This window comes from Neopelma chrysocephalum, unplaced genomic scaffold, assembly GCF_003984885.1.
Source record: "Neopelma chrysocephalum unplaced genomic scaffold, ASM398488v2 Primary Assembly neopelma1_24, whole genome shotgun sequence".
NCBI lineage: Eukaryota > Metazoa > Chordata > Aves > Passeriformes > Pipridae > Neopelma > Neopelma chrysocephalum.
In genome coordinates this window covers 20,073,370-20,209,232 of record NW_020897693.1, presented here as the reverse complement: position 1 = coordinate 20,209,232, position 135,863 = coordinate 20,073,370, and the positions used below count along the sequence as shown (strand labels likewise).

The following is a 135,863-nucleotide window of genomic DNA, read 5'->3' as shown; positions in this document are numbered from 1 at the left end:
GAGACACATGGAGGTAAAGAGCAAAATAGTAGCCACAGGTACTACTGGTAAAGTTTTTTTCTTTCTTAACCATGGGTATCATTTGATGCAACACTGTCTCAATAGACACTGCCTCAACCTTCAAGGAAAACTCTTCATATTACCATTAATTCATTTGCTCTTCCAAACTTCTGAATAGAGAGGAGCAATAGGTCTATAACTATATAAATCAGTACAAAAAGAATATTCACAGGTGTTCACAAATTACCTAATATGTAAAGCAAATATAAATAATTGAACATTTAATGACTAGCTGTAGTCAAAGGCATACAACCCATTCTCTTAATTTGCCCTAGTAAAGATTGAAAAGACAGATTCCATAAGCTGGAGTTATTTCCTCTCTGTTACAAATGTTAGGCAATCAGTGCCTCCCATGAAGCACATCAGATACTGATAAGATTATAATTGCTTATCTCACTTTTCACTGGAGGGAAAAAAACCCAACAAAACCACCACCAACAAACACAAACACCACCAGTCTTCTGTGATTGTAAATCATATTGTTACAGCAAAGTGTACCTCTTCTTTGCAGACAGAACAAATGCATGTTGTACTTCACCTCTTTGGAGGTTGGAGCAAAATGATGACCAGCGTCTTGTGTTTCACAATACATAATCGTGTAAAAGCAGCAGACAATGACAGAAACGTCATCATCCGGCTACAGAAGCTAACACTGCGCAGGCCAGAGAGTGTGCTTTCTGCCCTGCTCTGGGAGACATTCTAACATTGTTGGTTTTGATAATTGCCTCCTAAATAACGTATAAGGTAGATAGGAATCCTGCTGAGCCAAAGAAAGCAGAGTAACCACAAGGACAAAGCTGAAACACACTATAAGGTGCAAAATCTGTAGGAAAGGATGGTTGTATTTCCTAAACATACCAAACAGGATAAGAACAAAAACAAGTGAACTGGTAGGTACACCAACTAGTTTATAGACCTAAAATAGAAGCAGCACACTTAGACACCATGGTGTTTATAGAACTGTATGTTACTGTTTATCTTACTGAGCAATAAAAGTTTTATGAAGTGTTTTGTAAAAATATTGCCATTATACACTCACTCTTAGGTATATAGTCTAGTTCCTAGACTGTTCCTTCCTCACGTTACACAGTCCTTACATCTTCTCTGGAACCAGCCATCATAATTTCTTCTTTTCAGTAGCAGCTTTTGCTATGCTTTTTAAGTTTTCTTTTTCTTTCTCCTTTTCTCAGCATTTGCTGAGGCTACATGACAGCTGCACTTCCATCAGTTTTATGGTAACAAAACTTAATACACATGCATTCCCTGTTAGGTCATTATTTTATTGCTACATTGAGGAAGGAAGATTTCCTAGCTATCAGCATATAAAATCTCAGGTTTCTTTGGCTTGTACAGACACATCTTGTAGTGTAACAGCATCAACTCACATCATTAATAAACTTGATTGCACTGAGTCAGAATTTGGATTAAAGACTATGCTTTACATACTTAAGTTTGCAAAACTGGGCCACAGGCTCAGTAGGTGGCACTCTTTTCACCACGTCAGAGTAGAGCCAAGGTCCCATCCTTTTTCTAGTCCTCAGAAGCTGAACTATTGCTCCAGCATGATAGGAGACAATAAGGAGCTAGTAGTTCTCCCTGAAATTCAGTGTAAAATGAAGTAATAAAGTATTTACACCCTTTGTAATAGGAGTTTCAGATTCCAATAAGCCAAAAATTTCCACCTCATAATCACACTGAAATTTCCTCTAAAATTTCTATTGGATGTGATATTTATTTTAAAAAACTAATGTCAGCATAAGCCAGCAATAGCTGCAATGTTTATCCCATAAATATATTCAATGCTCAAGGGCAGGGCTGTCTCTAGACAAGGTAGAAAATGGACTGACAGGAACCACACGAAGTTCAACACAGACTAATATACAGCCCTGCACTTTGACCAGACTAACCTTTTGCCATTGCATAGACTGGGACTGACAGGCCACCCAGCACCACTGAATAAGAGCTGGGGATCCTGGTGGACAGTGGGTAAACACCAGCCAGCAGTGAAGGCTCACAGCATCCTGGCCTGGATAAAGAAAAGCATAGCTAGGTCAAGGGAAATGACTATTCCCCTTTACTCATCATTTGGTAGTCTGCATCTGGAATACTGTGTCCAGTTTTGGGCACCCTAATACAAAAAAGATGTTGATAAACTAGAGCTAGAAGGAAGCCAAGATGGCGAGGTGCTGGCAGATGTTCTCTGAAAGGAGAGGCTGATGGAAGCTGGAGTTGTCTGCTGTGGCAGGAACAGAAAAAAGAGACTTAACACCAGTCTTCTATTAGCTGCAAGATTAGATCTTTTCCTACAAGAGAAGACAAAACAAGGCCCTTTGTTGAGGTACGCAGTGGGAGAAAGACAATTATCATAAATTGAAACTGTGGCAATTTCAACAGCTAGTGAGGATAGTGAAGCAATGAGCAATGCAGTCTGATTTCAGTGTTGACCCTGCTTTGAGCAGGAGGTTGAACTGGTGACCTCCCAAAATCCCCTCCAACCTGAGTGATAGTGTGATTCAAGAAGCAAATCCTCTTATCTCATGTAAGAGGAGATTTAATTAAACAATAGTAAAATAGTTTGAAAAACTATAATAGGATATACAAGTGATTGTATGTGTTTCAGGTTTGTTGGGCCTTAGTTTTGAGTTTGTGAGTTTAGAAGACCATCAGCCTAAATACAAAGAAGCCCATTCCCTCATAGCCACCATTTTCCAGCATTATTACAGGAGAAAATGTTTATAAAAATGTTTTTTATACAAGATCAATTACTCTTTACTACAGAGAAATTTGAATTTCCCCAATATCAATGTCTACCTCCCATCTCTGTCAGAATTAAAATTAATTACTCAAGATTTACATTTGAAATATTATTCTAGGGTACAACTTCTCTTGGGAAACCTGATGCAGACAGAGATAGAATGTTTGGAAAGAAGAAGTTTGCCTTTTTAAAAAGAGTTTTCAAAAAGAAAAAAAACTTGGACATTTATTTGACTCTTCATATCTGCATTTAAAACACTGAGTTTACTTCACTAACTTGAGCAAGATTCAGCTTCTTTGATCAACTTAGGAAGAAAATACATGTGTTTATTTATAGAGCATGTGTGTGTAAATACAAATGTATCCACATCCACACACACTGTCATGAACTGGCTCCCTGATTGTTACATGAGGGAAAGGGAGAGACACTGTGGTTTAGAGAAGAAACCACATGTAAAACAAAATTATTCACATTGCTTAAATGCTTCTGAAAGAAGCTCAGACACTGGGGTGAGAAAGACAGTGCAAGATTCTATGAAGCATCAAATTATATGGCATGCTGAAAACCAGAACTATTGACCTTTCTTCCTAATTTTGCTAGCTTGTGAAGCCTTAAAAACTTTACAGTCCTTTCTGCATTTGCTATCACTTTTCCCAGAATCCCACATTATTTGTTTGTATACAAACAATAGTCTGTGGTAACATTGTTCACTGTTCATTACAACTGAGAAAAATACAATATTTGAAGAAGTTAAGTGGTGAGCTGAAGGCCACAGAGAGGTTCAATAGCTGAGTTTTGGTTAGCTTCAAATGCTCAAGTCCACATGTAAACTCATCTGTCACACTATACTTTTCCTGTATTTTAGGAGCTCGGAATGCAGATTGTACTAAACTACAACATGTCCTCTCATCTAAGTGTCAGTAGTCTACACATACAATTATAGGATACCAAATGTTTCTTGCTGTTCAACTGACTGAACAATGACACAAGTTCTTCTGAAAATTAGGTTCAAATAACTTTAAGCAGGATGACATTAAAAAAACAACCAGCCAAACAAACAAAAAACCACTTAAAATAAGACAATTTTTTAAAAAGCTGGCTGCAAACTTCATCTAATTATTTAAGTATTTAGAGATTTTATTTTCTTGTCCACTGTGTGAGAGGAACTGTTAGAAAATGAACTAATTAATATACATAGTATTCTATATTAGAATTCTGAAAATGTTAAGCACTGTAATTAGCTCGATTTAGCTATTTAGCATTAAAATTTAGATAATATAAATACTACTACTACTACTTCAGGAAAAGTGCATAGACTAATAGATCTCAACAAGATCAAGAATACTTCACATCAGTGGAAATACTCCTGAAAAATATGGTGGGCAAGAATTATCAAGAACTGGTGGGCATATGCATATTTTAAATTCTAATACATATTTTTAATGCTAGAATCATTAAATGGTTTGATGACTACTATTATAGCAGATTTCTTTCTGAAATTTACCTCTCATTATGCATTACAAGAGTGCAACATATCTTAAAGGAACACGCTTTGCTACTACAGGCCACATCCAAGAGCCTTAGCTTGAAGCAGCTCCCAAGAAAATATGGCTGAAGCCCCCACTGAGGCTTGTTTTGGCAAGTGACTTCCAATAAAGCTTCTTCTGTCTCTTCTTCCCCAAGATAACCAGCTGTGCTTTCTTTAGATTGGCTTTGATCCCAGGCAGAGAAACCCCCTAGAAGCACTCAGGGTCCCAACAACAACAAACAAAAGAAATAGGAATATTGACAGCATGTACTGTGGAGTAAAGTCCCAGCTTGGTTGAATTTAGTGTAATAACAGAAATAAAGACTGGAATTTGAAACAATGAGCCGGAATATTTTTCTTTTTGTAACATTAATGCTATTTACTAGGTATTAGTTTTACAAATGACAATCTAGTCTGTTCCTTTAATAGTCTGAGTAGACCAATTTTTTATTGAAGCACACAGAAGTTAATTAATTTGATCATTAGTCTATTTAATAATATGAAAATATTATTTGCCCCATTGACATCAAGAAACTACTCATAACTAATGGTGCATTGTATATAAAGATTTGCAGGATTCTGGAATATTTCTATTATGTCTTATTTTTATGTGCAATTTTTATATATACATTTATGTATGTGCATATGTAGAAGAGCATCCTTAAAATCATCTCTTATGGAGAATCAAGCAGGAACTCCTGAGGTTCAGTAGCTGATATATTACAAGTAGCAATCTCAAAACCCATTTCAAATCATTTGACACTTACAATCATCCAAGGAGCTTTCAGCACAAACAGATTTTAGTAGCAATGACTCAGTACCATGGCAATTAAATTGAAACATATGCAGTATAAATCTAGGACCAGCAGGGGAATCAAAAAGCAAGCATTTGCTAATGTCAGGTTCCACAGGTAGCACATGGTACTCTGTCTCATGAGGACTCATTCCTGTTCCATCCCATAAATAAATGATAGAAGGGCAGGGAGACATAAATCAATCATAGTGGGAGACACGAACATGTAAGATATATATGACAGGCATGTACCAAATAATTTGCAACCACTTAGTTATGCACCTTGATGACCTTATCTGTCCCTCTACTCTTTAATCCTTCTTTACTGACACTCCATGCCTGCCTGTGCTGGCAGTTTGCATTGGTGCAAGCCAGGCTGCAGAGCTTTTCCTGTCATCACTGTTATGCTGCGGTGTATTTGGCTAATTGCTGTGCAGTTTTTATTCTTCTTGAATTTGTGTGCAAGTTGCATCATACTGATTTCCAGGCCTGGACTCCAGAAGTATTTTGGCAGTCCTCCAGTTGCCTTTCAATACCAAGTTGTGACCTATCCCAACCAGCTGGTCTGCTTATCTCTGTGATCTCTGATTATTCCTTAGTTCTCTTATAAAGTACATAGCATGTTCCATTATAAGGAAAATTAATTCACTTACTCTCTGTATGTTTATCACCACAAATGTCATTATGGATATTCCCCTTTTTTGTCTCACCTTCTCTTTTTTTAATAGAAACCTGCCAATTTTTTTTTCTTGTCAACAGGAACCTTAAAAGCCTTGTACTCATAGTACAGTCTACAACTAGACCTATTTATCAATATCTACATAGGACATAAAATGCAATTTCAAAGCAACAGCCCTAGCTAGGATGTGGTATTTCAAGGCAGAAATATGGGTGTGGTTATACTAGTATATTGTTCACTGAGCATTTGTGCATTATTAGTGTATTTCTGTTAATGCACAGAAACACATACCTTCATGCTGCCACAGGATTGCTAGCCTGAAGAAAATGGGGAGCAGCAGTTCAAACAGGCAGCAATGATGTCTTTCATCAATGCATCTCAGACATTTTGCAAGTACCCTCAAAACCCTCCCCTGCTATAAACTAAGCATGACCTTTCCTCTCTTGCGAATGCATGCTCCTCTCTCATCTCCCCCTGCCCCTGCTCCTGCAGAGACTTGTCTGGTTCCTTGAAGCCACAGTGGACTGAGAAAGAAAAGGATATGAGCTGGAGGAGGATAGTGTAACTGAGATCAACAGTAGAACAGACAGGAATACATATGACCTACAAAGGCAGCAATTGAAAAAATATTCAAATACCAAGCAAATCCCTTGCTCGAGTGTTCTGTCTCTGCTGGATTCACCATAGCCTCTGTTTATTAGATACTTGTAAGTTAGTTTATTTGCTCTTTCCTCATATGTATGAGAGAGGCATCCTCCAATATCACCACTGCCTCAAGCAATAAAAAAAGCAATCAGTATCTTGCTTTCAGCAGAATCTCCTCCCCACAAGAAGTGCTCTGAATATGCTTATGTTGTCTTCATGGTGCCACTCTAACAAGAAACAGCAGAAATCCACCATGTTCAAGGCAGAGAGTAGCAAATCCATTGTCCACCAGCAATCACTGTGGAAGCATGATATTGGGCTTTACATATCAAAGTGCATCACAGAAAAGATGGAGAAAACCTATGTCTTCTAGAGTTTCTCAAGAATGGGAAGTAGTTCAGGAAAATCACATCCAAAATCTGCAAGGGAAAAAAACAGCCCAATTAAGAAAAAAACCCAAAACAACAAAAAAAACCAACCCCCCCAAAACAAACAAACAAAAAGCCCACTACGGACAACCTTCAAACCTCCTCTTATCTTGAAACTATGTATATTAAGAAAAGTTATAGGATCATCATTCATAATATCTGCACCACTAAGAAAACAGTGTTACTGCTATTCAATTCAGGTAACTATAACAGTTGGGTGTTTGGGGATTTTTTCCTTTTTGTGAAAGATTAGTGGAGGCTCTTGAAAGATGCAGATTGGCTAAGGAGCAGAAGACATTATCAGAGGTTCAAAGCAACAGAAAGGACAAGAAAGAGGACTTCGTAACAACAAAACACTGTCACAATTCATTATGACAGATGACTTTCTAATTGCAGGGTGGAGCTTTGCTGCATAGGAGGCACACACAGAAATGAACAGGGACATAAAAGAATCAGGTAATGGAGTTGAACAGGAACATATTTTTGGAGAGCATTGGTTTTAAAAATTGAACTCTCTCCTATTGCATGCATTTCAGTCTTAGAGTCATCAGCTGTGATTCAAGTATCACCAGCAGACCCTCAGCCACAATTCTTCTAGTCTGTTCCAGAAAACAGCATTCTGATTACATTTCTCTGACATCCAAGCAAAATTCTGTAATGCCATTTCAGCTTCCAAAAAGTAGTGCTGGGAACTGTGAGAAAAGACTAATTGTAGAAATAGTGTCACAAGTTTACAGCTCCTTGATTTATAGACCCGATATCTCCAATTAGTCATGTATTGCTATAATTAAATATCCAACATTTTTGCCAGAACTAAGATACAGCCTATTTATTGCTGTCAATTTTCATTCACCATTCTACTTTAAATTAATGCAATTTGCAGTGTTTGCAAAGCCAGTACCCGCTAAGTGGCCTAGAGGAGTATCCTGTTACTACTATCTTGCATGGCATATCACAGAAAGCTGCACAAAGTACTCATTTCCTAAGTAGATGCACAAATGTTTTCCCCAAAATGCCCTGAGAGTCAGTCACTTAGAAATGGCATGAAGCCACTTTACTGCCTACCAGCTACGCTGGTGAAACACAGTGGGTAGTTTTGATCTGAAGCCTGTTTTGCTAAGCTGCCTCAGCCCTTCCAGCACCAATTGTTAAACACCCTCTAAAAGACAACCCTCACACTTATCCTACAGCTGCTAAGCAGAGACTCAAAACAGTTGTCATCTAAGTTTCACATGTCAAATAAAATACTTTATCACCCATCATAATAAGGGCAAGCACAGTCTTCAAGAATATAGTAACTGGCATCGTTAATTCCTTCCAGGCCATTTGTGCTTACTGATCACTCTTCTTTTCCTTAGAGAAAACAGGTGAAGGTCTCTGCAAATTCTTGTTTCCAGGCCAGTGAAATACAACAGATGATTTACTGATATTATAGTCATTAATAAGTGGCTGATAACAACCAAGTGCTGTAAATTTTCAGAAGGGAACATCCATATGCTGAATGGATGAGAAGCTTTTTACTTATATCCAGCAGCTCTGGAATAAGCCCTACACAGAGCTCCAAAAATATCCCTTTGGTTATCTTGAGACTTTGCAAATCTGCATAGTCCTCTTCCAAAAACCAGTACTTGCTTTTGAGAAACAAGATACTAGTGCAGATACTGCAGAAGCAAGATACTAGTGCAAGGAAAGTTCCTTCTGAAGCAGCTTCCTCCTAATTAATTTTTCTCCTTGTCAACACCTGTCTTTATTCACCTTTTATCAGCTGCCATCTTTCATCTACATCCCAAATGTGTTTTTTCATAAACAGATAGGTTGAAACATGGATTTTTCAATTCTATTTGATCAAGGATTAGCATACCAAGAAATCTTATCAGGAAGCTATACCACATATACTACATGTAACTTCCCACAGCCCCATATATATTCCTCATATGAACAATTTTTTTCTGATTCTAGAAGACCCTATTCTCTTTGTGCTTCTATAAGCCATTAGCATTAGCTCTCCTAGCATTAGGATGCATAAATAAAAAAGAACAGAGCAGTTTTACAATGAATTTTAATTTCAATTATGACAAATAACAGAAATACTATGAAATATTCTATTAATATTAGGATTTCACCATGCAGCACAGTCTGCTGCTTCTTGCTCTGATGCAGCAATTGATAGCATTCTCAACAAATGGTGTTCATATGTTTTCTGTCCTCAGAAACATATGATAGTATGATATGTATGATGGTGTTCAAATAGAAACACTTGTCTTGACCATTTGCTGCCAGTAATTTTAAACTAAAGAAACATATCTTAGCACAGTGTAAGTTTGATTGTACAAAAATCATTTGGTGTTCTAAATAAGTAATTTGAGCTTTTGTGACCACATTTCTTCCTTCCCCACATTTTTCAGGATGGTCTACTATCTTGGAATCTCATATAATGCAGCTTAATTTACAATAATCTCAGTTCTTTCTAAATGACAAAGTTTTCTTTTCATTAAATGTTTCAAATTTCCATTCACATTAGTGGGAAACAAGACAAAATAAGAGATCACTTAAATTTAACAACTTTGTTTCAAATCTAGCAGCATATTTTAGACAAAGTGGAAAAAACAGCAGTAAGGAGAAATACTTTCAAGATTATCAGTATTCTTCATTCAAAAACCCTTCAATCTTTCCTGTTTTGAATTACAATTTTGCATGACAAAGCATGTACAACAACTACAGGCCATGACAACAACATTCACATTTTAACTTTACAGTGGTGTCTTTTCATCAACAGATGACTGATGAAAATTAAATTGGGAAAATTCAAGGTGTTTTTGTTCTGACACAGAGACATGTCTGAATCTTAGAGTGTAAAAGCTTAACCATACTTATATTAGTACTTCACTGGTTGCAGATTTCTGAAAGAGTACTACTAGAACCTTTTTTTTAATGTGTAACTGGGACATATCATTAAATGGAAATGGCACACAGAGCAATAAAGAAAGAAAGCTCCTGCACAGATATAGGATGCTTATCTAGCAGTCTAAAATAGAAGTTCCTAATTTCCTCAACTGTTCTGCAATAAAAAATGAAAGATGTGATCCTGATATGATGCTGCACAGCAACAGGATAGTTTTCATCTACAATATGCTCAGGTCATTTATAAACATTAAATAAGTAGTTATACCAAAATGTAACTTGGATTTAAGAAACTGTCACTAACAAAATAAACATGAAAGGAAAATCAGTCTCTGCAACAAGCACTTCAGTATTTTATTTCTTCTCTTAGGGATGAAAAAAAGGCACAGACATATAAGGAAGCAAAATTATGAATAAAGTTTATGATGGTCAAACAGTAGTAATCAGTATCGATTAAACTGATAACATATTGTGCTCACTTTTTATGGTTTTAAAAGGTATTATTAAATGCCAAATAGTTAAAGATCATGGTTGGGGCATTCCCAATCATTAAACATCAGAAAAACAAATTATCATTAAAAGTAGCAATTGCTTCTTATCTGTGTTCTTACCTGTGCAGCTGAAGCTCACTTTGTGATTAACCCAGCAATTAGCACCAGAAGACATTAGTCTCATATGACAGCTAAGCTTCCACCTGCAAAACTTTCCCACAAATATCTCTGCCTCAAGCTAATGCTCAGTCCACCAGGAATACATTGTTGGATACATTGCAGGATATGCATAAATATGAACTGCAAAAGCAGAAACAATTCAGAAGTGGATAGCATAACTTGAGTCAGCTGATAACTTGCCTTCCCCAGCAGTCTACCCTTTCTAACATTTTCAGCCAACAGGTAGCTGAGCTGCTCATAAATCACCTTTAAACTGCACTCCATAACATGGGATGTCACTCTGAAGTGATGGCAGCTGAATAGCTGAATTCAACCTCAGCAGCTGTCTCAAGCTAAAATTTTTCCATTCATATATTGCATCACTTACACTGATTCAAATAGTCACTGTAAATGGCTGTAATGACCTATGGTGTTACTGTCCTCTGCTGAAGTTATTGCATCCACAGCTCAGCTGCCAGAATGAATCAGCTGCAAACTCTTAAGCCATTTCATGCAAACATACATGGATTAGTTCAAACTACGCTCAGCAGCACTTCAGGCTGTTGGCTGACATTGTATTGAGCGAACAAGGGAGTTTTCTCATTGTCTGGTCTTCTGGCTCAGCAAAGAGGGCATGAAACTTAACTGAAGACTGGTAAACTAATAGTTTAGAAAACCAGAAATATCAAGTCTAACACAGACAATTTTGCAATAGTCTTTCCTACCGCAACCTGAAACAGTGTTTTAGAATTTGTAGGACAAGTGAACTGATTTTGTTACCCAAGAGCACAGGGTTCACAGAGGTCTTCCACAAGGCGGCTTTGTAAATGGAGAAACACACCTTCTCTCAGGATACCTCCATCAACATTTCATCACTTCTCCAAAGGACAGTTTAAAAAATATTTCTCTAACTTTCTGCACCCTTGGAAAAAATGCTTCCCCACAGCAGAAGACGACATCTTATTTTCCTGTCATGAAACAGACTTGTTACATCAAAAAGAAAGATTTAAATTGTGCTGGATTTGAGTAATCTAATTGGTTGTTCCTATCCACAGAATCCATGAAGGATGTTTCCTGAGAGACCTCATAAACCATTTTGCTCCCTAACACACAGGTTAAAGCGTCTGGTGTCATTTAGAGCTCATGCAAACCCCAGAGGATTTTGATTGCCAAAACCCACCTGCACTTCAATTACGTAAGCAACATCTGTATTATTCATCTAGACAGATTCAAAGACTATTTATTATAGTGACATTTATTAAAAATAACAAAGAAAGGGCACACATCTGCCAAGAGCGAGTTACCCATGAACATGGCAATGTGTAAAAGGTGAATTATTATGATGTAGACTCATCAAAATGACCCATGAGCCCAGCAAATCTTGGAAAATGTACAGGATTACTTTGTACTTTAAAAACATCTAAGCCTCACAGTATAGGCAGAATACGTAACTTTGTTTCTATATTAAGGGCAGGTAAACAGGAACAAAAAGGTAATTTGGAGTCAGACAGTCAGTTAAAGAAGGAAAAAAAAAGCCTTGAGACTTTGATTTTTGACTTCTATTTTAACTATTGCTTTTGGCTTCACTAAAATTGATGGCAATATGATTTTTACCACTGAACAAGGCAGCTGTTTCACTTTTACAGTTTGTCCAAGTTTACACATGATTTTGCAAGGTAATGACTTTGTAACCATGAGCGTTTTCTTGGTTTTTGTTTCCTCTTTGTTCTAAAAGGATCAAATGAGACTGATTTTTTATCCCACTAGGTGACCAAGAAATGTCTTTACTTTCTCAAATTTGCCTGAAGTTGGTCAGAGAATACCTTGAGGATCTGTTCAGCGAAGTAAGGCTCAACTGAATGACATTCCCTATTTGGGTAGGCAGCAATAGTTTGTTGACAATCACCTCAACCATCTCCCAGCTCAAACACATCCTCCATTTCATCTCTGCCCCATCTCTGATTGACTTTAAAATTATGACATCCAGGTTGATGTAGCCTTGTTTATAAGTGGTAACAACCCTTAATATCTGTTATGTAACAACTATTCTAAAATGGCCTGCTTGCGTAGACAGTTTTATTTCACACAAGGGATGAATTTGTGTAGTTGAGTCTGAGGTGAATCAAGCTGAACCACAAAAAGGGATTTTTAGAGTAGAAAATGTATCCACAAGTCAAGTCAGTGCAGAATAGCTACTGCAGTGTAAGTACACACCTAAGCTTATTTTACAATACCTTCACTTAACAATTACTTAACAATAAAGACAAGGGGGGAGGGTGAACGTGACCATAAGGGTTAAACAGTAAAATGCAGATAATTGCTGCAACTACCTTCCAGGATAACCTTGTTTGTGGAGGAAACACAGCCACTCTGATAGGCAAGAGAATGTAGGGTTGTACAGAACTTTTGAAATACTATTTAATGTGTTTGGGTTTAGGTTTGGGTTTTTTTTCCGTATAAAGTTGTATTGTGGTCATATAATACAGAGGAAAAAAATAGGTACATGTGCCCATATAGAGCATACGTTTTCCCTTTCCCCATTTTTCTTTCAATTATTACTAGTTATTGAGATACACAACTTCTAAATTAACAGGGTGCTCTCCAGTAATACGTTCATCATTTTCCTGTTTGCTCATGTAGTGACATGTAACATTGTTTTCTGAAATAATTATTTCTGTAATAATTGTGCTACTTTTTTCTTGCACAAGTATGAGGCAAGTCAGTGCTCATTCATTTGAATGCAGGCCTCCTACACACAAGATATGCCCATCTGAAACTATGAAGACATATTCAACCCTGAAGACCTGCTTTCAGTGCATTGCAATCACAATAAGTTGACCTGTCGTTAGATCAATTGATTCAAGTTGGGAAAAAAAAAAGAAGTATGGAGGTATAAATGCCCTTATTAAGATACTCAATTTTTCGCCCCCTAGACCATCTCAGTTCCAATTATGTCATTTTAACTAATGTGAAATGCAAAGTTTTATATATTATGATGGCACAAATAAAAATCATTCACTTACACCTATATTACAGTGCTATGGGTAAAGCTACAACAGAAAGGCTTTGACTGCCTTTATGTGAGAGGCAGAGTACAAAGTCATCGGGATCGTTAGTCAGAGCTTTTCCAGTCCTAAGTGGTCACTCCAAGCTTTGCAGTAATTGCCACCGACTCAGTGGCCACTTCACAGACCTGTTTGCCCTTCCTGCATGGTGAGTCACTACAACATAGGGCATACACATAGGAATCCTGTTAGGCAGCACCAGGACCTGAGCCCCATCCCAGGAAAGTTATGGCTCTTCCTGCAGCCTCTTTTTTAAGGAAAGAAACACCTTCATCTGTACTCAAGCATAGAAAAAGCGTATATATAGTAAATACATTATATTGCACACAACAGCAATTTTACTGGAATGTAAGGAATGGCTATAAACAGCCCTATACCACAGCAATGAACAGAATCTCATCCACTGGAATATGCAAGGAGCAAACATCTCCTAGTGCTAACTGTGCTCTCAAAGAAAAAACCCCTCACAAACTCTAAGTGCCTTTTCTCAGTGACTCAGTTTAATAAATTGAAGTGCTGGGTCCTGGACTTAGGTCACAACAACCCCATGCAGCACTACGGGCTTAGGGAAGAGTGGCTGGAAAATGCCCAGTGGAAAAGTACCTGGAGTGCTGGTCAACAGCAGCTGAACACAAGCCAGCAGTGTGCCCAGGTGGCCAAGAAGGCCAATGGCATCCTGGCCTGTATCAGAAATAGTGTGGCCAGCAGGACCGGGGCAATGATTGTTCCCCTGTACTCAGCACTGGTGAAGCCACACCTGGAGTGCTGTGTTTGTACTGGGCCCCTCACTGCAAGGACATTGAGGTGCTGAAGTGAGTCTAGAGAAGGACAACAGAGCTGGTGAAGGGCCTTATGAGAAGCAGCTGAGAGAGCTGGGCTTGTTTAGCCTGGAGAAAAGGAGGCTCAAGGTGTAGTGAGGTGGGGGTTGGCCTCTTTTCCCAGGCAACAAGTGACTGGATGAGAGGACATAGTCTCAAGTTGCACCAAGGTAGGCTCAGGTTGACATCAGGAAGAATTTCTTCACGGAAAGGGTTGTCAGGTATTGGAACAGACTTCCCAAGAGGTAGTGGAGTCACCATCCCTAGAGGTGTTCAAGAAACGACTGGATGTGGCACTTAATGCCATGGTCTAGTTGACAAGGTGTAGATCTGTCAAAGGTTGGACTCGATAATCTTGGAGGCCTTTTCCAGCCATAATGATTCAATATGATTGTGTGTGATTCTGCGACTCAGACGACGACCCGCCATCCCCACCACAGCTCGGCGCGCCCACCGGGCCGGGCTCGGGGCATCGCCGCTTTAAGGGGGTGTCCCAGCGTTTCCCTGTTTAAGGCCCGCGCGCGCGCGCGCGGCGGGCCCGGGGCGGGGCCGGTGGTTGTCGGGCGGTCGGGGCGGCTCAAGGTGAGCGGGAATCTCGGGGGTCCTGGGGAATGGAGCCGTGCCGGGGGTCCGCCTGGGGGGAGATCGGCAGAGTCCACTCGGTCCTCCTTCCCGGGAGTCGTTTCGTCAGGGATTAGCGCCTCCTCGCTGCGGGGCAGGCGGGGACACAGGTGTGGCGCTTGGAAGAGGCTGCTGGGATTGCCCGATCCCTGGAACGAGAGCGGGAATGGAGCTTTGCTGAGCTCCCGGATGCCGGGGCGGTGGAGCGATCACGGAGGAGAGGAGAGGAGCCCACGGCACCTCCAGATGAGCCCGTAGGACCGAGCCCCCTGCGCTCCTCTCGCCCCTCTCGGTTTCCCTCTCCGGGGTTGTTCTGTCCGCAGCTTCTGACACTGATCACGACCTGCCTGCAAGACAGCCTGCAGGGGCTCCTCCACCTTTGACAGCAGTGGTTTCTAACGTGGTCTTTAGGCATACCTGGAAAAGTGGATAATCAGTGCGCTCTCTGGAATTGCGTTCACGTGCGAGCCTGCATACTGCATCATAGGCTTCCCAAAAAAAAAAGAATCTCATCAGGTGATGCACCTGCCTTTCTGGGAACAGTCTGCATTCCTTATGTGAAATTCTGCTAACAAAAAAATAGGCCTTGTGTATATATACTATATACATATATGGTATTTTAAAATAATTTTCAGCAACTCCAATACAACTGTTTATTAAAAAAAAAAAGCCCAGGATGCAGTACCTGAGAACTTTTAGGGGTTTTTTTTGGCACCTAAATCTGAAAAAATAAAGTTTATGTAGTCGTATGTAGATATGAATGTGTATACTTGCTGGAACTTTTGCTCTGTATGTCAGTGAAATCTGATAAAAAGCTCAAAAAGATTAGGCTTCTTGGAATATATATAAAAAAAGATGGCTGGATCAAGATCCTACTCCTATTGTCATTCTTTCTTTTTCATCTGCCTCATTCTTGGAGGAAAGACCACATCTTTCCTCAGCCCTTAACAGTGTATCAGAAAGCCCACATGAAGAAAACACTGTGGGAGGAACTTCACACCAGCGAATTCAGTGATAAGACATGGAACATTAGGAAATCTGGATTTATTAGCTCAGTTCATGAAAGTACTTAACCTTTTTATGGCATGTGTTTTTCTCCATTCATGACAGTCAGTATTGATTCTGGCTTGTGATTAATTAATATTCATCAAATGTAGAGCTCCTTAGGGATGTGGTGGAGACTTTGGTGCTTAATCCACTACATTTTCTTTTCCATTTCCATTTACCTCACCTTACTAGTTACACTTTTGGGGTTTTTTTTCTTTTTGACCAGTCATTCCTGTCTCCATTTCCTTGGTTCTGTCCCATTCATCATTCCCAGTTTCTTCAGTTCTCTCTCCCCATGCTGTTTCTCTTTTGTGTGCTTTACTGACTTTTAAGTTGCTATTCTTGCCATGTTTCTCTGTTCTGATTCCTAGTCCCAGTTCTTCTCATCTTTCTTTCCTGCGCATTCCTCATTCAGAGTCATTCTTTCCTGAAATTTCTTTCCTTGAGTTTCCTCTGAGGATCCTTGCTCCAGCCATTTTGACACTGCAGTTTCAGAAGACTTCCAAGTATTCTTGTCCTCTGTTTAAATTGACTGCTTTCTTCCTTCATGCTGCCTGGGCCTAATACAGGACAATCTTCTCTTCCTTTTTTTTTTTTTAACTAGGCTGCACATGGCATGGGCTTTAACAACTTGAAAGCAGGTGAATCATTCTGGCAAAAGTATACGTAACTGAAAAGTGTGTCTTACAGGCAGTCTCAGAAACAAGAAGTTCTAGGAACCAAGCCTAGGACAAACAAACAAACTGGAGCATTTTAGCATTGAGGAATTTATTTAATGCTTTTAAAAGGAGTTGTAGTGTGTGTCTGCAAAAATGGGGAAAGGCAAGGGAGCAAAAGGATAAGAATAAAACTAGGCTAAAACATACTTATACTCCCATGGAGATACTGCTGTTTGCTGCTTAATAGTCCTGTTGTACTTATAGTATGGGTCAGATAGTGTGAACTTGGCATGGAATGATGATGTTAAAACTTGCTATTGATTTTTACTCTGTTTGATGTTAAAGTGTAAAATCAACTCAGATTGCTTTTGTTTGGAAAAGCTAAAAAATGCTAATGTGTGTTGCTTTGTGTTGTCTTTTAAAAAAATAGAGTCAAAAGCATCCTTCATGTTGGCATTATGCATGTATTGGAAAAGATTTTGTATATGATACAAATCCCCTTTATTTCGCTTTTAAAAAATCTGTTCTCTCTCTCCAAAAGCTTTCTTCAGTTTACAGTGCTAAAGGATGGTGCCTCTACTTATTTTCTTAAGTCAGTTTCATATGGTTTATAAGGTGAGGAAAACTTGATTCGCAGTATGCTGTGGTGTTAGTGTGACCATTTGCTTGCGTAATGGTGTTGCTGACTTCCACTGTAAGTGCACTCATATTAGAAATAAATGGTCCATCTGCAGTGTTGTATTTACTGTGGCAGTTATCATAAAATGAGTGACAATTCACTTGCCAGCTTAGCTTTCTGTCCACCCACTCACAATATCTGGAAGATCTTCAAATTGAATTAGTACACACGCTCCTCAAACAAAAGCTGTGAGAATGACCAGGGAAGTAAACAGCCTTTTTGTTCCCTCAAAATGTCAGGCATTCAAAGAAGTAGTCGAAACTTATATTGGATACTTTTTCCACTCTCATCTTTCTAGACTGTTCTAAATTGTTTTGTCCAAAGAACTCTGCAGGTCACTTATTTTTCACTGATGTGATGCTGTAAAGACACATTTGAGGTTCATTCCTTATAGCTTGTAGCATCCTTAGGTCTTGAAATACTGAAAAGAAATTAACTCTAGAATAAATTTTGCCAAATAAGTAGCTTTTCAAGTACAAACACAATCAAGCGTTAAACCTTTATCTTTTTTTTTTTTTTTTTTTTTTAAGATACTTGTGTTTTGAGTCAGTTTTGGGTTTTAGAGGAGAGGGAAAGGCCAGGGACACCTTTTCTCCTGATAACTTTTTAATTATGTTTTCAGCACTCCAGGCTGTAGTTTTTGATGGTTTGTGAGTGCTGTAATGTAAGCACTGTAACAATACAGAGAAGGTCCTGTATTTTGCATGTTCAAAAAATAAAGGTGTTGGATAAGTGGTGATGATGTACTCTTTCAGGGCTCATCTTTTAGCTTCACTCCAATTTGCTGTTCTTGTCAGCAAAATAAACATTATGACAAAGACATCAGCTATCATGTTTCATTCCATAATGTCCTTGGTTCATGTGGATGTTGGTTATTTATGGCACTCTGCTGAGAACAGTAGTAACGCTTTTATTTTATATTAGCTCTGAAAGCATGCAAGATCATGATTTTTCTCCTGTTAAATCAGGTTAATTCCCTCTTAATCACTTTGCGTCTCACAAGTGCAAGACCACAGATTTACAGTCCTCTTAAACTGTTGAAAGTCAAGGAAAAATTATTCTGTAGATCAGATCAAGCGGAAATCTAATTCTTTCTTATTTCTGGGCCAGACCATTTCTTAGGAGAAAATGCACTGCTAGTAGAAAGAATTGCTGTTTCACACAAAACATCTTACACAACAATCTCTTTTTATCAAGTACCTACAAACTGATATTCTGACGTGCCTGTGTGCCTTTTATTGAGTGGCACTTGACTTTGCCTGCAAAGCTGTCTCTGTGTCTTTTGGGTGGGAATAGAGTGTTCTCAGTCAGCACAGGAAAGCGAACCAAACACATTTCCTACAACCTGGTAGGAGGTGATGATGGTCTTACAAGGAGCATGGGACATTATAATTTTCAGTCTTTCCAGCATGTGCTACTGTGACGTAAAAAATCTGGGCTTTAACAAGATAAACAGGGAAACTCCTTACTCACACTTTTATTTATTTTATGTGTGAGGTTGGTTTAAATGATTCTTGGGCATGGATGCTGAAGCTGGTGGGGCCTGTCTTTCATCCCCAGTTTCCAAATTACTAAGTACTTTGCCTCATATTCTTTTTTTGAAGAAAACTTATGTTTCAGTTCTTCAACATTTTCTTTTGTAGAAATCCAGTGCGAAATTGCTGCAAAGCAGGGATGATTATACAGAGAGTAGTGCTGAATTCACGGCCTGGTACGTATTTCTCTCTGATAAAGAAGCCATTGTGTGTGTTATGGTTGCCTTATGCTCCAAAATGGTGAGGGTAGAAACAGGCACTAACTTGAGATATTGGCATTTGTATACCTTAATATTGCATGCAGCAATAAATAAAGTTTATTGTGAAGTGCTTTTATTTAGTCTGTATATACAGATTTCTAAACTCTTGGGTGAGAAAAAAAGGATTAATGCATAATATATGAGAAAACTCTAAGTGTAGGGGTTCAAAGGGAAGAAAGATTAGCAAACGGCTTTTTAGTTCTGACATTTGTTCTTTTTGCATTTTAAGAGATGACTAAAATATTTTGTTGCTATTAATTTTTGCTTCTTTTTAGTAAATATTGAATCTTTTATTCCTTGTTTCAAAGTGTTTATTTTTAAAATTTATACTCTTGAGAGTTTGTTTACTTTCTTGCTTACACATTTGCATTGTTATGGATGTCAGCACAATAGTTTGAATAGTGAGTTCATAAATTTTCTGTTGTAGAAGACATTATTTTTTGCAGGTAGTATTGTATGCTGCTTAATGCCAAAATAGTCCTAAGCAGTAAGAGCTATTTGACCTGCAAATAAGTCTTTCAAAATGTTACAGCAGTAGCCTGCTGGAGTTGTGCAGTCACTCTGACTTAAAATATACAAGGGTATCTGGCTGTCTCCTTTTAGTGCCAGTGGTTCCAATTGTCAGTCTGATTGATCTGCTGCATGTGGTACCAACCTGAGGATGAAGGCTCCAGTTCTGGGGCTCTTGGCACAGTTTTACAGGTATTTCTGGAAAGCTTTAATTTAAAGAGGTCTCTCTGTATATGCGAAGGGATGCTCTTGAAGCATATGCATGTGCAGTGGTTGTGATCTGTATTCCCTCAATCCTACTTGAGTCAAAAAGAGGCAGAAAGGTGAGAGTTTAAAACTGGTTAAAATTTATGGTCATTTGCTATTGGCAGAATAGTGCATGATGATTTTGTTATGCGAGAGAAGTCTCAGTGCATATCTTAGTTTTGACCACTAGGGGCTTTTCCGCATATAAGAGTGTACAGAACCGTTTTTAAGAATGGGAACAGTCCCTGATTTTATTTTTTTAAATTTGCCCTAATTGTTCATAACAATCATGTGTAGCAAACAGCATGGAAACTGAAAGTCGGTAGGTAGTTTTATACCTGAGTAAATATATAACCTGACTTACTCTAAAAAGGACTACCTTGAAAAAAGGCCTTCCTGTATTGATTAAGGGAAGCTCTATATTGATTCATTTATTTGTTTGATTTTAAAATAATTCTAGGGAAGAATGGAGTGCCAGTGGCTGAAAACTTCCGATTGGAACAAAGTACAATAGCGGATACGGTCCAAGCAGGACAAGTGCGTGTTAAAACCCTCTATCTCTCTGTGGACCCTTACATGGTAGGTGATGGACTTGGGGCTAAACTAGAATTTGTTTTATAACATACCTTCAACTCTGTACCTGTCATGATGTTTAACACTGAAGTTACCAATTATAGGACTCCAGTATATCTCTAGTATAACTTAGTAATTGTATTCATTCTGATGGAGTTATATTGGGAAGGAGTTCGGCTTTAATGTGCCTTGGATGTGTATAGGAATATGACTTTATAGAACCGGGGACTGTGAGCGCTGGTATACCATTACAGATTTGTTTGTATCAACTTTTCCTTTAACCTTTGAAATTCCATAAGAATTTTGCCTTTCTCATAAATGTATTTTCTAATTCTGTACAATTGTAGAAGTCATGTGGTTGGGAGAGTTGGGGTTGAAATGAAAGTGAAGGTAGAAGAAGAACCAGAGAGACACAGTCTGTAAAAGTTTGCTATAAAGAGAATTCTGAGCATTTATTCCCTGCATAGATTGAGATAGTAGAAAAGTCTACATTTCTGGAAAGCAGGTTTAGCTTAGGAATTAAGAAAAAGTTTAATAATCCTGAGGTACTAACTTAGGCAACAGGGGGAGATGTAAAGAAAATACTTCTGATTTCAAGGTGTTTCATTAAACAGATCTCTGTCAAGGATGGTCTACATATGTTTGACTGCCCTTCAGTGCATAGGCACGGACTAAGTGATTTGTGGGTGCTTTTTTCAATCCTGCATTTCTAAGATTCATTCAGTTAAGGAATGGAATTTGTAGTGTTCTCGTCAGATCTGAGCCAGTCATCTTTGGTTGCATGGGTGCCTTTGAGGCATCTATAGAATGTGTTGGCTTTGGTAACACTGCTGGAGGAGATCAGAATGGTCCACCCTCCTTTTGTACTGAGCAAACAAGGGGAAAGAGGGGTCTAAGACAAGATTACGAATATTTGGGGCTTATTGAGAGATTTTTGAGGAGCCCTTTGTGTTTGAAGTTTTAAACACATCTCCTCCAGTTAAAGCCTTGTCTTTCAGCGCTGCCGAATGAATGAGGACACTGGCTCCGATTACCTCCAGCCCTGGCAGCTCTCTGAAGTTGCTGATGGTGGCGGTGTTGGGGTTGTGGAGGAGAGCAAGCATGATAACCTCGCTGAAGGAGACTTTGTAACTTCCTTCACCTGGCCCTGGCAGACAGTGGCAATTCTCGATGGAAGCTTGCTACAAAAGGTAATATAAATGCAAAGCCCCGCTTGTCTTTTACTATTTCTTTTACTAAACCTTTTTTTTTTCCCTAAATAACTGCTGATACTACTAGTGTTAACTGCTGTTAATGATACTATTTTTTAGTCAAAAACAAGCCAACGTTATTCGAACAACTAGTTTTCCAAAGGCAGATCCAGTCATAGGTACCACAATCTGTACCAATTTTTCTTTTTTCATAACAAAGACAAATTTAAATGCTTTTGTTGGTTAGCAGACATGCCAGTATTATTTCAACTGTTGTTTTTTAATAAATTTACCTGAAACTCCTTCTGTTAATTAATTCTGATAATTATTCTAATTCTAGTAGAACTCTGGATCCATGAGAGTGTAGTAGTAAGACATGAAAAGCTTTCGATATGTTTAATTTAATTTATTTCACTAATATATGTTAATAAAAGCTTTTACTTGAGATTTTACATCCACAGAAGAAAGGGTATTCAATATTAAGTTGAAAGTGGAGACGGAACAGTGCACTACATATATTGTGTTGTTTGTTCTCTTGTAACAGAGAAAATTACTGTAGTTAGAGAATTTATACTTTCCAATAAATTCCTTCCTAAAGGTCCCTTTGCCTCTGATCTGCAATCACAATATTTGATAAAATGGTGAATTTTCATTCCTTATAGGGATTGTTCACTTGCTGGAAACTTCTTGTCTCCCAACTGCTTTTTGATACTTCCATAATTTAAGTTTTTGTGAGTGGCTTTGTTTAAAAACTTTTTCTAAAACTATGGAAATATAAAGTTTTTATATGAACTTGTTGTTAGGATAGAGCTAGTTTAGAGATAGCTCCTCCCTACCAGTTGCGCCTTGCCTGGAGAATATCCTGAGTTAGTCTTCTATCCTCAGGCAATCAGACAGCAAAACCTCACCATAAAAACAAATGAAGACCACACGCGTTTCTGTTTTGTAGCTTGTTCCACAGCTTGTAAATGGACGCCTTTCCTACTTTCTCGGTGCAGCTGGCATCACGGGACTGACGGCCCTCCTGGGTGTCAGGGAGAAGGGACACGTGGCTGTGGGTGCAAATCAGACAATGGTGGTGAGCGGAGCAGCCGGTGCTTGCGGCTCTTTGGCTGGCCAGGTAGGATGGGCTTAAGACATATGAACATACTCTGTGACCAAGTTTTGTCTTTGGAACATGCTGAAACATGCTGGTTACTAAACACGTGGATAAAATCATTGTAAACATGAGTAGGTATAACCCCATGGGAAGAGCCAGTTTCACAGATTTGGCACACACTCTCCCTGGGAAAGATTTTAGATGTGAAACTAAGTGTCATGAAACTGGGATAGGAGAGAGCAGCCCATGGTGATTACTTGTTGCTAGTATAAGTAAAGTAGATAGTGTAAATACCTGTATTTATATATATTTATATAGTAGCCTGCCACCTCAACACTGTCTTTGTATTGACTAGAGACTTTAATTTTTTTTCTGTAGTCAGTAAAAAAAATGTGGTAAACCCTTCTTTGTGCTGTGTTCTATGATATTCTTTGTGTTTTGAGGTTTACAGCTGTTTTGTCCTCCTCAGTCTGCTTTGCACACTGTTGCAGTGTGTATATGCATATCTACAAATACATATATATAATACATACTCATATATACGCAAACACAATAGCTATTAAGCAAACTTTAGACTTACTAATAGAGAGAAGCTTTGAAGAAACATTGCATAACCAAATGGATGAAGAATATATTTACATCCATTATTGTCTAATTTTTTTTCCCTTTTATTAGCTAAGTTATGTTACTTAGCAGATGTAATTGTATATCATATTTGGTTCTCAAGTACTGCCAGTCATTGGTGACTCCACAAATTAAATCTTCTGCAGCCAGTGAGTTATGGAAAGATGGCAAATTGTACCTGCTCCTTATCTAGGTGTGAGGAGGGAGTGACAAGAGGCAATTGTGTCACGTGAGATGGGAGCGTCCACTGGACTTTGCTGCCTGCGGTTTAGTGGACTGGGGATAACTGTAACACCCTCTAAGGTCCCCTTTCACCCACTGGTACCTGTATGCAGATGAATGATTTAACTTGTCTTTATGGTTTGGGGTTTTTAGTTGGTTTGTTGTTTTTTTTTAACTGTGTGCCTGCAGATTGGCCGTCTGGAGGGCTGCTCTAGAGTGGTGGGAATTGCTGGCACAGATGAAAAGTGCTCCATTTTGGTCCAAGAAATGGGGTTTGATGCTGCTATCAATTACAAGAAGGGAAATGTGGCAGAACAGCTACGTGAACTCTGCCCAGGCGGTGTGGATGTTTACTTTGACAATGTTGGTGGAGACATCAGTGATACGGTTATAAGTCAGGTGATTATTCCAGCTGTCAGGCTTATTCTAGTTATTCTGCAGTGTCTGCATGCCCAGCTTTGAATTAATTCATGGTAGAGTCCATCCTGTAATACAGCAGAGCAAGTTTTCCACTTCAGTGATCTAATCCAGGTGCTGATCCTGGTCTTGAGGAGAAATCAGATATTTGAAATAAGTGTCTGTCGTTTGGACTAACCTGGCAGTATAGTAATTGAAACACGATTTCTGCTTCTTGTCTCTCACATCTTAGGCCAGGAGAACTTGGTAATATTCTATAAAAACTTTGTCTATCAGCACAGTAATCTTGTCTTTTGCCAGCTTTCGTTTTCTGGCTTGATGCAAGACTAGTTCTGCAGGACCTCCATAAAGACTTCATTGTTAGCATACAACCACTCTGTGTCATGGCAGGGAGGCTTCGGTGGCAATGCCATCTTTGGGAGTTCTAAATCACAGCTGTATCCAACAGCTGTATTAAACTTCTCTGTTCTATTACCCTTCTTCTGAAAAAAGGGCACACAGTAAGATAACAATTTCTTATATTCCTTTTATTTAGTGCCTTTTAAAATTACAGTAGGCTGTATAGCATTTATTTTTCCACTATTGCCTTGCATTTACCTATTTGAATGCTGTCATAGGTTGAATGGGACTGCATGCGATATTCCCGCTCTTTTACAGGAAATGTGGCTCATGTGAAAGTTTTGCAATATAATCTATTGCATCTCTGAAAAATTTAGTTTTTGAGAGGAATATAATTTTTCTCACTTTGTGCTGTCCCAAACAGATGAATCAGAACAGCCATATCATCCTGTGTGGACAGATTTCTCAGTATAACAAAGATGTGCCTTATCCTCCTCCGCTGCCTCCTGACATAGAAAAAATACAGAAAGAAAGGAACATCACAAGGTACATTTCTCTTCCAGAACTAATGACCAGGTTCCAGGTCAATTGCACACGAGTTGTTGTGACTCTAATGTTTGGAAGGTAGTCTGTAGGCCCTCAATAGACATGTGTAATCTGAGCAGAGTGTTGCCATGCCTAAAAAGGAAACTGTGATCACAATGTCAGTAAATCCCTTCTCTTACATTTGTCTTTATCAGCATAAAAAATGGAAAGTGATGTTGTTACACATACTCATACATATCTGTTGTTACACTTTTTTTGTGACGGGTAGATGTAGTCCTGGAATTTCTAACAAATTCTTTAGTACAAGAGAAGGTGTTGCTGTGGTTCTGTTCTGAAATGTGCCTTCTCAGAGTGCCTTCTCTCAAAGTGAAGTAATTCAGGCAGAGAGAAAATCAAATATTTTTGAAGTAAGGATGCAGCTGATGCAGTTAATTTTATTGAAATTACATTTTTAGTATTTGGGGGTTTTTTTATATAATGGGACTGTAGGCATGACTTATACAGGTAAAACAGTTTTGCTATGACTCTGGGAATTGCTGAGTCTCCTCTCAGGATTCAGATGCAGCTAAAGTAGAGATTGGGAGCAGAGTCTTAGGAGAGTGTTCAGTCATTGCATTGCAGAAAGTTGGGTAGACTTTTGATTTCTGTGCAAATGGATTGACCTCTTCTAATTAGAATTCTTTTCTTGTCCCTGTTACTGTTGTCTGCATTTCAAAAAATGGATAAAATTAGTAGAATACAGTGCAGAATTTAGTCAGTATGTTGCTACAAGTAATTATGATTTTTGATGATCATTTCAGTTTCTTGATTGCTATAGAAAGCTGTGACAGCAGGATATGCAAAATTTTGAGTAGCCTGAAGTTAATTTATAGTCACCATCTAATTGCAGCCCCATTAATTATTCTCTCTACTACCAAAAAAAAAAGGTAAAAAATAATAGGAATTTGCTTACATTTTATGGACATCTGCTTATTCTGGTGATATCAGTTTTATTACTCTTATCTCTGATACTTGAACAGAATTACTTGTCTAAGACAGATGTTTCTGTCAAGGCCCCAGTGCAGGGAGCTGTCACAACAAGCTGGCAAAGGTCTGAGCTACATCTCATTGTAATTTGTACTCATAACCCTTCAGTTTCAACAATGCTGTTTCCTGAAAATTCTTTGTAAATATTTTAAAATGTTTACCAATGTTTCTTAAATGAAAACTCATTCTTTTCTTTCACAGGGAAAGATTCTTAGTGTTGAACTATATGGACAAACATGAAGCTAGTATATTACAACTGTGCCAGTGGATCCAAGAGGGTAAACTGAAGGTGAGAACTTTTAGATTTGATCTATGGCCTCTGATACTATGTCCTCAGATCATGGTCTGACTACAAGAAGACCAATTTCTTTGTCCCTGGCTCTCTTACTGTGCTCAGAATTGGACAGACTTTCTTAAGAATGTGTAAGTATGATTGAAAGCTTATAAGATAGCACTGTTTTAGAAGGTACCTGTGAGGATGGTCTGACTAATATGACAGACTTCTCTAATTACATGCTACTCATGTCTTTATTTCAGTTTTCTTTATTTCAGTATAGGGTGCACTTTTTACTTAAAGGATCAGGCCTTCAAAAATATGATTTTCAAATATCTGATCAGTTAAGTGTCCAGAATGCTTCTGAGGATCTTGTCTGAAATTTTTTTTCAAGCTTTATAATCATCATTTATTATTTTGTGATAGGTATATGCTTAATCTATGCCTTCAGACAGAGGTCTGTCTGAATTAGTTTTTGTTTCTTGTAGTGATCAGTAAATTTTCCTGGGAAAATCCTGAGATGTGAAATTTTGGCAGAGGCAGGGGCCTAATTGAAGAATTAAACAGTTTCTGGTCTGAATGAAGAATTAAATCACCTGCACACTTCTGAGAAAATATTCATATGTCTCCTGATGAAAGAGTCTGGTCCGAACAGAGCACTGACCATTGTAGCAAGAGAAATCTTTAGATTTTTGGTAGTTTCTGTGGCAGTTTCTTGGGATGTTTCTAAAAAATGTGAAATGCTAATCTTGTTTGAAAAAAACTAAAAGGACTTGTTTGCACTGACAGGTCAGAGAGACCATGGTAGAAGGCTTAGCAAACATTGGCGGTAAGATTTTTACATCATTTTATAAGAATAATAATAAGCTTATTAAATACAATGACATTAGAGATTAACTACTTCCTTTGATTTATTTGCCAATTCAGATTTTTGTATTTTTCATAACCATGATTTTTGTTATAATAAAATATTTTTGAATGAGGTATTAGTGTTCTGTAAGAAAATTAATTTACATTTATAAAATCACTGAATAAAAATTTAGATTTTTTTTTAGACTGCTACCTTAGCAGCTGATGATAGTCATCCTGATCTTACTGGTTTAAAGTGCTGCCTGTTTCTTAGAACTTGCGTGTAAGAAAATGCTATTTTGACAACTTTGAAATTATACTTTAAAAAAGCCCAATATCTAACAGAGGTTGTTATTGGATTTGCTAACAAAAAAAAAAAAGTACACGCAAGAAAGGGCAAAGAATATTAGAGATTGCTAAAGAAAGTAAATTTTTTTTTAACAGAACAAAATATCATGTAGCCTGTTCAAAATATTGTAACAAAGAAAATATAAAAATAAAGGGGGTCTTGTGACATAAGCCATGTCATCAAAGATCCCTGTCAAGTAAGGGGAAAGAGTATGACTTCGTCCATTTGGTCTTTAGTCCCACAAGATTGGAACTCGTAGAATTAAGCAATAACCAAATCTTAGAGATTCCAATTTATTCTAGTCATTGCTAATTGCTGCTTACTGGTATACATATGTATTTTGAAGGAATTTGGTCAAATATAGCAGTCATATTTCATACTTTTGTATTTTGTTTACTCAAGGTATATTCTTTTGTACCAGCTTCTCACATTATTATAGAATATTTATAAGCCTTTTCTCTCACAAAGGCTTGTAAAACCCACAGCATTTGGGGGCTCTCCAGTCATGCCTTGTCTCTCTTTGGTGTTTGCATGACATATTACAACAGCAGCAAATGTAATTGTTAATTTGTATAGGGTCAAACAGTTGCTTACAAGTCAGATTTTTTTAATTATGACACAAAGCTGCCCCAAAATGGGATCTCTCCTTTTTAGGGAGCTGTTTAATACATTTGCTTCTACCATTTTTGATTTCTTTTTTAAAGGTTACTTGGCACTAACTTATTTCATTACTTCTCTTGAAGCTGCTTTCCAGTCCATGATGAGTGGAGGCAATATCGGAAAACAGATCGTCTCAGTTTCTAAGTAAAAGTCATCGTTTTGAGAAAAATAATTGCACTCTGTCTCTAATAGTGAGGAAGCTTTTACTTATACTAATTTCCATTTTTTAAATAAACCATCAAGTTGTTCTGTGTGAATTGAAAGCAGAGATTTTGGGATGCTAATAAACTAAATAGAACTGCAAACAGGAATGCAATCGTTTATACTTGAAATGAGTAATACATTCTTTGAGGTGGTTTTGACAGTTGCCAGCTGTAACCCTTGCACATATTTCATGGGTATGGTTTAAAAGTTAGAAAATCCCAGTGTTGTCCCAAACACAGGCTCATCATCTGGTCTGTGTATGATGGCACTTCACACACCAAGGTGGTAACCCTCAAAGGGCTGGCTCACCATCATCAAAACTTCACACTATTTACACGTTTTTAGCAATCAGCATTCATGGGTTACAATTTACATGGCTTTTTCATTAGTTAGTGCTCAAACCCTTATTTGCTGGTTGTATCTCTTGCTTCTCATGCTGATTATTCCACGTGTGCAGTTCTTCCCTCCATTCCAGTCAGGGTCTGTTTTGAGTAGATGGTTAATGGGTTGGTGGTCACCATCTCCCCTGCTGGAATTACCTTTCCTCCAGTTACTGCTCAATCTTGCTGACTTCACTCCTGGTGGCTCTTGTCCAGGCAGCCCTTTCATTTTGGGATTGTGTTCCGTTTCCCTTAAAACAAAGGATTAGCCAAGATGCAAGTTTTACAATTCAATTGCTTAGTCGTATCTGCCTAGCTATAGATAGTGATTAACAACAAAAAAATTGCAAAGTTTGGTTCAAATCTTGAGGGACCAGATATCACTAGGAACAATTTCCAGTAAGTAATTTGTATACAGCCACCTAGTTTTGGTTTTAGAAGAATTTACTAGTGTAGATGTGCACCATTCCCATGCTAGATTGTCTCAGTGCCCAGGAACTTCTCTAGGAATTTTTAATTTACTAATGTAAGTTTTCCCCTGACAGTTCAATCAATCTAGCTAATAATTTTAGAACATAACTATTCTTATTTTTTCCAGATAATTGCAATAAAAATTTCATTTCTATAATGCAAACTCTAATAACAAAGGTATTTCCGTTTTGCCATCTGAAGCAAATTTCCACCAATCTGTCTTGTCCATTTCTCTGTATTGTGTCATTATATCGTCTCTTTCTGAGCCCTTGAAACCTAATTGAATTACAATTCCCTCTGCATGCAACCTGAGACCTTAATCAGAGATAGTTCAGGTGTAGGGTGATCCTTATTTACTCTTCTCAATCTTTGCATTCCAGATTTAAATGAAGTTTTCTTTTTAAAATTCCTTTTCTAAATTCCACTGCATCTTATTTTTATTATAATCTCCTGATTTTCACTAGTTTTACTGTTGTTTTCACCTCTCCAAGGTAACAGACAGAGAATCTCAAAACAGGCTGCCCAATGACAGAGGTAATGTTGCAGACGTTTGATTTTCTGTTCCCTCAGTAACTTCTCTTGGCTCTGAATTTTTAGTCTAACAATGCTCTTTTACCATCTCCGTGGGGAAACTTGAAAAATGAGCAGTCGGCTGAACTGTCCACAGAATGGGTTATGCATTAAGTCACTACCGAGGTCAAACTAAATGGAATCCAAGGACTGGGAAAGAAACACTGCGAGAAAATAATTTTGTGTGCTGTGGAAAGGTAGGGTATCAGAATTGCCTAATATTGTTGTGAGCAATATGAAAAACAGTCCTTTCATTTCCTAATGCCTAAGCTGGCCCTGAAAGAAGGAAGCATGCAGTGATGGATGCCATAAACTTTGAGGAGAAGAGACCTGCAGTATAGCATTAGATTATCTAAAATAATAATAAATACCTGTATATTTCAGAAGAAATTTCAACTATGAACTGTGGTGAATTTCTATTGTATGAATGTAAGAAAGCAATCATAACAATAAGCATTGTTATGCATTTTTCAACTACAAAACTAGGGTACTGGTTCACTTTCAGCTGGATTTTGAATCCAGTTTGTGTCCCTAAAAGTGAGATCATCGCCCATTATGCAGTAAGCCAATCTCACACACAGAGCCGAGATCTTTGCTTTTTCATGTCTGTGCAGAGATGGATGCTGAGTGGCAAATCCACCAAGCCAGCACACCCTCACTATGACAGGTGCTAATTTTTATACACTTGGAACAATAAAAAAATTGTCATTTCCTGTAGAGGCAACCACCTAAAACTATAGTCACTGACTTTGCATTTTCTTGTCTCCATTTAAAGATACAGTGCACTGTTATTTTACCTTGCATGCTCTATCAGGAAAGGGCTTACGTGAATAAGGGCTGATCTTAGCCTGTGAGCAGGTATTTTACTATATTAATGAGCACAAAGTTCAGATGAAGTTGTTCCTTGGCTTTGTAGTTTGACTTATACTGTTCTTACTTCTCCAGTCACGATTCTTGGTTTCTGTAGGTTTGGTTATTCCCTCGTTTTTCATAAGTTCTTTTTCCTGTCCTGTAGTACAATGAATTTTTAACCTTCTCATGGTACTTTATTTCAAGAACACTGGAATAGAAGCCAAAATTTTTATACAGTAACTTTGGTATGTTGTCACAGTTGGCAAATGAAAGACAGAAAGCAAGAGGTGAGCAAAAGTCTATGAATTCCTGCATATTGACTGTTTATAGATGAATAACTCAGTTGTGAAAGTTAAGCAGTGCAGGCTTGTATGACTTGGTAATTGATGTGTATATTAGAATGAGAGGCAGCAAGAAATGCAGTGATCCTGAGCACTGTGTCTAGACTTGGATTCCTGTCAACTGGATTTAATGAGAAGGGTGCTGCTGGGAATACAGCCTTTCCAAACAGCATCCCCAATGAGTGTGCTGCTGTGCCCATTGCCCCCTTTCCTTTCTTTATTCGCTCCTACATGTATGTGCCTGATAGGAACATTCAAATTGAAACAGCATCACCATCACTCTATGCACCCTGTGTTCTGCATTCAGTTTCTGCTGGGCAGATTAGCCTTAATGCACTCTAACACATATAATCTTTCTAATTAAGCCTCCTCGTCCTTACAGTTCATTCTTAGAGCAAATATGTAAATACAAAACAAAACAGCCCACTCCAAATATATGACCAGTCATTAACACTCCACATGACCAACCATAACACACACACACACACACACACACACACACACACACACACACACTGCAGAAAATCTGGCTTTAACCTGAGGCTCCACTGCTGCTGCTTCTGAAAATTGTTATTGATGCAAAAATATTTTTACAAATGAGAATATTGGGTGCTTTTTGGGGCATGGCGTTGCCATGGTGTTTTCCTATTCTACCCTTGAAGGCTAACCCACATAAAAGTTGCAATGTCCTATAACATGCATTTCCCTATATATGGCATCCTCCAATCTATCAATTTTATTTCCATTTCAACAGCCTGTTTTGAGAGAAATGTCTTTTATTCTTAAAACTAAGGACTGTTTTCTTTTATTCCAGCCTGCTTGGAAGGAAGTATACATAGAGTAGTATTCAAAGCAAGCTAATTAAATACTTGTATATTTCAAAAGAGACTTCAACTATGAACTGTGGTGAGTTTGTGTTGTATGAATGTAAGAAAGCAATCATAGTAATAACCACTACTAAACAGGTGTTAAAATGTTAATTTTCTTTCATATGTTATGGGTGAAAGGCTCAGTTTAACATATTTATGTTTCCAGAGTTGCATTTGTTTGTCCAAAGTACAAATTTTATTCTTTTTAACCATATTTGCTGAAGAGCTAGTCCAGAGTGAGCTCGTCTCTGGCACTGTGAGTCGACACACCTTCCAGAAGTAATCATCCTCTAGGAAGTTATTTTTCACAACTGAAACAAACTGTGATAAAATTATAACATTCCCAGCAGTGTTATTTTTACAGCAATTGCTTAGTAATCCACACAAGTCATAAATCTATTAAGAGCTGTGATGTGAGGGGTGATCCAGAGTGAGATCATGCTGAGGTATTGATTCTTTACTGTAATAAAGGCAGCCTGATTGCAGCAGCATTCCTGGAGTTAGGTAAGCTATGGAGGGCAATACAAGTTCTAGCAGCATTAGTCAAGTGCCTTTGGGAAAAAAAAAAAAAAAGATGGGGACAGTCAAAGTAAACTTCATCCTGATACCCCCAATGTTTAGGATTCTCATGGAAGTATTTCTTTACCTGTGAATCCTGGTTCATGTTACCTCCTAAGAACAAACAAAAACCAAAGAGAGAAGATTCTTTAAACCAAGTGCCAACAGTTATAAAAAATATTTTTTTCACCTTAATTTCTCAATTATTGTAATAGTGTGGCTCTTCAGCTGTCATATTTTGTACTGTGAGAGGTGTCATTTAACAAAGAGTAACAAATAACTGGTAACAAAAATCCAGTATGCTTTGGATGTAGTAGATAGGTAATCACTGGCTGTAGAAGCACCGGTATTTGTCTCAGGAAGCTTTACCTTACAAAGGCAATGAGTGATAGTTCCTAAGATCTTAAGGAAGGGCAAGCATGAATTCAGAGTAGGAGTTGTGTGACAGTTGTCCCTAAAGTAGGGTTATTTCACCTGGAGTGCAAGAGCCAATCAATACACTGAGTTGAGATATTTGATTTTATTGCCATACTGTAGAATAGGATGCTAGGTATCTAACAATGTTGTCCCTGAAAAGTGGAATCTTTCACCTGGTGTGCAAAGCCAGTAGATATACAAGGTTGAAAGGGGTGCTAGGTGGTAACCCCCAAAGCCAGTACATTGAAGGCCAAAAAATACAAGCATATGTATACAGTTCTGTTGAGGCAATATGAACATGATGAAGCGACACTATTATTTGGCTAAGCTGCATTTGGCTTAAATTTCTCTCACCTTGATTTAAAGGTGCATTCTAAATTCATTGTGCAAGTTCACTGGGTAGGGGTCTTCACAGGCGGAGAGCCTCAGCTTCAGAGGTGTGGTTTTCACATTATAACGTGCTAAGTTCACTCAGAGGATGCAATTTCTTAAGTTAGTTGTAACATTTTTAACCCCCAACCTTCAGAGGCTTGTTTGGGCTGGTGTAAGTGTTGCCGGTTTTAGGAGCTCTCTAAACACAGACAAATAGTCCAGTTTAGAAAGGAGACATTGTTATAATTTTTACTATTTATACATTTTAGCAAACAAAGGAATTAGTGTCCATTTGCTACAACCTGCATAGTCTCTTATTAATTACTGCTCTATCTTCTATTAACTATTCTCTTGCTTCTCATGGCAATTAGTCTGTATGCTCAGTCTTTCTCTTCAGTCGGTGGGTTTCTTGGGTCAGTGGTCCGTGAGTTGGTGGTCGCCATCTCCACCTGCCAGAATTACCTTTTACCCAGTGAGAGCCCATTTCAGCACAGTTGCTGAGTTGGCTTAATTAGTTTCTTCCTTATCTTGGGGGTTCTGCACGTCCTCGTGGCCCATTCTCCATTCTTCATGTCCGCCATCAATGGTACGTCCTTCTTCCCGAGCTTTGTTAACCTCCCACTGTGTCTGAGATCTTTCAAGCATGCCAAGCCCTAAACTGTCAAGGCCAACAAGTAATTTGTCTTTCTAGCACCTGGACATTGCTTAGAGCTGGCTTGTTCGCTGCTGTTTCATGGTTTAAATCTTCTTTCTTGTTGATTTAGTGTGAAAGTATAAAAAAGATTAAACATCAAAGAACATCCTTTCTTTACAAAATTTTCACATATCTCACATTTTGCAACAATAAGGCAGGACTTTGTGTCATAACCCCCTTCTCATTCCCTGCAACTCTCTGGGCAAATTGTTAACTATTTCTTATTTATGTTATGCATTTCACAGCATCGTGGATGTAATTCACCAATGAACAGAATAATTCCTTCATAAGCAAACAGCAACTTGAAAAATTACACATACTTTTTCTAAGGGACTTGAAAACAAAAAAGACAACCAAATGCATTTGGAAGACACTGTCAGATTTTTTTCTTTCCAAATAATAATTTCAAGTATACTTTTAGTAGTAGTTTAAAATGGGAATTAACTACTTTAAATGGGCTCCTCCATGCAGATTAAAAAACCCAATCAAAACAACCCTAGAGTATTGTAATAGAAGCTTTTATACTGTGAAAGATTGATTTGTCACAGATCATACTAATGTTCCCCAGCAGTATGTACAGTACTTACTCCAGCAGTCTGGTTGCACGATCTGTCACATGCTTTGCTCACATCACGTAGCTCTGATTTGTCCAATAAAGAGCTTGTAAAGGACTCTTGACTTCAACAGACCTCTGTATTCTCATGCTTACTCTGAAACAGCAGTACTGTTTTAAACAAAAGAAAACTATATGCCAGAAATAATGAATGCCAAAGGCAGTTGCTTCTGTTCAAATAAAAAAAATCAATAAATATTTTTATCCACTACTCATCCATAAATTGGAAAAAAAGGTGCCATAAATCATGTAACACAATGAGATCTTACACTGATGCCGACTGATATAAATGCTAAGGATGCATTACAGCACAATATTGTGTTATCTTCTCAGTAAAAATGCAGCCTTTTAGAGAGCAGAAGAGCTTTATTTTGAAAGAAGACCAAACCCAGGCAATTCATCAGGACAACCCAGGATCTGTTATCACTGGAATGTCTTGCTTCAGTCTGCTATGTTGATTTGTACCTTCTGGGCACAGCAGGCCACAAAGGAGTAAATCCAGTTTTCTTTAAAGGGTGGATCCCAGATTTATCATAATTTATCTATTTATCTGCATAGTTGTCAGAGGTTTGTCCAGTTACTAGTAGTTCTTTAAGTGAGTGGTGATTCTAGGAGATGGCTTGCATTTTATGAAACCCATTTATTTTGGTTGAATTTGAAGGGAAAACATCCTGTGTTGTGCATTTTGTTACTTATAGTTAACCTGGGCAACCACTTGCCTACGTGATAGGGACTGCTGAATTAGAAGCACAGACTAGGGGTTAGCCTCTAATAACTGAGATATAAAGAATTAAGAAACTTCAAAGACCCTATTGGTAAATAAAATCTTCCTGTGTTAAATGTACAGCTCAAGTAGGAAAGTTAGGATTTTCCTACTAAAGTTTTAGAATATTGGAAAACTGTTTAAGAAGGAGAAAATCTGAATTAACGTGAGACAAAGTAAGTTTTACTTGTCTTTTAGGCAACAAAAAGCTGCAATAGCTGTGTCTGTAGAGCATGAGGTCAGAGATGCTTCCTGTGTAGGGTAGAGCTCTAAGCTTCTACAGTGTGCTCTTCACTGTGACAGCAGGAGAGTAGGATAGCCCCTTTCTCTCAAAATTTATTACATTATTCTCACATACATATATAATTCACACATCAACTACATTAGGAGCATGTGATTCTTATTTGGGTTGCTGGAGCCAGGGATAATGCATCTACAAACAAAATATCTTTGCTCGCCCCACTAAGAATAGCATTGAGAGCTCTTTAACAGAATTCCATCCATCTACTAAACACAGCCCACAGAGCCAAAAGTAAGTATTTGATAGACTGTAAGATTTTAAAGTCTATAGACATATGATTGCATTGAGATTTGTTTATGTTGCAATTGACTGCTACCACCACCAAAAGAAAAGTCTCACTTCAGAACACAGTCTTGTCACAGGGTAGAAATATGAAGTATTTTATTGCCAATTCTTATGCTCCCTTATCACATAAAAGTAATTGTGAAATGTCATTATTAATTTTTCAATAGCATTTCTCACAAATACATTTTGTGCCCTACCTCTGATTTTCTAACAGCTTTGCAAAACAAACTAATGTAGCAACAAATGACATTGTGTATTGTCTTAACAGTGTATTTAACTTATGCAAATGAGAGCTCTATTATAATCATCAATCATTGAAGAACACAAAGAGTAGGAAAACTGTCACCTTTTAGAAATAACAAAAAAATCTTTGTTGTAGTTAACATTTTCTTCCAATTCAGTTTATTTTCCTATGTTCTACTACAGTCACAAGCGCCCTAAGTAAGTTACCTCTCCTTTTGCTTTCGAGGAGCCATAAATAAATTACTGTAAAATTACCTGAAGTATTTTAAATGTTCTACTCACAGCAGTCTTCTGTAAAGCAACCCAGTGTTTTCGTTTACAAATCAAGGCACCTTGGCTCTCTTGGCTCTGGATCCTTGCATTCTTCATAAATGTAACTAATTGCACTATCATTTTTGGACTTAAAAAAAAGTGAAAACAACAAAAAAAAAAGAGTTTTCTTAGGTCACTCTTCAGTGCATTTGACTGAGACTCAGAAACACAGGCCTGACCTGCTCAGTTACAGACACTGTAGGCATCAGACCACATAGTTCCTCCAGGATCTCCCATCCTGAGGACATAGTCTCCATTGCTTTGATGTTGAACTCTGACTACAGCTTAGAATCCCAGCAACATTGATCTTTCACTGTCTTTTCACTGGTCAGGTGTGGGAGAATTGGAAACAAGAGCAATAGTCCACAGCTCAGGTAAACATGACCACAAACACACATATACACACCTAACAGCCTATAATCTGCTTGTATATAGCATTATGCACTGAAAGTGTATAAGCATAGGACTCTTACTGTGAAGGCCACCATAGCACCTCTGCAACCACTATTACTTCATGAAGACATCTGGTCTAGTCTTGTAGTTATTCTTGTAAAAATCTTGTAAATCTTGAAATAAAAATCAAAGTTAAGCAAAAATCCTGAAGCTCATTATCAAGATTTATGCTCACTTTTCCGAGCATTATAAAAATAAAAAATTTAATAAATCAAAAATATTTTTCCATTCACAGTAATAGACAAACATGTCCAGACATATCCATGTTCTGTATCACAAAAAAAACACTATTATACATTTGACTTAATGTGTAACTGTATTGTATAACATATATTATACAGTATATGGTATAATACAAGAAAAGTATGTACTACATATTGTTGTACATTTACTATTTAATACAGTTCTGTAGCAGTGCAGGTGCAACTTCAGATCTTACCACCTAATGGTTGAGCTGCATGGAATTCCAGCATCACAAAACAATAGGTTGTACCTCGGCAGTTTTTAAGACAAAGGATTTGGAATACTTATACCATACTTCAGGAGCTCTGACAGTTTTTCATTTCTACTATGTAAGTTCTGAGCTCAGATGATTTCAGTGTCCAGGTTTTATAAATGAGAGCTGAGGTCAGTGCCACCAGCCACATTCTCATTGGGGAGAGGAAGAAAGCCAAGGTCCCATAGGTTCGCTGTAGGAAATAGCAGGAATAGACCTGCCAGGCCAGGAGGAGTACCATTGCCAGGTGAACAAGCACAGCTGTGAGGCGTCGGACGTGATGGATGTGAGAGCGGAAGCTGTGTCCCCGGCATCGCAAAAACAGGCACCAGCACAGATAGGCCATTAATGGCAGGTTGAAAAACAACATCTGAAAAAAAGAGCAGAGAAAACTATGACAATAAGCCAGACAGGTGTTCTGGGTAACATATGAAGGCATAGAAATATACAAGCACATAAAACTGTCCCGTTCTAAGGGTTGAGTACAATTTTCAGAAACGGAACCTCAGGATGCACTTAAAGACTCTGCAGCTGATAGTGCCTGTGCCTCAGTCTCAGGCCAAGCATTCTTGTCCACTCCCTTGCAATGAGAGGCACTGAAGTGCATCTGACCTCTCTTGGAGCTGATTCAGGGAGACAGACTTGGCAAAAGCTAGTATGGTAAAAACGGAGGATTGTTATATCAGTTCAACTCTCTGACCCAGCCCACTGTGGTGTCAGACAAGTCCTAGCACTGGTATGAGGGAGGGAATATGAAGGAGGAGGCAACACTGGCTTGGTCTGGCTTAAATGCCAAGGAACTACACCCTCTCTTTCAGATGAGTGGCAGCTGGGGAAACCACTGCTGGGAAAATTGGACTCATGTGTGCTTGGAGAGTGACACCTACTGATTTGAAGAGTTATTCAGGGTGCAAGGGTTGCCCTGGCCACTCAGTTTATTTTGCTTCGTCACTGCAACCTGTGCGTGAGCCGAGGACAAAACCAGAAAATTTAGAGAAGTGAATCTATAGAGATGGCCTCTAATCCAGACATCCAGGGAGTCCAAAGCAACATCAAATAGGGGAAAAGAGAAGTTGAAGAAAATAATGCACAACTTCCTTCCTTTCTGCCCTTTAAATTTGCAGAAAGTTAAGGAAGATCTGTTATAGTCAGGCATGGCCATTAATCTCCTCTGTCCTTCAAGACTCCTTTCTTTATAAAACTATTAAAAAAAAATTGGGAAAACAAATCCCAGAAAAAAGCAATTTGTCAGCTTGAGTTTTTATAAATACGTACCTGTAAAATCCCAACCACAAATGTCATACTGCCCTGTAAGAAGGAACCGCCAACGAACACCCCAAAGGAAAAACAGGCCCCCCACTGGCCATCTATCAGTTCACCTACAAACCACGGTCCTGCAAGAGAGGAAGCCAAACATACAGCACCATCAGGAAACACAACACAGACATGGCTGTTTGCCACACGGCCTTTTGTACTCCTGAGCACAAGGCGGTTTACTGGGGAAAGTGACTTCTCTATTGCTTGTTCAGAGTAATAAGCCTAATGTTTTCATCTTCAACAAACAGCAAAAGGGTGAACATCCTGGATGTGAAAATATGGTATACCAGGGAGTTGTGGCATGCAACAAAAATACTTTTGTTTCATCTCTGTGACAATTTTCAACCCCACATATAACATCTTCCTCATGAGAGAAGTGAAAAGGTAGAGCCTTTCAAGTGGTAGCGTTTTCCCAGAATTACAGTAAGACATATGAAAAACACAGTCACAAACAATCCCAGCTTGGCTCAGCACAGAAGTTAAAATAAGCAGGCTGTTCTATGTTATGCATGCTACACTGACTGCCAAGTAGCTATTTTAGTAACATAATATCAGAGGAAAATAAGCTAAAATTGTTAGCATGAGAGCTGAGATGTCTTAGTGACACGTCATGTGAAATGTACCCTCCATATACTCATTTTACACCAAGGGAGAGCAATTTAACAATTTAAGTGTTTAATTAATTCAGGGATTCTAAGTTAGGATCTTATAAACAAACTTTTAGTCTCTTTGGACATAAACTTTTCAAGTTCCACAGAGATTTTGTAACTTAAGTAGATTTTTCCCATTCTCCAAAATGTTAGAAGTCTTAATTTTCATCAGGATATGACGTGTAATTTCAAAATACTAATTTATGTCCTCCAGTACTCTATGCTACTTACCCAGAATGGTGTATAAATTCAGAACCAGCATTGAGTAATAGAAGGTGTTTGTTTTACTGAAGACATGAAGAGAGTACGAAGTCAGAGTAAGTAATCCTGGCTTTTCTGAAGAGACAACATTTAAGAAAAATATACTTAATTCAGGTTGCAACCCACCCCCCATATATATATATATATATATAAAATACTGGTCTTTCTGAAACAAATCTGCACATTATGTACTCATTCTATTAAATAAGGAATATAGTAATATTTCGTATATCTACAGAATAAATGCAAAGGAATGCATTTCTCCCATTACTGTGATAACTGGAAGTAAAGAACCAATAAATACACAAATCTATATTAAAAACAGCAGAGGAAGCTGCCATTCTAAATTAATACACTTACTGTAGGTAAATAAAATAGAACAACCATTCTATACCCAAAAAATTAAGTTAGCTAGAATGAAAAACATGGACAAAGTACATATTAAATGAAAACTAAGAAAATCAAAACAGTAACTGTGCAAACCCAGAAAGAGAGGTCAGCATGGACCAGATTAACTGGATTTTTTTTTTTTAATTGAATCTACTTAGTAAGATGTGATAGCAACTCAGATCAAATGAAGGGTAAGCGTTAAAATGACAGTATCCTGACAAGTGTGTTAGCAGAAAAAAAACAGTATTAACTTTCAAATTGAAGCAGACAATTAATAGACTGAGACCAAGTGAGCCTTCTTATAGAAGTTAGCTTGTGGAGTTTCAACTATTATGTGGCTGCCCTTCTCACAAAGAATTAACCCCCAGAGGGCAAGCTTGACCTTTGGAAATCAACAGCCCTAACAGACTTGTTCACTAATTTGTAAAACATTTGTCACGGTCCACACAGACCTAGCTGATCACAGAGTCAGCTCTTTTCAATTTTAGGTGCTAAATTCTATAAAGGCAACAGAAAATCTATTCTTTTTCTATGTAAGCAGTTGCTGTAGTTACCTCAGGATGCTATGTGATTATGAGTATAAAGGAAGGGACAAACACTGCTATGAATAGGAAGGGAGGTGGCTTCCAGAAAAATGTCATTAGTAAGGTGTGGTTCAAATAATTGTTTAAAGGCTAAGCATACAAGCTTCACAGTAGTAATTTTAATTTACCAGATTTATCACAAAAAAAAAAATCAAGTTATGATAGAACTGGCCTTAATATTGAGAAAGACCCAATCCTGTTCATGTTCTATGCAAAAATTAACAAAATTATCTTTGCAGAAGGAAATCTGTTTCTCCACTCAGGTGACAAAGAATTCTGTGACAACTGTAGTGAAACAAGCACACATACAGAACTAAAACAAAATAAAACATTCCTTTCCCTATGCATTGGAAAAAATTAAAATAAAACTTTAGACTTCAATCAATTGAATTTTTGTTTAAACAAAGATGCCTGCTCAAGTTTTCAGTTTTTAATTTACTTTATTTGATATATTGGAGGTTTTCCAGGTACCCTTAAAAGCAAAACAGCAGCTTCTGAGAAACCAATCGAACCCCACAGTAGTAGATGCAAAAGGCATATGGTCATTAACAGTGCAATTACTTACCTATTGTTAGCACACAGATAAACAGTAAAAAGTTTAGGGCAAAATAGATTCTCTAAAACCCACAAACATTGGTTCATACCTTTGAGTACTGGCTTTTGGAGGTATCTGAAAACAACAAGCAAGGTGATCTGAATCAGCACAATCAGTCCAAAGAGCACACGAGCCTGAAAAGACAGTTTTGACTCTAAGCCAGCTGTGGAGTAGTAGCAGCCTTGGAACATTCCTTATGGACATTGATAGAATGGTACAAAGATTTCTAACTGAAACACATATTCAAAGCTTCATGGTGTCATTGAAATGAGGAGTAAAAAGAAACTTAAGAGTTTCTAAGTTACTGAACTTGTATCATACTGACTTGAATTCAGTTGAATGGCTGAAAGTGATAGACCTGAGTCTTTAAAAAAATGGGGGTAGTAAAACACATCAATTGAAAAAGTGCAAATCCACCTCCTAGGCAAGACATTTTCTAAGTGCTGAAGAGAACTACGGTTCAAGACAGTGTAGAACATCTGTTATTGATTAACAAAACTCATAACTTTGAGCCAATAGTAATATGAATACAGTCACGTGGACTCTCATGTTGCTCTAAAAGTGCACCTAAACTATTATGACATGCATTCTTTGCATGTACTGAGCTGTAACACATCTGGATATGACCTGGAACTTACTGAAGTCGACAGGAATTTTGCCTTCCTCTTTGCTGGAGCTAGCTATAATGTCAGCAGCTGGTGGTGAGAATATTTCCACCATTCTTGCCAGAACACATATTGCAACAGATCACAGTAAATTTTTTTTTAAATAATGTTTCCTTTTCCTACCATGTCCAGTAGCTTCTTTTCAATTTCTTGCTTGCACAAAATGTGGGTATACCTATGCCCAAAAATGGAAATTGTGAACTAAATCCAGGAGGTCAACTGTTTGCATGAACCACTGCTGTACATTCATGGTTGAATCATGCAACTTGAGAAACTCGAAGTATTTTGGAATTCCAATGGAGTCATATCTGGAAAAAGTGAACTGCATTCAAGTCTACCAGGAATTAGGAAAATGCCTACTGCAGCTCTGGGAAGCCAAAATGGAATGACAGCTGTTTTGATGAAAGTACTTACTAGAACATAGTGGTCAGTGAGAAGAATCACAGATGGCCAAAAGTCAAATCTAAGAGAAAGGTTTTCTTCCATAGCAAATATATGGCCCCGCGTGCCAATTCTTCCTGAAGCATCCTACATTGATATAAAGTAAGAGAACAATCAGATACCAGTAGCACACAAAATAACAAGTTCCTTATTATCACTGCAGCTTTTCTAGAAAGATCCAGTTGATGCATGCATGTCTAGCATGCTGCTGTATTAAATACTTCTACCTACAAATGATTACTTGCTGTCAATTTTGCAGTTTCAAGTAACTTGGTGATTATAAGATCAGAGTCTGAAAGTGCTACCATATGAACGAGAACTTGTCAGAGACTCAGTAACTTGTGGAAGACAGTGGCTGTTTACTGGTCCCACCACCAATTTTTTTCTGAAAATTCAATTCTAGGTAATAGCCCATATAAAAATATTTTGAAGCTTCATTGTGCTTTGTTTCTGGTGTATTTGCCACAAACCAGTATTGATAAACAATAACAGCCTTCATTTATTCAACAGTTTGATATTTCTGCATATGTAACTGACATCTGTGGCGGGTTGACCCTGGCTGGGTGCCAGGTGCCTACCAAAGCTGCTCCGTAACTCCCCTTCCTCAGCTGGGCAAGGGAAAGAAAACTTAATGAAAGGCTCATGAGTCGAGATCAGGATGGGGAGAGATCACTCAGCAATTGCCATCATGGGCAAAACAGACTCTTAATTGCAGAAACTAGCTTAATTCATTATCCATTAGTGTAGAACAAAGAGAAGTTCCTAGTTATGTGACATAGAAAGGTGATGGAGAAGCCATCACAACAACAACAAAAAATTTAATACAAAGAATACAACCTCACCTGGACAGTCACATCTATGTGATGGAACCCTTCACTGTAGTTTTGTGGGCTCCACTTCAGCACATAGAGAGGACCAGACACCTGATGAGCATTCCCCAAGTGAACTCTGTCTACGTAGACTTTGATGGAGACAATGACAGAAGGAGAGAATGCCAGAATTCTAAGAAGTGAATAAAGAGCAAAATAAACAGATTTGTTACAGGACTTGCAGACTTCTCATTGCTTCCTTAAGAGAAGTCCCTAAAGATTTAGTACCTTGTATTAAAGAGTTCAAAAGATTTAGAAATTAAAACGGTGAAGTATCTGTAGGCTAATGGTAACATGGTAGTAGCTCTTTCCTACAGTTAAAAAATATAGTTCTGTATGGCACTGCACAAAAGAACAGGATAGAAAACTGGCTGTGGAACACACAAAAAAGTGGCAGAGATCATAAGGTCCTGCAGAAATAATCTTAGAACCCTTGCTTTCAAAACATTTGCTAACACAAATGGGATGCATCCCCCTGCACATATAGACACAATCAAACACTTATAGATGGCTTCATTAAAAATTGCCAGTCTCTCTCTCTAAAGTCCTTTTTTATTTGGTGTGGGTTTTTTCTTCTTCTTTTTGTCTCTTTGCTAGTCAGAATATAACTTCTCAGTCTTTTTAACCACATTTATGAGACATAGAGTGGAACGCAAGACTGGTATTACAGATCTCAGACACCAACAGATGTATTATCACTTGGCAGTGCTTATATTCAGAGAATCAGTCATGCTAATGTAGACTCAAACTATTACACATATAATTTCTTTCATTTCTGGTAATACAAAAGGCATTCCAGTTTCAGTCAAATAAAGGAGTCTCATATAGTTATGGTGAACTATTCTACTAGTTCATATATTTAATATAATCATAGGAATGTTGAGATAAGGTTCTGAATAGGCAACTGGAAAGAAAGACACTTACTGGACACTACTTCTTAAATGAAAAGTATGACAAACTTTTTTTGATTGTAATTCTGTGTATGTAATACTTCAAGCATATTGGTCTGACAGTAAATACAAAATGTTGAAAAGGGCCAAGAAATTTGACATATAAATGCAAAAATTAAATAGAAGAGGAAATGGAAAGATGGAGAGATTTAAAACCAATATGAAAATTGGAAAATCAGAAGCTTCTTATGTTTCAATATATAAAGGATGTAAAACTAAAACACAAGAGGCTAAGAAGTCTGAAGTGAATAGAGAAAACATTTAGAAAAATACATAGACAAAATCCTGAAATTGGCAGAGGCAACATGAACACATGATATAAATAACACAGATTTAAACAACACAGATTACATATTAATCTAACTCTATCAGCTTTAGTTACATTAAAAAGTTCAATTGACTTGAGGGGAAATAACTGTATAAATAAACATGAATCATTTCTATACAATTTCTTTATCCCATATGTGATATGAAGAGATTTCTCAGGAATAATCTTCCAGAGAAAAGTGAATTCTGAGAACAGTGGACACACATTTAAAAGAAAGCTTTGTGCATATACATATACATGTAGTTAAATATTGTGAAATCAAGAGACTACAGGGTACCTGATATGAGTGGAATGAAGAATTTTGACTAGGGGTTCATGAGTAGAACTGCTGTAAAGGAAGGACTTGGGATTGGTGATGAGAACTACAGGCCATTCTTCAAAGTTAAGATCTGCAAAACTAAGGAGGTCATGGTCAAATGCAAGGAGCCGGTACCTATAATGAAAGGAAAAAAATTTGTTAATACAAATGAGCGTGCACAGCTCATTCCCATGCTTCTCAAGTTCCTAAACTGAACTTCTTTGATTTATTTTCCATTTATTCTCTTCTGTAGTTGATTCTATATCAACCAACTCTGCTGTGCAGCTGGTTACCTTTGATTAGGTTCATTTTATTATAAATCACGGAAGCAGTACTCAAAATTACAAGATCTATGGAATTTTTCACATGAATCAGATAGATGAACAATAAGTTAAATAACTCAAATACAATATACATTACTACAGTGTCTGTGCAGGTACTCTAGTTATGGACCAAGACCCCACTGTGCCCTTTCCCTGTATGCATACAAGTATCTTCTTTGGATTACTGCAGAATAAAAGCTAATAAACTACTATACACTCCATGTAGCATCAGATGTGTTTTGATATGCTGTTAAAGTAACATTTCTTATGTAGACTATTTATGCATCTAGAATTCTAACAGCTAGTGCAAAGCATGGGTATTTTGAAGTAGTAATGCTGAATTTTGTTACAATTTATTCATCTACATTTGAATATATTTTTGAATATACATTTGAACACACACACTAAATGGACATCTAGAGGTCCCCTTTTTAACTTCTATATATCAAGAATTAATAAAAAATGATGTACATTATTAGCACACTGTTAGTATGGGAAAAAAATCCCACACTTACACACAAAGACATTTTTCAAAAGCATTAATAGTAATAACCAGTCATTCTAATCTCATGCTCCTTTCAAATTCACCAGACAGCGTAAGAGGGAATTACAGTATAGCCATGTGGGCTTCATATAATAATTTGCTCGCATAGGCTTTACTTACCTTCTATTATCCATCCAGTCTCCCAGTTCGAGTTCCAGAGTGCCACCACGGTGTTGACTGTGCAACACTGGCATAAGCCCACCCATTGTATGGAGATGTCCACATAAATAGGCTGTGGCAGAACTAATAAAAGAATTGTGATTATTTGGGTGGGAAGGAAATACCATTACAGAAAATCTGAAAAGTGAGAGATAAGCATGTTAAGTGAGGCGAGAAATGTCCTTCAAATTGAAAACACACAGGATAAGAAGACTTTACCTCATTAATGTTCGTATTCCTGGGGCTGGGGAGATGATTGTTGAGGTGGGATAATGGCCAAACCAGATAGTATGGTTGCTGTGCAGACTTTCTGTTGCCATCAAAGATAGCTCTGCCATTTGATTCTGAAATGGACAGGTGTTTGAAAGACAACCAAACAAATCTGATTAACATTCAGGCTATTGTGGAAGAATAGCAAAAGGAAAGCAGAAAGAAACTAATGAAGAATGCAATTCATCTCTCTCTCTTTTTTTTTTTTCTTTCATTACAGAGAATACTCTCAGTTGAGTTGCTTTAGGGACCTGTATGTGAACAACTATACCACTAGATGTAACCCTAAAATCTGATGTTGGAAAAAGAAAATGAAAACCAGACACTCAATGTCTTCTTTGCAATTTAACACAGGAAAAATGAAATGTAAAGAAAGATGTTGGTAAACAATATTCCTATCCTTTCTAGTGCTTATTTATGTAGCAAAAGAGTTAATTTTACAAACATCTTTACCTTACAATTATCGTCCTTACTATTTCTTGAGTCGCTAGATGGCCTTGCATGACAGACCACAGAACCTGTGCACCACATGCTTCAGTCATTTAACTAAATGAACTCAGATGCTGAATCTTAAAAATATTACTCAGCCATTGCTGTTAAAGTTAAGCAAAAGTAACACTTTACACAGGAGGTAAAATTTCTCTCCTACTTGTTTGAATTCCAATGTTAAATCAACCACTTAATGTCCAGAGACCCTCCCAATACCAGTAAAGTCTCAAAATCTAATTTTTCTAAATAAATGTCCCACATTCATAATAATTTAAAAATGTAAACACTCTTTTAGACAAACATACATATTCAAAACAATTTTTCTATATAGAAACAAATAAAAATTCCAAACAAACCACTACAGAAGTAAAATAGCCAGCAAAATGGAATATCAAGACTTATACAATACCGTGTTTAAAATCCCAAAGAAATTATAGGGTCTCTTAGGGCCTGGGCTGAGTGTGGCATCCACACAGATGAACGAATAGTTCCCAAAAGAGGTAGTGTGGATGTAATGGAAAGAGCCATCTTTATGCCAGGCAGAGTATTTCCTAACAAAATAAAGTGGAAATATTGCTGTTAGGAAAGCCTGTAGCAATGACAACAGTGACCTGCATAGTATAAACGCAAGATGCCTTGCAAGCATTAGATCTAGCACCTTCTTGTTACTGCAGTAGTTTCTTAAAGTCAATGGCATTGAAAAACCTGAACTTCAAAGAAGATGCATTACATGGGTTATGTGTTAAGACAAGCAGCAAGTTAGCACACAAACATTTAAAAAAACGTTAGCACAAATATGCTTTCCCTGAGCAACACAGTACTTTTTTATGGATAAAGGATAGGCCAGCAGTGTACAACAAACAGGTGAGATGACAGAACAGCAGGATCTTACACAATTCTTAATTAAAGGAGAACTGCAAAGGAAAAATAAAAATTGTCCTGTGTTTATCATGGTATCCAAAAGAATTTTTCCTTGCTCACCTAGAGCATATCAGGGACATCAAGCCTCGTCTCCATTATTTCGTTAGAGATCTCCTAAGTTACTCTGATGTAGAATGATCAGCTCTTGGCTAATGGAATATGATATTGAAGCAAAGAAATGTTGAACTTTTTCAGTTATTTTCCAAAAGGTCGAAAACAGAGACACTACATTAAATCTTATAAATAGTAAAGAAGGCAGCATTTCTCTTTGCTGCTTCTTTTTTATTTCTTGATGTAGCAAATCTTACCAGTTCTCTTGGTAATGTCATTATCAGGTCTGTGGAATGTCATCAGCGTTCTTTGTTCAAAGAGTAAGACGAGAGCAGAAAAAGAGTTGCTATTCTTTTGCACTGAATATTACTGAATATTAATTGAACTCTCGAATCTTAGTCTTCAAATACTCTAAGAACTGTGAATAGGGGAGGACTTAAAAGACATGTCAACTATTTCCACCTTATTTTTTCCTCCTGTGCTTTTATCCTAATATTGGTTACAATAAACACATGTAATAACACATGTATATGTTTCTTTCTCTCCTTCCATTGACAACAGATAATTATGTATATGTTTCTTTCTCTCCTTCCATTGACAACAGATAATTTCAGTTTTTCTAACTTATAAAATTGAAGTGCTTTTGATACTTTATGCTAGATGGGAATTGCATACATCTTCTACTGGCAGAGACAGATAACATTCCAACGAATAGTAGCTACTAAATTGCTCTATTAAGAATTGAATTCTGTAACTAAAATAATCGTGTATAAATCTAAAATTAACTAAAACTCATTTGGTTCCATTGGGGGGGCATTTTTTAAAATTCTTTAGGGGTTTTCGGCTGGGCTTTCTTGTGTGGGTTTGGTTTTTGGCTTTTTTTTTAAAACTCCCTGCACGATATATGGAAGCTAAAACATTCCTGAGTTCAGATGATGAGTATAGTTTGAACATAGAAATCCAGAAAACAGTTCATAGCATTATTCCTCCACCAAACAGAATAAACAATAAAACTGCCTGAAAAGTTGTCCTGAATAAAATCAAAGCCAATATATTAAATGCAAGTTTTCAACATAAAGCAATACTTCTAATGCCATGGAAACCTTCTCACAATTTATTTTCTTGAAGTTATGGTTACCTTTATGAACATCACAAACTTCAATAAGAAAATGGGAAAGCTCAGTATCATAATCCTAAGATTTCTACCTTTAGTCCCTCTTAGAATATCTGTAACAGTTAAATCATCCTCTGATAATCCTGTGGCCATGAAATAGGAACCCATGGTTTTGTGTAAAAATACTGTTGTATATCAATACAACCTGCTGCCTTCTTTAATTTTAATACATAATGAACACCAGAATGTGGTGGTGAATAACTGCTTTTCCCAGCTTCTATTTTTATAATTTTAATATTTTCATATGATTTATATTTTTATATATTAAAAAACCCTCCATTTTAGTCTGCCATCTTCTCTCTCCTAGACCGAGACTAAACATTTTCTTAATATTTTTGTTCTAATTAAGTATTAGATTAACAAAATTATCCCTGTATGATGGTTCTGCCTTGAGTGATGCTTAATAGTTTTTGAGGACTTTTAGTGCCCTTCTTCGATCTTAGGTAGAAAGTATGATAAATCTCATTAAAGTTTCTTTATTTTGCTATGATAACAGACTATAATGGAGCAATGCCATCATAAAAACACATTAGTTTAGCAAGAGACTTAATTAATAAGCAAAGACTTTTTCACCTGACTAAGAATTTCACTCAGAAATTCCTAGGTTGTCTAAATTGCTTTGAAATTTCACCATAATCCTTTCCAATCCCTTTTGCTATCAGTACATCTTCAATGTGGATTAGAGGCAGGTGATCCATACATCTTCACAAAACAGCAGGCTTGTCCAGGACAAACAACAATTCAGGGATGATCCGGGAAATTGACTGGTGCAACATCTTCCCTTGTGTCTCACTAGGGATAAGGCTGCTTCTGATAGCAGCCTTAAACTAGAGTGGGAGACTGATACTAGATTGTCATGTAGCCACAACTTTGGCAAAAGACATAGGGATGTGCACTGCACTAGCACATACAAAAGACTTACTAGCACCAATCATCCCCTCCTGGTAAATGCCCATGTGAATTCCACGTTCTGCTGCAAATGCAGCTGCTATAGGATCCCGTACCATAGAATTTGTGGGAAAATGTGTCTGCTCCTGCTGGACCACAGGGAACTGAAGCAAGTAGAACTATCAGATGTTTGATCTGTGTTCGTTTTGCAAAGAGGATGGCTCAAGGGCCTGAGTTGAAGTAAAGTTTAGATTTCCAATTCCTCCTCCAGTTCCAAAGAGTCAAAATTGAAAGTGTCAACAATATTATGAGACAAGATTTTGTGTTCAGATGTGAAGGGCAGGAGAAACTGAGAAGTTAAACACAATTTACAACTGAGCCTACCTTTATATGTACAAGCAATAGAGCCAGCTGAAGAGGGGAAAATTTCCTCACCTATCTTCACATTTAAATCTCATATGAATATCCCTGAAGAATATCTGTCCTCCCATCATCATCTGCCTTCTTACTTCTCTACTTTCAGTCTTCTAAAATGACTCAGATGGGAAGAAACAGCTCAAATAAAATTAAGACCCATATGATATGAAAACCCCTTTGGGAATACAAAAAGAATATTAAAAAAAGAGAAGTTTTAGCTTGCTTTTTTTCCACCTATTTTAAGTAGGAAAAACATTCTCTGGGAACACCTTTTACAAAAATATATCACAACTTTTCTGAGGAAACTGAACACAATGCACAGAACGTTTTATAGACATGAACAGATTTAACCCATTCAGTGTTAAACACAGAAGGATAAGAGATAAGAAGTCTGCACAAAGAATTCTCTATTTTATCAACCTATTCTGCTCTACTAACTGACAATGCAAAAGACAGACGGAATAGCAGATATGATGCTGGACTATAGGAAAGTCAGTGAAAAACTATGATAACTGAAAGCAGAATATTGTTTAGTGAGTTTGACCTTGAATATAACGGCATCTGTATGGTAAATAAAAGTACCTGTAATAATTCTGAACGCTATCCAGGCGTGGAATGTTGAATGAATCTGTAAGGAAGAGAAAAAGGAAATGAGGAAACTTTCAGATCAAATTGATCATTGACCCACATATTTAACCTAGTAGTATTGAAATACAATGATCTCAGCAGGTGCTGAAGAGCTATTTTTTTTTAAATGCATAATGGACAAGCAGAGTGTCTAACTGCAGAGAAGACATTATACACTTGATGCAGTTGACCTAAAAGTGGCAATAGTTTTCTCATTAAAGTTTCAATTCAAAGATAAAGTTGTTGTGGGAATGTAAACTGTTATTTAGTGACTAACAGCTAAAGCTCTCTCCACTTTGACCACAGAGCTTTTCAGAAGCTTTTTAGTTTGGGTGAATTCTCTATAAGTAAGACCTAACTCATTCAGAGAAAATAAAGTAGCAACAGCATCAGAGAATAGCATGTGTAAATCAGACAGCAAGCAGGGGAGGTTTGTACTTCAACTGGGTTCCACTTCTCCATTAAGGCTGGTAACAGAAGCCTGATAGGGAAATCGGTATACATGACAAAGCATGTACTTTTTCCCATGCACCCAGTGCTAGGCTTTCTCGTTCTGCCCTTCCTGTAACAGCTGGTTTATGTAGCCTACATGGTTGTTAACTTGAGTTTGACTGATTAGAATGTGGCAACAACTGTGATGCATACAAACTGCCATTAGTCCTTCCTATTCAAAAGAACCCAAATTTTCTTTACCTGCTGGATTGTTATTGCTACCTTTTTAACTTAAACCTGGGGGCCGGGGAGGTGAGAAATCTATGAAAAGTAAATTGAAACAATTTCTTCAGTAGGGTAAGGTTACATTTTGCCCCTCCATTAAATAATGTGGTATATAAACTAATGACCTGGAAACTAACATCTGACATTATGTTCTACCACTTGCCAGGAAAAAGACTTACTTCTCTGGTAGTAAAACTCCAGTAAGTGCCTCTAAACAAAGTGTGCCCTCAGTAGACATGTGGATGGCAAGCCCTTCTCGATTCATAATTACCACTAACATACTAGTGATTACTAACACTTTACCTCTATATTCTGCAATCTGCAATCACAGTAAAGACAGATGTTTCATTGCCTTCTTACCATGATTCCCTTTGATGTCTATCCACTTGGTTTTTTCCATGACTCTTGATCTCTTCAGGATTGACTGGTAAGTTCTCCACTCTTCTTCTACCTGCTCAGACCCCAGTTTATCTCTTGTCTTAGCGTCTGTCAGGTCACCTGGAGGTGTACAAAGGTGAGATTATAACTAGAGGCCTACACAGCTTATACAACTACTGTAACTAGACGTGCATCCCTGCCTCCGAGTGTAAAAGGCTGCAGGCCTACTGAGTACAATCTGGATGTTCCTGTATCTGGTCCACGAGGTTACTATAAGGGGAAATGCCTTCTAATGTAGATGCAGCAGCCTCATCGGACATCTATTGACCACATCACTGCAACACTTTCACTAATGCCATGCCAAAACAAAGCAAACTGTTAGGCATTCACTATATCTGAAGATTTTAGTCATAAGAGCTTTGTTTAATTTCACAGCTTCTGTATTGCCTCAAGCTCCAATTAAAGTTCAAACCATTCCCACTTCTGTTCACATAGTCATAGCAGGACAAGAAGGAAGGTAGTGGCTAGCAAGGACTAAGGTGTAGCAACAAATATTAAGGAAACAATAGCTATCCTGCATAATTGTGTCCGTTACATATAAAACACACTAAAATCACCATCAGACTCAAGACAGTAGGCAAAAACTAATTCTCTTGAGTTGTTATTCTCTTCTGCTTCCAGCAGTCTATCTTCAGCTGCAATTTCATTTCCATTGCTTAAGACACCTTAACACTTTAAAGTTCTCTCTTGAGATCCTAAAATGTTGCTTATTTGCTCTTCCTTTGACAGCACACTCAACAGGAAATTCACACTTTTGAATTGCCTACCTGTTGCTAGAACAAGTGCGGGTTGAATTATTTCAATTGTTTCAGAACAGAATTTTTCAAAGTCGGGAGCTCGTTTGGGATCCCAAAATCTGCTGATATGAATATCTGACACCTGCAAAAGAGAAGAATGAAACATTGTCCCAAGTAGAGGGTTACTGCTACCCAGATTGTTCTGCAAAGCCAACATAAGAATGCAACATCAGGGCAATCATAGTGATTCACATCAGTATTGGAGATACAGGGAGACACAAGAAGTGGATGACTAGGGCAGAACAAAAGCAGAACAAGCATATGATATTGCAACTCTAACCCCTAAATCTCATAAAAAAATCACAATTAAAAAATTTCCTTAAAACTAAGGGCATACAATAATATGGGGAACTACTTAGCTATCCACAGTAAGTTGTGATGATTGTGACCTGCTGCCTTTCAAATTCTGTGCGTTTCTGGTGCAACAGAGTGGTTTTGCTGCAAGTGAGAACACAAAATAGTTCTGCAAAGCAAGAAGAGTTAAATTTTACCTAGAACTTGAAGTATACCAATAACTTATTTTGTACCTGGTGTGACACTTCCAGTACCTGGGTGAAAGGATTGTTAATATTCTCTCCATGCTTTTTAATGGATCTAATGAGTGTGTTTAGATCTCACTCCATGTGCCTTCAAGAAGGCAAAGATTGCCCATGAAGTCTTGATATGACTGGCACATAACAGTAAAAGTTGCTGTTCGTTTCTGAACCAGTCAAAGCCTTCGCATCAGAAGAACCATTTGGGGCAGGATGGGAAAAATTAGACAAGTAAGATTTTTTTTTATACTGTGGCTTTTCAGGGCTGTACAAAATAAATCTTGGGTGAATGCTTTCAATTCCACATTCCATTCCACTTCAGCCAATCAACTAATAAATTGTCCTCCTCTGTTTAAAAAAATGGTACTTGATGCTCAAGAAACAGTAAGCACATGCCCATGCTCATCTGACAATATCACTTGGAAAGAAAAACATTGCCTTTTACATTCAATTTAATAAACCTGTTCTTGTAAAGCCTTTACTTTTTTGAAAAATTCAGATAAAATACCTTGGAGACAAAATGCCTTACTTCTACTTATTCAGTCATCTGCATATGTAGAAAATATTACCTGTATACGGCTTTTTAATTCTGCTTAGGAAAATTCCCCCTTTGGAATTACATGGAACTTCTGCCTAGATCAGAACTGGATACCAAAAAAGGTAAACATTTTTAGACATAACCTTATATTCACTTCTATTGATACATTCAAGCTAGTGTGAATCAAAGAGCACAGTAAAACTACCTCAATACATCAAACCTCATTTAATCACTGACAACGGTACAACATCTTGTTTCACTTCTCTTCAGCCTGCGGATTTGCAATTCATGTATCTCAGCAATCAAACAGAGAAAATAAAAACTTCTACACTTTTTAATTTTACAGAAAAAAGAAGTCTTACAAGAAACCTTACTCCTGCTATACTGGTAACCACAGAGAATGTAAATTTCCAGCCTTACAGCAGAGAACGGTTGGGAAGCTTGATTTTCTACAAAGAGCTTCCCATTATGATATGAGTTTAAAATTTAAAAAGGGCTTAACTTTTAAGTTCTAAGAGTTACAGTGTCCTGCTGGGACTTCTGAGAGCTGGGACTAAGTTTCTCTCATCACTAAAAACCCTGAAATATGAAGATCTTTGGAGTGGAGTGGGTTGTTTGTTGTTTGGGTTTTTTTTAATTAACTTCCAAAGGTACCACAATAAAACGGAAGACAGTGGGAAGGGTGAAAAGTTTGTAATGCTCTTATTTAATTCCCTACAATGTAGGTAAAAAAGCCCACTTGCTGCACTTCTGTCTTTCTCCTCCTTCTGACTGATACGGTTACTTAGCCTCTCTCATTGCATCACAGGCAGTAACTTTCATCAAAATGGACTGGAAGAGATTTAGGGGTGAGGAGAAATCACCATCAACATTCCTTATCTAGCAAAGATGTGGTTCAGGACAGGCAGGCATTAACAAGGGAGAATTATAAGGTCTAGAGCAACAGTAGAATGAATCTACCTGAAAGAAACAGGAGAAATAATTGTAAACTTGTCAAATACTGAACTAGAGCGTCTACTCGGCACTGGGTAAGAAAGGAAATCCTGATATAAGAAAGGTGGAAGAGCAATTAGTAGAAGATTGTAGTACAAAGATTAAATTTATATCAGTTTAAGAAAAGACAGTCCTGTGGATGGGAGGAAAAACAAGGCAAGGAACTTCAGGATCATCTTGGCCTCTATCCAGTGACCTAGGCTAGACCTATGGAGTCACCAGGGAGCCTGAAGCCTGTTTCCCACAAGATCATCAGGCACAGTGCTGGATTTAGTGCTTGATTAATTTCCAAGTTAGGTCAACGATAAAGCAGCTGCTAAAGAGGACACCTGAAAGAGAATATAACCACTTGAAAATAAAGCCAAGTCTTAAATTATCTGTGGTGTGACCTATCCTTGGGAGAACAGCACTTGAAGTAACACAACCAGAGAAAACATGGCAAGAGAAGCATGGAGCTGTGCATGCTGCTTGTCAGTACAGCTCTGCAGCTGCTATATGCTGGTGTAGTTGACTCTTTACAAGATAGCAACGCAAGACAGGGACTCTACTTACATTAATTCAAACATACATCGTCTTGAAATCTACTCTGCAGTAAAAATAAGTCTTAAGTCACTTAAGGAAAAATTACTGAAAAAAACTACTTTGAAAATACACAGCAAATTGAGAGAACAAAAGGACTAATAATGCACCAGCTCACGCACTAAGAACACCACCTGTTCTTACATTCGGACAAAGTGTTCTTGAGATTGAGAATAAAAACAAAACAGTAAAAGCAGCTTATTTGTTCGAAGGAAATGCACAGCAACCCTTGTGACAACTCAGCTGTCCATTAACTGAAAATATGTAAACAGCTTTGCAGCTAGTTCTACATTAAGTGCTTTGAGAACGCTCCTGGGAGAAGAGTCAGAAGAGGCCACAGAAGAACTCAGACGTGACAATTTGCTTCCAGGACTATGCCAGGTTAACTTGGACTTTATGTTTAACCTGGAAACAAAGCTATGTACATTTAACCTTCTGAACCCTAGTCTAGTTCGTTCTATTGCTAAAAATCGGCATAACTATTTTTTCAGCCACACAACCTTTCTGAGTTTTGGAAGGGGAAAGGAACAGGCAGAGCCTGCACTTCTCACTGGGATATTAGACAATACTGCATCAGGGAGTGATGCAATATATAGTGTAACAATTAGGTGATTGATTACTAATTACGTGCTTCCACCTTATCTGTTAAGGAAACTTCCCTGTCCGACCAGGACACTCCGGGAGCCACTCCGGCAATCACTCTCATACCACCTGAGCTGGGACCGAAGTCCCTTCACAGCTACACGCACCACACTCACAGTCAAGACCAGGTTTCCTTACCGGCTCGCCCCAGGTTTCCCATAACAAGAGTCTCAGAAGTCGAGATCCTTAAAATAATTTAATCATGGTGCAATTACTAAATAACAAAGTAACAGCTCGAGCTGGTGTCTCCGAGGAGGGACCCCGAAAACAGGAACCCCTGGGCTTTTATATCCTCACAGTCTGAGGGGGGGAAGGCTGGGGGCCGTCGGCTCCTGCCGTGTCTCCGAGTGTCCGGTCACCTGGACGGGCCACTGGTCTCCGGGCCGTTTGTCATGCCCGGGGTCGGCAGGTCACGGCCTCTTGCCTCGGGCTCCCGCTCCCCAGAGCTCAACCTGCAGCTCTACTGAAGCTGCACACCGACCTACAGGCACTGAATGTATTCCATTACCTTTCGGGCAGCCTGGCAAAACACCTGTAACTCCGGTGTGCCCGCTCTGCCCCCAGCTCGGCGGCCGCCCCTCGCCCCCGCCGGGCCCCACTCACCTGCACGACCCACAGCAGGCCGGCGGCCGCCGCGCCAGGGGCGGGATGCGGGGCCCAGCGGCGGCGCTGCTCCGCGGCCGGCGGCGCCCCCGACGGCCCGTACCAGTCCAGCAGCAGCGCCACGGCGGCTGCCGCCAGTAGCCCCGCCGCCAGCCCCAGCATCCTGTGCCGCGCCGCCACCGTGCCCGCCCCTGGAGAGTGCTCCCGTCTCCCGCCCTCCCGCCGGGCAGCACCGCCGGCTGCGGCACTTCCGCGTCCCACCCCCCCAGCTGTCGGGCCGCCCCGCGCTCGGCCGCGGCTGGTTCGGAGGACCGGTGCCAGCGGGGCCGGGGGTGGGCGTTTTCCTTCTCTCGGCCGTTTTATCCGGCGAGGTCGGGGGATTCCGGCTCTTGCCTGCGCTCCCTGCGTCCTGAGCGTGCCCGCTTTTCCCCCTCCCAGCCGCAGCGGTGCCTGGAAACGCCTAGGTTAAAACAAAACAAAACAAAACCCAGACGTACGAAAAGATCAGTGTCTCATCCTGCTATCTTCCGAGTATAGCATGTAAACTTTCGCTTTTTTTTCCTGATAGTATTTATAATTCTACCTGCTCTGATATCTAGGCAATTGACCTTTTTTGGTCCCGACATACTTAAAGAGTCTTTTTATGGTATTTTGAACATTTCTTTTTCATATACACCATTTTAAACCTTGCTATAGCAACTACACAGATTCATAATTGCTACGTTATTCTTTGCTATTAATTCTTTGTTTCCTAACTAGCGCCCACATTTACTGTTGAGATTTTTTTCTTACCATCTTAAGCATGAGTTTAGCTGAAAAAGCTTCTGTCATTTTCTTTGATATTTAATGTAGTATTCTTAAACAACTCTTCAGATATCAGAAGTTTCTAATTCAATATTGCGTAATTTTCATTATATTTTATGATTTGCCATAGGATAAAGATTTAATTTTTGGCATTTTTGCGTTTTAACTTTTCAGATCAGTTAAACTTTATTAATATAATACACCCCTTTTCAGATGTTCTTGATAATCTAGCCTCTCTTTTGCAGGACTTCATGTATGTTTGTTTGCTTTGATTGTTTTCAGCTGCCTTCCATCTTGATTGTCTGCTCCCTCTTGCCCGCAAAGAACACCCTGAACAACTGCTTCTAAATCAACAGTTAGCAATCAGTAATCCTGGTAATCTTCAGGAGTAATCTTGACAACTGGGGTTTTCTCCCTTTCTTCCTGGAGGTCTACCATTTTATTGTGTAAATATTTTTTGGCAGCAGGGCTGCCAAACTTCGGCATTTTGTCTCTATTAAAATTGATCTGAATCCCTGTTTTGTTCTTCTTTCCTCTATTACTGTAGTATCCATGGAGATCTTGGTGTTTTGTGCCATTTCTGCCCGGGCAGGGGTGCCAACTTGCTTTTTCAGAGATTCATTGCCACTTTCTTTGCTGTCTCCCAGCATGTGGGTTCCAAGTCTTTGTTTGTGTTATTTTGTTAAATAAGTCTAACAATAAGTCTTGTTCAACTAAAGAAGTTGATTTGCATCAGCATAAATTCTAAAAGTCACCACAGTATAGTGAAACCACACTGATAGTTCAGCTACAAGACATGGCCATGCAAGCTGCTTGTCTCACAGCACAGAGGGCTGCAGGCAGCCCTTCTGCACTTGACTGAGTTTGTTGCTTTCTTGGAATTCTGCCTTGCTTTTCTTGCTCAACTGTGTTGGAAAGTGGATTATGCAATTGCTAGTGTTAAAGCTAAAACATGTGGAGGACTCCAGTAATCACAGTCTACACTTGGATGTTGTGCAAACACATCTGGTTAGCAGTCGACCGTGCTGTTAAAAAGGATTGGTTATAGATCAGCAACATGGATAGACAAAATGAGATGAAGCTTTGAATTAATGGTTAAGTGGCTCAGTGGCAAAATTCACTTTGTCTTTTTTACATCTTATGCCTAATCCTGTCTCAGTGATAATATCTACACAGTGATTTTAAGTGACAGATTTCAATAATGTAAAGAACTCTGCAGGACTTCTTAAAATGAAGATGGGTGGTAGTTATGACAGAAAAGCTACATTCAGATGTTCTGAAGATATAAGAGAAGAACTTTAAGAGTACCTGATGCCAGATGCAGTGAGAAAAATCATTGAATATACTGAGAAGGTCACCTGCAAACTTTATCCCATCTGTACTGACAACTGAAGAACATGGAAAAGCTGCTTGGAGGATTGAAACAGGAAGACTACAATGGAAGGAGGCAGTCTTCCTGATAGAGATATCAGGCATTTGATAGGTGGATAGGTGGATATGTATGCCCCCAAGATCCAATGCTATGGCTGTTTGCCTATTTGCCCAGCCTTAAGAAGGTACAAACACAGGGAACTGTGCAATTAGACTGCAACAATTCGGAAAACTTCCAGCAGCACTTAGGCCAGGTCTGTCATATATCAATCAAGTTCCTGAATGCCTTAATCTTCTGTAAAAGTAGCAAATGTGAAGTACTCAGAACAGTTATGATATGCTGTAGGAAGGAGGTGTGGAGGAAGATTTTAATCTTGAAGACAGGTCTTTGCTTAAAGCTACTGTTGCATCCTACACTTGTACCTAGTTTGTAAAATTTTGCCTTTGCTTAGTGGTGAGACTCCGTGCATATGAAATTACTTATGTTATTATCTTGCTGGCCTGGCGGGGATTGGCCTCTTCTCCCAGGAAACTAACGATAGGATGAGAGGACATAAGCTGTGCCAGGGGAGGTTTAGGTTGGACATTAGTTAGAATTTCTTCATAGAGAGGGTGATTAGACATTCGAAGGGGCTGCCAGAGGTGGTGGAGTCAATGTCCCTGGCGGTGTTTTAGGAAAGACTGGATATGGCATTTGCGGCCGTGGTCTGATTGACACGGTAGTGCTCGGTCATAGGTTGGACTTGATTATCTTAGAGGTCTTTTCCAATCTAATCGATTCTCTGAATCTGTGATGGCAGGGCGCGAAGTGAACACCCACGCAGTGCAGTTTTAAGTGTCTGCGGAGGAGCTCCATCGATGTAACTCTGCACGCAGGACCAACACGAGCTTCGGTGGAGACCGTCCCAACGGATGCCGGGGACGCGCTGTGCCCCCGCGGGCAGCGGGAGGCAGGAGGCGCTGCCGGAACGCCGCGGCGGCTGCGCGCGGGGCGGGCCCTGGGCTGCGGGCGCAGCGCCCGGTGACGGCGGCGGCTCCTTCTGGGCCGTGACGGCGCCGCCGGCCGCGTCCCTCGCTCTCAAAATGGCGGACGGAGCCGACGGAGGTCCCGGAGCAGGAGCGGCGGGCGGCCGGGCCTCCGCGCAGGCCCCGGAGCGAGCTATGGTGAGGCTGCAGCCCGGCGCGGCGCCGCGGTTCCCCCTGCCCGCGTTCGGAGGCACCCTGTGCCCTGCCCGCGCTGCCGCCCCGGCGCTCGGGCGAGCAGAGCTGGCTCTCCGGAGCTGCCGAGCGGCGCCCCGGAGGGTCGGGACGCGCCCCTGTGCACCCGCCGTAGCCGGCGGGCGGCGGCACCGGCCGGAGCAGTGGGGCCGGAGCGGGCGGCCCGCTGCCCCCCGGTCTCGCCGCCGGCTGGTGGGGGCCGCACCCGGTCCCGGGGCCTCCGCTGGCTGCGGCTCCGGCGGCCGCCGGGTCTGCGCTGGGAGAGGAGAGCCAGCCCTGCCCCGGGCCCAGAGAGCCGCTGTCAGGCGGCCCAGAGGGAAGTAGCATCTCACACCCCCTGTGTCTTACTTGACCTCTATGTAATTAAGTGAAATCAAACTTTAGAAACCTTCAGAAACTCTCCTGCGTCCTTCAAGCGTTGTGGTGTATGTGTGCATCTTTTATCCTGGTCCTGTCTTTACCTTTCTTAATTAAAGGTGACTTTACTATTGAACAAAAAAGACCAAATAACAAATTACTGTTTTGCAGAATGTGAAGGGAGCAGCAAATAGTATTGTTTAGAAAGGATGTAGATGATGACAGTTGTTTATTTGCTGAACAGAAATACCCTCATTTTTTTTCTCTGTAAATTATTTTGTTCATCTGTGGATTTAATATTCCATTATTGAACAGAATTTGGTGTTGACCCTGTCTAGTGGTAGCGTGTAAATGCCTTCTGCGCTTTCCTTCACAACCTTGTATAGTGATTACTATATTCAAAACACTTTTGATAGAGGAGTTTAAAACCGAAGGCTATGAATTTAAGAAAGTCAGATGGATGTGTATCAGAAACCTTATATTTTATGTTCCATTTTTCTGCAACAGTCTGCACACGCAGTATAGTTTTGAAATTCTTGACTGCAGATGTTTTAAAGTTGGGCACTGGCAAGCCTGTAGAATAGCTGCTTTTTGCATGATGCTACACAGCATTAGTAAAAGTAGGAAGGTGTTTACTGCTGGAACTTGTCTTGCATGTGGCAGCCATTATTTGTTGCACTTTTCCTCAGAATTATAAGGGTATCTGCAGATCATTGGAAACGGCATAGTCGTCACAGACTGCATCCTTAAGTATATTTCTGTGGCCATAACAGGCCTATATGTGGGGTTTGATTCTGTCTTAGAAATGTTTCAGTTTTAAACTAGGAAAAATGCAGCTTGATTGCATTATAGTGTCAAAAACTGCAACCTGAGTCAGGTGATTTCTTACGCTTGAGAGCCATGTTCATAGAGTCAGAGTGGTACTGAGGGTGATAGTTGCAATCAGCAGCAAAGCAAAGAAATCAACCTTTTGTTATCGGGGGACGTGAGAGACTGAGTTAGTCCAAGCAATGCATAAAAATGGTAGTTGTGGTATTGTGAAAAACTCAGGTGTTGAAGAGATCCCCAGCTGCTCAAAGATGATGTTGCTCCACTAAGTTGTCTTAGTTTTTATGTGGTTTCAGCCGACTGAGAGCCTGTGGGCCAGAATTACCATTATTCCAAGAGAGGTGGTTGGCCACCCAGACTGTGTTGTCTGCTATGTATCTGAGCAAACTGCAGGAATTTTGACAGGGAGTATGGGGTGAGGGTGTATTAAGGGAGAAGAGGTGCCTAGGATATGTACTTAGGTTGTGTCTGACAGCGTTCGTGATGTTAGATTGCAAACTTGGTGAGAGTGATGCCAGAGATGGTTGTAATCTGGAAGCAGTACACCCAATTTACTGCTGTACTAAAGATGGTACTAGTTAGGTGGAACTAACATATCCTGACTGACTAGTGCTTTCACTGTGCTCAGCTGGTCTGAAATGTCCTTTTGCTGCGGTGCTATAATGGGGAATTTGAGAGAGTGTGAAGCAGAAAACTGGCTGAATAGAGTGAGCTTTGGCCTTATTGAACTTGTCAAATCGGTCTCAGTGTCAGCCTGTTCAGAGTGTCTCTTGCTCTCCTTGTTTGGGTGCTGTTGGTTGTAGTGCAGCACTACATCTGGCTGGAAACCTTCCCAGAGCACTGGGCACATGATGCAGGATTACCTGAATGATTCTGCAGGAACCAGCCTGATTCTGGAGTGGATGGTGATGACTCAGGTAATAAACTCTTCTGAACCCAGCCCAGCTCCGGGGTTTATTCTCTGCCCTTGACTCCAGCTCTTCAGGTTGGATGACAGTAGTTGGAAATACTTGAGTTGGTGTTTCACTGCATTAGTTAAGTCAGGTCTTATTTCTGCCCCCTGCTTCTCCGTAGTGGCTGTATTGCTTCCTGGGTTATCCTGAAAGAGAGTGGACTGAATTTAGGCACTGACCTAGTAACACACCCTGTCTACCAAACTTGCTTTCCTCTCCCAACAGGATCCACAGTTTTTTTGGCTGACTGATGGGCTGGACTTGGCTTTTCTAGTAGCTCACTAGCAGGCATTGCTGGTGGCCTAACAAAAGCCTGCTTTGCAGGCTGAATCCAGCCCTTTGGTTGTCTGTCCATCTGTATTCTAAACAAATTCCAGTTTGACTCCTGCCTGCTTTGGTGGCTGCTAGCTGGAATATATGACCAGGGCTTAGATACTAAACTATTTCAAAGATTTTAATTTATACTAAATCTTCAAATTTTTATATAGGTGTATCTTCTTAGTAATATTTGTGAAGAAAAGGGATTTTGTTTTTTGAAAGTCCCATGTTTTGCTATCATTCAATACTCCTAAACAAAAGATAAGATGTAAGTGGGGTAGTGGTGTACAAGAACAGAAAAGCTTTATTATCAGGATATTTCCTTTAAAGGCAGGAAGATTTTGAATTTCAGTTTTGGGAAATAAAACACTTGTTTTACAAGCACAGGCACTTGTGCATTCTGAAGTATTTCAGATCTTTTGGGTTGTTCGATGCTATTATATAGTTGAGAAAATGCATATGAGGAGTCTCGCTACTGTAGATGTGTTGTAATCAAGTAGTAATATGGAGGGGATATTCATGTTCATGAGCAGGTTATTTCTTGAATTTAATGAAATTTGAGCCAGGCATCTGAGTTGGGATTGCAGCGACTTCCAGTTTTAAATCTAAGCTTTCCTAAACTGAATTAACCTGCTTAGGCACGATGATGTCTATATAATTTTACATCACTTTGTTGAGCTAAATTTGTTTAAAATCTCACCTTTAGGTAAACCAGCATATCCTTTAATGCAATTAAGCCCTGAAATGCATTTAGTCAAAACCACTGTATTTAGACAGTGCAGCACATTAGCAGAACCATGTAAGCTGTACAGTTGTGTGGAGTGGAGCCCATGAAAGTTGCAGCAGGTAACTGGAGCATTGCCCAGGTGCTATTTGCATCCCTGTATATTTAGCAATCTTCGTTGACATCGAGCAGTGCAGCAGTTTTTTCTTCCTTGTCACTTTCATGTTTACTCATACTTCTTGGTAATGTTTGTGGCTTTTGTTAGTGCAGGGGTGAACTGTGATTGTAAAGGTATCTGTTATCTTTGCTCAAGTCCGCATAGAGTGCCTTAAGTATGGTGCTGCAATACTATTACAGTATTATGGTTGTGAGAGGTATGCGGCTCCAGGAGAAGGTAGCTGCAGGTGAATGTTCCTAGTAGCATGCGACTTTCAGTGTCTTCTAAATGCCGGAGCGTTAGGGAAGTTAGGGATAAACAGGTTGGATTTGGTGTATAAGGGAGTGTTTGAGAGACGCTGAGTGAGTGCTAAATATGGATAAAGTCACCTGAATTTTATTACACATTCATCCACTGCAGAATTAGACTATGTTTACAGTGGATTGTAAAATTAATGATAATTGGGAAATTAGGTGGTTGTAAGACGAGTTTGAGTACACAGAAATTAATTAAAAAACCTACTGTTGTTTTTTCTGTCGTCTTCCCCCCGTATTAATGAATTACTTCTTTGTAAATATTCACTGTAGGTGCATGTTTTGAAGTGCAGCCTGGTGCTAAGATATTTCGTAGATACCTTGTTCCTTTAAGGGTAGAAGACCACAGCATGGATGTTAAGGATCAAACAAGGAAAGAATCAAAGTATTTCTTTCCTTGGTTTCTCTAGAAACAAAAATGATCTGTAAATGAATAATCATAGTCAGAACTTAAAGAAAAAGTTCAAATTTTGTCTCACAGAATGTTACAAATAACTCTGCCAAGATGATGATTTTGCTATTTTTATGGAGAGAATAACTTTTTCCCCAAAATATGTATTTTGTCTACTGTTTTGCTTTACTATGTGATACTGAATTCCTGTTTTCTCTGTTGTTAGTTGTATGTTGCTATCTACCACATGCAGGTTTGACCAAAAAAAAATTGGAACATGAGAGGTGATTAGATACCTCAAAGACTTGGAAATTAGTTCTAGCATTTCTGACTATGTTTTGCATGTTGTACCTACTTAGTAGCATCCTGCTAATTTTGTAGCATATTTAGGGTGGAGTGTCCATTTGGTTTGTAACAAATGTGGATAGAGTCTTCCTAAATCTTCCTTTGCGAAGCCTAGCCATGAAACCATGAAAACCGTTTGGTAGGGAGGTACAATAGAGATGCCTATAGCATAGCAGAGAGAACTACAGACCATGGTTTAACTCCAGTAGTCTCCTTGGGCACCTGTTTGCATTCAGGTGCTTACCCCCAGGAACTACAGCTGCACTCGGGTGATTATGGAGGTGTCTGATTTAGAAGTGAAATGGGACCTGCAGTTTCCAAGAGGTTTTGTAGCTTGGGTCTGTTTACCTTGGTGCAGGCATTAGTTTTAGCTGTCCAGCAGCTGAAATGGTAACAGATGGTGCTGGTGGTTACTTGTCCTTCTCCGGGTGGTCACTGATTTGCTCTGGTTCAGTGAAGCTGGAATTCATTGGTGACTACTGGAATTGAGGTAGATGCTGCTGTAGACAAAGCTTTAGTAGTCTGCGCTGGTTTTGCATCTTATTCCCCGTGGGCAAACACCTGCATCATTAAAGCATCTTTTGACATGAGTTGGCAACCCTGCTTTGTCACAGAGACCAAAGTTTAAATGAATACAGAGATCAAACAGAGGTTTTTTTGTCTTCAGGTTAAAGTTGATGTTTTGTTAGGACAATGTTAGACAGTCTTGAGTGTTACCCATGTTGTGGCAAGAGAAAATAACGTTTGAAACCAAACTTGCTTCTTTCAGTGTAACTACTGATATCCAGAGCAGACCAAAGTTTGGTATTATGGTTTGGTTTTTTAGCTACATTGAAAAGAAGCTATGGGACTGCTGTGTCAGAAACCAAAAATTTTGTATTTGACTTCTAAACAATCATTTTTCAAGCTTAGATTCCCTTTGAAAACATTGGCTATACTTTGTTGGAGGATGTGAAACACGTTATGAATGTGACAAAACAAGTGAGCAAGTTTCCATTTTAACCCCCTGAACCATGCCCTTCCAGAGATGGTAGAATTTATGTTCCTGAAAAAAAAGTTCAGTTTGATTTAAAGCAGGGAAGAAGAAATATGCTAATGAATTTCTAGTACTTATTTTTGAAGGCTTTTCTTTGGGGAATATATGTCTTTGAGGCTGAAACAGATTGCCTTGTCTCCTTGTTATTTTTACTAAAAATAATGCCTGGGTGTTCTGTACTCTAGTTGGATCTTATTTTCACTGCATTAGAAAACTGATAATTTTAAACCAAAATAATGAGAAGGAAAAATTGAACTAAAATTTTAAAAGCAGAACCTAATATGAAAGTGTTAGTTTAAGAACGTTTAGAAGGTACCTTTCTAAAGAAATTTTAAGTATTCTGCATACTTATAAAAGAACTTGTATTTGTCCTTTTAAAATGTCTTTTATGTTTCCTCAATTGCTTAGACAATATCAGAATAAAAGTTTTCTGAGGTCTGTTGTCCTCCTAATCTCTGTTTCACTAGTAACAACTGCTCTGTGCATTAAAGTAAAGCAGCCTTTTGCATTTGGTATTTATGTTGAATGGCACCTGCTTGAAATCGGTATGTCCCCAGCATTTTAAGTATTTACTTCTAAAATGCTGCATCTACTTGCTGTTGTGACAGGCAGCTGGTATTTTCATCTCATGGTTGACAGATTTATGTTATACAAAACTAAGTTTTTTTGTTCCTCCTTTTAACTGGAATATTGGACCAGGTGCAGGTTTTAGTTTGTATTACTGATAGTGTCTATTCCTTCATGATTTGTTATTTATTGTTTATAAATACTAACATTCATTCTTTTCACTGATTAGATTAATGTATAGATCTAAAAATACAGTCTTGAAATTTACGCCGTTGCTTGTGCACTAAAAGATCAGCTTGTCAATCAGTGTAGTTAAAGTAGAGCTGCTTTTTATAGTATTGCCTAATGAAAGCTGTTAGTTTGAAAAGACTTTAAAATTCAAAGGGAACTGTACTTAGAAGGTAAATCAAAAATTGTCATGGAAGCAATGGCTACTGAATTAATGTACATAATTAACCTCTGCAATGATAAAGAAAGTCCGTCATAGTGGCAAGAAATCTCATTTGGTGCTTGGTCTGCAGATAAAAAGTGAATTGAGAGAGTTTGTTAACTTTTTTCTCTTTTTCCTTATACACTTCCTTAGCTCTCATTCATGTTATTATTTGTAGTATTCATAAATGAATGTGTGTTTGTGAAAGACAAAATTGGATATGGATATATTTGCTATATCAATGACAGATATTTTATATTTTTTATAGAAGTATGTGTAGGGAAATATAATTCATCATCCTCTGACCTTTTGGCATGATGATTATTCAAAGGGTTTTTAAAAAGCCTACTAACTGTCCTTTTAGATGTACAAGAAACCTATGTGTTTGGTTGGAATTCACTTTTGGGAAGATCTCTGTATGCTTACACATGGGAAGAAATAGTAGTCTGATCCCACAGAGGAGGACATGTTTCCCATGCAAGACGAGATTATCACCTAATGATTCATTCTCAAGTGGTACTGTGAGGTACTGCTTCTCACATAGTTTTCTTCTGAAAAACCATTAAAGTTTACAGATTACAGCTTTTCTTATACAGCACAAATCAAGACGAAGTGGTTGCTGTGTCTCCTCTTTTGACAGAACTGCTTACACTTGAGAAACATAGCTTTGCAGCTCCTCCTGTCTCCCTTTTTCTTCCTCTTTCATGTAGTTTGAGGTTTATCCTTATCTTAAAAAAGGTTAATGTGACAGGAACATGTGATTGAAGGAGGAGAAGAAAGAGATGGACCTGGAGAAGGTTAGAGTATAAAAGAAGAGACAGGAGACAAAGCATGTCTTTGACATACCCTCTTCACTAGCTTCAGGATCCTGAATGCCACCTTTGCCTACTGTTTTCAATACTTGGGAATGCCCACAAACATGGTGTGGATGTTGCTCCTTCTGCAGGAAAGGTGGTGGTGTGCCATTGCAGTGATAACTCCCTCAGCTCATTTGAGTGGTTAGTTGTGGGGGTTTTATTTATGGGCCATGTGTATGTGTGTATGGGCCATGTGATGGCATGGCTGTTTCTTTGGCTGACTTTCATTAAAAGTGAGAAAATGACCAAGAAACCCATCATAAGAACTCTGCTAGGGCACTAATACAAATATTTAAAAGCTGAGAAATTTCAGAATTCAGATTTGAGATGAAGCTGTAATTTGCTTAAAATGTATGTGGAGGTGGTTTTTCCCTAAATTCAGAATGTTTTCCAGTGGAGTAGTGTCAGTTGGATTAGAGTGTATTCAGGCCTGCTTCCTCTGGGCTTTCCTCTGTTACCTACAGTCTATGGGCCACCCTGAGTAGAGTGTGAGTGCTGGTGGGCTGTGGAGAGCTGACTGATAGTAGTATTTTGGTTACATGATAGTGTTTCTTCTTTAATTATGTTATCTCATGGCATCTGCCTCTTTCAGTATTCTATTTCAAATTTATTCTTGAGTGGAATCAAATCTGGGAAATTACTTTTCTATAGGGCTTATTTGTAGCAGAAATTGGAAGGTTAACAGAGATTGAGAAAGAGAAATAAGATTTTTCTTCATGAAGGCATTTGAGTCATACAGTGGTTGAGGCACCTCTGGAGGTCATTCTGTCTAAACTCCCAGCTCAAGCAGGGTTGCTTAGAGCAGGTTCCCTGGGACCGTGTCCAGTTGTGGTGTTGAAGGATGGTAACTCCACAGCCCCTCAGGGCAACCTATGCCAGTGCTGGGCAGAAAGCTGTGGTACAAGCTGTGTGTTGGCTTGCAGCTGTCTTGCACAGCTCTTATGCTTTTCCAGCTCATCCTGTCAATAAAAGCAAAAATCCCTATCAATTTATTAATTTATGGTTTTTTATATCTGTAGCAATTGAGCACTTGACAGGTATGAGCTCAGGTAAAGGAGTGAGTGAGGAGAGGGCAAATGAGACTACTCAAACTATTAGTTGAGGTATTCAAACTTGAATTTCAGTATATATGTACAAGGTGACCAAGCTGGCATTGGACAGTCAGTTATAACTTAAGGTGTGCTGTATTTGGCAGCTTTTGTATTGTTGATAGTTTTGTATGTAATTTTATACAGTTGAATATAGTATGCTAAACAGATTTTTACGAAAGGATTAAGTTGCTTCTCCTAGGAGGCACAGAGGTTATGGGATAGGTCTGATGTTTACCCTGGTGCAGCTTTTAGAAATCAGAAAAATAATGTTCTTGTTTCTCTTGTGAATATAATGGATATTTCCTGGTTGATGTATAGGTTGAGGATATATTCTAGTGCGTTCACCAGGAGACAGCCTGGTTGAGAGAGTTCTCTTTCTTCCCTTGTTCCCCCTCCTTCCCTACTTCCTGTCCTCCCTTCTCAGGACAACATTTAAGCAGAATTAAAAGCTTTGCACAGGAATGCTTGAAATGCTTGGGAGTTAGACTGTGTGAGAACCCATTTTACACTTCTGGCAGATTTTCTGGAAAGCGTAGCCCTGTGTTTCTTGAAGCTGTGACGTGCTTTGGACCAGCAACACAGAATGTAAGCTTATACCATCTCTTGGGAACATGACTTATTAAGATAGAAGGGCTACAGACTGGGATTCTCTTGTGCTTTGGAAAGAGAGTATGCTGAGGGGTCACATCCCACCCTCCCACATTTGAAAAATACAGTAACCAAATTGGGAGGGGAATTTGGTAATGCCATAGTACAGTATAGGTGAGATAAAAAAAAAGCAAACTACAGGAGGAAACATGTTTAAGGAAGAACATTATATTACGGAGTTTAATAATGAAAAGAATAATTCACTTCCAGTCATTTTAAATTAGACATATAAAAAATAAACCTGTGATCAAGTAATTTATTTTTTGGTTACCTTTTACAATTTAGTATCTTTATCAGAACCACCAGCTAAATGTGATATTTTTCTTTAAGTGTTGATTTACAAGTATTTGATAAATTTGGATTTAATTTTCAATTGCTTTTTACAAATTAGTGCCCCAGGTAAACATAGTTTTTATTTAACAAAAAAAGTTGCTAAGTAATTGAAAAATTTGAACGAGTTAGTTAGAATGAAAAGGCAGCTGGTTCATTTGTTTCCTTTTCCTTTTGTTCCTTAGATCTGAATATGTGAAAATAAATATGTATCTATATATTTGAGTGCATGTATGTATACAGATTGCATATATGTTACAGGTGTGTGCTAAAGCTTTTATGATCAATATGGTGATCACAGTGGTGCTTACTGCTCAGGTAAAATTCTAGAACAAAACCAGATTTATTTGTTAGCATTGGAATTTAAATGAGTGGGTTTTTTCACTTTGTGGATGGATCTTCGTTTTCAGATATTCACAGATAGGTTGAATGCTTTGTGATTCAAGGATTCTGATTAGGCTGATCAACTTGGGTCTTATAAAATGTGAGGATATCCTAGTATGATTGTGGATGAATTTGCTCTCCTGCTTGACAATATTATCCCTGGCTTATCTTTTCCATCAGCATCTGCAATGCATTTTCACTATGATAAATGAAGTAATGGACTACCTAAGGGTAATGCTGAGGAAGATTGATTGCCAAAATACCAGTAGAAGCCTCAGGCTAAAACTAAACCTATTAGAAATGCAGTGTGTCTTATTAGAGCCATAAAGGAAGTATTTAAAGTGACTACAATGTGGAACAAATGTCCTTTAACAGATTACTTTTGGGTGATGGATGTTATTGTTAATCTAGGCTGTTTCAATATGGTATTGTATTTTTGTTTTATCCCTTTAGATTTTCCATGTAGGCAGTTTTTATACTTGTGTATGTGAGATAGACATACAGTTTTCCAAAAAACAAAGATGAGGTTTTTACGTGATGTTTGCAGATGTGGTTTTCAGAATACTGGGATTGCAGCACTTCTGACTGTGTATGTTCTTGGATTCATTTCTGATTTTGAAGAACTCTTCTAATGTTAGGGAGCTGTAGCCTTATATTATTTATTCTATTGTAGTTTAGAATTCTCTTATTTAGTCAGTTAGCACTGGAGCAGTTGCCCAGAGAAGTTGTGGATGCCCCATCCCTGGAGGTGTTTAAGGCCAGGTTGGGTGGGGCTTTGAGCAACCTGGATTAGAGGAAAGCGCCCCTGCCCATGGCAGGGGTTTGGAACTAAATGATCCTTAAGGTCCCTTCCAACCAAACCATTCTATGATTCTATGATCTCTGTCTTGAGTCAGTTGATGTAGGTTTCGTTTTAAATCGGAGTTGAGGATTTTTTGCATTTCACGTAACATGATGTGCATTTTTGTTCTTTAACTTTATTTGAACCTTCTCTCAATCTGAACTCTTTGGTGGTTGCTTTGCTCATTCCCTGCTTGCTGGCCTGGAGGAAATTCCATTTAAAGCTATTTATGAAGTTATGTACTTTTTTCTTTTTTTTTTTGCACTCACCTTGAGTCCTGTGTGCGGTTTTGGGTGCCACAGTCTAAGGAAGATATAAAGCCGTTAGAGAGTGTCCGAAGGAGGGCTGCAAAGATGGTGAAGGGCCTTGAGGAGAAGCCATACGAGGAGTGACTGAGGTCACTTGGTCTATTCAGCCCGGAGAAGGGAGAGAGGGGAAACCTCATCGCACTCTGCAGCTTCCTCGTGAGGGGAATTGGAGGGACAGGCACTGATTTCTTCACTGAGAGAGATCAGTCACTGGTGGTGACCAGTGACAGGACCCAAGGGAATGGCCCAAAGCTGTATCAGGGCAGGTTAAGGTTGGATATTAGAAAAAGGTGCTTCTCCCAGAGGGTGATTGGGCACTGGAACCAGCTTCCCAGGGAAGTGGTCCTGGCTGTAATTCTGCTACTGTCCAAGAAGCATTTGGATAATGCTCTCAGGCATATGGTGTCATTCTTGGAGTTGTCCTCTGTTGATGTTCCGTGTGGGTCCCTTCCAACTTAGGATATTCTGTGATTTTTGGACCTAAACCAAGGTTGTGTATGAAAGGATGGTGTCTTTAGGAGCCTTATTGTCTGATTTGCAGTGGGGAAAAAACAAAAGTTATTTGTAAATAATGGGAATAATGTGAAGGATAGAATATTTAGACTTGAAAGACAGAAATAGGACAATCAGAGAGAACGGTTCAGAGAAGTAGAGAAGATGCAAGTAAAATTAGGAACTAAGAACCTCAAGCCAAAACACAAGTGCTTTTATTAATTGTCTTGTAAAAATGAAATAGCATTTTTGTCTGTTTTGCCAAGGACTTTAAGCTTATATAATCATTTGAGCTTCTTTCTCCCTCAGTGGCAATTGACCTCTGATGACCAGTTCAACAAGACTTTCAAAGACCATTAAGTTGATACATGTTTTGTGACTATAAGCAGGCTAAGGAATGAATACCAAACTTTTTCCAGCTGTGGCTGCTGTTCTTTCCATTTGTTTGCAGCTGAACAGACGTTGAGATTTGTGTATTGGTTGGCCTGTTGGGAAGCACGTAGTCAGAAATTCATTAGCGCACAGATTGCTCTACAGTAATATAGCACTTGCCAGCTCTTGCCTTAGAGTGTTTTAACAGAACACTTCGGAGGAACACAGGTTTCTGTGTGGATACTAAAAGGAAAATAGTAGAGAAATTCTTGGGGAAACCATGGTTTCTTGGATTTTTTTGCTCACTGAACTGACTTTACCATGAATTCAGAAGTCTCTTCTGCATCAGAAGTGCTTAATCCTATTTTCTTCATATTTATTTATTTGTTTATGTTTATCTCTGGGTGTACTTTTTGTTGCAGTGGTGTGATGAAAGATTCGACTTCCAAGGCACATTTTTACAGTGCTTGGCAAAACATGTGCCAAATATTTACTCAGCTGAAATGGACCCCTTGCTGGAGAAACAAGAAGAAATGGTCCAGGCAGCAATATTATATCCCCTGGAGTGTTATTTGTTTGGGGAGGACCCAGATATATTCCTGGAGAAGCTACAACAGAGTGGAACCTCCCAGCTCTGTGGAAAGGTGTTCAAAGGAGGGGAGACAACATACTCTTGCAGGTAAGAATGAAGGTGTGTTATCATAAATGTTCCTATGTGAGTTAATGCAGCAAAGTCATTTAACTGCATATGAAAAGAGGGCTCTGGCAGAAAAATGGGGAAGGAAATGGAAAGGATACTAAAAATACTGAAAGCCATTCGTTAAAGATATTGGATGGTAGGGTATGAGTATGGGATCTGTACCTGAACTGAGGGAGAAGAGGCATAAAAATCTGTGTACGGTACTGTAGTCACTCTTTCAAAGTCTAAAACAGAATCCATCATTTTTGAGTGTCAGCAGTCCTTTGCCTAAGCAAAAGCTGTGTGACAATGGTAATTTTTTCACCTTTTTTCTCATCCTGGAGTATATTAAAGGTAGTAGCTCGCTGGTTTGATAGAATTTACTTTATTAATTCATATTAATACAATTATATAAACAATGAGTATAATTAAAAATTGATATTAAAACGCCAACAGTCTTTGTGGTGTCTGTAAATATTACAACTGTGCTGGCAATTCATGAGCATTAGTTTGATGCTGTTGTCATAGTTTATTCTATTTTTTCAGTTCATTTTAAAAGCCTAGAAAATTTAATCAGGAATACTGAAAGAATATTATTAAGGATGAAAAATATTATTGTGGCTAAAAAGTCCAGCCCTTAGAATTTAGGAAATGTCAGAATGAAAGCTTTCTGTAAACATTATGTTTATGAATTATACTGTAAAGTTTTAATCAGTCACATAGTCTGCAGCATTTTCTAAGAATAAGTTAGTGCTGTGTATGAAAGGAGAATAGTCTTTGAAGAAGTCCTTTTGTGTGTACTAGGAAGCATGTAGTGAGTGTGACAGTTGTATGAAGGAAAAGGATGGACAAGGCAGTTTAATGCCGCTGTAACAGAAATAATTCTGTTCCTCCCTCTTGTGTGATAGCAGGCAAAAAGCCAAAGCTATGTATCTCAGAAGAGGTCTGTTTTTCTTAATTTTTTGAGTTTCTGTCTTGCAAAAATGTGGTAGCATTTATACAAGATACTGTACATTTGTACTACTGCAACTGAAGCTGGATGTACATTTGCTTTAGACTTTTAATATGCTAAAAATAATAGATACTCTAAAGTATTAAAGTCTAAACATCATGAATTGGGCATTCCAATCTGGCAGGCACTTCTAACTTCATTTTTCTTTCCTTTAACATACCTTTCAGTAGATTTATGGTAATAAATGAATGTTACTGAAGTATTAAATTATTGTAATGATTATTAGAATCTGAAGGTTTGAAAGGAAGTTATTTCTGAAATCAGAATTACCATGCTATTTTAATTGTATTGTAAAAGAGGCTTGAACTAGATGTTGAACAATGGTATAAAGTAAAAAAACTTGATATGTTGTCATTTAGCACCTGTCATCCACATTTTGCATAGAACGAAACAGCACTTAAAGAAAAAAGCAACCATATTTTAAGTAAAAATACGATATAAAAAAAAGTATGTATGTGGAACAGAAAAAAATGGAATTAGATTGCCCATGAGTGTACTTCCAGATTTTCTGGTATTTAAGTGCATGACCGAAACTGTTGAGATTAAATTTCAAAGTATATATTCCTGGCTCATTTAATAAAGAATTCTCTTTAAATTTTAATTTCTAACTGTTCTAAAAGTTAGAAACATAACCTAGCAGAAGTTTAATTGGCAAACTCACTACAGATGTTGGCAGCAATAATAAAGGTTAACTCAGAGTCCTCATAGGTTTTAATAGCTACTCATTTTTAGCAAAACCAGAAAAAGTTAGCAGCAAGTTACAAAAGTGGAAAATGAGCAAGATTTTGACGGAACTTGATATAACAGGTTTGAATACATAGTTAAACCTAACAAGACTATCATCTTTCTGTGATATGGAGTAGCCAATGTTTTTATAATTTGAAGTATTGTTAATCTCATTTTTTTTTTTCAGAGCAGCATTTTCTTTTGCGCATGAAAATTCCATGTGTTTGTTTTAGAAGGTTTTCCAGTTACAGTTATCATTTTTGTTGCAGGGACTGTGCAGTTGATCCAACTTGTGTGCTCTGTATTGACTGCTTCCAGAATAGCATTCACAAGAATCACCGGTACAAGGTAGGAAAATATTATTTTAAGAAATGATAGTTGTAGCTTTAGAGAAGTTTTTTTGAGGATATAATAAACTGTATATAAACCATTAGTAATTTTATTGTTAAAAAAAAGAAATTCTGGGATTTATGAATTACTTAATCTCTCTCGTCTTTTTAACTATGTAAAGCCTCTTTTAAGAACAGCAACTTTCTAATTGAAGAACCAGAGGATAAAAGAGTGTTTATGAATGCATACATTGTTATTCTCTTTGGCAGTATCACACAAGTGTAAGTCAGAGCAAAAAACTGTGAATGAAAATGGCAGTCATGTCCCAAGTCCCAGTTAGTGTTGTTGGCAAATTTAGAATGAATGTGCAAATACAAGGGACATTACTTCAGCACTTAGGATGCAGGCTCTACATATCCACTTTGTTCCTCCATTTAGATTTGCATAAACTACTTAGTGCTTTAGTGTGGACTATGATGAAGTGACACCAAATGTTAAGCATTGATTTTTTTTTTTTTTTTAATTGAGGAGATTGTTCTAGAACTGGATCATCCTATTTATTCTCTTTGAACCAAATCTATGTTGTCTTTGAGAGATTCCCATGCTTTAATTAAAGAAGGGTTCTTTAAAATAATTCTTAGATAACTTACTGCCTAAATTGTCATCATCTGATTCCTTCCCAGGCCTCCTTTTTTGCTTGCCCTTTTTACTGATAACTAATTTCAACAGCCTTGGAAGCAGAAATGGAAAACAATATAATGTGTCGTTTTTACAGCTGGACTAAGTCTGCTGCAAGAGACAAGAAAATGTACAGAAACACTATGTATTCAATTTACTTATCTTTCATGAACAAAAAGGGGAATAAATTTTTTTCATTTTGGATTTTCTATACGTTGACATGATATCCGTTGAAGAGATTTGGCTTCCTTCTATTATCCGTTGTTCATAAATCCCCTTTAAGTGGGTATGTTTCAATGAGACACAGTTTGGAAGAGGGTCCTAGCAATCTCAAAAATGACTGGTGTTAAAGTACGATATTCTGCCCCTCTGTGTAAGTCTTTGTGTACTGATCAGAACATGTATTGCAGATACTGACTCCAAGACGTACAAAAGTATTTGCATAATGTAGATATAACTTCTCTATACTTATGCATGCACATGCGCAGTTTACAGAGAGGTAGGATGAAAACCCAGGGAAAATAGACAGGAATGATTACAGAGCAGTTTGGAACCACAGCTGGCCTGAGAAGCTGGTGTTATTTCCCTGTTTTTCAGTAACTGCTTCAGGCAAGAGATCAGCTATGGAAATACGTAGTCAGATGAGAGCAAATTTGCTGCATTTTCATTGTAAATATGCAATCTAAAGAATACAGGTTATGCTCTTTAGAGATTCATAGAATAATTTATGTTGGAAGGAACCTAAGAAGGTCACCTAGTCCACCCTCCTGCTTGAAGTGTGTCTAATTAGATCAGGTTATTTTAAAATGTTTCAAGTAAATAACGGATTTTTGAATGTCTTTTTATTGGGTCACTGAGGGTTTTTTATAATTGTTTCAGGATTGGGGATTTGGAGTAAGCCAAAGATAATTGTTTTTTGCTTGAGTTTTGTCTGAACTTTTTCCAAAACAAAGGGTCACAACTTGTACTTTTCTGGAAGTGTAATCCAAAGTTAAAGTTACAAGAATGTGTTTAGATGTGATCATGTTGTCTTTTCTTTTGGTTAGAAGTGAAGGTACTACTAAATGTCTGTTTAATATGTGCTTATTCTTCTTTATATTATTTTCTAACTTTATGAAGTAATTTGTAAAAAAGGCATTAAGCAACTTTGCTATAATTTTGGGAATAAACTCAGAAATTATTATTTTGCCATTTATGAAGCATTTATCAGTCATAGGCTTTTTGACCTACTTTCTCGTTAAATTTATTTAGGACTTGCATACCTTTTTGTAGCAGCAACTATATTTCCTCCTTTATTTTCTGCTCAAAGTTTACATTTTACCCCGCTGCTCCTCTGATAAGTCTCCTTTTATCTAGAAAAAGAAAAATGTTGTGGTGAGTCTGTTGGTTATGCAGCGTCTCTTCTGTTTTTTAAGTAGGTATTTATACTTGTGTTTGACTTAAATAATGTGCATTTCTATTTTTTTCTTGCATTTTATGTGCATATTTCATGACTGAAATACATGGTTTTTACAGATGCATAGCTCCACTGGAGGTGGCTTTTGTGACTGTGGGGATACAGAGGCATGGAAGGCTGGACCACTGTGTACTAAGCATGAGCTTGGATCATTGAGTTCTCCAAAAGAAGTAAGAATATTGCTTAAAGTGAAATAATAAATATTGTAAATATTGCCTTTTTTATTTTAAAAGTGCTTATTCCTATATGTGTGTTGTATAAGTTATGTAGCAGGTTCAGTCAAGCTGAATCAGGATTTCTTTGGTCAAGGTGTTTGGGATCAAACATATATATTGACATCCTTTGATTTTTCTTTTTTTTTTTTTTTTTTCCTTTTTGTTCAGAGACAATTTCATCACCCTGTCTTGTGCATTTCAGTCTTTCATTTGGAATTAAAATTGCAGTCACTTGCTCCTTTCTTTGTTATGTTTGTTACTCAGTTCTTACTTGCAAATAATTGGTTTACCATTGGTTAGTAAATGTTTTGATGTAGTACTTGATTTTAATAATATTTTCTCTTTCTTACCTTACCGAACAATTGTTTTTGTCAGTTACTTCTGGTGTGCGATCTGTCACTATGACTAAAATAAGTTTCTATGTGTTGAAACTAACCTCTTATGCTGGGGTGTCTCATGCTTATTGTACCTCATAAAGCAGCATTTTAATGAGAAATGTGCTGTCTTATAAGGAATTCTCAAAGAGAATGTGGGCATATCACTTGCTTCAGGTAAAATTGTGTTTTTTCAGAGTGGTACAGTCTGAGATAATCAGGACAAAAAACCTTAGCATTTTCATTGCAAATAGACCCCTAACTCCTCATGGTTTTGTTGCAAAATTGCTGTTGTTTATGATCTGGCAAAAACGTCAGATAGAAAATGAATAAAGAGCTCTGGATTTACTGAAAAATGAGACAAAGATTTCCTTCACTTGTTCATCCTTCAAAAAACCCATGATAATTAATGGATTTCAAAGATAAAAATAGTTGAAGCTTCATGAAGGGGTCATCTCTTTATCACTTGGAGCTTGTTGCTGCAAAGCTTACCTGCTTCTACCTCAGTAAAGTCTGTTCTGCCATGCAGTAGTACCTGGTGTTCTGAAGGAAAATAGGATTTTTTTCTGAGTGCTAGGTTGCTGGTAGTGTTGATGAAGACATACAGGAAGGTAGAGAACTCACGTCTACCGGCTTCAAATACCACCTTTAGATAACTGTGGAAAATTTATGCTACAAGGTGCTCAGTATCAGATTTCTAGCTGAGTGCGGAGAGGTCCGTATCATATCACAAAGAGAATTTAGCAGTAGTCTTAACACAAAATGTTCATGTCTCAGTTGAGAATTAACTGTTCTTCCACTTGAGAACTAAGTGTTTCCAGACGAAAAATCTCCATTACTCCTAGATAAGTGATACTACTTTTTCCTCAGGTCACCAGTTTGTCTTACAGACAGTAGCTTGCATTCATTATGGATTTCAACTTTTGTGATGGCTCACAAAAAGAAATCACACAGATAGCTGGGTGAACATGGACCTATGAAGCACATCTCAAGAAATATAACAAAGAGATTCTAAACAAAATAGATTGTATCTCCTGCCTTTAAAATTTAGGTCTGCATGAGTTCTTCTAACAGTTGTTTCAGCACTTTACTTTTGAGAATAATATTACTTTTTGGTTCCAACAACTCTGACCAGAGTCCTTTTTACTTCCTGCAGAGGAACATGTTTCTCTGCAAGGTATAGATTTTGATCTCATGGATCTGGTATTGGCATCTATGACAGCATACTCTGCTTTTTACTTCCCTTTCCTTTAGAACAGCTTTTTCATAGTAATGAAATAAAAACCAAATGTTAACACCGAAACCTTTAGCAATTTTACCAAAAAATCTGTTTCACTCGTGTTTAAAATCATGCTGTCCATATTTTGTGGGCTTTTTTTCAAAACCAAGTTTAAACAAAGCTTGAGGGGAAACTGCATGCGTTCAGGACTCCTCAGCATTTTGTTTGTTTGGATGAAAATAAGCTGCTCAGAATACTCTTCAGGGCATTTGTGTACAATGGAGATAAAGGACAGATTGGATCAATAGTGACTGCAGCTAACACAGTATCTCTCTGTTGTCAACTTAATTGAGAACTATAATCATACCTGTGATCATAAGGAAACAGGGAACCTCCCATGCTTCTTCAAGGAATATTTCTCTACCAATCTCTGATAAGGTCTTTGGTTGGCTTGCAGTGAATTTGTTTGATCATCACTTCTGTCATGGAGCTGTGAAAGTCCAAAGCTATTTTACAACTGCTGTCAAATAAACTGGAACGTACTCCTACATTAAGTGCTACCTGAGAGTTGTGAATGATAGAAAACATATAATGAGACAATTATTTGAATTTGAGGAAGTAAAAGGTTGTTTATTAGTTCTTTGTTGTCAATATGTGTAGCTATTATGCAGTCAATATATGCAGACTTTCTAGTAAAAGAGTAGAAATACAACCACTACAGTAATGCAATGCATCACCATATTAATATATACTATGTATAACTATTTGAAAGATTACATTGCATGACCATCTTTCTTTTTTAATAAAAGATCTGTCTGTCATGGATTCTTTATGACAAAGAGTCTTGTGAATATTTGGATTACCTTATGGTTTGTTCTGTGTTTTGAGAATCAAGGAGATTCATAATGTAGGAATTTTCTCAGCATACAATGCTTATTAAAAAAAATGAGTGACAAAGCACATTTGGTGCAGATGTCTTGCATATTTCTTTTCCAGAATGTTTTCTGGTAGTGCAGAAGTGTTTATTCCATGCTTGTCAAACAAAAAGCACTTTTTGCTGGACAATCCTAACCAGTATTCCTTTAATTACTCTTAACTGCAGAGAATATATAATTTTAGAAAGCCCACTCGAGGCTTCTAGGAATTATCCATTTCCTATCGATTTCAAATGAATGTCTTCGTATGCCAGAAACATAAAAAATCTTTTTGCCTAAATGCATCTTTAAAACCAGCAAACTTTAAAGATTTGTGTGTGAGATAAGGAAACAATACTTCCCGGGCACTTTTTTTTAAAAAAAAGATTGTTAATGATTTTAAAACTTTGGTACCTGAACTACTTTGTTCATTCTTCCACAATTTTGGGGTTTTTAAGCTTTACCTTGAAGCTTAAACAATTGCATGTTTTTGGGCATAGTTCTGAGACAATTTTATTTTTACCCTTTCAATTTACATTAGATGTATCTTAATTTCATTTTACTGTGACTTCTGTATTAATATGGATAACATGGGAAGTGGCATTGCATCATTTAACTTTTTGGTACTTGTATGAGTGCAAGCCCCACTTTTAATAATTTATAAATCCTTTGATGTGATTTCCTTTGATTTTTTTCTTCCCCCTTTTTTTTTTTTACAGACTGAAGGAGAGCAGCATGTCTTACTATAGAGTACCTGTGCACAGCTCTGAGTTTTCTCCAGCTCTTGTTGTTTTTTCTTAACATACATTAGCGCTTAAAAAGCCCAACTCTTAAGAAAAAGTGGAAAAAATTAGTATATTTACAACTCAGTTCAATTAGATTATGCTTAGCACTATAGCTTTTTTCATTCTTCTCCAAACATGAGGATTATGATAACTTTATCAGCCTGTGAAAAAAATAATTACCCCAGGCATTTACATTCTTAATTACCAAGATCTACCATGAGCTTATCCAAAATTAAGTATGTACCCATAGCGATATTTATAGGCCATGATTTCATTGACAGACATTTTTAGATTGCATGTCTGACTCCAAATTATTCTTCTGATGCTTATTATCAGGTCAGAAAACTGTTGTCCAGAGCTTTAGAAGTAATTGCTCATGTTAACACATTCTTCTCTTCCATTACACTTCTAGCTTTTCCATCATATCTAGTGCATTATTCAACATGATTTTACTTTTTTTTTTAAAGCCGTCTGCTTCATAAATCGATAAATGTGACTATAGTTGATTTAAGAATTTTTGAAAATATGGTTCTTAGTTGTATTTAATATTTAATATGTGTCAGATTGTGTATTGCAGAAGTGAGTGCCCTTAGTACTTTGGGATTTAAAGTCACGCGTGAAAAGCTTTATTCCTGGAAAGCATATGTGTTTCTCCTCTTTTCTTTCGCTCTGGCACAAACATGCCTATTCAGATTTTTTAGGCATTTTTAATGAACCTAAAATTATAGGAAACTTCATGCAAATACTGTAGAAGACATCAGCTTCTGTTTCTCAGTCATGACTGTATATGAAATTACTGGATTTGGTTGCATTACCACTAATAAGTACATTACATACCGTTTCCGTATGTGTATACTGAAAGGAAGGTGTGGCATGGGTCATCCAGGCTCTTGGATTACAGCTCTCCTGTCATACGTTGTCATTGCAACGTATCTGTTCTTGTACCTTGATAGAGATTGCTTCATTCTTAGGTACAGATTTGGTAATGATTTTTTTTGCTCATAACCTTAATTTCTCTCCTGCTTAAATGCTTATAGAAATGATTAATAATGTTATGTGATGTAGACAATTCACTTGATGAGCTTTGTCAGGGTGGATGGGAAATACGTCAGTTCTCAGGGATATTTTGAATGATATCTAGGTACGGTGTAGGAGGCGTGTCTGAAATACAGGGGGATGTACTGGGGCAGTGATGCCCAAAAGAGCATGCGCCGAGATTATCAACCCTATTGGATAAGAAAGTCACGTGGTATTAAGGGATAAAAGGGGGCGCGAGATTCAAATAAATCTCTTTGACTCCACCACCTCCGAAGAGCGTAATGCATTTCTTTATTATATAAAGGCCAGCGGCCATGTGCCGCTACACATGGTGCCCAGCGTGGGGCCCAGAACCTATAATAGGCAGATTAAACACCCTGTATCAGGTGAATAAATCGGTAAACTCCGGGTATCACCGCAGTTTTATGCAGGTGGGAGTTTTTTAACTGAAAAAAACTTGGACGTCTGTAAAACCGTTGTCTCAGTTGCGTATGAGAAACAGAAAGTTAGTTTAGTGAGCTCAAAAAATTATAGGAAAGTGCACAGGAAAAAAGAAGAAAGAAGAAAAGAAGAAGGAGAAACAGAACGGCGGGCAGCGGAGACCGGAGCCGGGGACCAGCAGGCGGGAGCGGGCAGTGAAACAGCAAAGCTGAGTGAGTTATTAACACTGCAGCCCCCAGCCCCCACCAAAGGGGGCTCGGAAGTGCTGTGTTTTATCTCGCGAGCTGCTGCTGGGAGCTCTGCAGCTAAAAAGCAGCACAGACCCCGGGCAGAAGCAGCTAAACCGCGCCGTACCGCCACCTCGGAAGCCCTGGGGACCCCAGGACCCCGTGTGCCGCCCCACCGCCCCTCCCTCTCCCCCGCGCACGCCGCTGGCGACTGCCACCGGCTGCGGGACCGGCACCTAGTGCCTGTTGCCTCGCGACCCGGCAAAAGCCGCGGTTTGCAAGAGCCGAGGAAACAACCGCGGTGTGAGTGCTGCTGGCCGCCCCTCCTCCCGCCGCCACAGGGACCCACACTGGTCACACCGGGACTGGCTGTCTAACGGAGCCCAGCACCGCCTTACCATCGCCCACGTTCGCCCGCTGCCCCTGCCGACTCCGCGCCACGCTCGAAAGCCACGTGGAACTGGCAGAACTGCGCTGCGACCCCACCGGACCCCCCCGCACCGCCCAGCGCACCGGGGGAGCCCCCTGCCACCTTCTGCCGACCCACGCATGCCTATAGCCACTGCGTGAAGCCTCCGCGTTGAGGAAAAACCCCTGAAAGCCACTGCAAGCCCAGAGGGAACCTGCCACCGCTTGCCGCCGCTGCCGCTGCTGCCTGTGCTGAGAAGCAGCCCGCACCGCTGCTGGAGCCACCCCCGGACCCTGTGCTGCACCGAGGGACGCCTCACCGCCACACCCCAGCCCAAGGACCCGCACCGGACCCCCACAGAGATGCCGGGAGAGAAAAACCGCAGAGAAACGACTGCCGGACAAACAGAAAGTAACATTGCAGCCCAACAAAGAACTCACAGCCACGTGCACCCACAGCCTCTGGATTAAGGTTACAGAGGAGTTCTGTCTCCATGGAAACCTCGTAACACATTGAAACACTATTACCACACAGCTGCTAGCCATAACGTTACAAATATACACATAAGAAAACTGGGACACATTCTGAGCCACAGCACACGAGCAAACGAAACAAATAATCCACACCCCCCCCTTCTTGCTACACTGCTAGCAACAGCACAGCCCATAGGCATGCAGCAGGGAGGGAAAGCAACAGTTTGTGAATTAAAGTCAGGATCAGGACCCGAGAGCCAAGGGGACGCGAGCCGCTGGGAGGGAACGGAGCCTCTAATGCAAGGTCCCAGCCCATGGGACCATTGCAGGGGACCCCGTTACAGCGATGGGGGTGGTAACCCAGCATACTTACCCCCCCTCTCTGCGGATGACCAGCGGCCACGTGTGTTGGCGTGGCCGCAGCCATCTTGCCCGCCACATGGACTGGACACCCATCCTTCTCTTCCGACCCCAGTGCTGCCCCGCCCCACCCACAGACACGAGGGGGGAAGTAGCCCCGCCCCCTCACAGCCTCCACCACCCACCCCCACCCCCCCACAGGGAACCAGGTTTGCTGGGACCACAGGGGGCGAGGCATGGGGGGATAAGGAGGAGGGACCCGAGAGAGTTTCATCGGGAGGGAGTGAGGAGGCAAACCAGGGAAAATCAGATAACAACATGTGGAAACAATGTAGGGACAAGGCAATTCGAGCGAGTAGCCTAAAGAATATTCAGGCGTGCTCAAACGGATTCAACCAAAGCCAGTCCTCTCAATTCAAGCCCCTGTATGGGGCTACAGAGAAGCTGAGGCATTCGGTAAGAGATAGTGGCATGTCCTTGATAAATACTCGAGAGTATTTAGAAACATTGAGTTCCATCTATTTTTTCACCCCACATGACTGGAAAGAGCTAATGAAATCAGTTCTTAATGACACACAATATACATTCTGGTTATCTGACTTTCAGGAGAATTGTGCCAAACATACTGCTGCCACCCAAGCAGGCATAACAACAAACCAATTAACCGGAAAGGGAAGATACAACACAGCAGGTGCCCAATCAGATTGCCCCCGAGAGGCATACAAAGTAATAGCCAAACAGGCACTGAAAGCCATGAGAAAGCTTCTCACTACAGACCAAAACAGCAACCTGCCCAGCACAAAAATGTTACAAAGTTGTGCCGAACCTAATCCACAATACTTAAATCAGCTGCAGTCTGCTTTAAACAAGCAAGTTGAATACAATGAAGCCAGAGAGATGCTGTATAAGCAATTGGCTTTTAAAAGGGCGAACACAAGCTATGAAGGACTTTTGCAGGACCTTCCTGGAAGGGAAGACCACGGCATTGCTGAGCTAGTTCAACCCTACCAAAGATTTGGCTCTGAGGAGCACCAGTCTGCCTCCCTAGCTGTGGCCCTAAATGCCCAGCTAGGAGTACAAGAAGAGGCCAGACATAGGGCAAGTTGTGTCAGATGTGGTAACACTGACCACTTTCAAAGGGATTGCCCCTGGAGACCCTTAGCAGCAACATCCCACAAATACCCTAACAGCAGGGATTGGGCTGAGTTGTACCAAGGGTGCTGTGGGCAAGGCAGACGCCTTGCCCCAAGCATCGCACTGCTTGTTGCCTTGCTGCTTGCCATCCTCTGTGCCACTAGCTTCCATATGCAAGAGAGAAAGCAGCTTGAAGCAAGCCACAATGTGCCAGCAAACAGCCCAGACAATACCCCTATATTCTGTACCCCCAAGAAAGGTGGCAGGTGGAGAATGCTGCAACAGTCAAAAGCAGTAAGTGCAGTCATAAAGCTTACAGGAGCATCGCAGAACAGACTGCCTTCACCCAATATGCTCCCAGCAAATTGGCCACTAGTGGTAACTGATTCAAAGAACTGTTTCTTTACCACCTTTCTACATCCTGAGGATGTGCCAAGGCTTGCCTTTCCCATCATGGCCTTGAACAGTGCACGGTCCATGCAAAGCTATTGCTGGGTTGTCCTTCCTCAGGGGATGCAAAATAGCCTGACGAGGTATCAAACAACCACGATATATCATTATACAGATGACATACCAATAAGCACGGCCACAGGAAATGAACTACCATTTACTTTTACTGCTCTAATCAAAACTGTCCAAGATGCAGGATTGCAGTTTGTAGCAGAGAAGATCCAGCAATCACAACCCTGGACTTACCTTGGACAGGAATTCATGCAGCAAAAAAGTTCTCCACAGCTGCTGCAGCTCGAGGTAAAAAACACTTTATATTTACGCGAATTGCAGGAGCCTCAGGGGGCTGTCAATTGGTTAAGGCCTATTTTAGGCATAGCCTCAGAGGAGCTACACCCTCTGCTTGAGCTGCTAAAGGGAAACTCCAGCCTAACGTCTAACAGGTCACTGATACCAGAGGCCAAACAGGTGTTAGACATTCGTACCAAGGCAATAGAGGGAGGGCAAGGCAGAAGGAGAAATCCTGAACTGCAAATCTGCCTGGCCTTCATTCCCAGCAGGTACCAACCATTAGCAGTCTTGTTACAGTGGGATCAGACTGAGAAAGACCCACTGCAAATTCTTGAGTGGCTAATTTTGCTCCACATACCATCTAATACTGTGTGGACTAATAATGAGATGTATGCAAGGCTTGTCATTAAAGGCAGAGGACGACTGCAGGAGCTAGGAGGAGAGGATTCTGCCATCATCTACATGCCAGCTATGAAGGACAGTTTGGATAGGTTGCCAGCTGAGGACGCCGGATTCCAAGCTGCCTTGACAGGCTTTCACGGTGACATTTTCATACATCTCTCAAAACGCAGGTTGTGGGCAGAAATCAGTAGTCTACCTTTAAAAACCACAACCAGATGCAAACACAAACCAGTGAAAGGCCTCAGGGCCTTCACACATGCATCTGGGAAAAGCATAAAAGGCTGCAATGACTTGGGTAAAACCCTGCCACATAACAAGGGAAAGAGAGGCACAGACCACGAACCAAAGCTCTGTGCAGGTTCTGAAACTGACTGCCATCCATATTGCCTTGGGGAAGTTTACTGAACAATCTTTTAATGTTGTAACTGATTTCTGTTATACTGCAAGTTAATATCCTGTCTCGAGAGTTCGTTTCTTTGAGATATCGTTAGCCTTTACCTGTTAATTGAAATGCGTTCTGTTTGGTTTCTCGTCAATTATAGAAGTTTTTGATTTCTATGTAATGCACACAAGGTCACACACTGACATGCCAGGGCCAATAACTGACAAGAACTGAAAAACTGACAAAACAGCAATGTTTAACATCATACCTAAAGTCTTGGAGCAAGAGAAATTGTCTCATTAATTTTTCCATCAGAACGCGAGTTCTCTGAACAGACAATTTCAAATAACATTCAATCAGCTCGAGATATCATTGTCATGCCCAGGCTGTCAAAAAATCACACCCATGCCATCTCAGGACGCGTTAACCCCAGAGGGTTAATGGCAAATGAGATTGGACAAACAGATATCACACATACCTCCGAATTTGACATATTAAAATATGTACATGTAAAAAAATACATACCCACATCACATAATCTCCACAACACCCACTAAAGAAAAAGCCGAGAGTGTAAAACACACTGGCTTAGTTGCTTAGCAACTCTTGGTACCCCAAAACAAACCACAACACTGACAGTAAAACAGCTTCCTTTCCTATCTAATAGGAAAATTCTCACGTCACAAGTATTCCACACTAACTCATTAGACAGGCAGTTGTGGAAAGGGCACACCACACACTGAAACAAACGTTAGCTAAACAGAAAAAAAAAGGGGGGAATCTGTATAGCCCGCAAGAGCGTCTGTGGAAAGCCATGTATGTTATCAATTTTTAAAATTGTGACAGTGCTGGAAACATGTAAGTATGGAAAGCAACACAAACCCCAGGCTTGTGTGCCTCTCCCAAACCACCGGTCATGGTAGGAGATTTGATATTTGGGCAGTGGACGGAACCACTACATCTCGTGAATTGGGAGAGAGGCTACGCCTGTGTGACTACAGGAAAAGAGTTAAAATGAACCCCTTCCAGGTGTGTTAAACCCTACCTACGCACAAAATCACATCAGCAAGAACCAGAGTAACGTGGAAGTTACAAGAAAGTTATGTTTATGTTCCAGGTTTACTTTAAGGACGACCAGTGTGGCAAAAAGCAGTCAATAAAAAATTCATGAGTGTGTGTATGATGTGTGGAACGACGGCCGTTGGTGAATGAAGCATGAATGGATATGAGTTGTATGACCGGACAAATATTAAAACACAAAACACCTCAGAAATAACACTACCTCTGCCACAGGGTCACTTTAAGAGAATTTAGTTTTGCTAAGCTTATCCTGCTTCTTAATAAAGTTGAACTCCCCAGTTATTTAAAACCCTCAGATCAATAAAGGTTATAAGTATGCACGGTTGGGCCAAGGCCCCTAAGTTAATAAGGTTATTTCTCCAAGTTGCCCTACCCTTTAGGAATATAAGAAAGTTTTAAAAGGTTCACAATAGAAGTGTAAGAGGCCAAAACAAGCGATGTGCTGGGTCATTGCAAGCTTTGGTAGTTTACAATGTACTGTTCTGATTGTTTGCACTGTTGTTTTTGCACTGTTTTCGTGACCTTCTTATATAGTTGAGAAGGGGGTGATGTAGGAGGCGTGTCTGAAATACAGGGGGACGTACTGGGGCAATGATGCCCAAAAGAGCATGCGCCGAGATTATCAACCCTATTGGATAAGAAAGTCACATGGTATTAAGGGATAAAAGGGGGCGCAAGATTCAAATAAATCTCTTTGACTCCACCACCTCCGAAGAGCGTAATGCATTTATTTATTATATAAAGGCCAGCGGCCACGTGTCGCTACAGTACGGGATGGGATCTCTGAAGAAAACAGAGTTAGTATTCCTTGGATAATACTGCTTGATTGTCAAAAATGTTTGACAGAATACCCCCACAAAAAAGAAAGCAATGCAGGAGAAAAATTTTGGTCTGGACTGCAAAGTTTTAATATCTTCATGTGTACAGAAAGCTGTTGAACAGCTTTTTTAAATGTAAGTTTAAAAAAAAAAGGGAAGTTTTCTAACACATTTGATGATGCCTTTTGTAATTTAGTCCTAGACAAAACATGGATACATAAAAAAAAGGTAGGTGAAACTGTTGGAATACTACTGAGAGCCCTTGGGATGAAAAAAACTTTGAATAGAAGAAATTAGGTGAGGGTAATTTACTTGACAATCATAAAAAGGATAATTTCCTGAAACAAATATAAGTTATTCTATCAACACCATTTTAAAATTTTTTTGAAGTTCTTTTCCATATTAATATTATCTCGTTTTACAGAATTCTGAATGTCAGTTGAATGAAGAAATTATGGAGCACTCTAGGAGGGTGTTTCCCTCTGTGATAAAATACATCGTAGATATGCTTATCTGGGAAGAAGAAAAGGAACTGCCTCTGGAGCTCACAGTTAGGTAATGACCTATTTCCAACTTTCTCTTCAAGGCATTAGAAACTTTGATTATAATTTTGCCTGGGATATTCTCAGCCTTGTGCTGACTTATTAGTGCTGAAATCCCTGTAAATAGCACTGTAGTATTTTTGGCCTAGAGTTATATGGAGAAAACCTTTTGATGCTTCATGGGAAAAGTAGTGTATAACTGTGCTCCATCAATCACCGAAGGGAACTGCTCCTGAGCCAACCTGATCTGTAGTACAGTGGCAGGTCTTGGTGTACAGGGGAGGAAATGCCAGGGCAGTGGAGATACCTGCCAGGAGCCAGTAGGAGACGTTTATGAGGCCTTTCCTAAGGGACAAGAGAGCAGAACAGAGCTGAGAATATCAAATAACTTTAAAAAACTTCTTTTTTGTACTTGAAAAATGAGTTTTGTGGCTTTTTCTGGTATAGATGGCGGTGGGGGGGCATGTCATTGTCATGAAGAACATGCTTGATTTTTCTTCTAAATTTTTTTTCATATTTGATATTCCTCTCAAGCTATCAAGTAAGCTGTTGCTTGTATTTGATAGGACACTATTTACAATTTTATTTTTATTTGTATGATGATACGTTACCTTTTTCCCAGTAGAGAGAAAGTAGACAGCTACTACTGTGTCCTTTTCAATGATGAACACCATTCTTATGACCATGTCATCTACAGCCTGCAAAGGGCACTTGGCTGTGAACTTGGTGAAGCCCAGTTGCATACTACTGCCATAGATAAAGAGGTTAGTGCCTTGGGATGTGGGAGAAAGTCACCTTTTAATCATTAAGAATTGTCACTATAGTCACTTGTTTATAGAACCTTTGCTTCTTGGTTGCTGGAGCTTGAGGAGAGAAAGGCACATTGCAGAGTAACTACTAGTCAGTGCTTGCTTTAAGAAAGTTTTAATTTTTTTAAACCATATTAATTTTTTTTTTCAGGACAAAAAGCTAGTTTCTTGAGAAAGGGAAGAGCTGATTTATCTGAAGTTACTCCTTTCACATTTAGCATATTTTCTTAATTCTTTTTTGTTTCTCAGCTGCGATTGTTTTATTTTAGTGGTATTTCTCTGAAAAATATACAAGTCAGAAATACACATATTCAGGTACATTTAATCAGAAATGTACCTTACCTTTTGCAAAAGTTACTGCTTGTTCTGGCTCAGACTTAATTTGAACTTTTAACATTTTCAAAAGAGGGAAATAAAACCAGGAAGAATCCATGAAGCGATGTGGGGGAACCTGACAATTTTACTACTTCATTTTTTGAATTAGTATCCCATGTAAAGACTATAGTAATGTGAACTTTTTTTCCAGTGGGGTGGGAAAAAAAAGCGTGATCAGTGTTCAAATTATCTGAATAGTAACCATATTTTTTTACCTCATGGAAGTATAAAAAAAAGTTTGACCATGGAGAAACTTCATCTAAAGCTGTATATATATTTGTTGTATATTTACATATAAAACATCTTACTAATATCAGAATCTTTTTTTAATCTGTAAAAACTGTTTTCTGTTTGTTTCTCTTTGTCAAGTAATGGAAATTTAGTTGTATTTCGTTAGCAGGGTCAGTCTTACGTAATTACAAGTCTTGTTCTGTAGTTGCAGGTTTTGTGAAAAAATGTATATACGTGCATGTTTACAGAATAACTTTCAAAGGTTTCCCTTATGAAGAGTCCTTTTGATTTAAGTTTAAGTTTTGGATCAAGAATTTATCAGGCTGTTCATTTTATGAAGTGCCTGCTACAGTACAGGACTAAGCTATAGCATTTTAATTTTAACAGTTCCACAACACAGAGTTACTTCCTCTCTTCTGGTGTGAAGTTCTGCTATGTGGAGAAATTGCTAAGGAAGCACATACTTCTTGTTTTCTTTGAGTGGAATTTGAGGTCTAAGCTGGACCTGTTCTTGGCTTTATTGAAAGAGCTATTAAACCCAGATTTACAATATACCCTGGTATTTCATATTCAGAGGTGAGAAATTGTAGGAAAGATTGTAGAAAAGCAATTCAGGATGAGTGTACTGTGTGCTAGGAAGAAAGTTGATATAGTTTGTATTTAAAGTAAATATGTAGAAATTCCTTATCTAATAATATGAATACATCTAGACTTTACTTTGTTGTTCTGTTCTTAATTTAAATAGCTTTTTTCTGTAGACAATTATGTTAATTTTTATATGCTTCTAGATATTTAATAGCACCACGAGTGATGTTGGTCTCTGTTTTTCTGTTATGTATAAAAAACATAATAGAAGGGGTCAGACTTGTCACATTTTGGATTTGCTTTATATTGGTCTCAATATTTTTTTAAACAGGGTCGTAGAGCTGTTAAGGCAGGACATTATGCCTCTTGTCAGGAAGCAAAAGAAGAAATTAAGGTAACTTCCTAAAATAGTTTTCTCATTAAAAAAAATCAGCCTCATCAGTATTAATAGCGAAAACTTACTTGTCTGCTTTAAAGTCTTTAACTTAGTATTCCCATGGTTTTATAATTTGCCTCTGAACTTTTTAAAATTTAATTTACCCTGCCACATTTGGGATGGATAGATAAATAGATACATATCTTCAGAATCTTCAGAAATAAAATCTGATAGATATCTTCAGAAATAAAACATCAAACTGTTTTCCTTTTTTGTTTGGGAGAGATACTGGGTGGTGAAGATAAATAATGAAATGAATGTTATCTTGATTTTACAAGTACTAATATTTACCTGACTCCTAGAGGCATTCTGAAAATGTTTCTCAACGACCACTTCACGTGGAGGTTCTGCACGCTGATGTTATGGCACACCAGAAGTTTGCTTTGCGCCTTGGTTCTTGGCTGAACAAACTCATGAGCTATTCAAGTAAGTGTAACTAATTTTTGTTACAATAATGCCATGGCAGTATTTGAATGACTAATTCTCTCAGAAATATCTTTAGCAATGTTGTATATGATATTATCTTAATTAAAATACTTTCATGTTCCTCCTAAGTAGTAAATAAATAATACAGTAGCGTTTCAGGATCACACACCCTGTTATTTAAAAGCCGCTATCCCTGGTGCTGGTGGAAAGCTGCAGAACATCTCCATCAGTGAAAACATGTATCCTCTGCTTGAGTTAATTCCTGCTTCAGATTTGATAGCTGTGATTAATTAGATAATGTCAGTACAATAAGCAAAGTAAAGCCTTAATTGAAAACATTATCTAGTAGTGAAAAGTCTATTTTAAGCTTTCAAACATTGTCCTGGTGTTTGATGATGCTCATGGTTTTAAAGAAGATTTCTAAATCAATGTACTTTTGATTTCTGTTACTGTTTTTTCATACCTGTGTTTTACCACACTAAAGCTGTTATAAAATTTCTCGTCACAGTACAAATATGCATAGATTAAGCTCTACTCACTGCTTATCCTCCTTCTAAATCTGGCTTTAGCCTCTTCTGTAAGGATAATAGAGTGAATTTCTTATCTTTTTCTTGTCTGAACACTTGACAATCTTTCCCTTGAAATACAAAAATCAGAATTGTACTTTTTTGTAATTCTTTACGGTAGCTTACAAATTTTAGCTTTCTGTTCTTTTCAAATTTGCATTTTTTTTCACCGATGGTATTTTCTTACTGGTCTGAGTTCCTCAGTCCTTTTAATCAGTACAAGTTTTTGACTATGTGGTTTGTTTCAAAGTTTCTAGTGAAAGTTTGATTTTTACCCACAGCTTTCTTCCTGAATAGTTTTTTATATTTTCAATTTCATGATGTTATCTAAAATGGCAAGTGACAGCTCTGTGTGATTATAGGCAAGTTGGTGTCCAGTGCTCCAGCAAATTCCCGAAACTTTAGGGTTTTAAGCATTACCTTTTTAGCTTATGAGTTAAACTAAAACTTAAAAAGAGTATCCCATGTTGAGTGTAGCATTTTGAGTTAGGAAATTGTTGTAGGTCAATGGACACTTCAGTATGTGTAAAGAGAGTTTTTAGGTACAAAGACTGAAGTCAAGCATTCCTGTCCTTGTTGTTCTGGATTATATCCATAGAGGCTTTAAGAGCCTGAGGTTCTGTACTCAACTGGAATGTTTTTGTGGTCTGGTAGTTCCTGTTCTTTTCCCGTTTTTGCTGGAAAACAGGATAGAATATGGATGTGGTAGAATATGGATCAAGAAACATTTTATAATGTTTATTTCCAGGTTGTCAGGAACTTGATTCATGACACTTTTCAAATTAGTAATATAAGGCTTCATTTCTGAAGTTAATAACGCACAGGTGACTGGAAATGTTGATCCCCAAAACTGCTTCAGCAAGTACTGTATTTAGTGATAGGTGCAAGAAAATGTAAAATAATTTCTGAATTTCTACAAAGGACTGACTTTCAAGGCCCAAGGCAGGGGCCAGCCTAGACTTGCCTAGCCTGTGCATTTCTGTGCAGACATAGTGAATTCTTCTTATGGATCTGCTTTGCAAAGCTATCTAAATGATTTTAATTTTAAAATAACTCTTATACATCACAGGATTTATTAAATAATTCAGATAAGAATATTTGGAAGAAATTAGTAAAGGAAAGGGTATGTGGGAGTATATTCATTGAGAAAAAACATTGTTAAAAATAATTCATACTGAAGTGCCTTCTTTTTTTCTTCTTTTAAAGAACAGAATTCTGTAGTTCTCATTTTCTTGGGCCATATAATTTAATTATCAAGCCATTCTTGTACAAATGAATAGTTTTCTCCCTATAGGTGACTTTCGTCAGATCTTTTGTCAAATATGTCTCAAAGAAGAAGCTGGATCTGAAAAGCCGTGCTTTATAAGCAAGTTGATGCTATGGGATGCAAAACTTCATAAAGGTTTGTATATCCACGTTGCTCTAAACTGAAGAGGCAAATTAATTTTTCATGTGTGTGTAGCAAATGGATAAAAGTAAGTGCTAAGCAGGTAGAATTACATTTCTTTATAGTTTTTATATTATGGTTTTTATACAGCCTTTATTTTTACAGCTGAGCTAATTGATATTTGGGGTATATATTTGCCCCCTCAATTTTTCCTGCTTTATATATTTTGAAAAATCTTTTCACAAGATGTAGCCTTTGAGTAACTTGGTGCTTACTCAGTGTTTTAAGTGTGTACTGATAAATGTCAAAACCAGAATAAAATAACTTTCCTCATATACTTTGTAACCATTTCAAGGCTTATAATGATTTTTAATTATAGTTTAGTAATTGGTTCCTTTTTTACACAAAAGGCTGCATTTTAGTATGACAAAGTGACGAGCACTATATTGGCTTTTTGCAGGGGCAAGGAAGGTTCTCCATGAGCTTATCTTCAGTAGTTTTTTCATGGAAATGGAATACAAAAAACTTTTTGCTGTGGAATTTGTGAAGGTAAATGGTTATTTAGTTTTTATACTATGAATTTGTACTAGCTTTGTAAAATTTCCCCCCAAACTGAAAATTGTTTCAGTATAAATAAGGAATTTTCAACAAGCAGAGCTTTAATAACTAGCTCAGCCTTTATAGAATGCAATTAATTAATTCCCATGTCACTGGTTTGTTTCTTAGAATCATGTAGGTATATATACTTGAATGCTGTTAGTATTCCATGTATTTTTTGAAATGGCAGGTGAACTGCAACTGAAACTGGCCTTTCTTTTTGAAAATTAGATACAATAGTTTATAAATATACAAAATGTAAGACAAAGTGTTTTTTCTTTTAAGGTGAGACCTTTTAATTCTGATAAAGACAATTGACATGTTATGGTTTTCTCTGGACTGAAACAAAGCAAACAAAGACTTGCGTTACTCATTGTACATGTCTTTTATAGACAGCTGTTGAATAACTATCCATGCAGCTCACTGCAGGAGGAAGATTTGTTTTATAATAAGTTAATGGCTACATGGATTTTTTTTCAGATATTGAATATTTTTTCTTGGGGAATATTGTTTGTAGAAGAAAAAAAATTTTGGTTCCAGTCTGACAAATCAGTTAAATTTGTGCTTATCTTCAGTATTAAGACAGTGGGGCCTATACTGAATTGCTTTGGTGGATTGAGGACATTGTGCTGTTTCTGTAGTCCGAACTGCTTCTATTAGGTAGGAAGAAGGACACTGAGATGTAATTCTTGTAAATAAAAAAGTAAGCATTTTTATTAACATTCGTTTAATGTTCCCGATATTATCTTTTTCTAGTATTACAAGGCATTGCAAAAGGAATACATTAGTGATGATCACGACAGAGTTCTCTCCGTGACAGCACTCTCAGTTCAGATGTTCACCGTACCCACTCTGGTATGTACAGCCTGTCTCTGCAAGAAATGCAAAACAAGTTTGAGAATTGCTAGCAATACCACCTTTGCAGACTGTTGTGCTTGGCAGAGAGTCTTTATGCATTGCTGAGTTTGAATATGAATGATTTTGAGATTTGTTACAGGCCAGTATGAAAGCAGGAGCTTGAGTTGATGTGAAAATTCCTTACAGAACGTAGAAGGAATGCAAATAAGTATAAGTTTTAGGCACATCATAGTCTGCATTAACTCTCTGTATTTATTTACTATTCACATTTACCTTCTTATGTAACCTTAAAAACGGGGCAAGGGGATAGAAAATGGTTAAATGTCTTTTTGTGGGGGTGAAATATGTTAAATCCTCTGTGTATGTGGAAATATACCTGTAGGTTTTAAAGGTTATGTGTTTCTTGCCTGAAATACTAATGTAAAAGTTCTTTCCTTCATGATCTTTCAAGAAAAAAAATAACATATCCATTATATATAGTTGCTGTCAGAGTTGAACAAACATACGAAGTTGATAGCAGCTATGTTCCTACATAATAAATACTGAGGTTTTTTTATCTTGGACTCTTAGCAAATGCTTAAAATAATTTCTAATCAGAAAGACTGAATTCAAAGGAAAAAGTATTTTGCCAATTCTCCTCAACAAAACAGTAGGAAGAAAAAATTTTCGTTTTCTTCTTGCAGGCCCGACATCTTATTGAAGAGCAAAATGTAATCACCACCATTACAGAGACACTCCTAGAAGTGCTTCCAGAGTACCTAGACAAAAATGACAAGTTCAACTTCCAAGGCTACAGTCAGGACAAACTGAATCGGGTATATGCAGTAATATATGACCTCAGGTAGGTGTAAAGCTGAGAAGCTAAAGCAATTCTAAGAAAATTGGTAGGAGGACGAGGTGTTTCAATTCAGAAACTGATGATGAAACTGCTTTAAAACCAAACCCAAAACCAAATCCCTCAAAAACACACGTGAAATTTTAATGAGTTTTTTTTCAGTGAAAACTTAAAATAACAAAGTTTTATTCTATAAAGACAATTTTTTGATTTTCACTGGTACAATTATATATAACACATTAATAAATAAAATATATCGAAGTATGGGAAATTTGGCTCCTATTCACTGTCATTCTGAGAAAGCTGTATAATCCTTATTTCCATAGGATTTTCTACTCATATAGGTACCAAATTAGTCTAATAAATTGAGTAATGTAAAAGCAAGCCACCCCAAATACCTTGGAATTTAAAAAATCTGTTAATTTCAAATTATGGAGTCACACCAAACTACTAGCAACTCTAGTATTTGATGAAGGTTTTCTGGGTAGTTTGAGGTGGGGAGGGTGATGTAAATGTGACAATGAGGTTGATTGTATTAAACCAAAAAACCACTTGAAATATAAGCATACGCAGAAGAGAAGTCTGGGCAAAGGATGATAATGTTTTCTTTGGGGACAGGTATGTCTTAGTCAGCAAGCCTACATTATGGACAGACCGCCTGAGGGAGCGTTTTTTGGAAGGATTTGTTTCTTTCCTAAGGATTCTAACTTGCATGCAGGTACAATGCATTTAAATAATTTCTTTCTAATATTCTATTATAGAGGTATTACAGCTCTTCTGTTTGTTCCTCTTTTTGTCCATAAGAATATTGTGGATATAAACATGCAATTATGGTGGCAAATTCTTCAGTCCCTGTCTTCTGTGGGTGAAAAAGTCATGTTTACTTTACAGAAATAGTACCAGTTTTAGCTACATGTATCCAAACAACCTGGATTTTACCATTTGCTTGTGGGATTTTGTGTTGTTTTAGGCCTGTGATCACTGATTTAGCTTGAGTATTTTGTGAAATCTCCATTTCAGGGAATGGAAGAGATAAAAAGACAGATTGGTCAGCACATTGAGGTGGACCCTGACTGGGAAGCAGCTATTGCTATACAGATGCAGCTCAAGAACATTCTTTTGATGTTCCAGGAGTGGTGTGCCTGTGATGTAAGTATATCAGTGTCCTGGGATTCTTGCAAGCGTGCCTTCTGTGAATATTCCTCAGGGCTTTTTAAATAGCAGCTTTTTTAAAAAACTCACTATTGTTCAACATAATTTCAACAAAAAAATGACTCTGAGAGAATTAATCTACGTTGTGACAAAGAGAGAAGGGATGGACTGCATGATTTTGAAATATAACGTATGTATTTACTTTAAATTCTAGGAAGAGCTGTTGCTCAGGGCCTACAGAGAATGCCATAAAGCTGTGATGAGGTGCAGCACAAATGGTCGCTCTCGGGAAAAGACAGTGTTTCACTTATGTGGCCATACCCTGGAGAGCAGACCTTACAGAGTGTCTGCAGATCCTGTCAGCATACATTTGCCACTGTCTAGGACTCTTGCTGGTAGGTGGTGTATTTTGATTGCTGTTTAAATTGTGTTTATCATCCATCTGTATTTCTTTACTCCAAAAGGCATTTGGATTCAGTGTTTCACAGATAAGTTGCTCTCTGACTTTCTGACATTCTTGTGATAAGGCAAATGTGTTCTCCATGTGTCCCACTATGGGAAAGTTTTTCTCAAAAAAACATTTGCTGTGGAGGCCAGAAGATTTTTTTTTAAACAGGAGAGAGAGAAAGAAGACAAGAAGGAAAATGTTCCATTTTTAATGAGATCATCAGTTTTCTCTGGACTATTTGAATTTATGTGGTTCTGTTTCTATTTCTACTTGCTTTGTCTAAATGAATGTTCATTATTACTGTATCTCAAATTTATTTTCCAGCCATGTATATCTTAGGACTGTTAAAATGCTCCTCCTAAAAGACATATGTTTGCACCATGACAGGACAGATTTCCAGTCAGAATACAAAGGACCACAGCAGTGGGTGATCACCGCTTTCTGTAGAAAACAAATGAAATCATATGCTATTAAGCTGTAGATTCTCTATCACATCATTTGATATCAAGATACCATCTGTTAAGCCTTGTAGACTTGAAATTCATTCACTACTGACATGTGATTTAAATGTGAAATAAAAATTTTGCTAATACTATTTAGCACCTCAGTTTAAATGGTGTTAATTAATTCACTTAATGAGTAGACTGGTGAGAACTGTTGTGATAATGTAGATCTTCTATCTTAAAAAAAGAAGTAAACTGTGAAGTCTAAATAAACTGACGTTTTTCTGTAATTCTCTGAGATGTAGATTATTTAGCTAACTTTTAGAAAGAGTTGGAGGAGAACCTTCACTGATTTTATTTTCTAATTTTTCTTCCTGTTGATTTTTGTAGGTCTTCATGTGCGATTAAGCAAGACAGGAACCATCTCAAGATTGCACGAGTTTGTTTCTCCTGTAAGATTTCCCCCCCCCCCAGATGCTTCTTGTGATTTATGCTCTGGGAAGAAAAGGCTTAAAATTATGTCCTGTAACCTTTATGGCTCACACACAAGTTATTTTGCAGCTGTCAATATGTCTTTGTTCACTAGAACTTACCCTTCTGAAATAATGAACAGACTTACTGTTAGTTGATTTTTTTCTTTTTTCTATTTTTTTTGTTTTTAAATTCCAGGAAGAATTTCAAGTGGAGCTGCTAGTAGAATATCCTTTGCGATGTCTTGTCTTGGTGGCTCAGGTTGCTGCAGAGATGTGGAGAAGGAATGGACTCTCTCTGATAAGCCAGGTACTCCCTTACCATTTTCAGTGGCAAGTTGGTCCTAAGGTGTATGCAAGGGTTTCTCAGTCATGCTCCCAAGGGTGGTTTCATCCAGTGCATAGAGGGGTCACAGGGGTCACTCCTACACTAAATAGAAAGGTTTCTAGGTGGGAATTTAGATTACTTGGTTTTATTTCCAGCTTCAGTAATGGCTTGTCTCCTTGCACCCTGCCTTAGATAAGTATTTTCATCTCTGTTATGAGTGTTTCTTACTCTTTGAAACAGTAGTGATGTGACCGGTGTCTACTTGTAAGCTACTTTCAGATCTCATAATCACTGCATAAGTATTGTTAGTACTGTTGTTAGAAGTTTCTCTTGGTGTATGGAAATTACTACATGCAAAAGTTAAACTATTTCAGTATCATAGTTTTGAGAGCCATATAGGACAAACATTTTTTAATACTTGGGACTTTTATTGCAAAACTAAATGTAGAAGGAAGAGTCTAGCCTTGCATTTACCTGCTTTGGCTTGACTTTGGTTTTTTTTTTTTGTTCCTTTGATGGCAGAAATTCTCTGCTGATTTTGCACAGGACCCTTTGGTGAAATCAAAGTAAATATTGGTAGCACCCTGTAGAATTGTCTTTCTGAGAACTGGGGGAGAAGGAGGATCTTTCTTCTTTAATCAGTAGCAGCCTTTAGAATTATGTTCTCTTGGAATGGGGTATGAAGTATGGCATAGACTTTCTCTGCATAGGTGAAAAAACATTTAGCACTTCCGTCAAAGTACACATTTATTTTGAAAGAAATATGGACTTTCCTTTTCTCAGTAATGATGTGGTACAGTTTAAAAAAGCCTCAGAGATTAACTGGTGCATATTTGATAGTGCGTTACTTTATATCTCAAATTTTGTTTTCCTGTTTCTCAGGTATTCTATTATCAAGATGTTAAATGCAGAGAAGAGATGTATGATAAAGACATCATCATGCTCCAGGTATAATGTTTTGAATCAATGCCTTCTTGTCTTATAAAACTTTATTGGAATTTAAGAAAAATGTAATTTTTAAAATTTATATTAATTAAATTTGTAAGATTTTAAATTTTTTGTCTTGGTGAAAGGCAATTTTTTTTTAATGACTGAATAACTGTAATAGTAACTGATGTTCTTATTAGTTTGGTTTTTTTGATAGATAGGTGCATCTCTTATGGATCCAAACCAGTTCCTCCTGTTGATGCTGCAGAGATACGAGCTTGCTGATGCTTTCAAAAAGATCAAACCCACCAAAGATCAGGTAAGTAGCAAGTTTTCCTGATGGGTAGTTTGTCAGCTTTGAGTATACAAAACATTAATAATAAAAACTAGCTACTGTTGATAACTCCATTTTATGACCACACTAGAACTCAGTAAACACTGGAGCTAGTGGTTAGACAAATGATTTTGTATTTGGAATTTGTAGAGGCTTACTCAAAATTAGCAAACAGATTTTGCTCCCTTTGACCTTTATTTCATAGAGCGTCTACCAAAATCCGTGTAAATAACTTCACTATAAAATTTCCATGTCTTTTAGGCTATGTTACGTGCTTTTATTTTGGCTGGAAGTTTCTTGGGTTGTTAAGCTACTTCTTGAGACTTGAACTTTGGTATAACCCTTCATTTGGGGTACTTTTTTAGCTGTTGTTTCTTTTCCTGCCTGTGAATCTTGCACTTCAGTTGCTGAGTAAAATTTCCTCTACAAGTGCAGACACTTTTTCCGACTTGTTGGAAGTTTCTTCTTACAGTATGGTGCTTCACTGAAATAGTAGATCTGAAGGCTGAGCTCAGTGTCATTTGATGGATTTTCCTGCAGTTTTATGGTTTTCTTTTAAACTGATTTCTCTAACTCTTGTAGGATTTAATCAAACAATATAACATTTTAATAGAAGAGATGCTACAGATTCTCATCTATGTTGTGGGTAAGTTTCAGTTCTCTCGTTGTAGTAATAGATTATTAATTGGACAAAATTGACTTGATGACTTTATTTAACATAGATAATATGGAGAGTATGCTGGAGAGTGCCTATTTTAAATATATGATCCAGTAACACAAATATTTGTCAACTAGAAACAATAGGGGTTGCATAGTGAAAAAGGTTGTTAAATAACATCATAATTGACATTAAAGTAGACTATGAAGAGAAAGTCCATCTTGCCCATTTTGTTAGGAAGCTAGGCTTTTTTACTCTCATACAGTTGAGACAGGTTTCTGACAAATGGAAATGAAACATGCCAGCAATAGCATTATCACTGCAGAAAATTCAGATTTGCTTTATACCTGTTATATTTGCCATTCTCCTTTTGATTCACTCTGACAGGGGAAAGATATGTTCCTGGAATCAGCAATGTGACAAAAGAAGATGTTATAATGAGAGAGATCATCCATCTGTTATGTATTGAACCAATGGCTCACAGTGCAATTACTAAGTCTTTGCCTGAAAATGTGAGTCCTGATTTATTTACTTTTTCCCTTCATTTACTTTTTCTTGGTTTGTCTTTCTTCTTTAGCTTTCTTATCTTAATATGGAGGCATTTTATTTCTGATTAAAAGCTAAAATGTTGGTTTCAGAATTACAAAATAACATGACCAAGTGGCTTACACACGTTACTGATGGAAAGGTAAATGTCATAGTTTCAAGTATGGATGGATCTGGAAAGGCTTATATGGGACTTATGGTTTTTGATTAAGAGGTGGAATTTTTTAGAATATTCAGATGTAGTTCATAGAATCGTAGAATAAACCGGGTTGGAAAAGACCTCTGAGATCATCAAGTCCAACCCTTGATCCAACACCACTGTGGTTACTAGACCATGGCACTAAGTGCCACATCCGGTCTCATCTTAAAAACCTCCAGGGATGGTGAATCCACCACCTCCCTGGGTAGCCCATTCCAGTGTCTGATTACTCTCTGTAAAAATTTTTTCCTAATAGTCAACCTAAATCTCCCCTGGCACAGCTTAAGACCGTGCCCTCTTGTCCTACTAGTTCTCCTAAATTCAAAAAGAAAAGTTTTAAAACTTTCTGTGTTGGCCCTATAGGACCATGGGGCTGAGTTCCATTCGGCCCTGTGTGCCATCAGTAAATTTGATCCTATAATTTTGATCATTTAAACCTGTGCAGATCAATTCAAAGTCAGGTGTCGTACAGATCTATTTGAAAACACAGATTTCCCGGTCTTTCTATTCCAATTGTTGAAAATTCAAGCAAAGCAGAGAGATGTAGATTAGATTTTATAGTCCGTGCAAGTTTTCAGGGCTGGCAGTTAATGCAAAAAAGCTACAGTTTTATTGTAAATTAAATACCCTGGAATATTATCGTAATATCCACATTCACGGTTTTAAAATAACTGAACCTCCATTTTTCCTTCCATTGAGTTTGGGTAAGCACTGCCCTGTTTCTAGAGATCAGCTCAATTATTAATAAAAGTTTTACGTGATTCACTGAAAATATTATCCGGTTTTGATACTTCCTTGGAACTTGTCAATTATGAATTTCTGCTTTCTGATTAACAGCGGGCAAAATATATTAATTCATGAATTAGGGAATTATCTAAATCTGTTTGCCTATTTTTATTACACATAGCGTAATACTGAAGATATTTATATATTTATTCCAAACTAAATTTTTTACCAGGAGAACAATGAAACTGGCTTGGAGAATGTCATTGATAAAGTGGCTACATTTAAGTAAGTTCTTAATGTTGTTTCATAAGTAGCTTGTATGTGAAGTAAGATCTCTTAGATTATGTGGGTTAAACAAGCTGAACTGTACAGTCTTTGTTCAGCTAATATTTTGCTGTCTTGAAGTATATGTTTGGAAGTATGCATAGGAAAGAAAAGTGTATAGATTATCCTAAGCTACTGCTGCTTCTCTCCTTTTGCCACCCTTTTTCCTCAAATTCAGTTTGAGGAGTCTCAGGAGTTTAGTAATCTCATGTCCTATAATGTTCAAAAGGGTTTTGGTTTGTTGTTGTTGTTGTTGTTGTTGTTGTTTTTTCCAAAGATGGCTACGAACATTAACAACTCTCATTGTACCCTTGACAATTGCCATCTAATAACTGGTTTAAATGTTACTTAGTTGCTAACTTTCCATTATTTTCAGATGGGAGTTAATTTTATATACATGTGCATATATATGTGCATGTAAATATAGAACAATCAATTGTAGTAGTTGAGAAAAACTAGTTCAAGTGTCTGCTATTTTTGTAAGAAAATTATCTTGTTTTAATTATTTTAGTATACTTTATTTTAAATTTCATATGACTTGCTTTTTTATGTTTAATTAAGAACAGCTATAGATTTACCTAGGCATTTTACTTTGAGAATTATATGGATGGTTTAAAAAAATCTCACTGGAAAGTAGCTGTTTGTATTACTTGTTTTGTAGTTTGGTTAAAGAAAGGAATGAATTTTATACAATAACATCCAGTGTCTGAAATTCTAAGCCATAAAGTTTAAAAGAATTTTCAGAGGCTATATCATGTACATTAGATGATGTATAGACTAGAAATGGTTTGCTGCTCCAGAGAATTAACAGTAGTAAACAGTCTTGAAAATTAAGGACTAATAAATGTACTCACTCCCCGCTTTTTGTAAGTTAATGAAGTAACCATCACTATTCCACTTGCATTAGAAAATAAATTGTGTTACTGGTTTGTTTACATTTAAAGATGTGCTGAACATACATTACTGATTTGTATGTCATGAAATATTTCTCTGTAAGGAAACCAGGTGTCTCTGGCCATGGAGTTTACGAACTAAAAGATGAGTGCTTGAAGGAATTCAATATGTTCTTTTATCACTATACTAAGACCCAGCACAGCAAGGTAAGCAGTGTAAGATTCACTCTCAAAGGTTAAAAAATAGCATACACTTATCAATGTCTTAAAGAATTTTATCATATCAAAGGAAGTGATGGAATATAAAGGAACTGATTCAGTAAAGAGTATATGCTGCGAATTTTAAAACTAAATGTTTAATGGAGTTAAGATTGTCAATACAAATTGACAATGGTTTGCATTAGTATTTTGTTTGCAATTGGTATTTGGTTTGCATTAGTGTTTCCCCTATGGTGACTCCTTTATTAACTCTGTTAACTCTTAAAGCTAAGAACAAAATATGATAAGAATTATCTTTGTACTAGGAACCCCCAAACTTTGCTTTTGTAACTGTTATTGAGGAAGCAAATATGTCCAATTATTTATCTCTACTACAAATTTAAATGCAAAATGCGATGTTGTTAAACAGATTTCTGACAAAATTCTAGTTAGACAACCAGGTATTCACTATATATCTTGCCAGATTTCTAGTGTAGGATTTCTCATTGTTTCATTGGGTACTCCTGTAGAGGTGCTGATACAACGACACTGCTTTTTCTGTAGGCTGAGCATACGCAAAAGAAAAGAAGAAAACAAGAAAACAAGGATGAAGGTAAAAATTTGAAACTCATGACTCAAAAAATGTGATAATTTGGTAGTGTATGTACTTGTATGTGTATAATGAGCTTTGGGAGTTGTCTTGTGACTTAATTGTGGATAGTTGAGTTCATATTAAATTTGTTGTTATTTGTAGTAATTGTAATTAACTAGCACCTGACATTTCTTTTATCATTTTTACTTATCTAAGACAAAAATAGGAGTTTAGAAATTTTTGGTTTAATTTCCATGTAGACAAACAAACAAGCTGTAGTACCCACTGACAAACTCGTGCACAGCTCAGAGTTTTTATGGTGAAGTAACAAAGAGGCAAAAATTCTAGATTTTTTTTTTTGGTGAGTATTTTCTTTAGCCCAATGTTGAGAAATAATAATGCCACGTAGATTAGGTTGTTGCAGGAACTGGTGCTCATATCCATTCTGTAATACAAGAATGAGACTTTAAAGTTTAATAAATAAATTTTCTTTATAAACTATGAATACATAAAACAATAAACCCCCGTGTTTCTATTGTAACACAAATATTATTTCCCTTTCGAGTCTACTTTTACCCATTCAAGTCACAAGCATTAATTGAGTTGTTTTGAGGAAGACTTGGTAAGCTGAACAAATAAGTACAACGAACAATTCAATAAAATCAGCTATCACCTGCTTTTGTGAGTTACAACAGATGTAACTATTTTTTCTTCCTAGATTGACCTTTCAGTTGAATACCTTAATCTTTACTTCCTGCTCTAAAGTGTATTTTGATTTTTGTGTACCATCACAGGCACTATAGCATTTCATACTTAAGATGATTAAAATTAATTCTTATGAATTTTATTTGCTTGAGGTTCCTTTCAGTTGAAAAACTGTGGAACTGAAAAAGAATACATTGGCATTGTCATTTAGGAGGGACACAGTTGAATTGGAAATCACATTCTTTTAAAAAAAAACTTATTTCTTTCAGTTTTAAGTAACTCAGAAGATTATTACAGCTGAAAACTAATGAGAGGGGAAAAAGGGGTTTGAATGACTTTTGGTTTCTTCCTCCGGTGTTCATTTATACAGTTGACGCATTTTCAGCAGCACCTTCAGAATTTCTGCCTTCCCCTTTCACTGTGGCAACTCTAAGACATTATCAGGGGTATTGGTTTTGTAGAACTTTAAAAAAATGCAATTATTTAGATGTAATTGTCAGAAACTCACATTCATATAATTGGTAGTGCAGTTACAAAATAAAAGGATAACTGTTTACATTTGATGTGTGTTCCCCTGAGGCTACATGTTCTGTTGCAAGCACTTCCTACATATTCTCTTATGTGACTGCATTGTCTTTGTCAGTAACTTGTTATAATTCATTCAGTCTGAATTGTCAAAAGATTGATAGTTAGAGACACTGCATTCACAGAGGTTTTCTGAAAATAGGCATCCGGGTGCCAAAAGAAGACTTAAGTCAGTGCTTCCAGGTTGGAAAAGACTGTGGCATTAAATAAGCTGCTGTTAGTAAATGCTAAGATTCCAGGTAGCTTCTAGGAGAAGCTACCACATCACACAGTTTCAGTATTAGCTCAGAAAATGTACATAGCTGGAAATGATCAGAATTCCTCTGTAGAAGAAAGAATTTAGAGCTCCATACATGTGACACTGTAGTATGAGACTTTGGAAGCTCCACTGCTCACTTTTGTTTAATGACTTGAAGACTTTATATCTGATGCAAAACACAAACTATATGTTTAATAGTGATACATAACTCATAAGACACTGCAAAGTATTAAAGATTTGTGTTTACAGATACAACTAAGTACTTGCGATCGATGGTTTAGCTTGCCTGTGGTTTATATAAGAACTTAATTTTGGTTTATGTAAGTGCTTAGCTGTGGTTTATATAAATACTTAGCTTTGGTAAAGATGACAGCTGTCTTAGGTGAACAATTGTGTTTGTCATCGTTTTATTAATTCAAAAGTCCAGTTTTTCTTCACTGAAAGTAGTATTTTTGTGCTCTCTATTTTTTGCCTGCAGTCTTGGGTGGAATGCCAGCTCAGTAATATATTTGCTTATCTCCGTTTTCTAGCATTGCCACCACCTCCTCCTCCAGACTTCAGTCCTGCCTTCAGCAACGTGGTGAGGATTCTGAACTGTGATGTTATGATGCACATCCTGCGGACCCTTCTTCAGAGAGCAGTGGAACTGGAAACCCATTTTTGGACTGAGGCTATGATTCAAATGGTATGGTCAGCCTTAGTCATCTTCCTATGGCCATTCCTGTACTGACTATGTTAACTGCTTATGATAAGATCGAAATATGTAAAGGTAACTTTGAATGATAAGGATTTAGTTCTTGTTCCCAAACCTGCTTTTATAAATCTTACTGATGAAGAAAATATTTCTAATTATCTATCTCCATTGTAAAATAAAAACACGGTACACAATTATATTAAATAGGAAATATTCTCCAATTTTCTATTTTTTTCCCTACCTTTGTTGCCTGATCACTGAAGCTGTTTCAATACGTAATCCTACTTACCTCATCTTTTTCTTGAAACTTCATGTGCAATTAAGTCACCCTTTGATAATCTTACAGAAATTGGAGTTGCTTCATTTTGTAAGCATATAAATGTCTTTGGGGCCTCAGTCATGGAATAAAGTAATTTTTGTATTTCATTTTACCACAGTGACTTTATGCTTTAAAAAAAAAGGAATTACTGACACTGTTGAAAGGGGTTTTTTTGCGTGGTTGGTTCGTTTGTTTGTTTTTGGAAGTTGTTTTTTTAATATTTATAGAATTACATATAGACCTGAATTTACAGATTACATGAAATAATCAGTTTTGTTCATTAGAGTGCATGGATTGTTTAATTGCTTTGCATTACCTGGTAATTTTTGGATTATGGAATTAACCAAATATAGATTTATATCAGCAAAAAGACAAGCTTCACATTTTACTAATGTGAAGAGTGTACAAGTTTATTAATTGTAGTGCAACTAACACGCAGTAAATTTATATTGTGCATTTTTATTTCACTTACCATGTATGATCTCTGCACTTTTTCAGGTGTTTCATCATGGATATAATCAGTATATAGTACAGAACCATATTAAACACTCTTATTATATATGCCAGTTTTCCTTATCTCTAACATTGGATGACACCTGGTATTTTTCTCTTTTTTTTCAGGTGCTCCATCTCCTTTCTTTAGGGTTACTAGAGGAGAAGCAGCAGTTACACAAGTCTCCAGAGGAAGAAGTATCCTTTGATTTTTATCACAAAGCAACACGTATGTTTTATTTTCTAAAATAAATAAACTAGAAGAAATTAATCAGTGATTTGAGTCAGAAAGATTTTACTTTTTGCTTTATATTAAAACCTGATAAAATATTTTTTTTTTAATAATCAAGTAACCAGGTTTGGACTAGCTTCCTTTGCTCCCATTGCCAGGTATATTGAAGAGGATATGTGTTTCTCTTTGTGGGAAAGAAATTGAAAGTAATATTAGTGTTACATAACTGAAAATGGTTTTTTCCTTCACAAGAACACTGTTGAAATGGAAACTAAGAAATCCTTGAAAAATGGCAGTGGATTTAAGTAAACTGTCTCCACCTTTTGTACTCCTGAGCTGTACAAGTATTGAACTACCTGCAAGTTACTCATTTACTATCGTAGTGATAATAGAAACAGCAACTTAGTGGCTGTGGACTGTACTTTTTTCTTTTTCAAATCTCTACTAAGCACTTCCTAATCTTACATTCAAGACTAGTGAGTGGGCATTGGAATCTGCATTTTCTAAATAATCTCTCATCTTATTTAGAGTTTCTGCTTCACTGTGTAAGAACAAATAAAAAAAATCCATTATCAAACTAAACATAATTGTCACTTGTAAGATGCAAGAGAGATAAGAATTGTTTAGATTGGAAAAGACCTTTAAGATGATCAAGTCCAACTGTTAACCCACCACTGCCAAATGCATCACTAAACCATGTTCCTAAACATCACATCCGTGTGTGTTTTAAGTACCTCCTATGTGAATAAATACATAAAACTACTGAAGTGTCTTTATTTAGTTTTTAAAAAATGTTGTTTGAAATGTGAGTTTGAAAAATACTCTTATTTCACTTTATTTTTTAATTTTTTCTTATTGTTGAGCAAAGAGAAGTGTCATCTTAAGTCCATCTTAAATGGAACGTATTTCCATTTAAGAAGCTTCATGTCAACTATAGGCATAAATTCAAATTAATTAGATGCTAGAGAATGCTTTGCCACCTTTAGTTTTGCATAACTGGAAAAACCAAAACCCCATTTACACGAAAAGGTTGCAAAAATAATCAGTATTTTTGTAAGAAGGCTCTTACAGAGAAGTGATTTAATAAAAAAAAAAATTTGTTTTATAATGTATTTGTCTCCCTACTAAAAATGTGCAAATTAATTTCTTGTAGAATGTGCTGCAGTAGAAATATTGTTGAAGGGAAAGGTCTCAGTTTTAAAGCATTCTTGTGTTAGAGAAGGGCCTAGAACGCTATGAGCTAGTCACCAAGTTGTAAGGAAGGAAATAATTCCTGTAATAATAAGAGTTTGTGGGATGGAAATAAACTTATGCAAGCTAAGCTGTTAGCAAACTTAGATAAGCTACAAGAGCTTTACTGCTTCCCTTGGAAGTGAAAAGGCATTCTTTTTTAAGCAGAAATTAGTAAGCAAAGATTTTCTAAAGCAGAAAGTACTGATCTACAAGGGGATAGATTATACTTTATATAAATGAAATAAACAGATGAAATTAAATGAGAAAAGTAACTAGGCAGGTTGTGTTCATGTATGTGTGTTATATAATTAGCAATACTTTAAAGCATGTGTGGCTGTAAATACATGAAGTCCCTCTTCTATTTTTCACTTTGTAAAGGAATGGGAAGCTCAGCCTTAAATGCTGTGAACGTATTAATGCTTCTGGAAAAACTGAAGAGTGTTCCTCAATTAGAGGCACAGAAGGACACAGTCAATTGGATACTGCAGGTACACAAGGGAGAGATAAGTATGATCTGATTTCAGTAATGAAGAAAGCTGTTATGGAAGATGTTATGATTCCCACATACAATCCAGTGTTTACAGCTGCAATGATTTCTCGATGTTTAATCTATTGCAACATTTTTTTCCTCCAGACCAGATGGCTTCTTGAATACTGTGTTAACACTTAGAAGTCACTGTACTTGCTTTGCTAATTTCAAGAGCTGGGTCAATCTTTGCTTAGAAAGGGACTTTTAAAAATTATTTAACTCCAACCCTCCTGCCATGGGTAGGGACACCTTCCATGAGACCAGGTTGCCCAGGGCCCCATCCAGCCTGGCCAAGAACACTTCCAAGGACGGGGCATCCACAGCTTCTCTGGGCACCCTGTTCCAGTGCTTATATAGCGCAATATTGTAATTGTATTAATCTATACTGTAATAAGAGCCAAGTTGCATTTTATTTTTAACATCTAAGTTTCTATTTTTAGATGTTTGACATGGTGAAAAGACTGAGGGAAAAATCTAGTTTGACAACAGTAGCAGCTGCATCAGCCTCAGAAGCTACAAAAGGTGATGAGGTAATAATAAAAATAAAAGTTCAATGGAAGCCTTGTATTTAATGTTTTGAATGGCTATTTTCAATAATGAGAGTAAATTAATTGTTGCCTAAAATGCGAATTTTTAAAATTAATTTCTGATATCTTGTCTACAAATAGGATTTGTAGCTAAACATGTTTCATGGAATTATCAGCAGCTAATGTGTGGGTTTGGTTGTATTTCCAAGTTAAGTGAAACAACTGAGGGGGGTGAAGGAAGTAATTTGTGTTCATCTTTCTGTTTCTTGTCTTTATGATCTGACCACCTTTTCTATTATATTGTCATTGTACAGTAATTAGAAATACAAATCCACTTAAAGTGATGTCTTGTAATTTACGTGCCCTGTCAAGAGGTTAATCTGCTTTGCCTGATTGTGTAAAGACATGAGGCTTAAGTATTTATTCTATCAGTCTCTTTGCACTTCGCTCAAAATAACTTTTTAATCCAGTGGTCAAGTGACACAATGAAATGGAGATTTCAAAGATTACTGCAGTCCCATTTTCACATTGGCAGTTGAACAGAAGAGAATCTAATTACCCGTAGACAGTATGCAAAGACAGGCCAGTTTGCTCTTACGCATTTTGTTTGGCGACAGCTTGCTGCCAAACAATCTCTTGGCTGGTCATTGCATGCATAGCTCTAAACTTATCACAGCATATGCTGTGTTTCTTTTTTGAGGTAGGTGTCATATGGTATCTGATAAGGTGTCAAACAAAATACAGAAGTCAGTAAGAAATTAGTCTCTTACTGTTCCACTGCTTGTGGAGCAATTTGTTGTTGTTTGATTTCCTCAAAAAGTAATGGTATTGTCAATGGAAACAATGTTTATAATGCTGAATTTGTCCCTTAAATAATAGAATAGGAGGAGTTAGATTCTATATGTTTTAATTAAGTCTACCTGTTTTTTGAATTCTACATTTCTAAAGCATAGAAATACCTTGTTTATATTTTTTGAAAACATGATAGATGAGTAAATACTGGAAGAAGAATAGTTTTCCAGTGTACCATAAAGAATAATGAAAATACAATACACAGATACATAAAAAGCTGCTACATTTGTTGTGTCATCGATATCTCAAGATAAAATTTTCTTCAATTTTGTAAGGAAGATACTGAATATTCAGTAGGGGTTTCACTTATGGGGAGAATAACAGAATACTGGAGAAAGCTTGTGATGCTCACCTCACTAAAATTTCTTAAGAACAGACAATTACTTAATTAAAATGGCTCAAGTATTATTGATCTTGTCTTTGGGCTAGGAATTGTACTAGTGACCTTTTGTGGACCACAAAAGTACAGTCTTCTGACTAGGTTCATTAACCTAGTTGCATTTAAAGATCTGAGTTTTGTTTATTTTTCAAATAGCAGTAAGCTTTTTGTCCTCATTAAAGTGTTGTCAGTTAAGGAATTTGATGTCAGTGGTTAGAATACCTATAGTCGGGGAAAGAGTCTTCTCATTTTTTGATGTTCTTAGTTGCCTGTGATTTCTTTATTCCCTTATTTTAAGACACAGAGCACTCAGGATAAAGAGAAAGCTGAGCGGAAGAGAAAGGCAGAAGCAGCAAGGTTGCACCGTCAGAAGATAATGGCCCAGATGTCTGCACTTCAGAGGAATTTTATTGAAACCCATAAGCTCCTCTATGAAAACACACTGGAGGCTCAGGGGAAAGAAGATGCTATTATGGAGGAAGAAAGGTGAGAAAAAAGACATCCAGAGTTCTGGTGGGAAGAGTTCATTACCTGCTACATAAATTCGTTATGCTCCATAAAGTTCATAAGTAGATTCGGGGGACAGATTGTGTCATTGCAGTCAACAAACTTGTGTCTCTATTTACTTTTAAGTCATCTTCTGTTAAAAAATTATATATATACTAGCACGTGTGTGCTGATGTAAGAACAGTGGATCACTTTGTAGACAGCATAAGATAAACTGTAAAAAAAATCCGTTCTTGAAATGGTAGATATTTATATTGATTAACATTTAAAAAAGTATCATTGGAAACCTGCTGAGCTGACACCACTGTAATCTTGGAGGCAACTGTCAACCTTATATGAAAATTGAAGTGTTTTATTTGGAAAGAATCTGAAAGCCAATGTGTCTTAAGCTTAAGTTTCAAGAAGAATACATGCTTCTTGTAGCTCAAATCACTGATATTTCTGTTTGTTAGGTTTTAAAATCTTATACTGAAGGTGTTTGGTTTCTGTTGGTTATAATTTTGTTGATATGGATTGCTCCTGTTCTAGAGATACTTCAACAATAGAGTGTAATACAGCTCACAATTTTTGTGTAATTGGGGCTTCACAAAACTAATCTGGAAAATAGAGATAGCTGCTGAAAGAAAAGCACAGATCACTTCCATATGCTTTGGTCTTTAATAAATTGTCTTCTATAAGTCATTGTTGAACTTTGGAATGGGGAATATTTTAAAAATATATGGAAGCTTATTGTGTCATGAAGCATTGTTTTAAGGTAGTGGCATTAATTTTCAATATGTTTTCTTCAAGAATGGAAAACAATTTTAATGTGTCTGTAAGATTGAAATATATTTAATCCAAACTACACTGAATATAGCTTCTTGAATTTCCTGCTATCTGAATCCATTTCACTGTGTTACTTTATCTTAGCTGGCTTCCACTTTCTCTTTTTAAAGAATACTGCATTTTAGTGAGGATTGAGAAGTTTCTTCATTGCTTGGTCATCATTTGGTTTTGTAAAGCAATGTGGTATAAAACCAGAAATACTAGGAGTGTATGACCTTGTTAGATGCCTGGAAGAATTAAGTTTATGTAGAAAAAGCCACCTGATTATTTTCTATGTGTGTCACTTATGATCTTACAGCGTGTCTTCAGCAATTGATTACTCCAAAATTGCTTTGGGTCCCAAACGAGGTCCATCTGTTGCTGAGAAAGAGGTCTTGACCTGTATTCTTTGTCAGGAGGAGCAAGAAGTAAAGTTGGAAAGTGCTGCCATGGTGTTATCTGCCTGTGTCCAGAAATCAACTGCCTTAACTCAGAATAGGAGCAGAATTCTTGAACTCTCAGGGGGTATGTGATTTTTCTTCTTTTAGACTACAAGCAGTTCTCTACCTAGAGCTCAGACCCTTTGAACCAATTAAACTTTTACGTTTGGTCAGGTTGCTGAATGGCTTACCCTACTTAAGGAAAAGAAGGTGAAAATGTTTAAACTGTTCTAAAATCCATACTTTAAAACTTAAATGAGAAGTGTATGAAGGTTTAGGTTTGTTGCTGGGGAAAATCAATCTCACAAGAAGATTTAATCAAACATGTAGATTTGGTAGGAGTAGTTGCCCTGGAAAAAATCCAGGACTGTTCACAGTTTGTGTTTATTTAAGTACAACAGCAAATTTTCCCAATATGGAGGAAATAAATGAACATTATCAGAGGCCAGTATGGCAGCCCAAAAAGGGTTTGGGTGTTTGTTTCTGTTTGGTTTTTTTTTTCCTCCCATGTCTGGGAAATAATAAAAGCAACAATATAAAAAAGTAGGAAAGTGTAAGCAAGGATTGATATCATCTGATAAATGAAAAAAAAAAGAATACAAGAAAATTATACTAACACAAGAGTTAGATTTGCGCAGTAGCATGTTGGTAGCAGGGGACACAAAGACCAACTACAATTTCTTTGTAAGTAGCAGTTGATTCAACGTGATAGAACTTTTGGTCAGTTACTTAAGGGAAAGAAGAAAATAAATAGAAGTATAAGGGAAATTTAAGTACTCACTGACATTTTTGCATTTTTCCTCTCTTTTTGGCAAAAAAAAAAAAAAAAAAAATTTCAAGACCTGATGCTGTTGGCTTTTGATTTTAAAAAGAGAGAAGTGCAGTCTGGAATAGGATAAAAAAAGTTGAAACAGTACCTGGAGAGGGAAGAGCCCTTTTTGCTGTTCAACCAGTTGGCTGTTGCTTTTGAATTTTATTGTCTCTTTCTTCATAATTAGTGGAAAGCCTTCAGTAGTTCAAGTGGGTTCTGTCTTGTGATTGCTCTGCTGGATTATTGGTCTGGAAAAGTTAGCCAAATGGAGTTTTAATGTGACTGTGCAAACTGTAGGAAAATAAAAATGTTCATGTTCTATGTATATTCTTGTTCATTTCTCATCCTACTGATGGGAAGTTATGTTACTGTTCTTTTAATAATTTCTTTCTGCCATGTCTTTCTAGATACACTAGATCCTCTCTTCATGCACCCTGACTTACCTTGTGGGACACACACAGGAAGCTGTGGTCATGTGATGCATGCAGCCTGCTGGCAGAAGTAAGGATGTGTATTTGCAACCTTTTAATGATTTTTAATTAATCTATTTTCCAAATCATCTTAGTGCACTCTGAAAACACAGTACAGTAAGTGGATATTTAATTAAGGAATCACAACTATTTGTACTCACCTAAAAATAAAATATGGCATAAGAGATGTTTTGACATGGTGAAGAAAATAGTCATCAGAAGTTTTTAAGGCCCTCTATGACCGAAAGAAGAATCTCTAAGGATTACTAATTTATGCAAATAAAACCAGTGGTGTAAAACTGGTGAAGAATAAGAAACCGTATCTAGTGAATTTACTCTTAGCAGTCCAGTGTGAACCAGTAGGAATCTTCCTACAGGTGAGCATTCAAGAGTAACAGTACTTTGAAGGTCTGTCACTAGGTCAATACTTAAAGGATGAAGCTGAGTTATTCCAGTGGGTCTTTAGATGAGATTCTTGCATTTAGAATAGAATAGGAGTGGTTAAATCTACCAATACTTTTTCGCAGCCCCTCCCATTTTGGTGAACAAACCCTTAATAAGAGATAAGGACAAAGAATTGATACAATGGTTGTAAACTTTACTAGATTTCTATGAGTTGGGGGACCCACAATTTAGACCAAGTGTGTTGGATTAGAATGCAGCCTGAATATTAAAAGGCTGAGTTCCCTAGCTTGCAGAATAGAGTCATCCTATATTTGACTCCACAAAGGTCTAAACAAGATAAATAGTGTGAAATAATAATAGAAATAATCTTGGTGAATTGTCAACAGATAGAGAGTTGGGTCATGCAATGACAGCTACTCTTTATTGTTGTATGTTATAAACAATCTCTTGAGGTTTGTTGTTTGTACTTGTGCTATTTTACTTCAAAAAATCTTACTAAACTCCTAGTGCTTATTATTTACTTTTCTATATGTGTGTATATATAGTTTTTTTGCAATAAAACATCGGTACAGAATAAATAGGTGCACACACTTAAAATGATACGGAAGTATGTTCCTTGAGTATAATACATCTGCTCTTGGCAGATCCATCTACATCTGCGTAGATCTAAGTAGTGCAACACTGGAGCTCAGTTCCCTTGCTCTTTTTAAGAAAAGATGACTTGCTGTATGGGTTAATGGGATTAAAATGGACAACAGGCTCTTCTCATACGGGATGGCACAGAAGGTTTGAGTATAGTCTTTTATTTATTACGTAACAGACATTCTAACTTACTAATATTGCTCCAAACAATGCCTGCCATACCCCTCTATGTGCAGCCTAAAAATACTGCCAACCCTTTAAAACAGTACAAGTTCAAATGAATGGAATATCCTTGTAGTTGCGATGTATAAGGAAGGGTAGTTGCTTGCAAAAACATAGTTGATTGAATGTGAGGAAAATAAATGTATCATTTTATTGATTGTAACAAAATACATTTCTAAATAATCTGTGTTTATTAGAACTTATGCAGATGCCCCTGCATACACATTTTCTCTTATTACCTGAATGGGATTTTATTTTATTCCCTTAAGATTTATGATTTCAAGCAAAAAAAAAATCTTGTATTACCTCGGTGCACAAGTTAGATTATTTCATATCTGTCTCTAAGTTGCTACATACCCAGTCAGAACATTAGGACCGAATTTAGTTGCATGTATTCAGACAAGAAGATTTAAAGGCTGGATCTTTTTGTTTGTAATAATACCTCTGAGACATTAATGAAATTTGAAGGCTTACTACATCCAGTGAAGGGGCAAAATTATAACGAAACCTGTAAAAAGATCATAGTTATTTCTTAGTTTCCTATTGAGTTTAAAATAGTTGAAATGCGATATCGTAATATAAATTCTCTTCCTGTTATAAGAAGGCCACAGTTTCATTGTCTTGTCATGAGACTCAGTCGTTGCAGTGAGTAGCTGATAAATTATTCGTGAATTGTTACCAGTATTTTTTCCTAAAATTAAATAACAATATGTGCAATTCCTGTTTCAAATTTACTGTAATAAGTTGCATATTAGAGATATTAGATACAACATTTCATTGTGTTGAAGATAAGAGGGAAGAGTAGAAAATGTAAGGACAGCTTGTCTGTTAAGTGTTAATGAAATTTAAAAGGATTTTATAGGCAAGGGAAACTTGCCATCGTTTTTCCATCAGTGGTATACCATGCATTTTTGTGCAAGTTCATCTATGTGCTCAAAGATTTTATTATTTTCACATCCAACAAGAGATTTGTTTTTTCTCTTGAGTAAGTGTTTGCCGTATAATAACACTTTGAACATTTGTTTTCATGTCGCATTTGAGCCATTCCACTTCCTAGTAATTTCCTTTTCAATGTTGCAGATACTTTGAAGCAATGCAGCTCAACTTTCGACAGCGTCTGCACGTTGAACAGATATTTGACTTGGAGAATGGAGAGTATCTCTGTCCACTTTGCAAATCTCTGTGCAATACTGTGATTCCTATCGTTCCATTGCAGGCTCAAAAAATAAACAGGTGAAATACAGATTGCATAACTTTAAATTAAAAAAAATAAAAAAAAAGTAAAAATTATTTTGGGACTGGTTGGGTTTTCAAATTTTTGGATGGAAAACTTGGGTTGAGCTTCCTAATCTGTACAAAAGACCGCATATCTCCTTATTGATTATTCAGCCAAATATACTTCTTTTGGCAATCAATTTTTTATTTTTAAAAAGAAGCATTTTTTGATTGGCTATTCTTTGGAGTTGATATCAAATGAGAAACTACCTAGATTTAGTATTTAGCCTAACACTTAATTTTGTGCTGTTTGCTCAAAATGTACAAAGCCAGTAAAGCCCAGCAAATACTGAGTTCATGTGTTTGGATCTAATTGTGTCTTCTGTTTTTAAAGTTCAGGTGATTCTTGTGAGTGTTAAACTAAAATCTGATTTTTGTTTTTGTTTTCAGTGAGGATGCAGAGGCAGTTGCTCAAATCCTGTCCCTAGCTAGGTGGCTGGAGATTGTCACAGTCAGGATATCAGGCTACAGTGTGAAAAATGCTAAAGGTTTGCTGTCTTAATTTTTAAGCTATTCCATGGATATATGTCAGTACATGTTTTAACTAATACCAACAGAAAACTTAAAATAAAGAATACATTTGGCTGTCAATCAAGACAGTATCAAATCAAGCTGGGGATAAAGTCATAGCCCTTTCTGAGCTGATGTCTTGATTTCACAGTGTCCTCACTGATTTTTCTGGTTTGTGTTAAATTCTTTCCATCTTTCCTGTAGAAAAAATTATATGCATTTGGAGAAGATATCAACAAACTAGCGCTCAGAGTTAATTAAACTTTTGTGTTGACTTTGATGTAGTAAAAAAGAGAAACTAAATTAAAAAGGCCAAAATAGAAATATGTATAAATATTTAGAAAACAGAAGATACAGAGAATCAACTACTGTTTTGGGGAATAGAAGCAAATGTTACTTAAGTAGGAATCATACAAGATGGTCTGGCTTGTGAGGTGTGTTTACAATTATTTTCTAATCAATTTAAAGTAAAAAGAAGACTCACTTCTATTAGACTGCTATAAAAACTTTACCAACTTACTTGGATTTTAATGTGGATCTATTTATTTGTTTTTTTCTGGAAGGAGAGAAGCAAAATCTTTCAGCTTTCATCAGCAAGGGAATGGGGAACTCTGCCTTGGAATTCCATTCCATCCTTAGTTTTGGAGTTCAGTCCTCGTAAGTGTTACTGGAACTCTTCTCTGCACTGTGTTAATTCTCTCTTAAATAACCTATATGTGCTTCAGAATCTGTATTGAAGAAAAGATATATGATTTGTTTGCTCTAAATAATGACTTACTTATTCTTTTCCATAAGCATTCACTGAATATCAGGTCTTTGCAGAGCTATGTGGATCTTTTGGTCAAATCAGTCTGGTAGTTCTTATATTCTTGGTACAAAACTAGAAGTCTGGAATGTTCTAATCCACAGTTCTAGTGATTTGGATTACTTGCTGTGCCTCTAGGCAAGTTATTTACTGCCTGTCTGCCTTAATTTTCCTGCTACATGTATGTTTCAGGCATAGATTACACTTTGTTTTGGATGTGATAATGTAATAAGGATTACTCAGAGGAATAGGACTATGTTGTCTGTTTCTATGCCATTGGGCAAAAGCACTCACCTACTAAAACAGAATGAGTGGATAGATACTTTTCAAGTGTGCTCAGCTGCCTCTTTTTAGATCATGCTGTGAGTACTCTGCTTCTGCTACTTCTGACTGACATGATTATGCAAAGTACTCACATGTATCTGTTACTTGCAAAAATGTCTTCAGAAAGTTGAATCAAATTTTTTCTGGTCTCCATGGGAAAGATTCTTGAACTTTAACAGTGTGGTGTTTAAGTATGAACTTGAGTAAACTCCAGACTTTATGGTGCAATTGTTTTGTCTGTAGACATATGGAGAATTAATACAAATGTCAAATGTCATTAGTGTTAGAAAGTTCTGTGTATGACTTGGACAAAAATCCACAAGCCATTAAAACTGCTAAACGCTTTTGTACATAAAACTTTTCCCTTTATCTTAAATGCTAAAAAATGTGTTTTAAAATAAATTTGAATGTTTTAAAATACATTTGAAAAGTCCTTCTTTCCATTTTTAGTGCCTTCTGATTTTTGCTTCAGCACTTACAATTCTTAAAATGTTTGTTTTCATTGTGTTTTACTTGGCTTTAAGTGGTTGTGTTTTTCACATGTGAATTATAAGGTAATATACAGAAATAATCTCTTCCCAGCCTGGCAGCTCTTAATCCCTCAATTTGTAGAGCCTTTTATGTCAAGGTACTTGTTAATACTGGAAACTGGTGATTTTTTTCTCCTCTGTACAGACAAAGGGTTGTTGTATTCAAGATTTCTTTCATAAATAACTGGTTTGGACTTAGACTTCTTTAGTGATTGATTGACCAGTAAGGAATAAGAATTATTAATAATTGAGACTGCAGTTATCTTGTCTTGCTTTTGCAGAGCCAAGTACTCAAGCAGTATCAAGGAGATGCTTATTCTCTTTGCCACCACCATTTATAGAGTTGGGCTAAAAGTTGCTCCAAACGAAGCTGATTCGCGGATTCCTATGATGACCTGGAGCACATGTGCTTTTACTATCCAGTGTATAGGTAAAGCATAATTTGGGTTTATTGTTTTGTCAGGGAAGAGTTTGCCAGCAAGTGCATAAATGTAATAACTGTTATCACAGAAATGATATTGAAGGCCTATGTCAGTAGTAGAAAATTCAGATACCTTATGAGGACAAATTTTAAAACAAGAAGGATCACTGTGACAGTTTGACTTATCCTAGGCCACACTACTTCCTTGGATTCATTTTTGTTTGCAAATAGAGCAGGCTTCTGTGAAATTGTAAAGCAAAACTGCCTATATGACTTCAGTATACCGGTCTGGAGTCTAGTCATAGTGCATTATTAAAACCACTTAACAGGCAGGTAGCCAAGCTGCCTGGATAAGGAACTTTAGCTATCTGTATTACTGGAGTCTCTAGAAGAAGTTCAAAGCATCTTTGACCCAAGAGATGTAAATTGGTGTTACTCCCAAAAGCCAGAATGCTGAAAGTACAGATCTGATTTTTCCCATATTTCCTCAGAAACTCACATGTTGTGTGTTAAACTGATGTATGGAAGTGCTAAGTTTAAAGGACTTAATGTTTTGTTAGAAGTGATTAAAAGAAAAAAGGAAACAAACTAAAAAAAACAACACAACAAAAAACCTCCAAATAAAAACTTCCCAATGAAAACAAATAGAAAATTTCCAGCTGTTCTGATTCGTCTCTGAAGTGAATAAAGCACAAAAACATTTGAATGGATACCTTTTTACTCATTTGAGTTAATTTAGTTTCTTATTTTTATGAGCTTATTTTATCTTTATTATTCCTTCAGAATCAGTGCACTTAGGGAGGAAGACTCAATTGTATTTCAACTTGGAAATTTTCTTTTTGAAATATTTTTGTTAAACTGCAGTCAAATGCAGTAGTATGAATTTAGCCAGGTTGCCCAGGGAGGTTGTGGATGCCTCAGTCCTGGCAGTGTTTGAGGCCAGGATGGATAAGGCCTTGAGCAACCTGGTCTAGTGGAAGGTGTCCCTGCCCATGGCAGGGAGGTGGGAACTAGGTGATTTTTAGGGTCCCTTTCAACCCCTTAACATTCTATGTTTCTATGCTAAACCTGAGAGTAAGATGACTGTATAGCATCTCTGTGAACGTAACTTGGTGGTTTTGAGCATTGCAAAAGAGTAACTGAAAATAAAACTAAATCCATAGAATGTATGTGTTATCTTCATTCATGTGAAAAAGTGTTCCTTTAAATCCTTAGTTAGCAAGATCTGAAAATCTGAAAATTTTTAAAAGGCTCACTACAACCATTTATATCTGAAACATGCAGTACTATTTAAGTGAGATTTCTGTTAAGGGAGTTCTCTTAGCAGTATGAAGTTGAGCTTTAAAAAGGAGTACATGTACTAAGAATAAATTAATATTAGGTGCTGTAGAACAAAGCAACCTAATGTCTTCTGTGTTTAATTTTAAGAAAATCTCTTGGAAACGGAAGGCAAGCCTTTATTTGGATCTCTACAAAATAGACAGGTATGGACAAGTAGATATTCAATATGTTTTAAACAAAAAAGTTCATATACACACACATATGTAAAACTGTTGAAATTGCTGACATCAAGATCATTCTCTGTTGAGAAATATCTTCCAAAATATTTAGATTGGTAAAGAACACTTTGGAAGAATAATATTTCTACTTACATGTGGGAGTTGATATTAAATTAATTTATTAATGTGTTTTCTGTTTGTAGAAGTAGATATGTTTTTACAATTTCATTTCATTATTATATCTATACTCTTTTCCTGTTCAACCATTTTCTCTTGCGCTCTAGCACAGTGGCCTTAAAGCATTAGTGCAGTTTGCAGCTGCTCAGAGAACAACATCACCACAGGTCCTGATTCAGAAACATCTGATTCGTCTTCTAGGAGGTATTGTATTCCTTTTATTTACCACCTTTGTATTACAGAAGTTTCTATTTCAAAATGGCATACACATTAATAAAGCATAGAAGCAAGGGTCAGACTACTTGACAAAAGTGCTAAATTCAGTTTCTCTGCCTGAAATCATGAGGTGTTGATTGAACTTAAGTAATCAGTAATTCTGTTAACTAATATCACCGAAGTCCCCAAAAAGTCCTCTATCCCAGATTACATAGGCCTAGAGATACTCGGATCTGGAATATTTACAGTTGGTTAACAAACTATATCTGGCAATGTTCAAAATTAGTCAAATTCTGTTCCAAAGAGGTGGATAAAGCCACAAACCAGGTATTTCTGTTTCAATTGTGAGATTTCATCTTCTCAGCACGAGAAGTCAGGTCCTCGGAAAGGCATTCCAGTATCTTAAGGGGGCTTATTAAAAGGAGGGAGAGGGACTTTTTATATAGGTAGATAGTGACAGGACAAGGGGGAATCATTTTAAACTAAAAGAGGGCCTTTTTTTTTTGGGGTTTTTTTTTCATCCCATCCCTGGAAGTGTTCAAGACCAGGCTGGATTGGGGCCCTGGGCAGCCTGGTATAGTGAGTGAGTGGCATCCCTGTCCATGGCAGGGGGTTTGGAACTAGATGATCTTTAAGGTCCCTTCCAACCCAAACCATTCTATGACTCGGTGATTTCTAGTACTTCCAAAAGGCTGCTTGCAGCCTAGTTTAAGATATTTTGGTCTCAGGGAGAGCTAGTTTGAGCACATAACTATCATCCATGTTTCATACTGACAAGGTTAGTATTTTGGCCTTTGTGAATGCCACTCTTGGATTTGCCTTCTATTTGGTAAGATTCTTGGGTGTAGTACTTAGGCTTTTGTATTGGGTAAGGTTGTGAGGCATCTAGTCTTACAGTGCCTAAGTACATTCACCCTTAACACCGTCTGCTTTATTAGAGCTCAAGAAATAAAGATTTATAAATCAGAATTTTGAAGATATGTGAATTAAAATTGTTAGCTGTTTGGGCATGTGGAAATAACTAAACAATCAAATAAGTGGTAAGCAATTCATTAAATACATACTTCCTTAGTTCAGAGACTTGGACATATTTTTGGTGAAAACATTGAAATGATAAAAGCTCTAAAATCAGATTCTGAGACTTCAGTTCAATCCTAAAGAAGAAAATGTGTATCAAATGTATAAATGATATCTTTGTTTTGTAGTTCTCCTACCAAACTTTAAAGTGGAGGATACTCCATCACTTTTAGAAGTAGATATGTTCCACATTTTGGTAAGCAGATTCATTTTATTCTTCATATTTTGAGCATTAATTTTTGTGTACTTTACCCTGTAGATAGTCCTGCATTATCTGTTCACTTACACGAGTCAAATGATTATACATGAGCAGCAGTCAAATGATTACATGACTGCTATATATGTTTACTTCTCGTTCTGCTATTCTTCTCATTTTAAGTCTTTTCTGTCTTGCTCTTACTAAATTTCATTCTTGCAATCTCCATCTTCTTTTTACCACCTGCATTGTTATTAAACATAAAAAAACTCCCAAGAAATGCACCCACTTGGCTTCTTTCTCTCAGTTTCCCTTTGTCTCAATTGGTATCTCATACCTTCTGATTCCTTCATATTCTCTCTTATTACCTTCTGTACTCTTCTTAGCATCTTCTTTCAGTTCTTAATACAAATCTGTATTAGTTTCTTTTGCTGTTAAAAAACCCAAACAAGCAAAAACCACACAACAAAAAAAAGCCAAAAAAACCAAACTCACCAAATAAAAATCTGTTTTGTCCTGGTTGCCTTTCTGTCTAATGCTTGGTCTCATTTCTCACTTTTTTCAATGTGCTTTGTCTTACATCAAAGAACAGAAATTAAGCTTTTTAGGAACTAGACAGCCTGTCCTGGTGTATCTCTAAACTGGCAATTACAATGGAACTATATCTGAGTTTCCCACGTGCCAGGGGGCACAAATAGTTAATACTTTCCAGTGAGTTTTTGCTACACTTTGAATTAAAACTAGCAAGATAAATTAACATATTCAAATAGACTACAGAAATGAAATATAAATGTATAGTGAAAATATAATTTCTATTACCCTTGTAGTTATTACTAAGTTTTTGTTCCTTTAGTACTTGCTTCTTCCTTTTCACTGTAGGTGGGAGCTGTGTTATCCTTTCCATCATTATACTGGGAGGATGCTGTAGACTTGCAACCTTCATCAATTAGTTCAGCCTATAACCACCTCTACCTCTTCCATCTGGCAACACTGGCACACATAACGCAAATTGTCATCTGTTCAGCAACAGGTAGATGTGTATTTGGGTTGGATTTTTCTGGCATTTTTACACAGTTTCTGAAAAATAATGGATTGACACTGATAGTGTTTTCCAGGTATCAACTTTCTCATAAGTTACAGTGCTAGGTGGTAATAACTGTTTTCTGGTAAAAAATAAACAGCACTATGTAATTTTCAGAGCATTTTATTGAGTTGCTTCTGTGTGTTTAGCCTAAGAAGATGAAACAGTTACTGATACGTCAGTACTTGCTCCAGTCAGTCATTTCAGAGGGGTAACTTTCCCCTCTTCACTCCTTGTAGGAGAAGCAAACCTCCGCCGAGCAGCATCCCTGAGTTGTGCAGTGACAGTCAGTATGCATTTAGCAAATAAATTTTTCTTTACCCTTCAACCTAGTAAATACCCAGATCTGAAATAGCAAATCCTGATAGGAGAGAATTTCACTTTTCTCTGTATTTCATAATACTGTTAAAAACTGTCAGTAACCTATAGGCTTTCTAGCTACTACTTTCCTTTTTCTTCGGCATGATGGGAATGAAAAAAAAAATTAAAATTTTTTAAAAATTCCTGTAGCTTAAGCTGTGTAGGACAACAACTTCAAAAGTTCAAGAGAAGGAAGCAGTTCTTTACCTGAGGATGAGCAATGAGGGAGTTATTCTGATTCTTCCTTATAGAATGCAGTCTTAGGAAAATATTTTTAGGCAGAAAATATTAAATAGAAGATAATTAAGCAAAATAAAGTGGAAATACTTCTGTAATGCAATAAAATAAAAGGGTTCAGTATATGTAAGAGAGAAGTGTGCCACAGTGGAATACATTTATAGTGGATTCATCTTTTTGTATGCAGAATCCTCCACTGCTTGCTCACCTGACAACAGTGAGGAGGCACAGTCTGCACAGTCTTTCTGTAGGGAGGTTTGCCAGTACACCAGTGGGTAAGTAGCAGTTCAGTTACAGCATTACATTTTCCTGGAAAGATGGCAATACACAGGGATTGACCTACACGAACACAGAAGACAGGAAAAAAATGATCCCTTTTGTATGGGGAGTTAGCACAATGCCCTGTGCTTTCTTCCCGTGTTCCTGAACACTGAAACTATTGAAAGAAACAGTTTCAGTTAAAGTAGCTACTTTTTGAGGAGAATTGAGTGAATTCTCTGTGTGAGCAGTTGATTCACACAGAGAATCAATTGCTCTGTGTGATGCTATGTTGCAGTGTTGCACAGTTTATATCAGATTATCTTGAGTAACCTAGAGATGGACAGCAATGTATTGGCTATTTATTTTTTATAATTCTGAGAAAAATATAAGTTGACGTAATTTGAAGACTTAATGTGAGTGTTGTATGTAAACTCAGTACTTATTCCTTAGGCAAAGGGGAAGTTAGGAGTTAAGTGCTGGTGGCTGTGTTTCACAGAATTTGGGGTGTTGCTGCTACACAGCTGCCGTTCTACCAAATTGTGAAAGTGCTAGAAGGATTTGCAGTGTGAACTAATGCAGCTATTTCTCATTTGTGTGTTACAGTTGCTTTAGCCAGGATATTCCAGGCTGGCTTGTGTGGGACTGTGTTAAAAAAGGCATCATGCCTTACCTTCGTTGTGCTGCTTTATTTTTTCATTATTTGCTGGGAGTTTCTCCACCCGAAGAACTACTACAAGGTAAATATGAGAAAACAAGTGTATCTACGTCTGACTGGTTACTCTTTTCTGAAAGAATTTTAAACGTTCACAATAACTTAACAATAGTCAATACATTAAAATAAGACTTGGAAGGTAAAGAATTACTAATCTGTACAGGTAGGGACAAGCATGAGAAAACTGAGTTGTCTTGGCCTTACTTGCATAGAAGAGTCTTACTTCTGAATATGTGGAAATATGTGAACTGTCAATGATGTGAGGATAGTAAGTATTTGTGGATAAAAAGATACTGTGATTTAAGGATAGTTTTATGGATTTAGATTACATCACCTGAGAAGTAGCCTGGAATATATTTTTAAAAAACCCAAACCTTTTCATGTAGTTGCTAATGATGGTAAATTCTAAAAATACAGGGATTGAGCAAAGCAAAGCCAAGAAGAAATAAAGCACGTTATAAAACTGAAACTCTTCCTTAAGGGATCCTAATTCATTGCAGATACTAAACCAAAAAATACTCTGTCTTCTGTCAAAATGCAGCAAAACACAGAATCATCAGCTATTTGGAAAGGAGGACCAAAATTGCTGTGAATAACTGAGACGAAATATAACATATACAGGAAAAATATAAAATTGATTTATAAACTGTAAAGTTTGCATTTTATTATGATATATGAATCAAAATCTCTGCACTTTGAGATATGCTATTATCCTTGGCAGGGCTATCAAAGTCTGGGACTTTGATTCTATAGGGAGGAGTCTTTCTGGTGATCCAACAATGCCATTTTCTGTAGCAGAAATCATAAATGGCTACCCAGAAAACTATTAAATTACCCCAGCTTTATGTAATCTGTTAGCACTGATGTGATATAGCAAAATTGAATATCATTGAAGGCCATAAGGATAGTGAAAAGCTAAAATGCAAGTAGAGAGATCTACTGCACTAAGATGTGTCACATATTATGCAGTAATTTAAGCAAGGAATTCTGTTATTACAGTAACTTATACGTGATTTAAAAATTACTTAATATATAAAATTTGTTTAAGCATATCCTCAGATAATCCAAATTACTATAGCTCTCATTAAGTCAGTGGTGTAACATCCAATAGTACTAGCTAGGAGCTGTGCTGAAGCTGTAGGATACATATTATTCAATGGAAAAGGGATCAGGAGACTCCTAGTTTTGAGTGAATTATTCAGCAGTGCTGGAACACCTAAACAGTTGTTCATGTTTTCTTTTTCTTTTACAGATTCTGAAGAAGGGCAATTCAAGGCACTTTGTAGTTACCTCTCTCTACCTACAAATTTGTTCCTGCTCTTCCATGAGTATTGGGACACAGTAAATCCACTGCTTCAAAGGTACTAACTGGGACTGGACAGGTCATGTTTTTCTGTTGCGATTCCCTGTGGGAATTCTGAATCAAATTTGTCAGTAAATAGCTGAGCTCAAATTCGTACTGAAGTTCTAAACGTTTGTTGTGCATAGGTACACTGAATCTCTTAAAGGCACTGAAAAACACAAAATGTTCTGTATTTTATGGAAATCCCAGTATTAAATAATTGTAGTTTAAGGGACTAGTGCTTGCAGACCTGTATGAAACCATACGGACAGAAAGAAGTTATTATAAACCTTTGCTTGTGCGCTATGCCACTTACTGTGTATTTGCCTATTTTTAATCTGTCTAGAGCAAAAATGCTGATTACATGAGCTATAAAATGAGAATATGGAAAATTAAGTAGCTGGCAGAGTGAGGCTTTGTACCTCTTCTTGCATTTCCAGTGTTTCTTCTCTGCATTTCCAATATAGACTGATGGATGTTGAAATTGGCTTAATGGTTTTAAGGTACAGTTTGAGTGTTATGTAAATTGCCATCTAGAATCATGAAATCGAAGAATGTTAAGGGCTGGGAGGGACCTTAAAAATCATCTAGTCCCAAACCCCCCCTCCATGGGCAGGGACACCTTCCACTAGACCAGGTTGCTTGAGTCCTTATCCAACCTGGCCTTGAACATTTCCATGGTTTAGGCATCTGCAGCCTCCCTCACTGTTCCAGTGTCTCACCACCCGCACAGTAAAGAATTTTTTCCCAATATCTAACCTAAATTTCCCCTCTTTCAGTTTGTGAAAGAAAGCAGCAGTAAAGAAAGCATTTGTTAAATTCTGCGTTCAGAAACTCAAGACGAAGTAAAGAGACACACCCTCTCCCCATCCCCAGCTACGAATAATCCAGCTATACTGTGTTGGAGAATATCTCTGTGTATTTAATGTGACCATTTGAGCACTTGGCTGGATTTGTAATAATTCCTGGTGCTTGGCAAAATTCTCTGACTCTTACTAGCTTTTACTGTGTTGTCGTTTGGTTGGTTTTTTTAACATCTGTTCTGTTTTGCTGTCTAGATTTTTCAATTTAGGGACGTATGGAACTGTTGACTTCCAACTTAGAGTCCATATAGTTGACCTAAAGAATTACCTACATACTATTATCAATTCCTTGTGTAGTATGTACAATTACTTATAAATTAATAAATTAACTTTCACAGATAAATTATTAAATAAGTTTGTCTTACTTGTTCCTACGTGTTTGCTCAAAGACATAATGGTGCTTCAAAGAGAACACAGAAGATAATTGCTTGTGAACATTGGAAAGTGGTCACTAGAGGCAGGGTTAGCAAATAGTTACAGTGCTTCCAATGAGAAACAGAGGTTTCAAGTAGGAGGCTACATATTTAATGTAATAGTAACAGTTGCCAAATCATCATTCAAGTTCCCATATGTTTTCTCACAGAACTTGTTTCAGAAGACTGAATTTGATGATTGTTGAGAAATGTGTTAAATGAAGCATACTAGATTGACCATCTGCTACAGTTCTTTCTCTCTTTTCCTTTTTGTAGAAATAACTTAAAAGATGTCTTAAACGTACCAATTCCTCTGTTCAGTAACTGGCCAATATCTACCATTGCTTTGGTAGACACATTTGGCCATTGTAAGCAAGCATACAACATGCAATAAACCATTGTAAAATAACCATTAGGTGATGATTGTTAAATAAAAACAACAAATTTTTTCCTATTAGAGTGTATGATAGTTATTTACACTGTGTCTTTCAGCACATATTTTCCAAAAGGTGCTATGTATTGTAGCCCACTTTCAGAACTTGAAGATGTCTGAAGGCTGCTTGCATTTAACTGTTAACACTGTTTTCACGTGTGTGATAATAATTTTAAGTGTTCTTTCACATAGGTTTTTCCTCTAGTATACAACTTTAAAGTCTTCTCCTGACACAAAAGCATAAAAAAAGCTGTTTCTCGTTGTGAGTTCTTAGCTAGACTATCAATGCTTTATCAGTGTTCTACGTTTGCTTATCACTTAGTAGTTTAGTTTAGTGATCCTGAATGTATATTTTTATGAAATGCTGTAATCTGCAAATGTTTGTTTGAAATAGGTGGTGTGCTGACCCGATGGTGTTAAGTTGTTTGAAGGGGAAAAGCATTGCAATAAGGTAAGCTTATTGTTTTCTTCTGTTTTTCACCTAGAACAGTTGAAAGAATGAAGTGCTTGTTGTGGCCAAGTTAAAGAGCTTGTGTTTTATTCTTCCTGCTCTACTACTAAAAGTACATTTATCTTTAAATGATTGTGTATTATTCCTCTCCATTGGAAATGTACAGCATTGTTAGACAAGTAATCTAGCCTGCTGTAGGAAAAACAAAAGCTAACTGAAATATGGAATGTCTTCATACCTGTAGGTTACATATGAAAATTAATTTCAACACTTTTTCTGGACTGTAGAAATGTTGAACCTCCCATGTGGAGCCTATCACTTGGGATTCTAGAACTGAAGAATTGCTCTGGAACTGCAGAAGTTTGCAGAAAGGACCGAAAGCTTCGCAGGAATTCATGGTTACTTGCTTTGATCTTTGTTATTGTCATAATAGTTCTTTTTCACTTACCCAGGTATCCTAGGAAAAGAAATCATTTAATAGAGCTTCCTGAAGACTACAGTTGCCTTCTGAACCAAGCCTCTCAGTTTAGGTAAGATGTGACATATTTAGTTGTCTTCCTAGCTGTTTTGCCACTTTTAGTGACTTATATTCTTGCAGTTACTGTAACTGGTGTTAAAACAATCCAGAAATTATTTTGTAGAAGTGAAAGCACTGTTACGGATATACTGGCCAACACTAGCACACATTCACTTTAAATCTGAAACACAACAGTAGTAAATGAAGTCACTCGTGTTTGATAAGATAGCATATAAAATTACTATAGCTTACTCCTGGTCATTTTTCTCCAGTGCAATTTGGTTTGGCCATAGGCCTGAAAATTATTTTTTGCACTGGACGCAACAAGCCCAGATGATTGGTACTGTTTTATGCCAAAAAGAGTGAATCATAGGATAATTCAGGTCAGAAGGGACTTCAGCTGATTATCTAATTCAATCTCCTGCTCAAAGCAGATATCTTGCAAATAAAATATTTTAAGCAATATAAAAACACAGCCCAAAGAGGCAGATATGTGAAATGATTATGACATAGTTTGTCTTAGGTTTTTGTTTGATTGTGGGTTGGGGTTTTTCGTTGGTTGGCTGGGTCATTTTGTTTTTTAAGGAACATTATCCATAGTTAACATTTCTTTTAACATTTTAATTCCTGCTGTAATGTTCTGGTTACACTTCTTTTAGATGTCCACGGTCTTCTGATGATGAACAAAAACATCCAGTATTGTGTTTGTTCTGTGGGGCTATGTTGTGTTCCCAGAATACTTGCTGTCAAGAACTGGTGAATGGAGAGGAGTTGGGAGCCTGTACTTCTCATGCTCTTCAATGTGGAGCTGGAGTCTGTATGTTTCTCAAGTAAGTAGCTGGCCAGAATTTAATGTGTTAGAGAGTAAAGAGAAATATTTGAAGTTCAAAAATCACAATTTGTCAAAGCACTTGATTCTTTTTGTCTGAGATGAAGAAGCATTGCTTTGATCTAAATTATAGCTCACCTAAAAAGTGAAGGATCTGCTTGGAGTTGTGTTTTAAATGTAGCTTTTTTTTCCCTTAAGAATCAGGGAATGTAAAGTTGTCCTTATTGAAGGTAAAACCAGGGGCTGCTTATACCCTGCACCTTACTTGGATGAATATGGAGAAACAGATCCGGGTCTAAAGTAAGTAAATGTTTAACTTTCTGTATTTCTATTTTTGTATCTCTTTCTTTCTTATACCCACTGGACAACATGTTCTTCCTGCTGTCATGTACAGCACTGTAATACATGTCTTGGCCTGGTGAACTTGATTGACTTCAAATTCCTGATGGCAGTTTCCAGTAGTGAATGGATAGTTTATAATGGGAAAAAGCAATTTTTGGTACTGTTAAACTTTCTTACTTTTCTGAAGAATACTTTGTATGCTGTTCATCAGTAACATGCAACAACTGCTATTGCTGAAATGTCATCTTGGAAATGACAGTTGTTGCTTGTCACACGTAGAATTTTTTTTACATTTCCAGTAGACTTGTTGGAATTGGTGTTCATACGAGTATTTAATATAGTCTAGTGTTAATGTTAGATTATTAATGGAACAGTTTGCAGTTGCTATTTTTATATGCTAACTGGTTATTCTTTTTTCCTTCTATGAAGAAGAGGCAATCCCTTGCACTTATGTCGGGAGCGTTACCGGAAGCTCCATCTGCTATGGCAGCAACACTGCATCATAGAGGAGATTGCCAGGAGCCAAGAAACTAATCAGATCGTCTTTGGATTCAACTGGCAACTGCTCTGAGTCTCTTGATTTTTAGTGAAAACTCTTACCTTTGGCAGTGCTTTGGAAAAGGAAGGAAAGGAGGGTGGCAGTAAAAAAAACCTACTCAAGTGAATTCTGTAGTTCAGACACAATTGGTGGATTCTCTAGGTTGGATGTATCACTGATATAATGAAACAGAATCTCATGTCATATGTTTTCCTTGTATTTTTTTCTCCTTTCTAAAAGGAAAACCACATTCAGTAATTATTACTGAACATTCATGTCCAGAAATATTTCCACTTTTTTCAGAAGTTGTAATTATTTCATGTATTTTCATGAGGACAGCTTCCCAAATGCTGTGCTTCGGAGCACACACCACACTTCTGTCTCTTCCATGCCTTGAGAACATACCAAAATGGTGTTGCCAAGGAAAAGCCTCCTTTACTTTCTCTCTGGGTTCTTTTCCCAAGCTTTAAATAGGTCAAGATAATATTGGAGTGGAAGTGGTGCCAGGCCTTTAGTCATCTGTAGCAACAGGTAAAATAGAGAGTAAATTTTACAGAAATAGTCTGCATTCAGCTATACACTGGGATTTAATGAAGAGTTTTCATTAATGAATTCTTCAAATGAGAAGTATGGGATAGAAAGTGCATGGTGGGAATTACCATCTTGCTTGTTGCATCAAAAAATTAAGTCTGTGCTTTTTGCGTTGCCAGAACTGCACTTCCTATCTAAAGAATTTGTCCTCTATTAGTGTTGTATATCTTAAGAGGTCTAGGGCTACAGTATTTGGCTAGGTTGTGGTTAGTTTTACTTTTTTACAGTTTGTTTTCTGAGGTTTTCCCCAAGAATCAAAAGTAAAAATACTGCTGCTGGGTAGTTGTAGTGTAGCTCTGCAAGTTATACAAGAGCCAGAGACTTCAGTAAGGTAAATGACCTTCAAAGCTATCACTGGACTAAAATAAAGTCCCGGAAGCAGCAAGTTTTAGAATCAGAAATAAGTTTGCTCATATTTGAGGGGGTTTCCACTCTTCATCCTCTGTTACTATTGTTTGGAGCATGTTTTGGAGCCTGCATAAATGAAATGGTGTGTTTTGGGGAGCATGTTCAGTGGTTCAGTGCCAGGTAGAGCAGAAAAGGGAAAAAAAGGTGGCTAAGTCTGTTTCTTTGCCCTCCAGTTAATAGCACATTGTGATTGAACTCTCTCTCAATGATACGTTATTTTGCTTTAGTTCTAAATGTTTGTTCTGTTTTCTGAATTTCAACCCTAATATACATGAGAGAATTTTTAATGTGATGGGTAAAAATGCTTTCCCAGGAAATACCATTTCCATGTGAAAGTCTGAAGTTTTCATTACCCTAAATTTCCCTGCCTCTTTGCTGTTTGGATTCTTTTGTGCCATTTTAATAAGACTTTCAAGGGGAGGTTTTCAAATTAATGTCTGAGAGCATGTTTTTGTATGATGTCTTTTTCATTTTGCCACGATTGTATGTGACATGGTAGAATCACAAATAATGATTTAGATTTAAATATTCTTCTCCTGTTTGGTTTTTTTTTAAAGCTTTTTGAGTATGTATGTATAAGTGCACTGAACAGCACCATAAGTAATCTAAAAATGGAATACCAATGAACTCAAATATTGTTCTAGTTTCAAATACTTCTTAAAAACTTTTGCTGTAATCCTTCCCTGGTGATACAAAAAGTTGGCTTCGGTATATTTTTAAGGTATTCTGTTTCTTGAAATTAAGACCCTTCTCCTTATTTTGATTCTATCAGATTTTAAACCTGAATATTAAACTCTTTGAAGACAAACATTAATTCTGTTAGTCTTCACATACTGAATTTAGAACAGTTGTCATGAAAACTTGCATGCACTGGTGATTTTTATGTCATCAAAACACTTCTTACCAACAAAAACATTGAATTAATACTAGCAGATGTATGCCTCATTGATACCAAGCTGTATTCTCTTACTGTTTCCCTCTGATATTTACTAATTCATTTATCAAAAATTTTCAGTTATCTCGCACTTCACTGATACAAAAATTCCATTGTCAAATATGCAGTGAGATCACTTTATTTTGTTTTCTGTCTGAACTGTAGTATATAAGAACAGGAGTTGGTATGAGCAGGTGAGCTTGTTTAAAGCTCTAGAAACCTCTTTGTAGCTGAAGAAGTGGGAGAAGAAAGTTGCATCTTTCTGCACGTTTGCACATACTAATTTAGCAAATGGGCTCCCATATCATTCATGGACTAGTGTGGTCATCTTTCATTTCATAAATTACTATGCAGTTTTGTTCACTGTGAGTATAATCTGTATTTAGTGATTGCAAGATGCTTATGCCACTGATTTCTGTTCCATCCAAGCTGACAGGAGTTATTTGATAATGCACATACTTTAATTGCAAAAATGTAAATTTGAAACTTGTATAATGTTCTTGTGCTTTTGAAATAAAATATCTTGTATATGTATATTTAAAAAAAAAAGAAATAAAGTAACTTCTCGTAGATTATTCAATTTTTATTTGACACCTCACAGTTCTTTTTACAAGAGCATCATAGCGGTGTCTGTCAGTATGAAAAAGGAGAAGGGTTAGTAAATGGTTGGTAGACAATACCAGTTACTCCTGTAGTCTGTATAATTTTTGTACCATTAGGAATGATGCCGTGCTTTTTGTTATGTAAAGAAATACACTACTTGAAACTTTTCCCAGTATTTTGTAGATGCAAATTCCTTCAGTGTCTACCTCAATTTGTAAAATAAGTCTTAAATGCAGAATTTAATATTTAGATGTCCTAAAACCATTTAGTTGAGTGATTCTGGTTTTGTATCTTGTCAAATAAGAACTGTTTGTCAGAACAACCTCTAGAAAGGGAAGCCTTGTGGTGTTGGTATAGTGTGCTGTGTGATACATGTTAAAAAAAAAAGATGTTTTATTATAGAGCTAAGCAAACAAGAAATCTTTCACATAGAAATGGCCAGTACTTCTTGCCCCTTTTTATGTTACAGGCTGCTGACTGTCATCACATCCTCTGCTGTTGTAGCTTTGGGCACCATTAAGCTTACAGAATTTGGGTGTTGATGGTGTTGCTCCTTATGCTTATTCTTAGTAAAGCAAATGTGTTTAAGAACCAATTCCTGAAAAGGTAAAAGGTAGAGGAAGATAAAGTCTACTAATAAAAATGTTCTGAAGAATATTAGAACAAGAATCCTGTTAATTAGGAAAAAAAAAGAAAAAAGCCACAGCACTATTTCTTGCATAGTAAAAATCTTAGTGTACAAAAAATATAGAGGAATATTTTGGCCATCCTGTACTTTGTTTTATGGTTGAAATACGCTTTATTTTCTAGCCAATATCATTGAATAATCTCCATTGTAAACTAGTCAGATTCATGATACAACATTTAAGTTTGTTACTTAGATTCTTCTAACCTATTACTTAACAAGATCTTCAAAGACACTTTTTTAAAAAATGGAAGTTGTTTCATTTCTGTGGCACAGATCTCTTCTGTTAGTTTTCATGAGTATTTTGCAAGTAGGCTAAGTTTGAGGGTTGATACAGAAAACAAATGACTAATAATGAAAATCCACTCCTATACAAGTCTCTCAAATCTTGTTATTCCTAATCCTAGCTACATTTCTCTAAACTTACGCAGCTTTGCTTTTGACCGTACTGAATATAAAGGAAATGTGCGTTGAAGGAGAGCGAGCTGAAATTCCAAGGGATTATATACATGATTTCATGTAGTGGTAAGTAAGAGGAGACGAGGTATAAAGTAAACATAAAACATTAAAATGGGACCTGAGAGTTTTCTTTTCATTTCCTTGTGGCTGTTGCTCATGAGATCAGTCTCAAACAACTTGCAGTCCATCAGACTTAATTTTAGGAGGTTTTTGGGCTTCATGCTTGAGTGAATAAGCTGCAGCAAAATGCTGTGAAGCACAAAGTGGGGGCTGTGGATTTTATGATTGTTTTGAGTCCTTGCTATATTTCTGAAGAGCTGTGGTTAATCTTTTTCAGTAGACTGCAGAACCTTTTGTTTCCTCCTTCTTAAGTGTGCATAAAGTGTAATGTTGGCCTCTTGAGGTGTGTACAAGTGTAGAGATGCAGGCCTAGAGCTCAGAGAGAGCTCATCCCAATGTATCAGAGTTCCTGCTTGAGCTGTGTTCAGTGTTCATTTTAACAAAACTCTAAACGTGCTACATTTTTATATTTCTTGCTAATTATTTTTTCTTTACAATCAATGTAGAGCAAGTGTTTTCAGTGGTAATCAGAAAGCTTTAGAGTATTGTAATTGCAATTTCTGTAGGAGCTGTCATAGTGCCTTCACCAGAAACTGAACATTACAGTGTTTATCTTATTTTGTTTTAATTAAGAACTTGATAAAGAAAATAGTGAATAAAGAAAAAAGGCATAGATGAGTGCCTTACTCTGGAAGTTGCTGTATTGTTATTAATTCTGACTGGATTAAGCATTGATAATAAGTAGGATAAGAAGTGTCCCTCAAGTTGTATTTATTTCTGTATCTGAGCATATGCCCTGGCTTAAAGGCTTGGCTCGCTAATGCCGTCTTTGTCTTTAACAATTACAGGGAATTAAGGTGGAGTCTGTGCTGCTACCTGAGCTTGTTGTCTTGATCCAGTGGCTGTGATGTTAAATACTGCAGGAAACCCCAACTATTGTGACAGGTGCTGTAAAGAAAGCTGGATATATAGGGTGCACTTCCAGATGCTGGGGAAACCAATAAATACAAAGCAAAGAAGAGAGCATTTATTAAGAAAAGTAAATTTTATCCTGATTACTGTGAAATGAGCTATCATCTTTTTGAAATGTGTCTGTATTGATGGAGACTCTGAATACCTGGATAGGATAGAAATAAACAATTTAATGAGTTAAGTAATCACTGGTAACAGGCCAGACAAGGACTGTTCCTTGTGAAATGTATTCTGAAACTCAGTAAATTTCAAAAGCAACCACATTCCACTCTGCAGTTTCTGGCAGTTGGCTGAGAGATGAAGGTTAACTTGCTAAATGCTAACTAGTCTTTTAGAGTAAAATGTGTTTTTCTTCATATGCAAGTAAATGAGCTTGTGCAGGGGCCAGGGAAGATGTGTAGCTGGACACTTACACCTCTGTTCTTCATGATAATGTTTTACATCAACTACTGCTTGACATTTCTGTGTCTATAAAGAGATGCTCAGGCTGGATGATCAGTTCACTCTTCCTTCCAAATCTGTCTTTTCAGAGCAGATTCTTGACAAATTCGTCAACTAGAAAGTTATCAAAAGAGTAAGTTCACTGTTCTTGTAATTCTGCAAGTTAAGACTTGACCAAGAGATTTTTAAGTGGTGCAAAATGTCAGGTGTCATCTGTTTCTACAGTTAAATGTGTTTTGCCATTAGGAAATATTGAAATGTTTCCTAAAATACAAAGTAAGATTTTCTTTCTTTATGCTCTCATATCCTGATTTACAACCATTTTCATCATGCTGAACCATTCCTCTCTTTTTTAATTGTTGAAAGCATTTTATTTTTTAGAATTTGCATATTCTTAGATCTCTTGATTCAGTTTTTTCCTAATTAAAAAAAACTCTACAGGAGTAATTTCTGTTTTTCTCCGGGTTATTTCTGATTATCTTACAGCTTTTGGTTATTGAGATCTGTTTTTCCAAATGTAGATCAACTAGAATTGTTTTGAGGAAGTGACTGTTATTGACTGACACATGGCACTTAGCATACTTACCTGAAGAAAAATATACTGCATTTAAAAAAAACCCCATATGCTATTGGGAAATCTGATTAATTTGCAGTATATGACTGTCTTTTTCCTTGATCTCTCAAGGAAACTGTATTAATTCTTTTCCAGTCTGTATCAGCTAATTATAGAGCAGCTGGTAAGTATTTTTGGCTCTCAGAAGTGGCTGAGGGAATTATGCACCAGTTAATTTTTAATTCCACACTGGGCAAAGTGATTGCAATGAAGACTAGAAGTATAGACACATAGGTAAATGCAATAAAGGGAAGAGTTAACGGCTCTTGTGGAAGGTAGTCTCAGCTTACAAACCTAGTTCTTTGAAGGAGTTTTAACATACTTAGGCATAGGCCTCAAATGTTAAGCAGTGAAACAGTTGCATTTGAAATGATG

At 37.4% G+C, this 135,863-nt stretch overlaps 3 protein-coding genes and 1 long non-coding RNA gene across 10 annotated transcripts; 3 read left to right on the top strand and 1 right to left on the bottom strand.

Annotated features, from left to right (window-relative positions):
- The first annotated feature begins 14,863 nt into the window (after positions 1 to 14,863).
- On the top strand, positions 14,864 to 28,352 carry PTGR2 (prostaglandin reductase 2). 3 transcript variants are annotated; one of them, XM_027707049.1, is made up of 11 exons: positions 17,191 to 17,264; positions 18,972 to 19,039; positions 19,727 to 19,956; positions 20,340 to 20,458; positions 21,451 to 21,642; positions 22,592 to 22,762; positions 23,777 to 23,986; positions 24,768 to 24,889; positions 26,117 to 26,204; positions 26,979 to 27,018; positions 28,131 to 28,352. In XM_027707049.1, the coding sequence occupies exons 4-11, from the start codon at positions 20,456 to 20,458 to the stop codon at positions 28,193 to 28,195; spliced, it is 891 nt and encodes a 296-aa protein (XP_027562850.1). In that variant the 5' UTR covers positions 17,191 to 17,264; positions 18,972 to 19,039; positions 19,727 to 19,956; positions 20,340 to 20,455; the 3' UTR covers positions 28,196 to 28,352. The 3 variants fall into 3 exon arrangements, with proteins under 3 accessions (XP_027562839.1, XP_027562850.1, XP_027562845.1); XM_027707038.1 differs by lacking the exons at positions 17,191 to 17,264; positions 19,727 to 19,956 and adding an exon at positions 14,864 to 14,904; XM_027707044.1 differs by lacking the exon at positions 19,727 to 19,956.
- A 1,734-nt stretch (positions 28,353 to 30,086) lies between these two features.
- Positions 30,087 to 46,814, top strand: LOC113979758. Its single transcript, XR_003537969.1, has 3 exons — positions 30,087 to 30,811; positions 31,680 to 31,771; positions 46,106 to 46,814. It is a non-coding gene; the product is annotated as an uncharacterized LOC113979758 (long non-coding RNA).
- Positions 35,804 to 56,555, bottom strand: TMEM62 (transmembrane protein 62). The gene is made up of 14 exons (XM_027707033.1): positions 56,293 to 56,555; positions 52,375 to 52,486; positions 51,530 to 51,667; positions 50,408 to 50,453; positions 46,784 to 46,925; positions 45,835 to 45,959; positions 45,577 to 45,699; positions 44,569 to 44,724; positions 42,987 to 43,146; positions 42,118 to 42,231; positions 41,088 to 41,172; positions 39,440 to 39,544; positions 38,517 to 38,635; positions 35,804 to 37,611 (listed from the first exon to the last, which is right to left on the bottom strand). The coding sequence occupies exons 1-14, from the start codon at positions 56,452 to 56,454 to the stop codon at positions 37,285 to 37,287; spliced, it is 1,914 nt and encodes a 637-aa protein (XP_027562834.1). The 5' UTR covers positions 56,455 to 56,555; the 3' UTR covers positions 35,804 to 37,284.
- A 2,944-nt stretch (positions 56,556 to 59,499) lies between these two features.
- On the top strand, positions 59,500 to 132,645 carry UBR1 (ubiquitin protein ligase E3 component n-recognin 1). Of its 5 annotated transcripts, none has more exons than XM_027706947.1 (47): positions 59,500 to 59,631; positions 71,851 to 72,107; positions 74,115 to 74,193; positions 76,369 to 76,479; positions 87,746 to 87,876; positions 88,489 to 88,627; positions 90,195 to 90,257; positions 90,602 to 90,725; positions 92,586 to 92,693; positions 93,139 to 93,227; positions 94,032 to 94,130; positions 94,817 to 94,974; positions 95,587 to 95,686; positions 95,989 to 96,117; positions 96,335 to 96,515; positions 97,402 to 97,463; positions 97,681 to 97,791; positions 98,692 to 98,757; positions 98,954 to 99,055; positions 99,653 to 99,716; positions 100,116 to 100,240; positions 101,432 to 101,484; positions 102,521 to 102,623; positions 103,179 to 103,227; positions 105,286 to 105,440; positions 106,390 to 106,489; positions 108,104 to 108,213; positions 108,695 to 108,784; positions 110,317 to 110,498; positions 111,643 to 111,848; positions 112,982 to 113,075; positions 115,394 to 115,546; positions 115,979 to 116,076; positions 116,662 to 116,755; positions 118,039 to 118,187; positions 119,607 to 119,662; positions 119,962 to 120,058; positions 121,276 to 121,343; positions 122,223 to 122,373; positions 123,209 to 123,296; positions 123,886 to 124,019; positions 125,247 to 125,355; positions 127,440 to 127,496; positions 127,949 to 128,026; positions 128,673 to 128,843; positions 129,041 to 129,142; positions 129,614 to 132,645. In XM_027706947.1, exons 1-47 carry the CDS (start codon positions 59,551 to 59,553, stop codon positions 129,753 to 129,755), a joined length of 5,268 nt encoding a protein of 1,755 aa, XP_027562748.1. In that variant the 5' UTR covers positions 59,500 to 59,550; the 3' UTR covers positions 129,756 to 132,645. The 5 variants fall into 5 exon arrangements, with proteins under 5 accessions (XP_027562748.1, XP_027562737.1, XP_027562741.1 ...); XM_027706936.1 differs by having other exon boundaries at positions 110,311 to 110,498; XM_027706940.1 differs by having other exon boundaries at positions 88,486 to 88,627.
- The last annotated feature ends 3,218 nt before the right edge of the window (positions 132,646 to 135,863 follow it).

Coding starts and splice junctions, on each gene's coding strand:
- PTGR2 (XM_027707038.1), top strand. CDS start 19,003: ATGATTATACAGAGAGTAGTGCTGAATTCACGGCCTG. Junction 21,643..22,591: donor ATGGAAGCTTGCTACAAAAG/GTAATATAAATG, acceptor TCTGTTTTGTAG/CTTGTTCCACAGCTTGTAAA. Junction 27,019..28,130: donor AGGCTTAGCAAACATTGGCG/GTAAGATTTTTA, acceptor CTTCTCTTGAAG/CTGCTTTCCAGTCCATGATG.
- TMEM62 (XM_027707033.1), bottom strand. CDS start 56,454: ATGCTGGGGCTGGCGGCGGGGCTACTGGCGGCAGCCGCCGTGGCGCTG. Junction 46,926..50,407: donor AGCGTTCAGAATTATTACAG/GTACTTTTATTT, acceptor TTATTTTGTTAG/GAAATACTCTGCCTGGCATA. Junction 44,725..45,576: donor GACTGGATGGATAATAGAAG/GTAAGTAAAGCC, acceptor CTTTCATTATAG/GTACCGGCTCCTTGCATTTG.
- UBR1 (XM_027706931.1), top strand. CDS start 59,551: ATGGCGGACGGAGCCGACGGAGGTCCCGGAGCAGGAGCGGCGGGCGGC. Junction 76,480..87,745: donor CATTGAGTTCTCCAAAAGAA/GTAAGAATATTG, acceptor CTCGTTTTACAG/AATTCTGAATGTCAGTTGAA. Junction 116,077..116,661: donor CAGTGTGAAAAATGCTAAAG/GTTTGCTGTCTT, acceptor TTTTTCTGGAAG/GAGAGAAGCAAAATCTTTCA.